This window comes from Suncus etruscus, chromosome 9 (assembly GCF_024139225.1).
Source record: "Suncus etruscus isolate mSunEtr1 chromosome 9, mSunEtr1.pri.cur, whole genome shotgun sequence".
Lineage (NCBI taxonomy): Eukaryota > Metazoa > Chordata > Mammalia > Eulipotyphla > Soricidae > Suncus > Suncus etruscus.
The window spans coordinates 54,427,228-54,571,406 of NC_064856.1; the positions used below are offsets into that span (position 1 = coordinate 54,427,228).

General features: G+C 37.3%; 4 protein-coding genes and 2 pseudogenes across 4 annotated transcripts; 5 read left to right on the forward strand and 1 right to left on the reverse strand.

Moving 5' to 3' along the window:
- Nucleotides 1-4,243: 4,243 nt before the first annotated feature.
- Nucleotides 4,244-10,769, forward strand: TRIM6 (tripartite motif containing 6). Its single transcript, XM_049780505.1, has 7 exons — nt 4,244-4,675; nt 5,744-5,839; nt 6,617-6,847; nt 7,553-7,575; nt 9,442-9,542; nt 9,981-10,007; nt 10,190-10,769. Exons 1-7 carry the CDS (start codon nt 4,253-4,255, stop codon nt 10,750-10,752), a joined length of 1,464 nt encoding a protein of 487 aa, XP_049636462.1. The 5' UTR covers nt 4,244-4,252; the 3' UTR covers nt 10,753-10,769.
- Nucleotides 10,770-33,723: 22,954 nt separating this feature from the next.
- Nucleotides 33,724-103,003, forward strand: LOC126018485 (tripartite motif-containing protein 5-like). The gene is made up of 12 exons (XM_049780619.1): nt 33,724-34,200; nt 34,734-34,829; nt 36,178-36,408; nt 49,859-49,881; nt 51,520-51,620; nt 52,157-52,368; nt 95,655-96,134; nt 96,660-96,755; nt 98,117-98,347; nt 101,003-101,025; nt 102,623-102,723; nt 102,969-103,003. Exons 1-12 carry the CDS (start codon nt 33,784-33,786, stop codon nt 103,001-103,003), a joined length of 2,046 nt encoding a protein of 681 aa, XP_049636576.1. The 5' UTR covers nt 33,724-33,783.
- A 5,952-nt stretch (nt 103,004-108,955) lies between these two features.
- LOC126018299 (cell division control protein 42 homolog) lies at nt 108,956-109,752 on the reverse strand. The gene has a single exon (XM_049780452.1). It carries the CDS (start codon nt 109,680-109,682, stop codon nt 109,107-109,109), a length of 576 nt encoding a protein of 191 aa, XP_049636409.1. The 5' UTR covers nt 109,683-109,752; the 3' UTR covers nt 108,956-109,106.
- A 1,093-nt stretch (nt 109,753-110,845) lies between these two features.
- LOC126018486 (olfactory receptor 52H1-like) lies at nt 110,846-113,392 on the forward strand (annotated as a pseudogene).
- Nucleotides 113,393-116,637: 3,245 nt separating this feature from the next.
- LOC126018487 (olfactory receptor 52H1-like) lies at nt 116,638-122,283 on the forward strand (annotated as a pseudogene).
- Nucleotides 122,284-129,239: 6,956 nt separating this feature from the next.
- On the forward strand, nt 129,240-130,181 carry LOC126018488 (olfactory receptor 52H1-like). Its single transcript, XM_049780620.1, has one exon. The coding sequence runs from the start codon at nt 129,240-129,242 to the stop codon at nt 130,179-130,181; it is 942 nt and encodes a 313-aa protein (XP_049636577.1).
- Nucleotides 130,182-144,179: the final 13,998 nt, after the last annotated feature.

A 144,179-nucleotide genomic window follows, 5' to 3' on the forward strand; every position in this document is an offset into this window, starting at 1 on the left:
ATTAAATTTATTAGTCAGTTTTGAAAGGATGAACATCTTGACAATTTTGACTTTTTTATAATTGAACAATATTACATTTAATTGTTTTATTTAATTTATCAGGGTTTTATAATTGTCCACATGGATATATTATATATATATGTAATTTATTCCTATTTCATTTGGAAGATGTAATAAAAATGATCTTGTATTTTAAATTCCAAATTACTTGACTCATGATTATTTAGTAAAGTGATTGACTCTTGTATATTAATTAGAATTCTACAGGTTTGCTTTGATTACTTATTATTTCTAGAAATTTGGCCAATTATGTTGGATATTTTTGCTAAATCTTTTCAACTGTATAGTTGTTTGGCTTTTTCCTTCCTAGGTTGTATGCCTTTTATGTCCTTTTTATTCTCATTGCCTGAGCTGGAACTTTTAGTACAGTTTTGAAAAGGAGTGCCGAGAGGAGACATCTTTTATATCTTAATTTAGTGAGAACATACTGAGGTTCTCATCATTATTATAGTGTTAGATGGAATAAAAACAACTAATCATATCGCATTTTATTAAGCAGACTTCTATTACTTTCTTGGTAAGATTTAATTATGGATGTCAGATATTGTCAGGTACTTTTATCAGCATACATTTATTTATTTGTTTATTATTTATTTTGGTTTTGGGGCTCTACCCATCCATGGTTGGGGTGCTCCTGGCTCTACATTTATAATTGCTCAGAAATAGCTCCTGGCAGGCACGGGGAACCATATGGGACACCGGGATTCGAACCAATCACCTTTGGTCCTGGATTGGCTGCTTGCAAGGCAAACGCCGCTGTGCTGTATCTCCGGGCCCAGATGATATTAATATTTTGTCTTCTCTTCTGTACTCTTATTTTTTGCCTTAGCCTGGCTTGAGGTATTTATGTCAGTAGTCTTGTCAAAGACTTTTTTTTTTTTTTGATTGTTTTTTTTTGGGGGGGGCCACACCCGGTGACGCTCAGGGGTTACTGCTGGCTATGCGCTCAGAAGTCGCTCCTGGCTTGGGGGACCATATGGGATGCCGGGGGATTGAACCGCGGTCTGTCCTAGGCTGGCAAGGCAGACACTTTACCTCTAGCGCCCTCGCGCCGGCCCCCAAGGACTTTTTTTTTTTAAATAATTTTTATTGAGACCAATGTGAATTACAAGTCTTTCCTCTTTCACAGTTACATTCAAGGTACACAATGACAGTGAATTAGGGCAATTTCCACCACCATTGTTGTTGACCTCCCTCCACCCCTGTTCCCAGCATGCTTCTCCTGTCTCCACCCTTAGCCCCCTGGACTGCTAGTGTAACAAGTTCCTTTTGTGTATAGCTTGTTGTAGTTTGGATCTTTTGATTTCATTGTCTTTGACTTTGGGTTGGGTATTTAGGGTATTTTTTATTTCCACTCAGTGTTCTTGAGATTACTTGCCCCTGGTACCATCCACTTTTTTTATTTTCCAATTTATGAGGCAGAACAAGCTGATTTATGCTCTATGGTTCTGTTGGAAACAAACAAACAAACAAACAAACAAAAAACAGCGGGGATGAGCCCCTGTGTAGAAGCTATGAATTCAAATTTAAAAGAAGAAAGAACGAAAAAGAAAAAACAAAACAAAACCAAATTAAAAAGAAATAGGAGAGGGTCTGGTGTGGCAATTTTTTTGTTGTTGTTTTGTTTTTATTTTTGCATAGGAACAGAAGTTGGGTAAATAGAAAGGAAATACACTCGGACTAAGAGATACAGGGTTTCTCCATTTTTGAAGCATACTGTCATGGGATCATCTACAGGTTACAGGTTTAGTGTCGAACCCGCAGGTATTTTTATGGTGCCAGGAAAAGTTCTGCTCAGTGGTGGCTGTTGTAGTCAGTCTTCTGTAATTAGTGATCTTGGTTTTTGCACAGATTCTGGATGGAGTGTCTTCTGATTTCATCTCACAGTTAGGTGCCGAGGTAGGGCAACCTGCCCTTAGATCAAGTTGTTGCTGTTTCCTCATCATCAGGGTGTTGTATGAACTTACCCTGGCACAAGTTGGTGTCAGAACCATATTAGGGACTCCCCTGAGGAGAATTTGATTCCTGATGCTGGTGCAGAGAACTGTGTCAGTTCTAAGGTTGGGAGCAGGGGTTCAGGGTTGGATCACATGTGGTCTAAGTTAAGTCCCCATGACAAGTGTTCAGGGTGTGAGGTGCCCCTGTATTATAAAATTTATGAATTCTTATCCCTAGTAGATAAGAGCTTGATTCTATACATAAAATATCCTCATTTTAGAATGCCTATGCAAAAAGGAACCATGCCATATTGTAAGTGCATTAGAGGGTAAAAATAGCAGGCTATATAGTCTCTGTGCCCTGGTTTGGGCCTGAGTTATTTTATCTCAGACAAGACTTTTCTTCTAGAATTTTGTATTAAGTGGAACCAGAACAAACCAAATAAGTAAGTAAGTAAGTAAGTAAGTAAGTAAGTAAGTAAGTAAGTAAGTAAGTAAGTAAGTGAAAATTTAAAAAAATGCAATGCCTTCTGGAGCTGAATCCAGTAGCATGCTCCAGCCTATGTTGGGTGGTGTGTGAGAGAAAGGCCCACCTAGAATGAGTCAGTAAGAGTGGTGGTTGCAACTTCTTGCCAGGGCTAGAGATGTGGGACTGATACTCTGTCCTTTCGCTTTGGGAGCTGTATGGTGGCTTTTTGGGGCAGGGGGTCAGTCTTGGTTCTTAATGAGTTAAGAACAGAGGATGAAGAGGGTTAAATAGGGAGGTATAGTGTATCAGGATTGAGGGTGCGAGAGGATAGATGAAGTTCTGAACTAGGAGAAAAGAGGGATAATTTATCAGAGAGGCTATATACAATGTAGGCATGGTTTGTTTACAGTATAGATTAGGCAGACAAAGTACAGTCCACTGCATACATACTCATGTCCACTTATATACAAACTTTAGAGATCTATTAATAGGTTGTAGTTGGAGCCTGACCCTTATGGGATGGGTCAGCATGCTTAAGAAATAATTGAATTAAGAAAAAAAATAAATTTGAAAAATGGCATAGAAGAGAAAAAAGAAAGAAGAGAAAGAAATAAAAGAGAAAAAATAATAAGTTGGGTCGGTATCTCAGAGGGGTGTTTGGGTCATGCCTGGTTGTACTCAGGGTCTACTCTTGTTGGGCTCAGGAATCATAGGGATTATGAGAATCAAACTTGCACTGACTTCGTACAGAGCCAAGTACCAGGCTATTCAGGTAATGAAATGCATTAAGAGAAAGTTAGATAAAGGAAGACATGCAAATTTCAGGGTAAAGAGTTCTTCCTCTAGAAATAGCAAGTACAAATATCCTAAAACAGCGGTGTGTTTTGGAAATTTTAACACTGAGGGTATATGGCTTTTGTGTTAGTTTGTTTTTTACATTTGGGCCACACTTAACAGTGGACAAGGCTTACTCCTGGCTCTGAGCTCAGGGATCACTCCTGGTGGACTTGGGGGGACCATCTGGGGTATCAGGTATTGAACCCTGGCCAGCTGCTTGCAAAGCAATCGTCTCACCTGCTGTTCTCCTGCTCTAGCCCTGAGGGTGGGTTTTTATTAATCTGGAAACCAAGCAGGTGGCAACTCATTCAGTTCAACTCATCTACACAAGGTCCTCTGTTCCTCCAATAAGAATTAATGGAAACTATTCATTGTTGCTCTATTAAGTGTGGAAATTCACAGCTGATGAAAGCTGGGTATTTAAAATGTCTGTTTTTTAGCAAAGTGAAATATAACTTTAGTCATATACAAGGAGGGAAAGAGAAAGACTAAAGAGGTCACTGACCTCTCTGGAAGGGAGAGATCTGAGACTATCCTGTTAAGTAAATAAATTAAATTACATATGTCAGGCCGGCGCGGTGGCACTAGAGGTAAGGTGTCTGCTTTGCCAGCGCTAGCCTAGGACGGACCACGGTTCCATCCCCCTGTGTCCCATATGGACCCCCAAACCAGGAGCGACTTCTGAGAGCATAGCCAGGAGTAACCCCTGAGCGTTACCAGGTGTGGCCCTAAAACAAAACAAAACAAAACAAAAAATTACATATGTCATATGGGGTGATTCCCAGAATGTTTATTGTTAAAAAGTGTTTCAAGTTGAAATTGGTAACCTTATATGTTACTCACTCTTTTTCCTACCCTGGCCCTATTTTTCATTTGTTTCTTCATTTATACAGAAGACTATTGACAGGAAGCACTTTAGAAGTCAGAATTTAGAAGGAGAATTACAACGATGACTTCAACAGTGTTGGTGGACATACAAGAAGAGGTGACCTGCCCCATCTGCCTGGAGCTCCTAACAGAACCACTGAGCATAGACTGTGGCCACAGCTTCTGCCAAGCCTGCATCATAGCGAACCACAAGGAATCAGTAATTGGCCAAGAAGGGATGAGCAGCTGCCCTGTGTGCCATATCAGCTACCAGCCCGAGAACCTCCGCCCTAACCGGCACCTGGCTAACATAGCAGAAAGACTCAGAGAGGTAGTGCTGGGCTCTGGAAAGCAACTGACAGCAAATCTCTGTGCTAATCATGGGGAGAAACTCCAGCTCTTTTGTAAAGAGGATGGGAAGGTCATTTGCTGGCTTTGTGAGAGGTCTCAAGAACACCGTGGTCACCAAACATTGCTAATGGAGGAGGTGGCCCAGGAGTACCAGGTAGGAACCCAGAGGAAGAAAATAGCAAAGTACACGCTCCTTAGCAGGAGATTCTAAGATTCTATACCTCTTATGTGACTTAATTTTTTGGTTTTTTGGGGGACTATAACCAGCAGTGCCCTGGACTGACTCCTGGCTCTGTGCTTAGGAAACACTCCTGACAGGGATGAGGGACCACATGGAACGCTGGGAATCAAACCCAGTTTAGCTTTGTGTAAAGGAGGTACTCACTGTACTATTATTACTTTGGCCCTTAATATCAATCTAGAAAATATGAGCCCACTCTTCCCACTGGGAACGTAGCTTAGCAACAGAACACTTTCTTGCATCCTGAGTTATATTATATATATATATAAAGTGTGCCTACAGCATGAGTGGTAGATATTAGTTTTGTCTTTCTTTTTTTCTTCTGTTTTGGGCTACCTGAACTTCCAGTTTGTCTGGAATTTTTATGTGGATGGGGGAAATGTTGGTAGTGAGAGTAAACCATTTATATTTATTTGTGTTTTGATTCCTTCTCTAGAAAAAAAGATGGGGCCATAACGACAGTACAGCACATAAGGTACTTGTGCCTTGCATGCAGCTGACCTAGATTCTATCCCTGCCTGGCATCTGGCATCCCATCATCCGGTTCTCTGAGTACAGGCAGGAGTGATCCCTGAGCACCACTGTGTAGCCCAAAAATGAAACCAGAAAGATTGATTGACTATACGAGCCTATTTTCATTTCCTTTTTAGGAGGAGGAGGGAGGGAGGGAGAAAAAAGAGAGAGAGAGAGAGAGAGAGAGAGAGAGAGAGAGAGAGAGAGAGAGAGAGAGAAAGAAAGAGAGAGATTATATCAGTCTGACTGATATAGTCAGAGTCTCTCTCTCTCTCTCTCTCTCTCTCTCTCTCTCTCACTATATCAACTTATGTCATTCTCTTTTTAGGAAATATACTTTGGCCTTCTACATTTTCCACCTAAGGATAGTACTGTAGGCCTCTAAGGACAGCATAATTTGAATCCCATCCATTCATTATTAGAGACAATTTATCACTTGACCCTTCTTACCTAGTATATTTCTTCCAGGAAAAGTTCCAGGAGTCTCTTAAGAAGCTGAAGCAAGAACAGGAGGAAGCAGAGAAATTAAATGCTGTTATTAGAGAAAAGAGAGAATCCTGGAAGGTAAAGGATTCTTCCTGAGGATGTTGTAGGGCAGGAACTATGGAAGTTTATGATAGTTCAGGGTAAAGACTTCCTGATCCTATCTATTCTCCATCTGAGTAAAACAACTTTCTTTTGTTTGGATTTTGGTGCTTTCGTTTTTTGGGGGGGGCACACCTGGTGACACTCAGGGGTTATTCCTGACTTTGCACTCAGAAATTGCTCCAGGCTTGGGGGACTGTATGGACGCCTGGAGATAGAACTTTGGTCCATCCTGGATAACTCATGCAATTTTTGTGCTTTTTAATCAAAGGTCTTGTGAGCAAGAGAGATAAACTGGAAGTGAGAAAATGAACTTAGCTATGGGAAGTTCAGGTTTTTGTAGACCATTTCATAACAGGAAGCATACCATGAATTGCTGGTTCTAGAACTTATTCTACAATTTCAAGTTCTGAAAATTAGAAAACAGATTAGTCAAAGGTCAGCCTTCTATGCCAGTTCTCAAAATTGGAAGATATAGAGGTTTGAGAGGTCCTGGAGGTTGCCTAGAATTTAGGCCTCAATCAATAGTCACAGTTTTATGGAGGAGATCTAGATAAGGCAACTTCAGAAGGGCTAATGTGAGCTGAGATGGTGAGAAAGAACTGGTTCTGCAGGATTCATTTCCCAATGATTCTGCCTTGTCTAGTGGGAGCTAGTCTGGAAAGTTGTGCTAAATCTAACTACTCCACTCCAAGACAGTACAACAAAAAAGAAAAAAGCAACTAAAGCCCAGCATTCTCTTTCTCTTCCTTGAAGAATCAGTTAGAACCTGAGAAACTCAGGATTCAGACAGAGTTTAATAAGTTGAGAAGCATTCTAGACAAAGAGGAGCAGCGACAACTGAAAAAGTTGGAGGATGAAGAGAGAAAGGGGCTAAGTATTATTGAAAAGGCTGAGCAAGATCTGGTCCAGCAGAGCCAGTCACTGGGTGAGCTGGTCTTCGATTTAGAGCGTCGGTGTCAGGGGTCCACGACAGAATTGCTGCAGGTAAGATTCAGAAGTTGATTCTAATCTGAAAGTCAGGGCATAAAAAAGATGAACTTTCCTTTCTTTTTGTAATATCCTGATTTAAGGGCAAAATATCTATGTGTCTTTATTTTTGTTAAATTGTGCAGAGGTCATAAATAAACCATGGGACAGTTAAAAACATGTTAAGAGAATGTCTCAATTTTAGATATAATTGGTGGTCCAAAAGTTTGTTTGATACTTTGGAGGAGATCTGCTTTATCTAGATCTGTTGTATCCAACAGTGGAAATTATCAAAGCATGTGTAGTATTGAAATCAAGAAGTTAAATAGAGGTAAGATAAGGAAGTTAAATAGAGATAGAATAAGGCTTAGAAGAGAGCAGCTGCATTTCATGCCTTTATCAAAATTTTCTCAAGAGGAACTATAATTTAAGTAATTGAGATTTGTGAAATACATTTAAAGATTTTATATATATGTATATAGACACACATAAACACTGAAAAAAGAAAAGATATTGAATTAATTAAATGCTTTCCAAGATCCCTACATGGCATTTCAAAAAGTCTACCCTGAGTTTTTAATAGCTACCTGTGATCTTCAGCTAGGACCATCTTTCTTGGTCCTATTATATTATGACATGATGGGAATGAATGTGACACAGATGAAGTTGTATTGGAAGGCAGGACCTATTATTCCTTGATTAACTTCGTTTTTTCCTCCCTAGGATGTGTGCGATGTTACGAAAAGGTAAGTGAAGGAGAACAAAGGTGATTTCCTTGGATTAACAAAAGATTTTACAGAGTATTTTTTTTGACTTTTTTTTTTGGGGGGGGGGCCCACACCCGGCGGTGCTCAGGGTTCACTTCTGGCTGTCTGCTCAGAAATAGCTGCTGGCAGGCATGGGGACCATATGGGACACCGGGATTCAAACCAACCACCTTTGGTCCTGGATCTGCTGCTTGCAAGGCAAACACCGCTGTGCTATCTCTCCGGGCCCCAGAGTAATTTTTTTTTAACCTTCTAGTCAATGGGAAGGGTGAGGGAAACCCCGACAAAGAAGATTTCGGACTATGGTGTCTTGCTTTATTTATTTAAAGAACTTTGGGGTCCTCCTGATGAAAGGCTATGGTTTCTGTGGTAGAATTTGGGTGATGGGAAATCACAAACTGCAGATTGTAATTCCCTTAAGAATAAAGGCTATTGGGGCCACCGGAGAGATAGCATGGAGGTGGAGTGTTCACCTTATATGCAGAAGGACAATGGTTCAATCCCTGGCATCCCATATGGTCCACCGAGCCTGCCAGGATCGATTTCTGAGTGTAGAGCCAGAAGTAACCCCTGCATCTCTAATTGGCTTTTTCTCCTCTTGACGTTTTTTACTCTGGAAAAATCTTCATTTAATTCTCTTTTTCTTTTTCACTTTATAGTTTTCAAATAAACTTATCTTACTTTAAAAAAGAAAAGGAAAGAAAAAGTCCAGAAAACAAAACCAAACGATCAGCTATCAGTGACTCTAGTACTCATAGTGAAATCCATGTCCTTTTATACCGCTTTCTATTCAGCAGAGTAAATTCTCCTGCCAATTTTAAGAAAAAATTTTCCCCATTTTAAGAAAAAAAATAATCTTGACTATTTGCCTTAAAAATCTTTTTCATGCTAGTTTTTTTGCAATAGTTTAATTTTTGCTCTTGATACTTTCACATTCCACCTTTTTGCCTCCAGAAATCAAAACCCTGAAGTTTTGAGAAAATTGGGTTTTTGGCTCTGAAACAAAATACACTCTCTGTTAACAATGTAGAATCTCATCCTCAAGATTACCATCAGTTATACATTTGGAACCCTGAAGCTTCTAAAACAAGTACATGAAATATGAAGCCTGTTGTTATTTTCAAAGTCTTTATTCTTAATTTAGAAGGGAGAACATCTCTAGTTTTGAGGCCTACCTCCCTTGGTTCTTAGGAAAACTGATGCCCAAACTCACAGACTATAAAAGAACCCTTGCCTGATAATCTCAGAGCCCCAGCACCAGACTCCTGATGATGTACTACCTGTCCAGAGATATCTCTAGACTCCTACCTTCTGGAGATGTTTGTAGATAATCACCTCTAAAATGGCAGACATGGGTCCAGAGTAATAGCACAGCAGGTAGGGTGTTTGCCTTGTATATGCCTACCCAGGTTCTATCCCCAGCATCCCATATGGTCCCCTGAGCCTGCCAGGAGTAATGATTTCTGAGTGCAGATTCAGGAATAACCCCTGAGCACTACCAGGTGTGGCCCGGAAACATAAAATAAAATTAAAAGAATAACAGACTTAAAAGTATTTTCTAAAGGTAACAAAGGACTTCTAGCCATCTTTGTTACTATTTTTTTACAGTCTATGATGAAAAGAAAGAAGACAAAATTACTGTATTTTAGGAAAGAGTACCAACATGTTTAAATGAGGTTTTAGGTTAGCTCATTAAAATTTACACAAGATTGTAAGGAGTTACAATTTGCCATTTGCAAAGTTATGTTAATTTTCTTTAAAAAACGAATGTTGGGGTGAGCCAGTGAGCCAGGGATGAGAGACTGGTGTTTGAGGTCACTAGTGTAAAAACATTTTTTTTTCTAGGAGTGAAGTCTGGTCTCTGAAGAAACCAGAAAGTCTCCCCACAAAGCTGAAGAGTAGGTTTCGAGCCCCAGATTTGAAAAAGATGTTGCGAGTGTTTAGAGGTGAGACAATTCATAGGACAGAGGTTAGATGTGGGATGATTGACTTGTTTATGTAAAAATTAGATAAGAAATTGGGCCCGGAGAGATAGCGCAGCGGCGTTTGCCTTGCAAGCAGCCGATCCAGGACCAAAGGTGTTTTGTTCGAATCCCGGTGTCCCATATGGTCCCCCTTGTTTGCCAGGAGCTATTTCTGAGCAGACGGCCAGGAGTAACCCCTGAGCATCGCCAGGTGTGGCCCAAAAAACAAACAAAAAAAATTAGATAATAAAGTGTAGTTGGTATTGGTTTGAGAATAAGGATATAATATACTAAAGAAGATACAGTTCATACTTAAGTGGGAATTGTGTGGTCAGCTTAATGGTGTGGTCAGTCTGGTAAAGAAATCAAATCTGAGGTGGGTTGTTTCTAAACAATAGGACTGACTTTTTATCATTGCAGAATTGACAGATGTCCAGAGCCACTGGGGTAAGTAGAAACCACAGCCTGTTTGAGTTAACCGATTGTCCTCCCACATATATTCCTTCCCACAAGCAAGGAAATACTTATCCCTCCAGGAATCCTCCCACTGTAGTTTGCATTCCTATCACCCACTTACTATATTTCTGTGTACCCATCCTTATCTGCTGATATTGTTTGTTTTACTACAGTGGATGTGACTATGAATCCACACACAGCTACTATAAATCTTGTGATGGCCAAAAACCGGAGACAAGTGAGGTATGTGGGTGGTGAACTATCTGGTTCTCCTCTGGAAGAATATTATGACTGTAGTATCTTGGGCTCTCAGCACTTCTCCTCAGGAAAACATTACTGGGAGGTAGATGTGACCAAGAAGACAGACTGGATCCTGGGGGTATGCAGTCATTCAACGGAACCTGCAGTCTCTTTCAATCAATTTGCACAAAGTCGGAATGCGTACTCTAGGTATCAACCTCAAAGTGGCTTCTGGGTAATTGGATTACATCATAAACATGAATACCGAGCCTATGAAGACTCCTCTACAGCCTTGCTTCTCTCCATGACTGTGCCCCCTCGTCGAGTTGGTGTGTTCTTGGACTATGAGGCTGGCACTGTCTCATTTTACAATGTCACAAACCATGGCTTTCCCATCTATACCTTCTCTAAATATTATTTTCCTACCACCCTTTGCCCATATTTTAATACATGTAACTGTGTGGTCCCAATGACCCTGCGTCGTCCAGGCCCTTAAACATTTCCTTTCTCTGTCTCCAGTTGAGACTCATTTGAACCTCAGTATCTCCGTTCTAACTTAATTTCTGTGTTCTTATTCCTTTTATTTGTCCTAGGATGTAGCAGTGCTGATGATGAACATCCTTGATTAGTTGCATATCTTAAGATGTGTAGAATAAAACAACTTTGTGTCGTTAAGGATGATAGTTGAAGGAAATCATCTTTGTTATGGCATGGATTCAAATTATAAATATTCTTTCTATAATTTATAATAAATTGTCTTGTCTGAAAAGTTTTACATTAGCAGATTGTCTCTGATTATTTAGATAATAATGAGTCATTTATTGCTGTTATTGCAATGTCTTGACTTGTTTCAGTTAAATCTATCATTCCTGAAATAAACCAGTTATATGTAATAGTCAACACTGTATTTGTTTTGCAAGTACATTGTTAAATTTTATTTTCATCTTGCTTATAAAAGAAATTGATCTGGCATTTTGCATTCATGTAGCAGTTTTCTCAGCTTTATAAAATGCTAACATTGCAAGGAAATTATTACATGATAATTTTAAGACTGAATGGTCTTGTGTCATTTATGGATGAAATTAGCGGAAATTCTAACTTCACGTTAAAATGTATGGAAATTTTCAAGTGTATGGAACATAATGGACAATTAAGCTAACCAAGGTATTCTCCTGTAACAGAAATTTTATGCCCCAATCCCAGAGGATTGGAGGGATGTGAGCCTGGAAGCAAATACCAATGCAGGAAATAATCCACACATGATTAAGGGGATAAAACAGATTCAGGAACTTCCATAGGCAAGCCTTCCATACCTAAGAAGCAGATAACTAAGTGGTGGAAAAACCAAAACCACAAGTGGATTTTCTCTGAGACTCGGTCTATATTGGGAAGTTCAAGACCACATCCTGGAGTGGAGAACAGGTAGGGTAAGAGACCAATCAAAAGGATGCTTCCATTCAATATTGCTTCTAGCTAATAAGCATTCTGAATAATGTGGAAACTGTTTAATCCTAACATTCTCCCAAATTCTTGAAGGACAAAAGGGAGCAAGAAGAAATGATGAATTGAATCAAGACTTTTCTCTCAAAATGGCATGAAAATTTAAAGAACAAAATAAGATTTTTTTCTATTTCAGGAAGAGAAAGCTTTTTATTTTCAGCTTTTTCTTTAAAAAAAAAACAAGTTTCTTTATTATATTTGGGCATTTGAACCACACCCAATGGCGCTTAGAGATCACTCCTGGTTCCACTCAGAAATCACTTCTGGCAGGCTAGGGCAGGGACCATATGGGATGCTGGGGATTGAACCCAGGTCAGTCCCGGGTCAGCCATATGCAAAGCAAACACCCTACCCACTGTGCTACTGCTCTAGCACCTCTACACCTTTTCTTTATGAATAGCTGGTAAATCAAGTGTGGTGATTTGGGAGGAGAGATGCTATATGTTTTTGAGACCAGTTATAAAAGGAATTACAAGGTACACGTAGAATTGATAAATGCTAAGAAGTTGCTGTAGCTGATTGTCTTAACCAAGTGCCACCAGTGACTTGAGAACTTCAGATGTGACTCATCTGAGTTTAGGTGTTATTTCATTAATAATAACATGCGTTAAGATTTTGAACATAGTAAAATTATTTTTATGCAGTTTTTTCATTCATTTTTTATATTTTTCCTAATCAGATGAGTTACTCATCATCTTTGGAGCATACTGTGAGCATAACTGATAGTATCTTTTTTGAATATCATTTTCCTTATGTTTAAACTTTTGTTCTTTGTTTCTATGTAAAATTTCTAAATTCCACAACTTCCATTGTGTTTAGAAATCCACAGATTTTCTATCCAGCTTCCCCTAGTTTCTATTCTCTGATATCTAAAGAAATAAATATGTACTGTACCACTTGCTTATTATGCAAAAAAAAAAAAAAGATTTTGAACATAGTTCAAACTTAGTTCAAAAAACTAAATTTGTAATAACTTAGATTGTATAATATATTTAATATATTTGATAAAATAGAATACATGGCTAATCCCATCTGTCGTTTTTCTTAGATATGTAGCTTCTAGAAAATGTTAAGTAATATAGATGTCTCTCACATACTTCTATTTGACAACTTTTTCTAAATTGAATTTTCTTGGAAGTAGGGGTGATAGAATACGCAAGGGTCCTGGAAGTCATTCTCGTGATACTTCATTAACTGGACCTGAAAGTTTAGTGGTTGAGTTTTAACGATTCAGTTCAATTCCATTTCAGTAAGTCAAAGAATAAATGGAATATTATTAAAATTTATATTATCTCCAGATACACCGGTCAGAGAAATTTGTCTATTATATGCCAACACAGCCTGTAATCTCGTCTCTATATAAGTCAATCTGTTATATGTATCAATCTCTACTTGACCCTAGTTCTTAGCTCAGGATTTAGACCCTATTTGTTGTATAAATTACATCCTGTAAATTCTCCATTTGTACACATTTAAGTGTATCATTTTCTAGGAGAATGGAGGCATATATTTCTGACTTTAAACTATACCACTAAGTTATGTAATAAAAACAGCATGATATTGAAATAAAAATTACATATCTATTAATAAATTAAGAAATCAGTATTAAATTGTCATATGTAAATATCATGATCAAAAACCAAGATTAGGGGCCAGAGCGGTGGTGCAAGCACTAAGGTGTCTGCCTTATGTGCACTAGTCTAGGATGAACCACGGTTTGATCCCCTGGTGTCCCATATGGTCCCCCAACTCTTTAGTTGTTAGTTGAAGTATTTGTACACAGACTGAGGTACTTTTAGAAACCACTTATGAGACTGAGGAACTTCCATGCACAAATATCAGAAGTGCTGGGATCAATTATAGTGCAGGTAGCAGCACTAGGGATTGAACACACGTCCTTTCACTTGCAAAACCAATGCTTTAGTCACTGAGTCATCTCCCAGCATCCTAGACTGGCTATTTATTTACTTATTTATTGTTTGAGGAAAGCCACATGTAGTGATGCTCAGTTTACTCCTGGCTCTGTACTCAGAACTCCCTCCTGACAATACTCAGGACCACATGTGGAGGGAATTGACGCTGGGTTGGCTGTACAAGAACCTTACCCACTGTACTGTCTATAGCCTTCACACTGGCATTTTACCACTATAAGTAAGTTTTGAGTCCTCATCAAGTGATTTCTCCTTAAAGCTAAAAATGGGAAGATTATCTATAGAAAGTACTTAAAGCAGAATTTTTCTTTTTTTCAGTGAACTAACTCTTGGTCTTATTAATCTTTTAGATTAACTTTTGGCATTTCAGTTCATTGGTTTCTGCCCTAACTTCTATTATTTCTTTCTTACTACCTGTCATTTCCTTTTGTTGAGATCTCTCATTTCTCAAGCTGTGGAGCCAGGTTATTTTTGTGGGCCCATTTTTGATGAATGCCTATAGATCTATAAACTTTGCTCTTTTAACACTGGTTTTGTTATAAATCACAAGTACTTGTAGCTTTTGTCATTCTCTGTCAAATGCAAGGCGAGCACTCTATCCACTGTACAATTCCTCTGGCACAAGATAGGGCAATTTTGATGTCGTGTCTTTCTAAATTGTTCATAGACGAGAATTTAAGTGTTCCAATTTTTCTAGCATAGCAGTAGGTCAGATATCATGGTAAAGAAATTGGTGTCTAAGAGTTTTATGGAGTTAAAGGTAGTAAAGATAATACTGATCAGGGTTTCAATATTTTTGGCGTCAATCACTCTATTTATATAATTTCTCCTTTATCTCTGCTTTGGTTTCTTTCCCTTTTTTTTGGTTTGTTTTTGGGCCACACCTGGTGACGCTCAGGGGTTACTTCTGGCTGTGCACTCAGATATTGCTCCTAGCTACGGGGAACATATGGGACTCTAGGGGATCGAACAGCAGTCCTTTCGAGGCTAGCATGTGCAAGGAAGATGCTTTACCGTTTGCGCCACTGCTTCGGCTCCAGTTTATTTTGTAAGTGCTTTTATCACATGGTGAGATTTGTTAAACTTGTTAAACAGACTTGTTTGTTAGAGAAGCTTCAATATCTACCTTGCTTACATGATCGAGTATGGAGATCACATCTTCACAAGATTTTCTTTAGATATTCCTGAACATAAAGTAAAGTAACTCATTTTGACCCTGATGCCTATCCTTCCTTCCACTCTTTAGAAGCACATAGGGAACAGTACAATATTCATGCCTAAAGTTGTCAATCAACCTGACATCAAATTTCTTTTAAAAAATAAAATAAAATTTGGGGGCCAGAGTGGTGGTGCAGCGATAGGGCATCTGCCTTGCAAATGGCTATCCTAGGATGGACCGCGGTTCAATCCCCCGGTATCCCATATGTCCCCCAAGCCCAGAGTGATATCTGAGTACATAGCCAGGAGTAACCCCTGAGCTTCACTGAGTGTGGCCCAAAAAACAACAACAACCAAAAAAAACATTTTCTGTCCAGGGGCCATAATTTCTCCTTTGCCAGTGTTTATATTTTTGCTCACAAATCTGAATTTTAAATGTTATTTGTAGGTCACATCACAGCTGTTAAGACTTAATCCATAAGCTTACATGCTCTCCAGAAAGATATATTACAATCAGCATCTGCAGTCTGACTGCTGTTCAGGCCCTTTTCAAGGATTTATTATGATGTAGTGACCTTTAAACATCTCATATCCTTGTGCTTAGTGGTGAACAAAGCCTTTCCTCTATATTATATCTGCAAATTTTACATTTTTTGCATGAGATATAAATAAGATTGTTAAGTATGTCCTTTTTAAATTAATAAACTTTTTTGGGAGATCAGATGGAATGTTAAGCCAACAGAGCTCTAGGTTTCCTCCATGTTCTCTTCTCAGAGATTACTCCTGATGGGACCATATGCGATCCCCAAATTTAAACTATGGTTGACTTGTGCAAGGCAAACACCTTAGTCTCTGTACTATTTGACCTTAAATTGTTTTTTAACTTTCCAAGGTCATAGAAAAGCAAAGGGTAAGGGTGGTGGTGGTGGTGGTGGTGGTGGTAGTAGTGGTAGAAGTAGTAGTAGTAGTAGTAGTAGTAGTAGTAGTAGTAGTACTAGTCGTCGTAGTCATAATAGTAGTACCTTCTGGCTTTAGTGTCTACTCCAAATTTCTTTTCAGTATCCTCAATGGAAAAGCCTCAACTTCATCAAGGACATGGAAAAAGAGGATGTGGTGATATTGGTGATCTATAGTCAGAAATTTTTATTATCTATTTTAGGAAATTCGGGAGTAGAAGCTGAAATCTCTTTCCAAGAGATTTATGTATATATGTATATTTTGTTTGTTTGGTTTTGGTTTTGGGCCATACCCAGTGACGCTCAGGGGTTATTCCTGTCTATGTGCTCAGAAATTGCTCCTGGCTTGAGGGAGCATATGGGACGCTGAGGGATCAAGCTGTAGTCCATCTTAGGTTAGCATGTGTAAGGCAAACATCTTAATGCTTGCACCACTGCTCCGGTCCCTGAAGTGTATATATTTTGTTCCAAATGTAATTGGAATGAAATCACACAGGCTTAAATGTGAAGGAAGTTCATGTTAGTATGTGTATGGGTTTCCTCTGGTGGTACTGACTAAATTGGGTTGCTGATACAGCTTCAGAATCAGGATAGAAAGGAAGAGTGTATGGTGAAAAGCCTGTATTGTGGAAGAAAGATTACATCTGATAAGAATAGGTCAATATCTGATTTCCTCTCACCAGGTCAGATCTTTAGGGTGCTTCCATGCCCTGTATCTCTATGTTATTTTTGTGTGTGTATTAATACACTCTGGATGTCTCTTTATTAAAATTCAAGTTGGAATTTAAAATATTCTTAACTTTTAAGAATGTCATGCATATTAAATATTTCAACATAAAGTAGCCATGTTTGTGTCCCACTTCTTAGGATTAGTAAAATTATATAAACTAACTCAATGTCCTGTGCTATATATTTGTGCTTTTTAGAGGAATGATAATTGAAATCTCATTTTTTTTCCTAACTGACTAGACTATTATCAAGGTCACTTCAATTCCAGACTTACTGTATTTCCCGGCAATAAGACGACTGGGCATATAAGACGACCCCCTAGTTTTGCAGTTAAAACATAGGTTTAGGCCTATATTCGCTGTATCAAACAGAATATTCCTGTACTGCAACTGTATGTACCACAGCGAGCCAATCACAACAAGCAAAGGTTCAAAGGTCATACTGTCATAGACTTCCTCTCTGACTCTGGCCAATCTGAGCAGGCTTTTTACAGTGTAGATTTGGGTTCAGAACATTGTCTAATTTGCATGCATAAAAAGTCTGCTTGGATTGGATGAGTTAGAGAGGATCCGAGCAGCCTTGCAGTGATTGGCGCAGAATCGAGTTGGAAAATTTGTTTTGTGGCAATATTCAGACAATTTGCGATTAGCTGCATATCGAAACATTTTTCGGGATATACTCGGTATATAAGACGACCCCCGATTTTCGGTTGACTTTTATTTTTTTTTCCAAAAGTCGTCTTATACACCGGAAAATACGGTACTTTGCAAAGATCCTATAGTGGGAATGATTCAGAAAATTACAATTGTGAGTGTTCAGAATCTGGTCAGTAGGGGGAGCCATGTTTAGAGACTGCTTGGCTTATATTTATGACTTTTTGATACATGAAGGTACTAACAGCTCAGGTCACTTCGTGAGATGCTGGATTTGGGGTAGAGGGTTGGGGGTAAGGGGTAGGATGTCTGGATACAATTTTTTGGGTAGAATCAGCAGCATACAGGGCAAGGCAAGCACCTTAATGCCTATGCTGTTTCTAACCCTGGGCAGCTATTCCTCCTATATACATTTTCATAAAGTCTGTTAATTACATCTATAGTAATTTTTAATTTTGTTGAAACCTTGTGATTTATGAAGTCCTTCATAATTGGTTTTCAGACATGATGAATCAGGGTCAAGTATCTTTACATCTTAAGATAGCATTTTTACACTTTTAAAATTGACAATCTTTTGGCTTAAAGAACTTTTCCTTAGGTACAACTCTTAAACATATCAATATTATGTGTGTGTGTGTGTATATATATATATATATATATACCTTTTGATGTTTTTTTTTCCTTTCTAAAATGTTTAAAAATCAAGATAATTCCTTCCATGGATCTCACCCAGGTTCAAAATCCCACACCAATTATAGTTCCCATTATGTGCTGCCAGGAGTGACCCTTGACCACAGAGCCAGAAGTAAGTCCTGTATACTGCCAGGTATGATCCCTAAATATATTAAACTAAATATAAATAAAAATTTAAAAAAGGCCAGAGACATAAATTAATGAGAAGTATATGCTTAGTATTCTTGAGAAAAGTTCAGGTTTGTTTTATCCCTGGCACCACATGGTCCTTGGAGCACAGTTACAGAATCAGAAGTTGCCACCCAATACAACGGGTATGGGACAAAGTGAGAATGAATAAACTTACTCAGGATAGTAAAAATGACACTTTTATTTAGCAAGTTAGCATCATAACTTATACAGACCACAGCAAAGAAATTGCATTTCATTAGAGAAGAAAAAAAGGGAGACACATTTCTTTATCTCAGATAAATGAAGACATTTCTATTAAATATTTAAAAGATCATATAAACCCAGAGAGAATTCCCCAGCATTCCATGGTTTATGACAGTATGGAGAAAGAATCAGAGTTGAGTCTCTTTATTCCAACATAACTACTCTCTGCAACACAAGAAATTTAACTGACAGCCTAGTCTTGAAATTAGAATTTCATTATCATAGTGATGCTGCATTTTATGGGCCTCCTGAAGTAACTTTAATTGAATTTAGTTTCTCCTCAGAAAGGACAGTAAGAACATTACAGCTGGCTCTGTGCTGCAGGCTTACTCCAAAGTGATCAATGTCTAAAAAGGCAAATTTAAAAAAAATAAAGAAGGGACAAATGGAACTATATTAAATTCAAAAGCTTCTGCATTTCATATGAAATGGTGATCAGCATACAGAGATTGTCCACAGATTAGGGGAAATTATTTACTCAGTACCCATTTAGTAAGCAGTCAATATCTAAAATATGTAAAACAGTGGTCAAAAAGAAAACTACAAAAATAATAACTAAGCCCATCAAAAAAGTGAAAGGAGAGATGAATAAAATGTTCAATATCTTAATCATCAGGGTGATGAAAGTCAAAACACTAATGAGACAAAATTTCACCCTATAGAGTATATTTTTTCAACCTTTTTTTTTTGGCAAAGGTACATTTCATGAAAAAAAATCAGAGGCACACCACCATTAGAAAATTTTAAAAAAATTAACTCTTCCTATATTAACTATTTATAAAGTAATTATCTTGAATAGAAATCAAACGCAAAGAAGTTATTTTATAATTACTTTATTATGAAATAAAGTATTTTATAATTGTTCATATTTCTATTCACTTACTCTGTGTGAAACCTGGGCCTGTTTGGCTGAACACAAAGTTAATATTCTGGCAGGAATCAAAGAAAGACACACAGGTAACTCTTTGTCAAAAGCTCTCAGTATCTCTGTCATTAGTTTTTAATAGCAATTAGGCTTGAAAAACTCATATCACACAGATATGTACTAGAAAATGGGAGCAATCTCAAAATAGCTTTGTTTGCCAGAACGGGGAACTCCTTGACAGTGTCCAACCCAAAACTGTCCAAAGCTAGATCAGCAAATCTTAGCTTGAAAACACGATTTTGTCTCAATTCAGTTAGTTCCTCCTGCTCCTATAAAGTCATGCCTCTGCACCAACTGATGCTGAGCTATAAAGGTCCCTAACCCAGCCAAGCCATTCAGTGGAGACTGAAGAGAAATAAAGTGACAACTTCTCCTCTAGAGTTTTTAAATGTTTAACTTGCCAGGTATGCCAGCCTTGCACATCACTCATCACTTGCAAGCAGTTGTGTAATCTGACCTCTCAGTTGTCAGAAATACTTTAAAGTTTCTCCAGAGTCCAGACACATAGGTGCTCTTCTGCACATTGGCGATCTACAATCTACTACCATATCTCCTCCTGTTAGTGTAACAGTGATATCGGAGCAATTTATAGTCCATAAAATGCACTTCGTCTCACAAATAGACCAATCACTTAAATGCTCACACACCAAAAGGAACAAAGAAGACCACTGCTGGTGTGGATGAGAAAAGAAAGGAACTCAATCTATTTCATGGCTGGTGGGATTATAGACTTGTTTGTAAAAATATGGACATTAGGCATCTGCACTCATATGTTCATTGTAGCACTATTTCTAATAGCCAAAATCTGAAAATGCCCAAATGCTGAGAAGAGATAAATGGGTAAATAAACTATGGTACATCTATGCAATAGTATATTTTGCAGTTGTCTTGAAAAATTCATGAAATTTGCTTATACATGGAGAGTATGGAGTGTATTATGCTGAGTGAAATGAGACAGGGAGAGGGATAGACATGAAATGGTCATATTCATTTGTGGAAAAGAAAAAAGATAGATGGGAATAATATTCAAATACAATAGAGATGAGACAAAGAACTGGGGTGTACAGTTAGGCCAGCAAAGTGACAATGAAAAAATGATCACTCTAGACAAGAATTGGATGCTAAAAGGAGGTAAAGTGATATGCATGTTAGCCTTCAGTAACAGTATTGCAAACTACAGTGCCTAAAAGGAAAAAAAAGACAGAGAAAGAGACACTCTCCCCCCTCAGCCCTCCCCCCCCTCTCTCACACACACACACATACAGAAAGAGAAAGAAGAAAAATGTCTGCCATAGAGGAGAGTAGAGGGAAACTGAGGACATTGGTGGCACTGGTGATGGTAAGGGTGTTTGAACATTGTATAACTGAAACTCTAATCATGAACAACTTTTAACTATTTCACAGTGATTTAACTAATTTTTTAAAAAAATTAAAAAAATTCAAGATAGAAAACCAGGTGAACTATTGATGAATTACAGCTCTATATATTCATTATGATACATTCTCATGAATAAAAAAAAATCACACCAGACACTGATAGTACAGCTTACAATTGCCATTACAACTTTTCATTAAGTGGTAGATATGGATTAGTGTGGGTGAACTGTAACTAGGAAATCACAATGTCCAAACCCTCCTCTGAAATACCTTGCATATTTCACCCCTCTATAAACTAGAAATCTCTGTTTAATGGCCCTAAAGTCTCTGATGTATGCCCAGAGCCTGGCTTATTGTATGCATAATATTAAATAGCCAAATGCTTTTATTTTGATTCTCAGGAGTATTCTATTATCTAATAAAGTTTTTCTATTGTTTATTACTCTGACTTGTGCTTTCTTGTGCAGGTCCCATAAACGTGCTCCTGGGATCCGCTAATGACTTATTCTAGACCATTATTTCCTGCTGTAAGAGCATAGCATGAGATATAACCTCAACAATTTCTTTTAAGAGTTGCTATCCAAAGGGTGTGCTATAAAATCTCAGTTTTTAAGATAAATAAGTTCTAAGATCTACCACTTTCTGTTATTGTTAATAATCTACTTAGCACATACCATATTTCTTCCATTTACATTGCTTTTCATAAATGAAAAATGTCCTGAAAGGTGGATAAGAGTTTTGAGTGTATTTAGAACTTTCTCTTTTATTACCTCTGAGTGGTAATTACTTTACATGGTATTTCTGACATTAAAGTTTGCTATTTTAGAAGAAGATGGGTATCCATAATGGGGAAATGGAGATTTGAGAGAAACTAAGAACAATCAGGCTTCCTTCTTCAGGTCATTTTATGGATAATGATCACGGAGAAGGATACAAAGTCATCACTATATTATGTCTATTGGTGTCAACATACTGGAAACATGAGGTTTGTTTGTTTTTTAAATACATTTGTTCTCAGTAATGTGGGTGCAAATGTCCATCCATTCTGTCCAAAGATGATGATGGACCAGTGGAGGGTGTGTAATTGCTTCTGATTCTTTTTTAAACAACTTGATTACATACATGCTTGTGTTTGGGTTTCAGTTATGTAAAGAACACCACCCATCACCAGTGCAACATTCCCATCACCAGTGTCCCAAATTTCCCCCCTCCCCACCCAACCCACACCTGTACTCTAGACAGACTTTCTATTTCCCTTGTACATTCTCATTATTAGGATAGTTCAAAACGTAGTTATTTCTCTAAGTAAACTCATCTCTGTTTGTGGTGAGCTTTATGAGGTGAGCTGTAACTTCCAGCTTTTTCTCTTTTGTGTCTGAAAGTTATTATTGCAAGAATGTCTTTCGTTTTTCTTAAAACCCATAGATGAGTGAGACCATTCTGCGTTTTTCTCTCTCCCTCTCTGACTTATTTCACTCAGCATAATAGATTCCATGTACATCCATGTATAGGAAAATTTCATGACTCATGTCTCCTGACAGCTGTATAATATTCCATTGTGTATATGTATCACGTTTCTTTAGCCATTCATCTGTTGAAGGGTATCTTGGCTGTTTCCAGAGTCTTGCTATGGTAAATAGTGCTGCAATGAATATAGGTGTAAGGAAGGGATTTTTGTATTGTATTTTTGTGTTCTAAGGTATATTCCTAGGAGTGGTATAGCTGGGTCGAATGGGAGCTCGATTTCTAGTTTTTTGGGGAAACTCCATATTGCTTTCCATAAAAGTTGACATAGACGGCATTCCCACCAGCAGTGGATAAGAGTTCCTTTCGCTCCACATCCCCGCCAACACTGCTTGTTCTCATTCTTTGTGATATATGCCAATCTCTGGGGTGTGAGGTGGTACCTCATCATTGTTTTGATTTGCATCTCTCTGAGGATTAGTGAAGTGGAGCATTTTTTCACATGTCTTTTGGCCATTTGTATTTCTTCTTTGTCAAAGTATCTGTCCATTTCTTCTCCCCATTTTTTGATGAAATTAGATTTTTTTTTGTAAATTTCTGTCAGTGCTTTGTATATTTTGGAGATTAGCCCCTTATCTGATGAGTATTGGGTGAATAGTTTCTCCCACTCAGTGGGGGGCTCTTGTATCCTGGGCGCTATTTCTTTTGAGGTGCAGAAGCTTTCAGTTTAATATATTCGAACCGATGACCTCCTGCATGAAAGGCAAACACCTTACCTCCATGCTATCTCTCCGGCCCCATTTGATTAATTCTTAATTTCCTCAATAGTGATGGGTGTGTTTAGATATGCTACATCCTCTTCATTCACCATGGAAGATTATGAGAGTCCAAAAATTTATTCATTTCTTCCAGGTTTTCATTTTTAGTGGCATAGAGTTTCTCAAAGTAGTTTCTGATTACCATTTGGATATCTACCATATCAGTAGTGCTCTCTCCTTTTTCATTCCTAATATGAGTTATCAAGTTTCTCTCTCTCTCTCTTTCTTTGTTAGTTTTGCCAGTGGTCTATCAATCTTGTTTAGTTTTTCAAAGAACCAACTTATGCTTTCGTTGATCTTTTGGATTGTTTTTCGGGTTTCCACTTCATTGATTTCTGCTCTCAGCTTTGTTATTTACTTCTGTCGCCCTATTTTTGGGTCCTTTTGTTGAGTACTTTCTAATTCTATGTGCTGCGTTATTAAGCTATTCAAGTATGCCCCTTCTTCTTTCCTGATGTGTGCTTGCAAAGCTATAAATTTTCCTCTCAGTACCGCTTTTGCTGTGTCTCATAGGTTCTGATAGTTTGTGTATCCATTGTCATTTGTTTCTAGAAAGGTTTTGATTTCCTCTCGCACCCACTGGTTATTCAGTATTAGGCTGTTTAACTTCCAGATGTTTTTCTTCTGTGTCCCTTTGTAGTTCATATATAATTTCAGGGCCTTGTGGCCAGCGAGGGTAGCCTGCAAAATTTCTATCCTTTTGATATTATGGAGATATGTTTTATGTGCCAGCATGTAGTCTATTCTGGAGAATGTCCCATGTACATTAGAGAAGAATGTGTATCCAGGCTTCTGGGGGTGGAGTGTCTGTATATATCTAGTAGGCCTCTTTCTTCCATTTCTCTTTTCAGGTTTAGTATATTCTTGTTGGGTTTCAGTCTGGTTGACCTGTCAAGTGTTGACAATGCTGTGTTGAGGTCTCCCACAATTATTGTGTTGTTATTGATATTATTTTTCAGATTTGTCATCAATTGTATTAAATATTTTGCTGGCCCCTCATTTGGTGCATATATGTTTAGGAGAGTGATTTCTTCCTGCTGTACGTATCCCTTGATTCATACAAAATGTCTATCTTTGTCCCTTACAACTTTCCTAAGTATGAAGTTTGCATCATCTGAAAATAGTATGGTCATTCCAGCTTTTTTATGGGTGTTGTTTGCTTGGATGATTTTCCTTCAGCCTTTTATTTTGAGTCTATGTTTATTCTGACTATTCAGGTGCATTTCTTGTAGGCAGCAGAAGGTTGGATTGAGTTTTTTGATCCATTTAGCCACTCTGTGTCTCTTAACTGGTGCATTTAGTCCATTGACATTGAGAGAAATAATTGTCCTGGGATTTAGTGCCATCTTTATATTGAAGTTTGGTGTGTCTGTTGGTCAGTCTTGTCTTAAAGTTGGCCGTTCAGTTTTTCTTTTAGGAATGATTTTGAGTCTGTAAAGTTTTTGAGCTGTTGTTTGTCTGTGAAACCATGTATTGTTTCTTCAAACCTGAAAGTGAGTTTTGCTGGGTGCAGTATTCTAGGCGAAGCATTTATTTCATTGAGTTTTGTCACTATGTCCCACCACTGCCTTCTGGCCTTGAGTGTTTGCAGTGACAGGTCTGCAGTAAATCTCAAGGATGTTCCCTTGAATGTAATTTTTCTTTTCTATCTTGATGCTTTCAGAATTCTGTCTCTATCTGTGGGATTCGTCATTGTGACTAGGATGTGTCTTGGGGTGTTTTTTCTGGGGTCTCTTTTAGTTGGTACTCTTCGGGCATGCAGGATTTGATCACATGTATTATTTAGGTCTGGTAGTTTCTCTTTAATGATGTTCTTGACTGTTGATTCTTCCTGGAGATTTTTTTCTTGGGTCTCTGGGACTCCAATGATTCTTAAGTTGTTTCTGTTGAGTTTATCATAGACTTCTATTTTCGATTTTTTTTTTGGGCCACACCCGTTTGACGCTCAGGGGTTACTCCTGGCTATGCGCTCAGAAGTCGCTCCTGGCTTGGGGGACCATATGGGACGCCGGGGGATTGAACCGCGGTCCGTCCTAGGCTAGCGCAGGTAAGGCAGACACCTTACCTCTAGCGCCACCTTCCCGGCCCCAGACTTCTATTTTCATCTGTTCCCATTCTTTGAGTAATTTTCCATTGTTTTATCATTTGCTTTAAGGCTTTTTCCCAATGTCTTCTGCTGTATGGAATCTCATCTTCCAGTGTACTTATTCTATCCTCAGCTGCTGTTAACCCATGGGAAATATCAACCATGTTTTTTTTTTGGTTTTTTTTTTTTTTTGGTTTTTGGGCCACACCCGGCGGTGCTCAGAGGTTACTCCTGGCTGTCTGCTCAGAAATAGCTCCTGGCAGGCACGGGGGACCATATGGGACACCGGGATTCGAACCAACCACCTTAGGTCCTGGATCGACTGCTTGCAAGGCTAGCTCCGCTGTGCTATCTCTCCGGGCCCTCAACCATGTTTTTTCTTCAATTCATCTACTGAGTTTTTCAGACCTGTTATTTGACCTGAAATTTCAGTTTGGAGTTTTCTGATTTCTATCTTCATATTCTCTTGATTCTTATTAGTGTTCTCTTCTATACTTTGTTTGAGTTCTTTGGAGATCTTCCATATTGCGACTCTAAACTCCTTATCTGAGAGACTGACTAGTTGGTTGGTCATGTTCAAGTGATCAGAGCTGTCATCGTCATTCTCTATGTCTGGTGCTGGCCTGCATTGTTTCCCCATTGTCACACTTGTATCGTGGGTTTTTTTACGTGTTGTGTTCTATTTATTGACTAAATGATGTGCATTGCTGGTAAGCGAAGCAGAGCGGCCATGCTCCTCTGGCTCCACCTTTTCTGGGTGTGTAAGCTCACTTCCAGGGAAGGCAGGCCATCAGCAGATGAGCCACACACAGGATGAAATCAGGCCAAAAATGGAGCGCAGCACAGAAGACAGGCAGAGAGGGGTGCTGGCATCTGAGTTCCAGCAGAGTTCAGCAGCTTCTCCTTTCTGGGCCTGTAAGCTCACCTTCAGGGAAGGCTCCAGGGAAGGTGAGCTGTCTGCAGATGAGCCACAGGATGAAATCAGGCTGAAAATAGAGCAAAGCACAGAAGTCAGGCAGATAGGTACTGGCATCTGAGTTCTACATACTATTTTTAAATATTTAAAGTTGCTGAAGAAGTCATTTAGACTATCATTTTCAGTTGGTCTTAGATTTGCTAAAGCAACAATCTGATGTCCAGCATCAATGCACTTCATCATATTGTAACAGCTGTCCTTCCCACCACTGATCAGAGCTGTGACCCTCATGCCTGCCGCAATCTGCTTCTGATTCTTAATCTCTATGTTGTTCAGCGTTTTCTGTCATACCTACAGCAACTCTTCTGTATCTTGTAGATCAGGGTCTCAAACTCAATTTACCTGGGGGCCGCAGGAGGCAAATTCGGGGTGAGGCAGGGTTGCATAAGGGATTTCACCAAAAAAAAAAAAAAAAAGGACAGCAGGCAGAAGGAGCAGAAATGACATTTGCGCTAGGCACAAAGTATTCGTGATTATTTGCTTACCAAATATTCGCAATAAAAATCGCATTAGTAAGAAAAAAAAATTGCAAAAAATCACATTAAACATTTGCATACCCTGAATGGAACTGCTCGGGGTATGCGAATATTTAATGCGATTTTTTCTTACTAATGCGATTTTTATTGTGATTATTTGGTAAGTGAATAATTGCGAAAACTGCAATATTTGAAGGCCAGCCGCGGGCCACAAAATGTTGTATGGAGGGCCGCAAAAGGCCCGCGGGCTGCGAGTTGAAGACCCCTGTCCTAGATCAATGTACCTATTAGATCCAATGTAAGAGTAAGAAGGGAAGTACTATTTATCTCAGGGAAGTTAATTTTGAGATTTGTATTAATTGGTTAACTAATATTAATTTGAGGTGGATACCCAAATATCTAGAGGAGGCTCAGAGGCTCCTCTTGACATATCTCATCTAAGTTGGAATATTCAATGCTAAAGGCCAAGAAAAAGGGACTGTTTCAAGTCCTTTGGTGTCAGGAATTACCTGGCCACTCCAGTGGTGCTCAAGGACCTCCAGGATTACACATGTGGTGTCAGGGATTTACCAGGGTCACCTGCAGTCAAGCATGATACTTTATAGCATCTTGCCTCTATTAATTTTATTTTTAACACTTTTATTTTCCCTGATATTCAAGTATGTAATATTGATCATTTATGTCTTGCCCAGGAACCTTACTTAGTGATGCTTAGGTAGCATGGTTGTTGATTGAACCCAGGACTTAATACATGCAAAGCATGTGCTTTAACTCTTGTGACACATCCTGGTTCCTGAATAATAAAGTTCTAGTTATTCACTACTTATTTATAAAATGTGAACCTTTGGCCTCAAGCCCTATGACCTTGCTTACCATGTGTATTAATTCTAGTTATTTTTCTAAATTTAATTTGAGTTCTATGTAATATCATAACTTCTACAAATAAAGACTTTGATTTCCATTTTTTTTTATTTTGGTCCACACCTATTAGTGCTCTGTGTTTACTCCAGACTCTGTGCTTAGGGCTCAGTCCTGGTGGGGCTTAGGGGGCCATATGGGGTGCTGGAGATCACCCAGGTTTTCTGCATGCAAGGCAAGCATCTTGTCCATTGCAATACTCTGGCACCAAGACTGTTATATTTCCTGTATTTTAACACTTATGCTTTCACTTAGTTCTAATGAATCTAATTCTGGGTGCTGAGTTGGTTCTTGATATGTTCCCAATTATAAAGAAAATTATACCTATTTTGACCATGAGCTATGATTGTTTTTTGTTTTCCTTTACAAAGTTGATAAGTTCTAATTATTTGTTTTTAATTTTTATTGTGGTTAAAGTGAATTACAATTATTTCACAGAAATATTTAAGGCACATAGTGATAATGAATGAGGGGCATTCCCACCAGTGTTGTCTTCCCTCCACCCCTGTTCCCAGCATGCATCCCATAGCTCCTTCCTTTATCCCCCATAATGTTAGTGTACTGTTCCCCGCTTGTACAGTTTGTTGTAAATTGGGTATTGATTCTGTTGTCATTGACTATGGGTTTGGTGTTTTAGCCTGATCATTTTTATTTCTACTAAATGTGCATTCGACTGTCTGGTGTTGGTACTATCCATTTTCCCCCTCTCAAATTGTGAGACTGAAAGAGATGATTCCAGTAATGTGGTTCTGTTGTAGTTATATGAAAAGATAAGGAAGAAGAAAAGAAAAACAAAAACAAAAGCAAAAGGAGAAAGAGAAAAAGAAAAGAAAAAGGGAACAAGGGGGGTCTGTCTAGATGTTATAAAATTTCCTTTAGAAAGAGAAAGGAAAAAAAAGAAAAGGGATAGTTCTAATTATTATCATGTATGGGTGAGGATTTTTTTTTTGTTTGTTTTTGGGCCACACCCAGCAGTGCAGGGGTTACTCCTGGCTGTCTGCTCAGAAATAGCTCCTGGCAGGCACTGGGGACCATATGGGAGCCAACCACCTTTGGTCCTAGATTGGCTGCTTGCAAGACAAACGCCACTGCGCTATCTCTCTGGGCCCATGGGTGAGAGTTTTTGAATATTGCTTTTATTTGTGTGAACTTTTCCCTTTTTTAATTGCCATTTAATTTAGCTACTTTTATAGGTGCTTAAAATTCTATTACTCTTCAGTACTTAGTTTTAATCCTTTTGAGTAATTTTATAATGCTTTTGGATTTTATTTAGTTTATTGATGCTTTGTTCAAAGTTTTTTTTGTTCAAAGTTTTTGTATTGAATAATTTTTACTTATCTATTATTAAATTAAATTCCTTTGATCTTTCTGATCTTGAGTTTATGTTAAGTCAGATTTGCTTTGCTTCTTTGAGTGACTACAGTTTTTAACTTTAATATATTTAATTATTTTTTGATAGTTTTAATTTTGAAGTTATTTATTTATTTGTTTGTTTGTTTGTTTGTTTATTTGGTTTGGGGCCATACCTGACATACTTTGATCAGACCTTAAACTCCTGTTTTTTCACTCAGGGATCAGGCAAGTTGGAGGACTTGCTCAGAAATCGCTCCTGGGGCCTTGCCTTGCAAGCGGCTGACCAAGGACCAACGGGTGGTTCGAATCCAGTCATCCCATATGGTTCCCCGTGCCTGCCAGGAGCGATTTCTGAGCACAGAGCCAGGAGTAACCCCTGAGCACAGCTGGGTGTGGCCCCAAACCCGGAAGGAAATAAAAACAAAGAAAAGAAAAAGAGAAATTGCTCCTGGCTTGGGGACCATATGGGATACTGTGGATCGAACCAGGTCTGTCCTAGATTTCCATGTGCATTGCCTACCTCTGTGCTATCGCTCCAGCCCCCAATTTTTCAATTTTATACATAAAATTACTCGTAACAGTTGTTTACCTGCTGCTAGCCCCATTGACTATACACCCACCTAAATAAATCTTGAGAATGAATTGCCATTTCTTTACATCGGGCCAACCAAGACAAAAAGAGGTGAACAGATACCACGGGTGGATTCTCAGAATCAGAAAGAGGGAGTGTGTGGTGAGAATGATGAGGAAAGGTATGGAAACCAGAAGGAATTAAAGGTGTGTGTGTGTGTGTGTGTGTGTGTGTGTGTGTGTGTGTGTGTGTGTGTGTGTGTGTGTGTGTTTTGTGAAATTACAGCACGAAGATCAATCTATTATCTTAAGAAGGAATTCTCTTGAGCCTCTTAGAACAGTCAAATTTGTAGTTGAATTGATTTGCCAGGAAGTAGTCACTGCCACGTCTGACCCAGACACAAGCTTCTCATTGGTTTATAGGTTTCCTTCTCATTCTAGTCCTCCTCCAAGAATTTTACTTTCACTTTCACTCCACTTCTCTGATTCTTTGCTCTGAGCAGGCCTTGTTAAGGTGAGCGAATCCTGAGCACTTCTCCAAGGAATCACAACTTCTCTCTCGAGTCAGAGGTATGTTCTATAGTTGGTAGAGTAGAGACTTTGGGAGACTTTTAACAAAACCAGAATTTTATTGGGTGATATAATTTGACCACTGTCTCCAGTGCTCAAGAAACTGTTCTCCTTGTTACAAACCTGGCTGCTTTCAGACTTTCTTTTGTTTGTACAGACTGAACTAGTTTAAGGGAGTGGGGAACAGCTAAGTCTGGAGAAAAAGTATCATTTCAAAAAATGGTAAATTTGTGGCCAGAGCAGATAGGGCTGACCTTGTAGGTTGCTGACCTGGGTTCTAAGTCTAGCACCACATATGGTCCCCACCCCTAGGAGTGATTGATCTTTGAGCCTAGAGCCAGCAGTAAGTCCTGAGCACAGCCTCACAACAATAACAACAACAACAACAACAACAACAACAACAACAAAACCCAAAAGAATAAAACAAAACAACCCCAATTAAAATGTTTGAATAAGTGAAAGATTTTATTTCACTAAACAACTGGCATTTATTTCTTTAGCCTATTTGTACCAGATATCCTGCTTTTTCAATAATTTTAAATTGCATCTTCCCAAAGACAGATTTCTAGATTTCTCAAATTTTCAGTGATAGAAGAAATCCCTTCCCTAAACAATATGGACAAAGTAGGTGAATTTTGGAAGATGGGTGTTTGTTTATGGGTCACACTCGGCTGTGCTCAGGAATTACTCCTGACTTTGTATTCAGGGGTCTTTCCTGGCAGGCTGAGGGACCATATAAGATGCTAGGAGATTGAACTGGATCACCCCTACCCCCATAATGCAAATGCTCTCCCTGCAGTGCTGTTGCTCTGGCCCCTAGGTGGATCTTTTAATTTTAGTAGTTTAATGACTAACTTGTAAAGGTTTATACTCCTGCATGACTATTAATTCTTACTAAGCTGGCCAGTGCATGCTTAAGGAGACTACAGACCCTAAGCTTTGCAGCCTCGGCTATTCAATTGGACTCAACACAAAAAAATTACTGTAGTTTTGTAGACACAAAAACCTTGTTCATTCTTCTTTGGCCTTGTCTATCATAAAAAAACAGATCAAAGAAAGATGAGAAGCAAGAGAAGCTAGTGGAAAACTTATCTCCTTCCTGTTGATTTTTAATTCAGTAATTTAGTTGTTAACCAATTATATAACCAATTATAAATTTCTGCTCCCCCAAAATCTGTGGTCTCCAGGGTCACAGGAAAAAGAGGGGCTATAGGAAAAGAACTGGAAAGAAAAGTTAAATGATTGCAGACTAATGAGTTCTAGAAGGAACACACTGCCACACTGTTTTCATTACAAATCCAAAGGTTAAGATTTTAGGCGGGGGTGGGTGGTGGGGTGTGGGAGTGGTGGTGGTGAGGTGAGGGGGTGGACAACAGAGTAGAGAAAGAGCAACTGAACTAGCTGCCAAAATTGTATGGATCTTTGGGGACTTTTCAAAGGCATAGAACACTTATATGGAGGACAGCGGTCAGATCTTTTTTTCTCAGATGCCTTCTCTCCTTTTTACCAAATCTTACGCATAATGACTGACTTTGGAAGTATACTAATTTGTCAAGCCTATTTTGACAAAGTTTTAGATTTATTTTTTTACATTAGCCTTTATTTAGGGAATATTATATAGAGAATTTATATTAAATATAATTTGTAGATTGACAAATTAGACATAGTAGTTTCATTTTCCCATCTATTTAGGAAAAGTAACACTCTTCAATATAACATCGAAAAGTTGTGACATTATAATTGGAACAAATAATATCAATTCATTCCCCAAAGAACAAAATAATTTCTCTATGTTCCTTGCATTTTACATAGTTACTGGTGGTAGGGGCACACCCAATTTTGCTCTGGGACTACTATTGGCTCTGTGCCCAGTGGCCACCACCCCAGTGGTGCACTAGAAACCATAGCAGTACCAAATTTCTACCTAGGGTCAAGGTGTTACAATGTTCACAGATTCTTGACATCAAGCAGTCAAAACTAAAAGCAGAAGATGATAAGTGAGATGGGCAAATTCAATAGAATTTGAGGAAAGGAAATGGAGAACTTGAGACTGGTATGGAATCTACCTAAGTCCCTAGAAAGGTGAAAAACCTCTCTTCTTTTATCTTTTTAAATTGTGGGGAGCGAGGAGTGGTGGGGGAAGTGAGTGGTAAAATAAAGTGATTGGAAAAGAGCAGGATGTCTGAAAGGATTGTTTTGGTAATCCTAGCTGCATATCCTCTTAAAGGTAAATTTTCTAGGTTCTTCTTTTTCTAATCTCACCCTGCTTATTGTTCTGCTGTCTCTATATTGCTATGTCAACTTGTTAGACAAGTCTTGCTCTTTGCACTTTCTCTTAGGTCTAGCTACTGTTTTATAGATTGACTTACATATCATAGATAACTTCCATTTGGATGGGTTTAATTAATGCAAATTGCAGCTCTGGAGTCAATATGTTTGTTAGGGTCCATAGTCGAAGGACAAGAACACATAATTGAAATAAAGCAAAGCAAAGCTTTATTTCTTCTATCAACAAAGTAGAAGGCAACCCTGCACACATCATAAGCCAGGTTATATAGGGATAAAAGCAGGAAATTTTGATTTCCTGCTAGTTAGTTGATTGGCTGTTGTCTAGAGAGTTTCTAGAGTGCTTCATCATGCCATTTTATGGCTAGATATCTAGGGTGGTATATATAGTGACTTGTAGGGATTTGGGGTCTGTGTCATTATTGTGGGTATAGAAACTTAGCCCTTACATGGAACTTAGCCTTGTTAGCCTTAAATGGAAAATTAACTGTAAGTTGACAAAATGGAGTCCCTTCTGCTCCAGGCCTCACAATGTTAATGTTTTTGTGTTCTTTATTTCTTTGTTTTTGCCTCTCTTTACCTTTTTTCTCTGGACATTTTCAGTTTGTTTTCTGATAAGCTACAATGTTAGATAATACATGAGTAGGGTGCAATAATCACCTAATTAATACTTATGGCAGCAAGCTGGTCTAGGTATTTAGTAGCTTATTCTACTTATTTTCTGAATTTATTTTCCTTATTATTGTAATGCCCTTGGGACACTGCTAACTTAGTGAAATGATCCTCCATTGAGGGATCTCTGGCCATTTGTACATTCTTTATTCATCTATTGTGGCAGCAACTCTTTGAATTTCAGTTTCTTTGAACCCCACTGTAAAAATAAATTCCATAACTTCAGTTAAAAGTGCCTTCTCTGCCCTTTTTCCTCCTATATAGGTTTTTGTCACAATTACTTGAAACTTATCAGATGATATTGCAGACACCACTCCCAGGTTTTGAATACTATGTTTGACTGGGACTGGAGCAATAGTACAACAGGAAATGTGCCTGCTTTGAACATGACCAAGCCAGGTTCAATTCTTGACTTTCTGAATTTGTCCAGCACAGAGTCTGGGTAAACTCTGAGCACAGCCAGGAGTTACCCTAGAAAAAGAGACTAGAATATAATAGTTGGTGCATTATTATAAACCCTGTTTCTAAATAGTACCATTATTTTTTTTTTGAAAACAATCTATCTAATGGTTACAGCCCATACATTTTTTAAAAAAGATTTGGCATAAAATCTAACACGGCAATTCGGTATGGTCATATATTGAGGCAGATGTTGTAAAATCTTTCCTAATATAATGTTTACTGCCAATCTTGGTGTTATTCAAAGCCTAATCTAGAATGGTATGGGCTTTGGGTAGCTACTGAATATAATCTTTGGACTATATTCAATGCTTATAATATTAGCTGGATTACATTTCCAGTTCATTTTTAACCTTTTTTGTCCCAGTTTTTTGTTTTTTTTTTAGTAGGTAAAGAATTACTTCCATTTATGCTTTTATTATTTTATCACTATGCCATTTATCTTTCCATTTTTTTCAGAAAACTGTGAAAAGGAGAGCCTCAGAAGCCAGGCTAAGAAATACAATCAGTAGAACAATAGTTATGGCTACAGAAATCCTGAAAAACATACAGGAAGAGGTAACCTGCCCCATTTGCCTGGAACTCCTATCAGATCCCTTGAGCCTGGACTGTGGCCACAGCTTTTGTCAAACTTGCATCACTGCAAATAGCCAGGAGGTCAGCTCAGCAGAAAAGAACAGCTGCCCAGTATGTAGAACCACTTACGAACCTGGAAACATGAGGCCTAACCGACATCTGGCCAATGTAGCATCAAAGCTCAGAGAAGTCAAGTTAAGTCCAGAAATAGAAGAGAAGAAAGATCTCTGTGCACACCATGGAGAAAAGTTACTGCTGTTCTGTAAGGAGGACTGGATGTTCATTTGCTGGCTTTGTGAGAGATCTCAAGAACACCGTGATCACCACACCTTCCTCATTGAGGAGGTAGCCAAAGAATGCCAGGTAAGAGACTAAATGGAAGGACAGAACAAAATACAGAACTGATGACCTTGTGAGGATAACCCAGAGGCTGATCGTCTCCTTTTTCCTAGGCTCAGTCTTGATGACTGGAGAACAAGTTTGTGCATTATAGTTACAAAGGGATTAGCCTAGAATTTAGACTCTGCCAGAAATTTGAAAATTGTGCTAGGTAGGGAACTTTGGGTGCCTAAGAAAAGCTCTCATTACTCTTTTGAATAGGAGTGACAAGTGGGGGACAGGTGGATTAATATCTAAATTCTTATCTTATTGCAGGAATTTATAATGTAAGAAACTAAAGTCATCTTTCTTGTGGAGAGATAATGACCTCTCTGATTTCTATGTAAATCTTAACATATTCAGTATGTTGAGTTTTCTGTCTAGTCATAAGTTTCAATTACTGTTCTCAGAGTTTCTATAAACTCTATTAGAAGATTAGCATTATATCTTCCCCTATTTATCTTCTATTCATCTGCTGAGGAATTCTTGTTTAATTATCTTTTGCTTTATTTCTACAGGAAAAACTACAGGCAAATCTGGAGAGTCTGAGGGAGAAACAGCAGAAAGCTGAGGTGTTTGAAACTGCCCTCAGAGAAGAGAAAACTTCCTGGAAGGTAGGAGAGGAAACTTTCTGAGGAAGTCAGACAGAAATTGAAGACAGATTTTTAGAAGCAAAAGCTTCCTTTAATTTTCCTTTACAATGAATAGGCCTTGGTATTCTTTTTTAGTTCTTTTCATAATAGAAGTAAGGACAAAAAAGTGAGCTTTATATATATACACATATATATACTTCATATATGTATTATATTAGAAGACCCTATAGAGGGACTCACTAGTGAAGAAACTACTGATGTGCCTGTCATATTTTCATCCTTCTTTTTTAAAAAACTTTTTTTGGCAAAACCCAGCAAAATTCAGATTACTCCTGGCTCTACACTCAGGAGTCACTTGTGGTATTTGAAGGCCCATCTGGGATGCTGGGGTTTAAACCCAAGTCAGCCACATTTTTTATTCAATATTTCTGGATATACCTCACGGTTTAGTTTTCTATTCAATTTTGGGAGAGGGTGATAGCAGGAGTAATTCTAGACAATTAACTATCCTGGACGGCTGAGTGAAACTTGAGGCATATCTAGGCACTCATTTTTGTTTTGACTCAGGATTGGATTCAATATTATAGACAAGAAGTCACGGTTTTTTACTAGAATGTAATGAAGTGATAGGTAAAGTCTGTATCTCCAAGAATGGTTTGTGTCATTTTGAATTTCTTTGTGAGAACTTACCAAATAGTATAATTATTTGCTACCTTCTATTTAAGACTCTTTCCTTCATCTGTTATTGCCTGGAGGTGTTATGCAGCCCATCTTCGAGCTCACTGATTCTCTCCTCAGTAGCTATTTGGCCAGGCCTTCCATTAAGATTTTCATTACAACTACCAAGTTTTTCAGTTCTGTCATTTCTGTTATAGATTTTTCATTACTATCCTCATATCCTCCAGGGTCTTTTTTGGTAACTTAGAAGTTACCATTCTCATATCCGCTGGAGTCCATTCCATAGTTTCTTTGAATTCCTTTAACATCCTCCACATTTTCTCTCTAATGCCCTTACCAGAGAGGCTTATAAGAGTTGAGTCTCCAAAACTACCAACTTCACCTACTAAATGTGATGGGGTTCTGTGTTGCTTTCCCACTGTGACTTTTGCTGTGTGTGTGTGTGCATGTGTGTGTGTGTGTGTGTGTAATATATTTTTCTAAATGTATTATAGTATGGCTCATTGACAAAAAGAAACACTTCTTCAGGACTACAGACCTAGGGTGAAAAAAGTTCTTCTGTATCACAAAGAGGACTTCATTGCTGGTCTGTCTGCCTCCATTTCATGGGACTACAGAAAAGTTAATTTTTTCCAGCTCCTAGTCTTTGCATTATATCCTGAGTACCCTTATTTATTTCTCATTTATTCAGAAACAAATAGAAATTGAGATACAATGTGTCCAGAAAGAGTTTAAACAACTGAGAGATATTATAGATGTGGAAGAACTAAAGGAACTGCAAAAGCTGAGGCAAGAAGATGAAAACATTTTTCATAACCTGGAAGAGTCTGAGAAAGAATTGGTTCAACAGAAACAGTTATTACAAGACCTCATCTTAGATATGGAGCACACACTTCAAGCATCAATGAAAGAGATGCTGCAGGTAAGACTTGGGAAGAAGCACTAGACTGAGATTTTATAAAAATGAAAATCTTGGGGCTAGAGCGGTGGCACAGGTGATAGGGCATTTGCCTTGCATGCACTAACCTTGGACAGACATCCCATTTCCCATATGGTCCTCCAGGCCAGGGGTGATTTCTGAGCGCATAGTCAGGAGTAACTCTTAAGCATCACCAGGTGTGGCCCAAAACTAAAAAGAAAGAAAGAAAGAAAGAAAGAAAGAAAGAAAGAAAGAAAGAAAGAAAGAAAGAAAGAAAGAAAGAAAGAAAGAAAGAAAGAAAGAAAGAAAGAAAGAAAGAAAGAAAGAAAGAAAGAAAGAAAGAAAAGAAAGAAAGAGAAAGAAAGAAAAGAAAGTAAAGAAGAAAGAAAGAAAGAAAGAAAGAAAGAAAGAAAGAAAGAAAGAAAGAAAGAAAGAGAAAGAAAGAAAGAAAGAAAGAAAGAACGAAAGAAAGGAGGGAGGGAGGGGAGGGGAGGGAGGGGAGGGGAGGGAGGGGAGGGAGGGAGGGAGGGGAGGGAAAGGAAGAGGAGGGAAGGAGGGAGGGAAGGAAGGAGGAAAGGAAGGAGAGAAAGAAAGAGAGAGAGAGAAAGAAAGAAAGAAAGAAAGAAAGAAAGAAAGAAGAAAGAAAGAAAGAAAGAAAGAAAGAAAGAAAGAAAGAAAAGAAAGAAAGAAAGAAAGAAGAAAGATAAAAGAAAGAAAGAAAGAAAGAAAGAAAGAAAGAAAGAAGAAAGAAAGAAAGAAAGAAAGAAAGAAAGAAAGAAAGAAAGAAAGAAAGAAAGAAAGAAAGAAAGAAAGAAAGAAAGAAAGAAAAGAGAGAGAGAAGAAAGAAGAAGAAAGAGAAATAAAGAAAGAAAGAAAGAAAGAAAGAAAGAAAGAAAGAAAGAAAGAAAGAAAGAAAGAAAGAAGAAAGAAAGAAAGAAAGAAAGAAAGAAAGAAAGAAAGAAAGAAAGAAAGAAAGAAAGAAAGAAGAAATAAAGAAGAAAGGAAGAAAGAAAGAAAGGAAGAAAGAAAAAAAGAAATCTCTTTTTTTTCCCTTCTATATTGTTGTGCTCTGCGATGGTTCTGAAATGACATGAAGATTCTTTGTCCCTATTATACAGTTTCCCTGAATCTACTGCAAAGGTTATTGAAACAGTTAAAAGCTTGAGTAAAAAGGGGAAAAAAAAACTCACTTATATTTAGTTATCAGGTATAGGACAAAAATTAGACCACAGATCCAGTTTGTTTTTGTATCTCTGTTATCTGTGAACTAGTGTAAAGTATCTATCAGATAGATTAGGTCCCAGTATTTGCCACATTTAAATGCTCTTTTTGAGTTATTTTTCTTTTTCTTTTTCTAATTTCTTAAAATAATTTACAATGACAGTTTTAATTTTTTTATTTAGCAGAATTTATCATGCAAGGAATTCATGTAATATAGGGATTATTTTAAACACTTAAATATGCTTTTTTCTACACTAACAACTATCATGACAATGGTAGTGAGTGAGAGAAGTAGTATGCCTGTCTCGAATACAGGCAGGCGGTTGGGGGAGGTGGGAGATAGGAGGCAATGGTGGTGGGAAGGTTGCACCTATGAAGGGGGATATTCTTGTTTTATAACTTAACTCCAACTACAAACATGTTTATAATCATGGTGTTTAAATAAAGATATTATAAACAAAGCAAAACAAAACACTGAGCTGGGAGTAGCCCTGAACCTGCTGGGTGTGACCCCCAAACAAAGCAAAACTACTGCACTTGGGGCCAAAAGATAAAATAAAATAATATTTTTTTGTTCTTGTGTCAGGTTAATATTTTTTTTGCTGTTTGTGAGTCCAATTTTGTCAGTATTCCCTTTGTAGGCATTTTTGCAGTTGCTTGAAATGAAGAAATAAAATTAGTCTAAAAATTCCTTATTATCTCTTTAATTTATACAGAACCCTTAGTAAATAGAACCAGAGAAATATTACAGTGAGGAAGGTATTTGCTTTGCACACATCTAACCTGAGTCTGATCTCGAGCACCATCCATATTTGGTGACAGGGCTGGAGGACTATATATGGTGTTGGAGATGAAACATGGGTCAACTGATTTGGAAGGCAATCTTTTTATCCCTCCAGTCTCTTAATATGGACAATTTTTTTACAATTTCTACTTTTATTATTATTATTATACTTTTTTAAAATTTCATTTTATTTTATTGAAAACATTGTGATTTACAAAGTCCTTTATAGTTGGGTTTCATATATTCAATAAATCAGGGCCAATTCCACCACCAGTGTCCACTGCCCTCCACCAATGATCCCTAAATTATCCAGTACCACACTCCTTACCCCACAGACTGCCAGTGTAACAGGCCCATTTTAAGTTTAGATAGTTAAATTTGGATCTCTTTATTCCATTGGTGTTGTCTTTGGCTTGAATATTTAGTTATGTCCCTTTTTTTAACACTACCAATGTACCTAAGACCGCTTGACTCCTGGCCCCACATCCTTTCATATTTGTGTTTTTTCCACTTCCTTCTCCTCGCTATACTATGGGCCAAGGGTGTTTAAGGCAACTCCCATTTAGAAAATTGCATTTTTCATGCAGTTATTCTAAGTACCACATATAAGTGCTATCATTTTGTATTTATCCTTTTTCTTCTAGCTTACTTATTTAACATAATATTTTATAGTTCCATCCATGTTGTAGCAAATTGCATGATTGCCTCATTTCTTACAGCTATGTTGTAATCCATTGTGGATATGTACCACATCTTCATGATACATTCGTCTGTTAAACATCTAGATTGATTCCAAGTCTTAGCTATATAATATTGAGAGCTGCAATGAATAGTGAGTGTGCATACATCCTTTTGGATGAATATTTTTCTCTCCTTCCTGGGTATAGATACTCAAAGTAGGAATGCTGGGTCGTATTGCAGTTTAATTTTGAGCTTATTGAGAACCCTCCAAATGTTTTCCATAGATGTTGGACCAGGCAGCATTTCCACCAGCAGTGGATAAGTGTTCCTTTCTCACTATATCAACTACACCAACAGATAATGTTACCATTATTTTTTATATGTGACATCCTTACTGGTGTAAGATATCTCATTATTGTATTAATTTGGATTTCCCTAATGATGTTCTGATAAGCATTTTTTCATATGTCTATTGACCATCTGTTGATCTTCCTCGGAGAAATGTGTGTTCATTTTCACTCCCCATTTTTGATGGGATTTTTAGGTTTTGTAGAGTTAACTTTTGTGAGTACTTTGTATATCTTAGATATCAAATCATTATCTGATGTGTTAAGTACAAAAATTTTCTCCTTTTCATTAGCTGTCTTCTAATTTTAGCCCATGTTTCTTTAGCCATATAGAAACTTTTTATTTTTTATGTAATTCTATTTATTCAGATTTAATTCTATAGTTCTTACATTGACATCATATTATTGAAGACTTCTTTGGAGTTTAAGTCTTAGAGTGTTCTATGTTTTTTCAATGAAATCTTTGGATTCAAGTCTAATATCAATGTCTTTGATCCACTTTGAATTGACTTTTGTGTAAGGTGGGATATATGGATATATCTTTAACTTCTTCCATATAGTTATACAACTGTTCCAACACCATTTGTTGAAGAGGCTATCTTTATTCTATTTCAAGTTCTTGGCTCCTTTATCAAAGATTCATTGATTATATAGTTGGGGGTTTGCCATCTATTAGATTTTCTATTCTGAATCATTGTTCTGAAAATCTGTGTTCCATTACTCTGCTGTTTTGGTCACTATGGATTTGTAGTAGAGCTTCAAGTTAGGTAATGAGATACCTCTCAGTTTCTTGCTTTTCAATATGGATTTTGCTATCCTAGGTCTTTTATGATTCTACACAAAATTTATACTTGATTGTTCTAACTACTTGAAGATTATTGTCTAAATTTGAATAGGGATTGCATTAAATCTATATAGTAGTTTTAACATTGATTACATAGATAATGTAGATTAACAGAGATAACATTGATATTTTCGATCCATGAGCATGGAATGTTTTTCCATTTCCTTAGGTCTTCTTTAATTTCTTAAGTGTTTTGAGTTTATGTCTTATAGGTCTTTAACCTCTCTTGTTAGGTTAATTCCAAGGTACTTGATAGTTTTGAACACTATTTTAAATGGGATAGATTCTTTGATCTCTTCTCTGAGTCATTATTTGTATAAAGGAATGCAGCCCTCTTTTGTGTATTGACTTTGTAGCCAATACTTTGATGTATTGGTTTATTGCTTCTACGAGTTTTTTTTTTTTTTTTTTTTGGTGGACTCTTTAGGATCTTCGATGTATATCATCATGTCATCTGCAAATATACTTTGACTTACTCTTTTCTGATTTGGATTTGTTGATTTCCTTCTCTTCTATGATTGCTATTGCTAGGACTTCTAGTACTATATTGAATAAAAGTGGAGACAATGAACAACTTTGCCTAGTGCCTGACCTTAGTGGAAATGTTTTCAGTTTTTCACTATTAAGAATAATGGGGGGTGGGCGGCAGAGTGATAGCACTGTGGTAAGGCATTTGCCTTGCACATGGCCAACACAGGATGGACCCTGGTTTGAATCCTGACATTCCATAATTGTCCCCCTAGCCTGCCAGGAGCGACTTCTGAGTGCAGAGCCAGGAGTAACTCCTGAACGCTGTCAGGTGGGGCCCCAAAATCTAAAAAAAAAACATAAAAGAATAATGTTGGCTATGTGCTTTTTATAGATAGCTGTTATTATTCTGAGGACATTTCCTTCCACACCTGTTTTACTGAGGGTTTTAATTATAAATGGATGTTAGATATTGTCAAGTGCTTTCTCTGCATAGATTGATATGATCATGTGATTTAAATCCTTCCTTTGACAGATGTGGTATATGATGTTCATTGTTTTGCTTATATTGAATCATTCTGGCATTCCTGGGATGAAACCCACTTGGCCATGATATATAATTTGTTGATGTATTGTTGGATTTGGTTTGCTAAGATTTTATTAAAGATTTTTTGCATCAATGTTTATTACTGAGATTGGTCTGTAGTTTTCTTTCTTGGTAGTATCTCTCAGTTTTGGAAATAAGCATACTGCTCACTTAATAGAAGGTATTAGGGAGGATTCTAATATCTTTAATATTTTGGAAGAGTCTAAGGCTCAGTGGTAGTAATTCTTCTCTGAATGTTTGAAAAAACTCACCTGTAAACTCATATGGGTCTAGGACTTTTATTCTGGGGTAATCCTTAATTACTGTTTCAATTTCCTTTCCTGCAAATTGACCTGTCTAGGCTTTCTATTTCATCCTCATTCAGTTTTGGGAAATTCTGTGTTTCCAGAAATCTGTGCATTTAGTCTAGGTCTCTAGCTTAACAGAGTACAGTTGTTAATATTAAGCTTTCATGAGTTCCTTGATTTCTGGGAGTTCTGTAGTAATTTTCATTTTTTATCAAATTTATTCGAGAATTTTCTCCTTATTCCTTGTTAGTTTTGCCAATGATATGTCTTTTTTATTCTTTCAAAGAAACCAGATCTTTCATTTTCAATTCTTTGTATTATTTTCCTTGTTTCTATAGTGTTGATTTCTGCTTTGATTTTTGTTATTTCTTTTCTTCTGTTTGTGTGGCTTGTGTTTGGATTCCTTTTTGTTGGTTTTCCAGATATATAAAGTGTACTTTAGGTTGTTTATTTGTCTTTTTCTTCTCTACTTATATAGGCCTGCATTGTTATGAGATTCCCCCTTATTACTGATATTACTGTATACAATAAATTTTGTTTTTTATATATATTTTATTTAAACACCTTGATTATATACATGATTGTGTTTGGGTTTCAGTCATGTAAAGAACACACCCCTCACCACTGCAACAGTCCCATCACCAATGTCCAAATCTCCATCCTCCATACCCAACCCCTGCCTGTATTCTAGACAGGCTTTCTATTTCCCTCATACATTCTCATTTTTAGGATAGTTCACAATGTAGTTATTTCTCTAACTAAAGTCATTCCTGTTTGTGGTGAGCTTCATGAGGTGAGCTGTTATGTCCAGCTTTCCTCTATTTTGTGTCTGAAAATTATTATTGCAAGAATGTCTTTCATTTTTCTTAAAACCCATAGATGAGTGGAGACCATTCTGCATCTTTCTCTTTCTCTCTGACTTATTTCACTCAGCATAATAGATTCCATGTACATCCATGTATAGGAAAATTTCATGACTTCATCTCTCCTGACAGCTGCATAATATTCCATTGTGTATATGTACCACAGTTTCTTTAAGCCATTCATCTGTTGAAGGGTATCTTGGTTGTTTCCAGAATCTTGCTATGGTAAATATGAATATAGGTGTAAGGAAGGGATTTTTGTATTGTCTTTTTGTGTTCCTAGGGTATATTCCTAGGAGTGGTATAGCTGAATCCTATGGGAGTTCGATTTCCATTTTTTGGAGGAATCTCCCTATTGCTTTCCATAAAGGTTGAACTAGACGGCATTCCCACCAGCAGTGGATAAGAGTTCCTTTCTCTCCACATCCCCGCCAACACTGCTTGTTCTCATTCTTTGTGATGTGTGCCAATCTCTGGGGTGTGAGGTGGTACCTCATAGTTGTTTTGATTTGCATCTCCCTGATGATTAGTGATGTGAAGCACTTTTTCATGCGTCTTTTGGCCATTTTTATTTCTCTTTGTCAAAGTGTCTGTCCATTTCTTCTCTGCATTTTTTGATGGGATTAGATGTTTTTTTTCTTGTAAAGTTCTGTCAGTGCCTTGTATATTTTGGAGATTAGCCCCTTGTCTGATGGGTATTAAGTGAATAGTTTCTTCCACTCAGTGGGTGGTTCTTGTATCCTGGGTGCTATTGCCTTTGAGGTGCAGAAGCTTCTCAGCTTAATATATTCCCATCTGTTAATCTCTGCTTTCACTTGCTTGGAGAGTGCAGTTTCCTCCTTGAAGATGCCTGTCGTCTAATGTCCTGGAGTGTTTTGCCTATGTGTTGTTCTATATATCTTATGGTTTCTGGTCTGATATCTAGGTCTTTAATCCATTTGGATTTTACTTTTGTACATGATGTTAACTGGGGGTCTAAGTACAATTTTTTTTGCAAGTGGCTAACCAATTGTGCCAACACCTCTTATTGAAGAGGCTTTCTTTGCTCCATTTAGGATTTCTTGCTCCTTTATCAAAAATTAGGTGATTGTATGTCTGGGGAACATTCTCAGAGTATTTAAACCTATTCCACTGATCTGAGTTCCTGTCTTTATTTCAATACCATGCTGCTTTTATAACTATCACTTTGTAGTAAAGTTTAAAGTTGGGGAAAGTAATTCTTCACATATTTTTCCCCCAATGATTGCTTTAGCTATTCTAGGGTATTTATTGTTCCAAATGAATTTCAAAAGTGCCTGATCCACTTCTTTAAAGAATGTCATGGGTTTCTTTAGAGGGATCACATTAAATCTGTACAATGTGCGGGAGTATTGCCATTTTGATTATGTTAATACTGCCAATCCATGAGCAGGGTATGTGTTTCCATTTCCACATGTCCTCTCTTATTTCTTGGAGCAGAGTTTTATAGTTTTCTTTGTATAGGTCCTTCACATTTTTAGTCAAGTTGATTCCAAGATATTTGAGTTTGTGTGGCACTATTGTGAATGGGGTTGTTTTCTTGATGTCCATTTCTTCCTTATTACTATTGGTGTATAGAAAGGCCATTGATTTTTGTGTGTTAATTTTGTAGTCTGCCACCTTGCTATATGAGTCTATTGTTTCTAGAAGCTTTTTGGTAGAGTCTTTAGGGTTTTCTAAGTAGAGTATCATGTCATCTACAAAGAGTGAGAGCTTGACTTCTTCCTTTCCTATCTGGATTTCCTTGATATCTTTTTCTTGCCTAATCGCTATAGCAAGTACTTCTAGTGCTATGTTGAATAGGAGTGGTGAGAGAGGACAGCCTTGTCTTGTGCCAGAATTTAGAGGGAAGGCTTTTAGTTTTTCTCCATTGAGGACAATATTTGCCACTGGCTTGTGGTAGATGGCCTTAACTATATTGAGAAAGTTTTCTTCCATTCCCATCTTGCTGAGAGTTTTGATCAAGAATGGGTGTTGGACCTTATCAAATGCTTTCTCTGTGTCTATTGATATGATCGTGTGATTTCTATTTTTCTTGTTGTTGATGTTGTGTATTATGGTGGTAGATTTACGGATGTTAAACCATCTTTGCGTTCCCGGGATGAAACCTATTTGATCATATTTTACATCTTCATCTACAAACCTCAGGTTTTTGGTGGGCTTGGAAATTTGCCTGGGTTTCTCTGCATATCTCCAATTGAAATTGTAGCTGTCCTCTGAGTTTCCCCATTTTTCTTTGCATTTAGTGGGTTAGATTGATGGGGTTTCAGAATCACAATTATTTTATTTATTTATTTTGGCTTGGGGGCCATACCCAGTGATGCTCTGGGGTTACTCCTGGCTGTGCACTCAAGAATCTCTCCTGGCTTCTGGGACCATATAAGACACTGGGGGATCAAACGGCGACCTGTCCTAGGTCAGACGCATGCAAAGCAAATGCCTTACTGCTACACCATTGCTCCTGCCCCCAGATTCACTATTATTTAATAAAGTGATCTGAGAAAGGACGGCAGATGAACTGTGTATCAGCATGAGTTGTGGGCTGAGGCAACAACTTTGAGAAAGAATTTGGCAGTGGCACTAGCATCCTGTCAGGCCCAGTTTATATCAGGGACCAAAAAGTCCCACTCTCAGATGATGCACCTAAAATGGAATGGCAGAGGAGCTGGATGTTAAGGTGTTAAGGGGTATTAGGGGATAGATCAGGGAAGATCTTGGGGGGAAGAATTTGTTGGTGGCACTGACAGCATGGAGGGGCCCAGTTGATATCAGAGACTACAATGTCCTCTTATATAAAAAACCTGAAAAAGGACAGCTACAGCTGGGGTGCCAGGATAGGCCAATGGCTGAGGGAACACCTTGGGTAAAAACTCTGGTCATGGCCTTTTTATTTTTATAATGACTTTATTTAGGGACCGGAGTGATAGTACAGTAGTAGGGCTTTTGCCTTGCACACGGCTAATCCAGGATGGACCTGGTTTCTATCCCTGTCTCATATGGTTCCCCGAGCCAGGAGCAATTTCTGAGTACATAGCCAGAAGTAACGTTGAGTTTCACAGGGTGTGGCCCAAAAACAAAACAAAACAAAAATTATCTTCATATAATGAATTTATTTAACCATTGTGCTTAAAAAAATTGTTTGTGATTGAATTTATATCATAGAATGTACACCACTTTTTCTGCTACCAATGTGGCCGGTATTCCTCCCATTCACCTATCCTGCTTGTTTCTGGGGCAGAATTTTTTTAATATAATTTTTATTTTGATCGTAGTGGTTTACATATTATTGACAATAATATTATAGGTTCACATTTACATAAAATAAGGGGGGTTCCCATCACTGATTTGTCCTCCTTACACCTCTGTGTTCATCCTATCACCCATATCCTCCACCCTCACCCCGGGGCTGTGAGAATATGTGGTCCCCTCTGTACCTAGCTTACTACTTAGTAGTCTTGGTCTTGGTGCCTCCCTTATTTCCTCCTCTAACTGGGAGGAAGGACTACATAGTTCAAGTTATGTGGTTTTATTTGAAGAAGAGAAAAGTAATAAACTGTGGTAATAGTCTAATATGCCAAAAATGGGGGTAATCCTTTTAGAGGCTCTCATCGTCAGTTTGAGAGATGAAGGAGAAAAAGAAGGTGAAATACCCCAATAGTACAAAAAGAAGTGTCAAATATCCAGTGAGCACTCCAGTGATAACGATAGGCATCACAAAAAAAAAAAAAAAAGCCATAGTCTTGAGTTAAGAAACATGGCAGAGCACCTAAAGAAAGAAAAGAAAAAAAAACCAATATAAATATAAATGGGGACAACAACTTTAATAACCACACCAAAACAAAGAAATCAACAAAAAGTGGATAGGTAAATAAAAATAAAAGAACAACTCAAGGAAAAAATCAAAAGATTCCTTAAGACAAATGATAACGATGAGACAACTTGTCAAAATTTGTGGGACACAGCAAAAGCAGTAATTAGGGGGAAACTCATAGCAATACAGGCCTATGTCAAGAAACAGGAAAATGAAAAAACCAACAGTTTAAACGATCACCTCAAGGAATTGGAACAGCAGCAGAGAAATCCAACCACAACCAGAAGGCAAGAAATAATAAAAACCAGAGCAGAAATAAACAACATAGAAACTAAGAAAACTATACAAAAAATCTATGAGACCAGGAGTTGGTTTTTCAAAAAAATAAACAAGATAGACAATCCACTGGCAAAACTCACAAAAAAAAAAAAGGGAAAACACCCAAATTAGTAGGATCACAAATGAAAGGGGAGAGATTACAACAGAACCCCAAGAAATACAACATACCATGAGATCATATTATAAACAGCTGTACTCAGCTAGGCTAGAGAACCCAGTAGAAATCGACAGATTCTTGGAAAAATACCATCTTCCGAGACTGGAAAAGGAAGACCTAGAAAGCCTAAACAGATGAATCACCTCAGAGGAAATTGAAGACGTAATTAAGAAACTCCCTAAGAACAAAAGTCCAGGCCCAGATGGATTTACAGGTGAATTCTACCAAACATTTCGAGAAGACCTACTACCACTTTTCCATAGGCTCTTCCGAACCTAGAAAAAACAGGAATCCTCCCCAATTCCTTTTATGAGGCTAATATCACACTCATTCCCAAAGATGGCAAAGACACCACCAAGAAAGAAAACTACAGACCATTCTCACTAATGAACATCAATGCAAAGATACTCAACAAAATCTTAGCAAACCGAATCCAGCACTTCATCAATAAGATCATACATCATGACCAAGTGGGTTTTATACCAGGAATGCAAAGTTGGTTCAACATACGCAAATCAATCAACATTATACATCACATCAACAATAAGAAAGACAAAAACCACATGATCATATCAATCGATGCAGAGAAAGCATTTGACAAAATCCAACACCCTTTCATGTTAAAGACACTCAGCAAAATAGGATTAGAAGGAACCTTTCTCTAGATAGTTACAGCTATCTATGAAAAGCACAGCCAACATTATACTTAATGGTGGGAAGCTAGAAGCATTCCCACTAAGGTCAGGAACTAGACAAGGCTGTCCACTCTCTCCACTCTTATTCAATATAATCTTAGAAGTCCTAGCAATAGCAATCCGACAGGAGAAGGTAATCAAAGGAATTGAAATTGGAAAAGAGAAACTCAAACTATCTCTATTTGCAGACGGTATGATGATATACATTGAAAACCCTAAAGAGTCCACAGTAAAACTCCTAGAAACAATTAACCAATACAGCAAAGTGACTGGATACAAAGTCAATACACAAAAGACAGTAGCGTTTCTATACACAAACAACGAAGTCGAGGTGAGAGAGATTAAAAATACAATTCCATTTAAAATAGTATCAAAAAAATATCAGGTACCTAGGAATCAGCCTTACAAGGGAAGTGAAAGACCTATACCAGGGAAACTTCAAAACACTTCAGAAAGAAATTGAAGAGGATCTAAAGAAATGGAAGAAAATTCCATGCTCATGGATAGATAGACTTAACATAGTCAAAATGACTATCCTACCCAAACTACTATATAGATTTAATGCAATCCAATCCAAATTCAGACATCATTCTTTAAAGAATTAGAACAATCAATCACAAAATTCATCTGGAACCACAAAAGACCCAGGATAGCCAAACAAATACTGAAAAACAAGAAGCTGGGTGGCATCTCCTTACCTAACTTGAAACTATACTATAAAGCCATAGTGATCAAAACAGCATGGTACTGGAACAGAGACAGGACCTCTGACCTGTGGGTCAGAACAGAATTCCCAGACATAAACCCCAAGATATACAGCCAACTAATATTTGATAAAAGAGGCAAGAACTTAAAATTGAACAAAGAAAGCCTATTCAACAAATGGTGCTGGTACAACTGGAAAACGACATGTACGAAAGTGAAAATTGACCCAATACCTCACTCCTTATAAAAAAGTCAACTCAAAATGGATCAAAGACCATGAAATCAGACCCAAATCTATAAAGTTTATCGAGAATAAAATAGGCAGAACACTCGAAGACCTATATATCAAAAAGGTCTTCGAAGGTGGAGCACCAATGGCAAGAGCTTTAGCGTCAAACATAAACAAATGGGGCAGGATTTTTTCTCTCTTCTTTCTTTCTCTTTCTCTTTCCCTTTTTACTTTTTTTTCTTTTGGGGCCACACCCAGTGATGGTCAGGGGTTACTCCTGACTATGCGCACAGACATCACTCCTGGCTTGGGGAACCATATGGGGCACCAGGGGATCTTACCATGGTCCATCCTAGGTTAGTGCATGTAAGACAAATGCCCTACCACTTGTGCCATAGCTCTAGTCCCTTCTTTTTTACTTTTTGACACTGTGATTTTCACTTGTTAATGAAGGGGTACTGTGAATGTCACTTTATCCCTTTCAGCACCTAGTTCTTATCCAGAATGATCAGCTTCAATTATCATTGTAATAGTGAACTCTTCTCTATGCTAACTGCACTCACTGCTCTTGTGGCTAGCTTCCTACTATTGACTGTTTCTCTTGGCCCTAGTCTTTCTTGTTTCTGGATATTATTGCCACACTATCTTTTATTGCTCTTATTTCTCACAAATGAGTGAGATGATTTTGTCTATCCCTTTCCCTCTGAATCATTTCACATAGCATAATAATCTCCAAGTACATTCATGTACAAGCAAATTTCATGACTGTAGTTTTTTTCTAATGGCTTCAGTTTTTCATTGTCTGAATATACCACAGTTTCTTTAGCCAATATTTTTTCCTCAGGCACCTGAGTTGTTTCCAAATTCTGGCTATAGTAAATAGTCCTGTGAAAAACATAGAAATGCAGAGGGCTTTTCTACATGGTATTTTTGGGTTCCTAGATTATATTCCTAGGAGTCGATCATATGGAAGCCCAATTTTTAGTTTTTTGAGAAAAATTCATTTAATATAGACTCGTACCCTAACAAAAGTTAATGCCATGCAGCCTCAGATTTTTATTATAATTTTTAATAATTCTTTGGGGACATACTCGGTGACACTCAGGGGTTACTCCTGGGTATGTACTCAGAAATCACCCCTGACCATATGAGATGCTGTGGATCGAACTGAGGTTCATCCTAGGTCAGTCACGTGCAAGGCAAACAAATGCCCTACCACTGTGCTATTGCTCCGCCCCCCATTTTTTTTAAAAATAAGTTTTTTAGAATTTATGTCCTTTATGAACAAAAAATAAAGTTACTGCATCTATTCTTCCTTATAAAGCAATAGTGAGAATATCCTTGTAAGTGGGGTAAGCTTATTATTTTTAGACTCATCTTTTCTCTTTTCTCCCTAGAATGTGAATGGCATCATAAAAAGGTATGTATGGGAGACTTGAAATCGTCCTTTGGTGATGAATTAGAATAAAATATAATTTGTGTCGTTTTATACCAAATCCTGACTTGGATGTTTGTAACTATTATAAGTGGTATAGATTGTATAGAAAGGAATTTGGATGGTAGGTTATTACAGAGTTTGAGTGCATGTCTCTTTTAGAGAGATATGACCTCAAAGCATCTCTGATGGTTCAATTAGTATTTACTTTGTCATATCTATCTAATTTCAAGGATACCTTACTTAGAATAGGAACATATTTGGATTTTATGCTAGATATCCAGAATCAGAGACAACTCCCTTATATTTAATTTAATTTATTTCATTGGGAGCCACACTGAGTATTGCTATGGGACTTTTGACTCTGTTTTCAGACTTGCTTTTGATAGTCCTCAGTACCAAATAGAGCACTCACTATGGATTGAACTTGGGTGGCAGCAAGAAGGCAAGCACTCTATATCTGATACTTTCTTTCACACTTTTTGTGTGTGGTTGGGTAGAGAGATGGTTGTGTTCATGAGGCAGAGTTCATGCTTAATCCTGACTCTGTGCTCAAGGATCACTCCTGGTGGATTTTGGATAATATGGAATGCTGGAATTGATCTCAGGTTGCCTCCATACAAGGCAAATGCCTTTCTTGCTGTACTAATGCTCTGTTTCTCCCAACTCCCACTATCTTCTTGATCCACCCTTTTATATTTTAATTTCTTCCCTGTAAATGGAAGAGAGTATGTTTTCCTGTAAGGTTCTCTTTACCAGTATATGTTATTTCTGCTATTAAGATGTTATCCATTACAATCACAAACTTGATGTAAATGCAAAGGAAAGGCGCACTACACAATTTCACTTATATGGTATAATCAGTATTTTTTCAGGCCACAAAGCAGTAAGAGTTTATAATAATATTATGCGTTAGGTATGTATAGTTATTTTCAGAGAAGCTAAATTCTAAGTTGCTATTCTGAGTATCTTCCTACTAGGGAGCCATTTTTGAAGATTTTGATTCTTCCCAATCTGTATCCCTCCTATACTTCCTATTTTTTTTTACTGTCTGGGCCGCACCCTGCAGCACTTAGGTGTTACTCCTGGCTTTGTGTTCAAACTTACTTTTGGCTGGCTCAGGGGACCATATGGGATGCTAGCTACAGAACCTGATTCAGCTCTGTTCAAGGCAAATATCCTAAACAGTGTGCTATCACTCAGCCCCAACTTCTTGTGTTGCAAACCAGAAGCCAAGTTTCATAACCTCAATTTCTGTCATCACTTTTGAATGCCACATCACATAGAGATATTTTTATAAATTTTTTGTCTTGATTTATTAGGTACATTATTTCATATAAATTCTAGAAAATAGAAAAAAATAAATACATTAATTTTTTTCTGAAAGGGAGTAAGTACTGAACACTGCTTTTGAAATGTCTTCACATTCATACATAGGAGAACTAGAAAAATTATATATGTGATCTCATTTCTTCCACTTCAAGGTCAGGAGTTTGTTTTATCTCAGATTCTTCCAGAGAAAATTTCAAGTATATCACTGGAATGAAAAGCAAAAGTCGGTGGTTATAATGGGATTATATGGCACAGGTCTGGCATTGTTTTTTTTTTTTTTTTCACCCTTAGGAGTGAGACCTTGACTTTGATAGAGCCGAAATCTTTCCCCCTGGAAAAACGCAAGGTTTTCCAAGCACCTAATCTGGGAAGCATACTGCAAGAACTTAATGGTAAGGAGAAGCAGAGTGGGTGACTGAGGTTTGTAATGATGTGAACTAAATGGTATGAGGATTCAATTTTTATTGAGAACAGATGACGCAAGAGAAAGATGGAGGCCATAACTGAGATATGGCCAGGTGTTAGTCAATTTTCAGTCAATTTACTATATCACTACTCACAAACTATGAAAAGAGAATAAAGTTCAGTATTGAATCCTTTTCTTAATTTAAATCATTTTCTTAATTTAAATATTATTTATGTTTCCAATTTAGAACTGAAAGATGTGCAGCGCTACTGGGGTAAGGAAAGATTACATTATCACCAAATTTATCCTCACAATACTTTATAATTTTTTATTTTCTGGTAGATCTCATGTTTTCAGACTCATATTTACCATTTACATATGCATATATATTGTTTTTTCATTGTTATTTTCCTCAAGAACAAAGTAAAATTTCTCCTAGTTCCACTTCAGTAATTTTCAAGAATCTTCTTAGAGTCTTTAATATGAGCATCTCCATCACCCAATCTTATAATTTTTCTACAGTTCAAATGGACCTGAAAGATCCTGGAAATAACCCAGCTATTGCCATTTCTTCAAATGGAAGAGAAGTGAAACTTGTGTCCTATCAGAATACTTCCCATCAGAAAATTTCATGTAATAGTTGCAATAATTATGTCCTGGGCTCTCAAGCTTTCAAATCAGGGAAGTATTACTGGGAGGTGGATGTGTCAAAAAAACAGGAATGGGTGGTGGGGGTACATCAAATCACTCCACAAATAACACCCTTTCAATTCCAGAAACAGTTTGATTCAAGTTCATCTTTAAGATACTTTCAACCCCAGATAAATATTACAGGTAATCTAGATTTGGGTTTCAACGTTCGTTCAAGTTTTTATTCCCAATCACAATTCTCTGAGCCTTATGTGGCACAACATGTTTGCTCTACATATGCGCCTAACTGTGGCTACTGGGTTATAGGGCTACAGAATCATTCTATGTATAATGTTTTTGTGGATTCTTACACCTCTAATCCTGGGGTCTTGACTCTTTCCATGACTGTTCCTCCCCGTCGTATTGGGGTTTTTGTTGACTATGAGGCACGCACAGTCTCATTTTACAATGTCACACACCATGGGTTTCTCATCTATCAGTTCTCTTCATGTTGCTTTACTCATGAAATAGTTCCATATTTTAATCTTAAGAACTGTCTTGGCCAAATGACGTTGTGTTCACCAAACTCTTGAACTACCATAAACTCTCACATTTTCCATATAACATTGAAGGCTTTGGATGTTTCTAATTCACTGAACTTACCTATGCATGTGTAATCCTTTCTGTTCTGTCTTTTCATATCTTTTGATTTGCACATATGTCACTGATTAATAATTTTTCTTCCATGTGTTATAGATATACTGTGTTGCTTTAAGAAAAATCTTACCTAGCTTACCATTTTCACTGCTCAAAATGGTGAGGCCTTATTAAAAAAAAGACTACTTTTTTTTGAGATTTGAGGGCATATATCTTTTTTTTTTTATTTTAATTTTGATCATAATGGCTTACATATCTTTCACAGTAGTATTTTAGGTACATATTAACATTGAATCAGGGGAATACCCATCACCAAATTTGTCCTCCTCTCATCCCAGTTCTCTTTTTGCAACCCATATACCCCACCCCAACCCATCCCCTGTGGTGCTAAAGTAGATGGTCCCCTCTTTTTCTAGCTTACTATTAGTGATCATATATCTGTTTGGTCCTGGTACCCTCTCTTTTATCCCCCTCTATTTAAGAGGCGGAGCTAGATAAATTGAGTTATGTAGCTTTGTTTGAAGGAAAGAAAAGCAATAGATTGGGGTACAAAATAAGAACAAATAAAAAAAGGAAATCAAATACACTGAAAATGGACGAAGTTCTTCTAGAGGCTTTTAGCTTAGTTTGAGAGAGGATGTGAAAAAGGTAATTGAAACACCACAACAATACAGAAAGAAATATCACATTAAATATACAGTGAGCACTACAGCACTAATCAAGCACCACACAATATTCTCGGTTCTGAAATCAAATCATGCTGAGTGCAAAAAGAAAGAGAAAGATAAGATAAAATAAAGTAAAATAAAATAATATAGGTGACATCAACTTCAATCTCTACACCAAAAAAATACGTCAAAAAATTGATCAATCAATAAATATGTGGAAAATGATTGTTTTATGCTTTTATTTTCCTTTTCTTTTTCTCCCTATTTGCAAATCAATCAACATCATACATCACATCAACAACAAGAAAGACAAAAACCACATGATCATATCAGTCGATGCAGAGAAGGCATTTGACAAAATCCAACATCCTTTCATGTTGAAGACACTCAGCAAAATAGGGTTAGAAGAACCTTCCTCAAGATAGTTATAGCAATCTATGAAAAGCCCACAGCCAACATTATCCTTAATGGTGAAAAACTAAAAGCATTTTCACTAAGGTCAGGAACCAGGCAAGGCTGTCCACTCTCTCCATTCTTATTCAATATAATCTTAGAAGTCCTAGCAATAGCAATCTGAAAAGAGAAGGGAATCAAAGGAATCCAAATTGGGAAAGAGGAACTCAAACTATCTCTTTTTGCAGACAATATGATGATATACATCAGAAACCCTATAGAGTCCACAGTAAAACTCCTAGAAACAATTAACCATTACAGGAAAGTGGCTGGCTACAAAGTCAATACACAAAAGACAGTAGCATTTCTCTCTACAAATAACGAAGTAGAGGAGAGAGAGAGACTAAGAATACAATTCCATTTAAAATAGTATCAAAAATATTAAGTACCAAAGAATTAACCTTACAAGGGAAGTGAAGGACATATACCAGGGGAATTTAAAAACACTTCATAAAGAAATTGAAGAGGATCTAAGGAAATGGAAGAACATCCCATGTTCATGGGTAGGAAGAATCAACATAATCAAAATGACTGTCCTACCCAAACTTCTGCATAGATTCAATAAAATCCCCATCCAAATCCAGGCATCATTCTTTCAAGACTTAGAACAATCAATCATAAAAGTAATCTGGAACCACAAAAGACCCAGGATAGCCAAACAGATACTGAAAAACAAGAAGCTGGGTGGCATCTCTTTACATAACCTGAAGTTATACTATAAAGCCATAGTGATCAAAACAGCATGGTACTGGAACAAAAACAGAGCCTCAGACCAGTGGGTTAAACAGAATTTCCAGACATAAATTCGCAGATATACCGTCAACTAATATTTGACAATAGAGCCAAGAACTCAAAATGGAACAAAGAAAGTCTCTTTAACAAATGGTGTGGTACAACTGGAAAACAGTCTGCAAGAAACTGAAAATTGATTCATACCTCACTCCTCATACAAAAGTCAACTCAAAATGAATTAAAGACCTTGAAATTGGATCAGAATCTATAAAGTTTATTGAGAAAAAATAGGCAGAACACTCGAAGACCTATATATTAAAAAAGTCTTCGAGGATGGAACACCAATGGCAAGGATTTTAGCATCAAACATAAACAAATGAGATTACATCAAACTAAGAAGCTTCTGCATGGCGAAGAAAACCCAACTTAAAACAAGAAGACAACTAAATGAATGGGAAAAAATTTTTGCACTCAACACATCAGATATAGGGCTGATAACAAGACTATACAAAGCATTTAGAAAGCTGAATCCCCCAAAACCAAATAAAGCCATAGAAAAATGGGGAGATGAAATGAATAGACACTTCTCCAAGGAAGACCAAAAGATGGCCAACAAACACATGAAAACATACTCACCTTCACTTATCATTAGGGAAAATCAAATCAAGACAACAATGAGGTACCACCTTACACCAGTGAGAATGGCTCACATCAAAAATAATGGGAACAATCTGTGTTGGTGGGGATGCAGTATGAAACGCACTCTCATACACTGCTAGTGGGAATGCCCCCTACTCCAACACCTATAGAGAACAGTCTGGAGAGTGCTCAAGGAACTCAGAATTGAGCTGCCATTTGACTCAGCAATTGCTCTCCTAAGTATCTACCCCCAAGTTGGAAGGACATTCATCTCAAAGTATGTGTGCACCCCACTATCGCAGCACTCAGTATAATAGCCAAGTCTTGGAACCAACCTTGATGTCCAACAACAAATAAGTGGATCATTAAGATGTGGTATCTATACACAATGGAATACTACATGGCAGTCAGAGATTATACAATCACAGACTTTGCAGCAACGTGGATAACCTAGAACATATTATGTTAAACGAAGCAAGCCAGAAGATGAAAGATAAACACAGAATGATAGCACTATTGAAGTACCTAGAATATACACCAGGTATACAACCAATAACCCACGATTAAATTACAGGGTGTAACAGGATAGAAAGCTCAAACACTGTAATAATCACCATATACTGGGGAGTAGAGCCCAAAACAAAGGGAAGAGAAACAACACAAAGCCCGGCTACACTTTAAATCATAAAGAAACCAGCAACAGCAGAAACAGCAGTGTAGAGAGAACAGGTATGTAATTATCATTTTACTAAAATGGCCCATAATAATTTACTAGGGATCTTATACAAGATTACAGGTAAAGAATATGATGGGAAATTACTGAGTCCAAAGGAAACACTTCATAACATATATTTGAATGCCTTAACCTTACCACATTTAAAATAACCTCTCAGTTTTTCTGTCTAAAGGGGTTCCTGGATAGAAAGGGTGAACATCCTATGATGGTACCTCGGTGCTCAGTCACAAGAGGCACCACACTCTGCTTGAATCATGAAAATGGCCAGATAAAACTCTTTAACATACCCTTTATTTCTAGAGTATTCCTTCTTTTAGGACCTGAAGCACATGACCAGCCTGATCACCAAAGCAACAACCATGACCTACAGATTTTTACCACAGGGCCTAAGCATCGAACACGTTCAACCAAATTAATATGCACTTGCTCTTATACCCTACTTCTCATTACTTCATATTTTGTTGTTGTTGTTGTTTGATTGTTGGTTTGTTTTGTTTTGTCTTATTTTTCCTATTCTCTCTTCTTGTCTCCCTCTTCTTCCACCTTCTCCTCCTCACTATCATCAATTCAATCTATGTCAAATAAAAATCACATGGTTACCTCCTCTATAGGAAAGGAAAGCTGACATATAGGGTGCTGTGGACAATACTGCAGAGAGGAAACACCTATAAAATAGACCTCACTAACACAATAGTCAGTACTCAAGACACGTCACCTATACATATCCAAAAGTTGATCTATTAGTTTCCTTTCCTTTCAAGTACTATACTTACCTATCTTTCTGTACTCAACGAACCTCTTGCCCTCCTCACCTCTCTACATTAATATACACCTAAGCTAATTTCTACATGTTTATATGTGGGCAGGAGCACACAGAGATAGGAATCCTCCTTAAGGATGAAACCTAAACCACAAACAACACATACCTATACCCTATAAAACCCCTCCCATATACTATTCCCTCTCCCTCCAGAAATCCGACTATCCCTTCATCCCTCAATTCCACCCCCGATATCCCCACCACATTATAACTCTTCACCCTCAGTTCTTTATCCATTAGGCATCAAGACCGACCTTCTACCCCCCAAAAAAGACCACTTTTAACACATTTGTTTACTATTTCGGTATGGGAGTTAAGTCATTCACTAATGAGTGAGAGCCCCTAATGGTATGTTAGAAACCCAGGAAGGTCCTCATTTATTAGTGTGGAAAACCATATGATAAATATTATGTACTAGAGCAAAGTATTATATGTCTATTGTGTCTGAACTCAAATATTTTGTCTTCATATACTAATGGTGTAATATTGAATAACATATTGTTTATTTGCCTAAAATAATCCTGTTAGAAAAACTGCCAAACTTGTTTGTATTTATGACAAAATAAATGTTTTTTTGTGAAGCATTTGCATTTTAAATGAATAATAAAAAGTTCCTATATTTACTGGAATATATCACCTTATTAGTGTCTCACAAAACTACTTATTGCCTTCAGAGGTTCTGGTTTTACTTTTAATCAAAGTTTCATTTTTAGAATCATGATGCTATTAAGCCTACTTTAATTTTCTCTGGATAAATATTCACGTGTGCATGATTTGTTTCTATGTTTCTATGTATTAAAGAATTACACTCTAATTCAACTAAATTGTGAGAAATTCTGTTTTCTCTATGAAAAAATAAAATTTATTTTCTGTACTCTTGTTAAAATTAAGGAACTGTTTTTAATATGTTACTATATTATTTTAACAACAATCCAGTTTTGATTCAGCTTTTACTTTCTCATTGTGAACAAAATAAATACATATTAGGTTGGGGCTGGAGAAATGATGCAGTGGGTAGAGTGCTTGAGGCCAACCTATTTAATTCTTTAATGCAGAGTCCGGAATAATCCCTGAGCCCAGCAGAATGTGGCCCAGAACAAAATGCATGTTAGTTTTTATTCAACAAATGAACTTTTGTTTTTTCAGGTACACATGAGGGCCTGAGAGATAATATAAGAGGTAAAACACTTGACTTGCTGATGTGGCAAGTCACCACTTTGAGACCTGGCATTAAATATGGCCTACAGAACACCTCCAGTAGTTATTATTGAGTACTTATATGGAAAAAGCCCCTGAGTACTGTTGGCTGTGGATCAACTTTCACCATCCCCACCCAATGAAAACAACAGAAAAGAGAATGATTTATATTATTGTATAATTTTTAATTTTTAATTATTTTTATCAACTGTTTATAACTATTGCTCTTTTCACATATCTTTAAAATTTCATTTTTTTAAACTTAATTTTAATTTGGGCTTTGTTAAGTTTTTTGGGGGGTAACCCCAGTGACATTACTCCTGACTATATGCTCAGAAATCACTCCTGGCTTGGGGACCATTTGGGACACTGAGGATTGAACTGAGGTGTGTCCTGGGTCAGCTGCATGCAAGGCAAACACGCTACCGCTGTGCTGTCATTCCAGCCCTGAGCTTTGTCCATATTTTAAAGTTTTTGTTTCAGTCATTCATTAAAAATTAAGATTGTGAAGAGCATAGCCATGAGACAGAAATTACTGGCAACAGCAGCAATGGATGGGTCTAGAGATAGCTAGAGGTTTTTGGACTCAAAGAAGCTATTTTGAACTGAATGCACACATATAAGAGCACGGATGCTTTACTCTGTAGTTTTACATACTTTCTATTTAAGGAGTCCACAACAACTTATAAAAAGTACCACCGTCTGCAAATGTCACAAAGTGAAAGCAACACAGAACTGCATCACACTTAGTGAATGAAGATGGTTGTTCTGAAGACCCAATGGGCTTGACATGACAAGATTCTGAGGAGAAAATTTTGTGTGTATATATACTTGTATATATACTTAGATTTATATCTAATTTCCCATAGCGCTTTGTAAAGTTGACCTAAATTTTCATTTAGATCCTCGCCATCCTGTATTCCATTTCCCTATTCTACAAGGTTATTATCCATTGAAAACATCTGTGTTCTTTAATTATTAACAAAGTATTCTCCAGGGATACTTATCTTTGCACATCTTGAGATGCCCAGTCCTTCAATTCTAGATAAGATATCTAGTTATAAAGAAATAAATATCTGAATTTATATGCACAATATAAAATATATCCATAGTGTAGGACTTCCAATCCTTATAGTAGTTCCCAGATCAGATGAAATATTCTGCTAATATGTATATTAAACATAGGTTTCCTCTCACTTCTTTTTCTTTTTATTTCTTCAAAAACTATTATCTTTATTTAAGCACCTTGATTACAAACATGATTGAAGTTGGGTTTCAGTCATAAAAAGATACCCACCTTCACCATTACAACATTCCCATCAACAATGTCCCCAATCTCCCTCTTCCCCCCCTCACCCATATATATATTTGAGATAAGAATTTTACTTTTCTCACTCATTAACATTGTCACCATCGATGTCAATTTAGTTATTTCTCTAACTGCACTCACCACTCTTTGTATTGAGCTTTATAACATGAGTTTGTCCTTCCAGCCCTCATTGCTATTGCAATGAGCAGGGTATATGTATCTCCATTTTTGTGTGTCCTCTTTTATTTCTTGAAACAAGATTTAGTATTTTTCTTTGTATAGGTCCTTAACCTCTTTAGTTGAGTTGACTCCAAGATATTTGAGTTTGTGTGACACTAATGTGAATGGGATTATTTTTTAATTAAAAATATCATTATTGGTGTACAAGAAGGCCATTGATTTTACTTATTAATTTTGTCGCTTGCCACTTTGCCATATGAATCTATTGTTTCTAGAAGCTATTTTGTAGAGTATTTAGAGTTTTCTAAATATAGTATCATGTCATCTGCAAACAGTCAGCGATTTATTTCTTCCTTTTCTATCTCTCAACAAAACAAACAAACAAAAAAACTCACCTTATTTATGGGGCCGGTGAGGTGGCACTAGAGGTATGGTGTCTGCCTTACAAGTGCTAGCCAAGGATGGACCGAAGTTTGATCCCCCGGTGTCCCATAAGGTCCCCCCAAGCCAGGGGTAATTTCTGAGCACTTAGCTAGGAGTAATCCCTGAGCATCAAATGGGTGTGGCCCAAAAAACCAAAAAAATAAAATACTCTATTTGGATGCCCTTTATATCTTAATCTTACCTAATCTGACAAAAAATTCCAGCAGTATGTTGAATAGGAGCAATGAGAGGAGGCAGCCTTGTTTTGTACCTGATTTTAGAGGAAAGGCTTTTAATTTATCTCCATTGAGAATAATATTTGTCATTGGTTTGTGGTAGATGACCTTGACTATATTGAGAATAGTTCATTTCACTTCATGTTAATGGAGAGTTTTATCAAAATGTGTGTTGGACCGTATCGAATGCTTTTTCTGTACCTATTGATATGATTATATGGTTTTTATTTTTCTTCTTGTTGATATGGTGTATTATATTTATTTATTTACAGATGTTAAACCATCCTTGCATTCTTGGAATAAAACCTACTTGGTTGTGGTCTATGAGCTTCTTGATGAGTTGTTGGATCCTATTTGCTAAAATTTTATTGATGAACCTTGCATCTGTGTTCATCAGGGATATTGGTCTGTAGTCTCTTTTTTGTGGCATCTCTGTCTGGTTTTGGTATCAAGGTGATGTTAGCTTTGTAAAAACTATTTGGGAGTGTTCCTGATTCTTCAATTTCTTGAAAGTTCCTGATAAGGAAGGATCTTACTTCTTAGTAAACCACCAGAAAGATTTCTTGGACTCAAAGTGGTGGATAATTTTCAAGTGTGTATCTGTTCTCACCAAAATCAATTAGAGGATTTCTTTTCCCTAATCTCCTGTGGACCTGCAGATAACAGCCATGTTAGTTTGTATTTCTTAGTCAGATGTATATTCACTTTAAAATATTTGATAGGTCCAGACATAACTTGACAATGTGATAATTTCTTACACAATATATAATTATAAATTTAAAAGATATTAAGCATAATATTTACAAAGTTACTTGTTGGGGCTAGAGAGAAAGCACAGTGATCGGGAGTTTGCCTTGCAAGAGGCCAACCCAGGAGATGGTGATTTAGTTCCCAGCATCCCATGTGATTCCCCAAGCCTGCCACGGACAATTTCTGAGCACAGAGCCAGAATTCACCCCTAAGTGCTGCCAGGTGTGATTCCCACCCCCAAAAAAACCCCAGATAAAAAAATTAATGTTGGGGCTGGGAAGATAGCACAGAGGTAGGGCATTTTCCTTGCATGCAGCTTATTCAGGACTGATAGTGGTTGGAATTCTGGCAGCCCAAATGGTCCCTGGAACCTGCCAGGAACGTTTTCTGAGCATAGACCAGGAGTAACCCCTGAGCGCAACTGGGTGTGACCTAAGAGAAAACCAAAAAGTAAAAAATTACTTGTTGCACTTGTGTTGTCGTCAACAGCTTGTCACAATTTTGCAACAATCTAAAATGAATTTCATACATGTACTAGTTACAGCATTGTATTATAAATAAGTCACTATAAAAGCATATTTCTGCTAATACTGGAGATGCATGCTTGATTTACCAATAATGCTCTCTTAACATGCTCACCTGCCAACACTTGACTATTAAGACCTGTCAGTGTACGTTACTACTGATGATTTAAATTTTTAATTTGTGTATTTAGTTGAAAAATTAAGTGACCACTGTTATTTTAGACCTCTGTTACACAACAGATGAAAGTTTATAAATGGTTTTCTCTATAATTCCTTCTCTTGGAGATAGTTAAAAGGCTGGAGCAAGAATTGCATACCAGAGACCCAGTTCAGTATTTATTACTGCATGCTCCCTAGACTACTGCCAGAAGCAACCCAAAGTACGGAACTCAGAGTGCCCTAAGGATAAAAGTTTGGTTCAAAATCCAAAGTAAAATCATTTTTATTTTAATTTTTGGCTTTTGGGTCACTGGAAGCAGTGTTTAGATATTATTTTATATTATTTGTTCAGCTAGCAATAAAGCAATAATAGAAGATAAGAGAAAAGAAAGCATTCATATAAATTTGCCAGAGAATACATGTTAAAGACACAGTCTCCTATATAAACTAATATATAAAATTTGCCAGAGAATACATGTTAAAGACACGGTCCCCTATATAAACTAAGTTCTACCTTCATCACTGAGTTTCTAGAGATTTATTTATTTTTGGTTTGGGGGATACATTTGGCAATGCAAAGGAGTTATTCCTGGTGCTCTGCTCATAAATAATTCCTGGTGGTATTCAGGGAACCAAATAAGGTATCCAGGTTGTTTGCTAGGCAAATATCCTACCCACTGTATTTTCTCCCTAGATCCAAGAGTTATAACCATGTTCTTTTCCTGGTGTTGAAATAGAGACACATTTGCAAATAAAATTTCATCATAAATATAAATTCTTACAAAATTAAATTCTAATAAAAGAGTAACTTTCCTTAGTTTTCAGACTTTATTTTAACAGGTTAGAAGTTAAGGAGGTCCAGAGGAAGTAGCTAGCCAAGTATTCTGATAGCTGTTTCCTCCTTATCAAACAAACCTCAGTTTGTTTAAGCTGTAACTGCTTACCCAGTAAATGGGCTCATTGCAGAAGAATGTGGTGTTTATACTAGATGTAACCCAAACTCGGGTGTTCATTGATACATTGTTCCACTTGTACACAACTGCCCTGGCATCTACTATTCACGAGCATGATTTATCCAGTGCTATATCCTGGAACTGACAGGCCAAAGATTAGAGCTAAACCCAGATGAAAGCCGAGGCAGTGTGTATTTCTAAAACAAATATTTAGTATCTGACAAGCTCTGGTTAATATTAATTCATGATAGAAAGCAGTCAATTTCAGCTGAGTTTATGCAAAAATCTATTTGGGTTTTGTAAATCGTTTTATTCAGGATTATAGTGCAGAGAATCAGACCAAAAGGAGGCTTCTCTAAAATAAAAATTCTGTAAATCTATATGGAGTGTCAAAAATAAATAAATAAATAAATAAATAAATAAACAAACAAACCCAGCCTGTCTGGAGCTACCAATGGGCAGCTTGTATTCAAAAGATAGGTTTGAAATAGTTACTACATCTGAAGTTCTGAGTGGCTTTTGTTGTTATTGTAGTTGTTTGTTTTTGTTTTTGTTTTTTCAGATATAGCAAGACTTAGTTTAGGTTCCCACCAGAACTAGAGTTACATGCATGTGGTAATTACCAATAATCTAGTTGAAAAAAAGAATGAGTTTGGATATCCTTACCTGAGGCAGGAATTATTCTATTCATTCTAAGAGCAAAGAAATGCAAAATGAGATTAGTAATACATTTTAAGATGCTTTGGGTAGGTGGACTGTTGATCATGGAGGTCAGTTCTTATAGACCGGTGAGCTTAACAGGGGATAGATTGTAGATGGTTTGGGGCTGATACCAGAGGAAGTTTCTTTAAAAAGAATCATATGATCCAGAGTTTGAGAAAATAGCTCAAAGGGCAAGTGTGGATGCTTTGCATGCAGGAGGTTTATTTGATCTTAAAAACATTACAAGAAGAGATATTAGAGAAATTCCCTTACTGCTCTTAAGAACAACTGAGTGTGATTCAAAACTAAAGAAATAATTGTTTCTGATATTTTAAACTCCTTTTCTTTGCTTTTGTAATATGAAATTTAGGCACCCTAATTTATAAATTTCACCTAAACAATGTTTGAACTCCACACCACTACCAGTGTCAGAATTTCTCCACCAACAGCCTTTCTAATCCTCTATCCCATCTATTCATAAACTTAAAAAAATTACTGTAAATTGTCTTAAAAGTTTAAAATAGTGTTAATGTCTATGGTTTTGATACTTGAAGTAAACTAATCACTCACTCATCAAAATTTCCCAATGCAGGGGCCAGAGAGATAGCATGGAGATAAGGCATTTGCCTTTCATGCAGAAGGTCATTGATTTGAACCCCGGCATCCCTTATGGTATCCCAAGCCTTCCAGGAGCAATTTCTGAGCCAGGAGCCAGGAGTAATCCCTGAGCTGCTGGGTGTGACCCAAAAACAAAAAAAAATTTTTTTTTCCAAATGCAAATAGTATACTGATGTCAAAGATATTTATTTTGGATGAATTTAATATGATTTCCAAAGAGACATATTTTGAATTAAGATAAAACCTTTACTTTTTTTGTTTTGGAGGGGGCACACCCGGTGATACTCAGAGGTTACTCCTGGCTATGAGCTCAGAAATTACTCTTGGCTTTGGGGACCATATGGGACACTGGGATCGAACTGAGGTCTGTGCTGGGACAACCTCATGCAAGTCAAACACCCTACTGCTATGCTATGACTCCAGCCCCAAGATAACACTTATATTGTGGACTGGGGAAGTAGCAAGTATGGCTCTTGACTTCTTTCAAACAAGATCTCCAGGAGTGACTTCTGAGTGCAGAGTCAGGAGTAAATAGCTTCTGAACCTTGCCAATACCAGAAAAGAAAAAAAAAGAAAGAAAAACCTGGAGCCAGGGTGATCCCTAATACAGAGTTGGGAAAAATCAGGGAGCACCACTGGGCATGGCTACCCACAAAAACAACACCCACCTATCCCTTTACCCGCCAAAAAATAAAGAGTTTAATTCAAGTTAAACATTAATTTCATGGGGTCCTTGCTTATTTCCTAGATTGATTTGGGAGTCTCGGACTTGAGATTCATAGATTTCCTTGGCTCAAAGTCTTTCTCAACTGATTGAGCTTTTACTCCTGGCACCACATATGGTACCACAAGCACCACCAGGAGTGATTCTTGAGCACAAAGCTAGAGCCAGTCAGCTGGAGAGAGTACAGTAGGTAGGATGCTTTTATGTTTTGGCAACTTTGTGAAATAAGGATATTGAATAGAAGGTCAATTCTGAGTTCTATTGCTCTACCCAAAATGTTTCTTAAGTTGTTCTGAAAGCCAACACATATATTTTAATTTATAAAAATGTAAAGGTAGAGCATAAAAACCGGCTAAGCTTTGCAAAAGCCGGCTCCCTGTGTGTGACACCAGGTGGGGAAAATCCGCGAAAGTACACCGGCCCAGTGGGGCTCAACTGTGAAAGACTGTGAGTGTGACCTGTCTATGTCTGTCTACTGTCCTCTTGCGTGAAACTCTTGCGAGTGGGGCAAAAAGAGCCTCCAGAAACCTCGCTCGCCCAGACGCCATTTTCAGGGAGGGACTTCAGAGCATAAAAACCGGCTAAGCTTTGCAAAAGCCGGCTCCCTGTGTGTGACACCAGGCGGGGAAAATCCGCAAAAGTACACCGGCCCAGTGGGGCTCAACTGTGAAAGACTGTGAGTGTGACCTGTCTATGTCTGTCTACTGTCCTCTTGCGTGAAACTCTTGGGAGTGGGGCAAAAAGAGGCTCAGAGAAGCACGGCCACTCCGCTTCGCTACGCGGCCGTGCACTCTTTCTAAGGAAAGAACTCCATTGCAACAAGAAGGAAAAATCACACTAAGAACGGCGCTATATCACAGAAGCAAACATTTCTCTCTGGACTGTCTTCTCTGTTGCATGCTCGGGCCTAAGATTTGACCCAGTGTGAGGCTTCATCCACGGAGGACTCCCCTCCCTTAGAGGCAAGTCAGCCCATCCAGAAAGGGAGGAGCCAGAGGAGTGTGCTGCCTGCATCATATAGACAATAAATACCACCACAACACGTAGAAAAATCCACAATACAAGTGTGACAATGGGGAAACAACGCAGGCCAGCATCAGACATAGGGAATGAAGATGACAATTCTGAGGACCAGATAATGACTGAACAACTAATCAACCTCTCAGATAAGGACTTTAGACTAGCAATATGGAAGGTGCTCAACAGACTCCAAGAAACCATGGATCGAGTTGAACAGAACACTAATAAGAAACAAGAAAATATGAAGGCAGAAATGACAAAACTCCAAACTGAAATAACATGTCAACTAACAGGACTGAAAAAGTCAGTAAACGAAGTGAATGACAAAATGGATAAGCTCTGGGACAGGGTATCAGAAGCTGAGAATAGACTTGGTGCTGTGGAAGATGAGATACATAACAATTCCATACAGCAGGAGAGATTGGACAAAAAACTTAAAGCAAATGAGCAGACAATGGAAAAATTAGTCAAAGAATGGGAACAGACGAAAATAGAAGTCTATGATAAGATCAACAGAAACAACTTAAGAATCATTGGAGTCACAGAGACCCAGGAAGAAAATTTCCAGGAAGAATCAATGGTCAAGAACATCATTAAAGAGAAACTTCCAGAGCTAAAAAATATATGTGATCAAATCCTGCATGCCCGAAGAGTACCAACCAAAAGAGACCCCAGAAAAACCACCCCAAGACACATCCTAGTCACAATGACAAATGCCATAGATAGAGACAGAATTCTGAAAACAGCAAGATCAAAAGGGGAAATCATGTTCAAGCAAGCTTCCCTGAGATTTACAGCAGACCTGTCACCAGAAACACTCAATGCCAGAAAGCAGTGGTGGGATATTGTGACAAGACTGAATGAAATGAATGCTTCACCCAGAATACTATACCCAGCAAAACTCACTTTCCGGTTTGATGGAAGAATACATGGTTTCACAGACAAAAAACAGCTCAGAAACTTCACAGACACAAAACCAGTCTTAAGAGAAAAACTGAAAGACCTAATCTAAGACAAGACTACCCAAAAGACACACCAAATTTTGAAATAAAGATGGCGTTAAATCCCAGGACAATTCTTTCTCTCAACGTCAATGGACTAAATGCACCAGATAAGAGACACAGAGTGGCTAAATGGATCAAAAAACTCAATCCAACATTCTGCTGCCTACAAGAAACGCACCTGAATAGTCAGAACAAACATAGACTCAAAATAAAAGGCTGGAGAAAAATTATCCAAGCAAACAACACCCATAAAAAAGCTGGAGTGGCCATACTAATATCAGATAATGCAAACTTTATACTCAGGAAGGTTGTAAGGGACAAAGACGGACATTTTATATTAATCAAGGGGTACGTAGAGCAGGAAGAATTCACTCTCCTAAACATATATGCACCGAATGAGGGGCCAGCAAAATATTTAATACAACTGTTGACAAATCTGAAAAATAATATCAACAACAACACAATAATTGTGGGGGACCTTAACACGGCTTTGTCAACACTGGACAGGTCAACCAGACTGAAACCCAACAAGAATATACTAGACCTGAGGAGAGAAATGGAAGAAAGAGGCCTAGTGGATATATATAGGACACTCCATCCCCAGAAACCTGGATACACATTCTTCTCCAATGTACATGGGACATTCTCCAGGATAGACTACATGCTGGCACATAAAACATACCTCCATAAGATCAAGAGGATAGAAATTTTGCAGACTACCTTCGCTGACCACAAGGCTCTGAAATTATTTGTGAACTCCAAAGGGACTCAGAAGAAACACTTTAACACCTGGAAGTTAAACAGCCTCATGCTCAATAACCAGTGGGTCCGAGATGAAATCAAGGAGGAAATAAAAAGGTTCCTGGAAACAAATGACAATAAAGACACAAACTCTCAGAACTTATGGGACACAGCAAAAGCAGTACTGAGAGGAAAATTTATAGCTTTGCAAGCACACATCAGGAAGGAAGAAGGAGCTTACCTGAGTAGCTTAATGACACAGCTAATAGAACTAGAAAATGCTCAACAAAAGGACCCAAGAATAGGAAGACAGAAGGAAATAACAAAGCTGAGAGCAGAAATCAACGAAGTGGAAACTCAAAAAACAATCCGAAAGATCAACGAAAGCAGAAGTTGGTTCTTTGAAAAAATAAACAAGATTGATAGACCACTGGCAAACCTAACAAAGAAAGAGAGAGAGAGAAACTTGATAACTCGTATCAGGAATGAAAAAGGAGAGATCCCTACTGATATGACAGAGATTCAAAGGGTAATCAGAAACTACTTTGAAAAACTCTACGCCACTAAAAATGAGAACCTGGAAGAAATGGATAAATTCTTGGACTCTTATAATCTTCCACGGTTGAAGGAAGAGGATGTAGCATATCTAAACACCCCCATCACCATTGATGAAATTAAAACAGTAATCAAATGTCTGCCGAAAAACAAAAGCCCAGGTCCAGATGGATTCAATAATGAATTCTATCAAACTTTCCAAGAGGAACTACTGCCAATCTTGGCAAGACTCTTTCATGAAATTGAACAAACAGAAACACTTCCAAATAGCTTTTATGAAGCCAACATCACCTTGATACCTAAACCAGACAGAGACGCTACCAAAAAAGAAAATTACAGACCAATATCACTGATGAATGCAGATGCAAAGATCCTCAACAAAATCCTGGCAAATAGGATTCAATGCCTCGTTAAGAAGATCATCCACTACGATCAAGTAGGTTTCATCCCAGGAATGCAAGGCTGGTTTAACATCCGTAAATCTATCAACATAATACACAACATCAATAACAAGAAAAATAAAAACCACATGATCATATCAATAGATGCAGAGAAAGCATTTGATAAGGTCCAACACCCATTCTTGATCAAAACTCTCAGCAAGATGGGAATGGAGGGAACCTTTCTCAATATAGTGAAGGCCATCTACCACAAGCCAGTGGCAAATATTATCCTCAATGGAGAAAAACTGAAAGCCTTCCCTCTAAATTCTGGCACAAGACAAGGCTGTCCTCTCTCACCACTCCTATTCAACATAGCACTGGAAGTACTTGCTATAGCGATTAGGCAAGAAAAGGATATCAAGGGAATCCAGATAGGAAAGGAAGAAGTCAAGCTCTCACTGTTTGCAGATGACATGATACTCTACTTAGAAAACCCTAAAGACTCTATCAAAAAGCTTCTAGAAACAATAGACTCATATAGCAAGGTGGCAGGCTACAAAATTAACACACAAAAATCAATGGCCTTTCTATATACCAATAGTAATAAGGATGAAATGGACATTAAGAAAACAACCCCATTCACAATAGCGCCACACAAACTCAAATATCTTGGAATCAACTTGATTAAATATGTGAAGGACCTATACAAAGAAAACTATAAAACTCTGCTCCAAGAAATAAGAGAGGACACACGGAAATGGAAACGCATACCCTGCTCATGGATTGGCAGGATTAACATCATCAAAATGGCAATACTCCCCAAGGCATTATACAGATTTAATGCCATCCCTCTAAAGATACCCATGACATTCTTCAAAGAAGTGGATCAGACACTTTTGAAATTCATTTGGAACAATAAACACCCTCGAATAGCTAAAGCAATCATTGGGAAAAAGAATATGGGAGGAATTACTTTTCCCAACTTTAAACTGTACTACAAAGCAACAGTTATCAAAACAGCATGGTATTGGAATAAGGATAGGTCCTCAGATCAATGGAATAGGCTTGAATACTCAGAAAATGTTCCCCAGAGATACAACCATCTAATTTTTGATAAAGGAGCAGGAAATCCTAAATGGAGCAGGGAAAGCCTCTTCAACAAGTGGTGTTGGCACAATTGGATAGCCACTTGCAAAAAATTAAACTTAGACCCCCAGCTAACATCATGTACAAAGGTAAAATCCAAATGGATTAAAGACCTCGATATCAGCCCCAAAACCATAAGATATATAGAACAGCACATAGGCAAAACACTCCAGGACATTACAGGCATCTTCAAGGAGGAAACTGCACTCTCCAAGCAAGTGAAAGCAGAGATTAACAGATGGGAATATATTAAGCTGAGAAGCTTCTGCACCTCAAAGGAAATAGTGCCCAGGATACAAGAGCCACCCACTGAGTGGGAGAAACTATTCACCCAATACCCATCAGATAAGGGGCTAATCTCCAAAATATACAAGGCACTGACAGAACTTTACAAGAAAAAAACATCTAACCCCATCAAAAAATGGGGAGAAGAAATGAACAGACACTTTGACAAAGAAGAAATACGCATGGCCAAAAGACACATGAAAAAATGTTCCACATCACTAATCATCAGGGAGATGCAAATCAAAACAACGATGAGATACCACCTCACACCCCAGAGAATGGCACACATCACAAAGAATGAGAATAAACAGTGTTGGCGGGGATGTGGAGAGAAAGGAACTCTTATCCACTGCTGGTGGGAATGCTGTCTAGTTCAACCTTTATGGAAAGCGATATGGAGATTCCTACAAAAACTGGAAATCGAGCTCCCATACGATCCAGCTATACCACTCCTAGGAATATACCCTAGGAACACAAAAATACAATACAAAAACCCCTTCCTTACACCTATATTCATTGCAGCTCTATTTACCATAGCAAGACTCTGGAAACAACCAAGATGCCCTTCAACAGACGAATGGCTAAAGAAACTGTGGTACATATACACAATGGAATATTATGCAGCTGTCAGGAGAGATGAAGTCATGAAATTTTCCTATACATGGATGTACATGGAATCTATTATGCTGAGTGAAATAAGTCAGAGAGAGAGAGAAAAACGCAGAATGGTCTCACTCATCTATGGGTTTTAAGAGAAATGAAAGACACCCTTGTAATAATAATTTTCAGACACAAAAGAGAAAAGAGCTGGAAGTTCCAGCTCACCTCAGGAAGCTCACCACAAAGAGTGATGAGTTTAGTTAGAGAAATAACTACATTTTGAACTGTCCTAATATTGAGAATGTATGAGGGAAATGTAGAGCCTGTTTAGGGTACAGGCGGGGGTTGGGTGGGGAGGAGGGAGATTTGGGACTTGGGTGATGGGAATGTTGCACTGGTGATGGGTGGTGTTCCTTTTATGACTGAAACCCAAACACAATCATGTATGTAATCAAGGTGTTTAAATAAAAAAAATTATGCATTAAAAAAATGTAAAGGTAATAGTGGCTATTATAGACATAGGAGTAAGTGTACCAGAGTAGAGAAAGCTATATGGGTAAACTCAGTTATAATTTCTGAATTTTGAGGGCAATCATGCAGATAAACAATCATACTTAGTTGATGAAGGGTCAATGCTTTTGATTTTTTGAATATTTTATTATTGTAAAGTAACATGTTACAGTAGTGTAGCATGTATGATTTTGATATATAACCACCAACTTCACAACCTCTTAGTACCTATGACTCCACCAATTTTTGATTTAATTTTACAATATTCTTTTCTGACCCTTGTCTTAATCATAAATATTCATGTCTTAGAAAGGGAGCTGAAGGGGAATATTTACATGGACAAAGTCAATATTGAGAGAAATAAAGACAAGTTATGTATTACCATACATCTTAATAAAATATTGGGCGGTGCAGAGCAATATCATAGCAGTAGGGCATTTATTTGCCTTTCACGCAGCAGGGATGGACCTGGTTAGATCCCCAGCATCCTATATGATCCCCTAACCAGGAGCAATTTCTGAGTGCATAACCAAGAGTAATCCCTGAGCATCAACCCCCCCAAAATAATAATTAAGGACTTCTCTGTTTCATGCTGGAGAAGTTAAAGCATACAATACTACTATAATTCATTGTAATATTTCTAATTGTTAAATAGTTGTGAAATTAATCATATATCTTTAAATAAAGTATGATAGTATGTTTCCTCAGAAGAAAATATTACCTAATATGCTGTGTCGAATTAAAAAGAGATACTAGTGAATTTAAGTTAATATATACTTACTTTCAACAGGGAATTTTCAACAAAGAATGAAAATGTAAAGTCATAAACTTTATATTTTCTTTTTAACTCTGAAAAAAGTTAGGGAAGGTGTTCCTAATTTCCCATGTAGAATTACATTTATCCTTCTAGACTCTTTCATTGTTACATGCATGTCTTTGTATTTACATGTCATATAATTTTATAGTATTTAAATACTAAATTTAAATATTTAAATAAGCCAGTTTTTATGATTTATTTTGTATTCTAGATTTGAACTATAGAAATCTACCATGAACTGTTTTGAGACTATTAGAATTCACATTTGATGGAAATTAATTGTATGATTAGAATATGAGTGATTGGGTTATCAGTAGAATTTTAATAATATAGGTAACTGGTGGAAATTTGTGGATTTTTTTTTTTATCAGAACTGATCATGACTAGAGAAATTAAAGAAGCAGACATGAAATCCATTTTCTTAAGTTTTATAGTTAATTTAGTAAACAATAAATACAATAAAATAAGTAAAATAAAATTTAGATTTTCTAGTAAGTGCTCTGACCACTTAATATGGCATACCACTAGTGTACCTTGCAATATCATCTAATTTTTATATTGTTCAAGATTGCTTTCTTTCTTTTACACATATTTAACTTACCTCATGTGTATTATATGAAGGCAAGTGGATTAAGATGATAGAATAAAATGCTCAAAGTAGTTCAACATGAGTCAGAGTATTTCCAATAGCTGGAAGTTAAACTAGATGAAATATATCTGTTGGATTACTTGGCATTTGAACAGGAGAGATTATGTGGTTTTTTTTCACCTTATTATTTTCTTCCAGGATCTGGTGTTCTTTATTTTTATTTTTATTTTTATTTATTTATTTATTTATTTATTTATTTATTTATTTATTTATTTATTTATTTTGGTTTTTTGGCCAGACCTGGTGATGCTCAGGGGTTACTCCTGGCTATGCGCTCAGAAATTGCTCTTGGCTTGGGGGACATATGGGATACCGGGAAATCAACCGCAGTCTGTCCTAGGCTAGCGCTCGCAAGGCAGATGCCTCACCACTTGCACCACTGCTCTGGCCTCTGGATCCAGTGTTTTTTAATATAATGGTTGTTCAGGACCAGAAAAGGATAACATTCAAAGTCTTAAAGTGTAGTTAAGAACATACATGCTAGGGCCAGAGTCATAGTACAGTGGTAGGGCATTTGCCTTTCAAACAGCTGATTCAGGACGGACCTCGGTTTGATCCCTGGGATCCCATATGGACCCCCAAACCAGGAGTAATTTTTTTTGGCCACACCCAGTGATGCTCAGGGGTTACTTCTGACTTTACATTCAGAAATTGCTCCTAGCTGGGGGAACATATGGGATGCCAGGGGCCCCATAAAACAGATAAATTAAAGATGCTGACAGAATTAGTGGAAGAACAGTTAAAATTAGGACATATTGAGCCTTCGTTTTCTCAATGGAATTCGCCTATATTTACTATTAAAAAAGAAATCTGGAAAATGGAGATTGTTAATGGATCTGAGAGTTGTGAATTTATCTGTGGTACCTATGGGAAAATTACAGACAGGTTTACCATCACCTGTAGTAATCCCTAAGGAATGGCCATTAATTATAATTGATTTGAAAGACTGCTTCTACCATATTCCTATTCACCCAGATGATAAACAGCATTTTGCGTTCTCAGTTCCTTCTATCAATAATACCCATCCTTGCAGACCATTTTCAACGGAATGTTCTCCCTCAGGGCATGTTAAACTCACCAACTATGTGTCAATTTTTTTGTTGAGAAGATTTTGAGCCCTGCTTATAAAAGATTTCCCCAGGCCATAATTTATCATTACACCAATGATATTTTAATTACAATGAATAATGAAACAGATTTACAGAAATTATACACTTATGTGATTATTTGCAAACAGCAGGACTGAAAATAGCTTTAGAAAAAATACAGACCATGCCACCATATCAATACTTGGGTTTTATTTTGGACAGGACATCAATATGTCCACAAAAATTTTCCATCAAAAAAGAAAACCTTAAAACACTTAATGACTTTCAGAAACTTTTAGGTGACATAAATTGGCTCACCTGGCACTAGGAATCTCGAATGCAGAGCTGTTTAATCTGTTTAAAACTTTGGAAGGTAATCCTGCGTTAGATAGTCCCAGAAATTTAACACAAGCTGCCAAAAATGAATTGGACATTTTCTTGAACAGACTACAAAAATCATTTCTCTTAAGATTCATCCCAGGAGAGAAGGTATTTTTATTAATTTTCCCTACAAAAGAAACATCCCTGGCAGCTTTAATGCAACAGGCTGGTCCTTTGGATTGGGTGTATTTACATAACAAACAGCCTTGGTCTGTGATACCTTACCTGCAATTAATCTCAGAATTGATTATCAAAGCAAGACTCAGATCAATATCTTTGTTAGGTTTTGATCCAGATTTAATAATACTGCCAATAACAAAAAAGAAATTGAGTTAATATTGCCTCTTAATGAATCTCTACAAAGGGCCCTCTCAGATTTTACAGAAGAGATTTCTTCTCATTATCCAAAAGGAAAGACCTGGGACTTTTTGAAAAAGACTCAGTTTGTTATTTCTTTGTTTGTAAGGAATTTTCCTATTCCCAATGCAAAAGTTTTTTTATGTAGATGGATCTAGCGGAGGAAGGGGAGGAATAACCAGAGAAAATATGAATATAATGACAGATACCAAGTATAGGTCTGCACAGAAAGTTGAATTAGCAATGTATATTTACCTATTAGAAAATGTATCTGAAGCCATGAATGTTGTTTCTGATTCTTTATATGTTGTAAATTTATGCCCGGTGATAGCCACTGCCTCCCTCAATTCTCATAGTCCAATTATACAGAACTTACTGAAAAATTACAACAACTTATTCAAAAACGAACTGAACCCATCTTTTTCACACATATTAGAGCCCACTCAGGTTTTCCAGGGCCAATGGCTCAAGGAAATAAAACTGCTGATTTGTTGACAATGCCTATATTTAAATCACCTGTAGAGGAACATTCAGCTTTACACACAAATGCTCACCGTTTACATGTTAATTACCAAATTCCATGGATGCAAGCTAGAGAAATTATAGAAAGATGCAACATGTGTGTCCCGTTAGCACAGAAGACTCATATAGCAGGAGCAAACCCAAGAGGCTTACAGTCTAACGAATTGTGGCAAATGGATGTAACTCAAACAGACTTATTTCCAAAAAAAACCTTATCTTCATATGGTGGTGGATACCTATTCTTGATTTATTTGGGCAACCCCTATGTCTTCCCAAAACTCTAAGGCGGTTTGCAGTTTTCTTTTACAATGTTTTTCTGTTATGGGTATTCCTTATTCCATTAAAACTGATAATGGACCCGTCTATATAAGCAAAACTTTTGAATATTTTTGTAAAGAATGGCAGATAAAACATCTTAAAGGAATTCCTCACAATTGTCAAGGACAGGCCATTGTGGAAAGAGCCCACAGAACTCTAAAAACTCAATTGCAAAAGAATAGAAAAAGAGATTTAATGCCAACTGAGCTGTTAACTTTGACTCTTATCACAGTATATTACCTAAATTTACCCCAAGGGGAGAGCTACACAGCAGGGGAAAGACTTTTTTTTGTTGTTGTTTTGTTTTTCGGACCACGCCCTCGCTGGCCCCAGGGGAAAGACATTTTAAGGAAGTTATTCAGAGACAAGAAACAACAAATATTCCAATTTGGATAAAAGAGGATAAAAAATGGATTGCTGGTTATCTCCTCTTGAGAGGGAAGGGTTATGCTTATGTTTCTACAAATGACAACCCTCCCAAGAAATTTTGGGTCCTTTTACGCCTCGTTAGAAATCAGATTAGCACAAATGATCAAAATCAGGTTGCTGGGACTATAAACTCCCCCCCCCCCATTCAAATACAAAATGCTCAAAACACTTACAATTGTAATACTGCTGAGTTGACTGGGAAAAAAATAAAGGATTAACTTTCAAATCCCATATACAAATATGCAAATACATACTATACAAAATCATGGGAATAACACTCACTCATAATTACCAAAATATCTATTGGGAAGGAATTAAAATAAAGCCAAAGAAAAAATTCAGCTGAATCAACAAAAAATGCTTTAAAAATACAATAGCAGGCAAACTGTATAAAAACTGTATAAAACAGGATATATGCTGCTGTGGATTTTACTGATGTAATAAGGATTTTCTTTTTCTTTTTTTTTTTTTTTTGGTTTTTGGGCCACACCCGTTTGACGCTCAGGGGTTACTCCTGGCTATGCGCTCAGAAATCGCTCCTGGCTTGGAGGGACCATATGGGACATCGGGGGATCGGACCGCGGTCCATCCTACGCTAGCGCTCGCAAGGCAGACACCTTACCTCTAGCGCCACCTTCCCGGCCCCAGGATTTTCTTGATCTTCTTGTCATCAAAATTGATTCAATATTGTTCTGTGGTAATTTTACAATATGAAGTACAGTGTCCATAGTAAACTTGACCAAAATGATTTGTTACTGATGATAAATTGTATTTTTTAATCTTGTTATTATCTTCCTGAGTAAATTCTGCTAAGTTGAGGTCTTCTAAAGGAAAGTCTACATAAGTGTATAGTTTTCTAATTTGTTTTCCATCAAAAGCAAAATGTTTCAAATGAATTATCAATACAGAAGGTATTTTCCATAAATATGTTTTCTTTGAAAAATCCCTTTTAGTGTTGCAATTATTACAGTGAATTCTATTGTTATCTCTGAAATCATCTTCTTTAAAAAATTCAATGAGACATTCCTGTAAAGTACACTTATCTGCAGACTTGACAGCCAGGGACAACTCAACAAATGTTTCATAAACCTCAGACTTTTGGTAACATGTAAGACACTGTTGTATAGATTTAAACTGTCCTTGAAAGAGATCGTAAATAATAGATTCACGACCCCTAAATTGTTCATATTTTTCATTGTCTATAAAGTGTATATATTGCATGTCTATCTGTCTTGTATGTTTTGTATATGGCTCTCTTTTCCTGACATTTTATCCCCTAATTTATTATTCCTCATTATTCCCTCTTTCTTCATAGTCCTTAACATTTTATTTATAGAAATCCCATCACATGTGCGGATCGCCTCCTTCACCCACAATTGCAAGCCTCCTGATCTCGGACTGAAGAATACATCATTAACTGTTCCAGTGCTGTATCCTGTATCAAGTTACAACTTGTCTTCCCTGATTCACTAAATGCATCTGGTTGGACTTTTGGGAGTTCTATACTCCCTATCTTTTTAGAGTAATTTTGGACTTGGTAAAAATTTTTAGCTTATGTATTTGTATTTTTTATGATTGGAATCCTTTAAAGTATAATTGATTCTATATTTTTTGATTACTGTAATTAATGGTTTTATATTTTAGTTTTTAATCTTATAAAATTGATATATTTAATTAAAGTTTTGCTTTTGTAACTATGGGTTTGGGGTTAGATATTGTTACATTATTATTATTATAGTTATTGTTATTATATTGTACATTATTATTGTTTGCTTACTGAAAAGGGGGAATTGTAGTGTATGCTAATTGCAGTATATGCTATAGGAAGGTTTTTTGCCTGTCGTTCCAGCTGGATCTTCCAGGTTGGGGTGATAAAGGAGGAAATAAACAGCTTGTTGGGGAGGTGTATGGGGCTTTTTTGGCAGAGCTGAGGGCTGGTTAGGTTTGCTTTTTGGAGCTGGCTTCAGACTGACAAAAGACTCTCTTTGCCTAACCTTTGTTCCCCTAATCTTTTGTCTGTGTTGATTTTTACTCCGGATATTATTACCAAGGTCTCCCCCAAAAGGGGGGACGGAAGAATGGGATTTAATTTATCTTTCTGGGAACTATTTGTGGACTCAGAAACAATCAACAAGGAGTTCAAAATCCACCAACATTTTTTATTAAAATTTAAGTTGGAATTTAAAATATTCTTAATTTTTAAGAATATCATGCATATTAAATATTTCAACATAAAGCAGCCATGTTTGTGTCCCACTTCTTAGGATTAATAAAATTAATTAAACTAACTCAATGTCCTGTGCAATACATTTGTGCTTTTTAGAGGAATGATAATTGGAGTCTCATTTTTTTTCTAACTTACTAGACTATCTTCAAGGTCACTTCAATTCCAGACTTACTTTGCAAAGATCCTATAGTGGGAATGATTCAGAAAATTACAATTGTGAGTGTTCAGAATTTGGTCAGTAGGGGGAGCCATGTTTAGAGACTGCTTGGCTTGTATTTATGACTTTTTGATACATGAAGCTATTAACAGCTCAGGTCACTTCGTGAGATGCTGGATTTGGGGTAGAGGGTTGGGGTTAAGGGGTGGGGTGTTTGGATACAATTTTTTTGGGTAGAATCTGCAGCATACAGGGCAAGGCAAGCACCTTAATGCCTATGCTGTTTCTAACCCTGGGCAGCTATTCCTTCTATATACATTTTCATAAAGTCTATTAAATACATCTATAGTAATTTTTAATTTTGTTGAAACCTTGTGATTTATGAAGTCCTTCATAGTTAGTTTTCAGACCTGATGAATCAGGGTCAATTATCTTTACATCTTAAGATAGCATTTTTACACTTTTAAAATGGACAATCAAAAGATTGGCTTAAAGATCTTTTCCTTATGTACAACTCTTAAACATATCAATATCAATATCAATATCAATATATATATACACACACACAGCATTTGATGGTTTTTTTTTCTTTCTAAAACGTTTAAAAATCAAGATAATTCCTTGCATGGATCTCACCCAGGTTCAAAATTCCACACCACTTATAGTTCCCATTATGTGCTGCCAGGAGTGACCCTTGACCACAGAGCCAGAAGTCCTGAATACTGCCAGGTATGATCACTAAATAAATTAAACTGAATTAAGATAAAATAAAAATTTAAAAATGGCCAGAGACATACCTCAATGAGGAGAATAATATGCTTAGTATTCTTGAGAAAAGTCCAGGTTTGTTTGATCCCTGGCACCACATGGTCCTTGGAGCACAGTTACAGAATCAGAAGTTGCCACCCAATACAATGGGTGTGGACAAAGTGAGAATGATTAAACTTAGGATAGTAAAAATGACACTTTTATTTAGAAAGTTAGGATCATAACTTATACAGGCCACTGCAAAGAAATTGCATTCCTTTAGAGAGAAGAAGAAAAAAAGGGAGAGATATTTCTTTATCTCAGATAAATGAAGACATTTCTATTAAATATTTAAAAGATCATATAAACCCAGAGAGAATTCCCCAGCATTCCATGGTTTATGACAGTATGGAGATAGAATCAGAGTTGAGTCTCTTTATTCCAACATAACTGCTCTCTGCAACACAAGAAATTCAACTGATAGCCTAGTCTTGAAATTAGAATTTCATTACCATAGTGATGCTGCATTTTATGGACCTCCTGAAGTAACTTTAATTGAATTTAGTTTCTCCTCAGAAAGGACAGTAAGAAAGTTACAGCTGGCTCTGTGCTGCAGGCTTACTCCAAAGTGTTCAATGTCTAAAAAGGCAAATTTAAAAAAATAAAGAAGGGACCTGATAAACAAATGGAACTATATTAAATTTAAAAGCTTCTGCATTTCATAGGAAATGGTGATTAGCATACAGAGATTGTCCATAGATTAGAAGAAATTATTTACTCACTACCCATTTAGTAAACAGTCAATTTCTAAAATATGTAAAACACTGGTCAGAAAATATACAAAAATAAAAATAAATAAGCCCATCAAAAAGTGGAAAGGAGAGATGAAGAAAATATTCAACATCTTAGTCATCAGGGTGATGGAAGTCAAAACTCTAATGAGTCAAAATTTTACCCTATAGAGTATTGTTTTCAACCTTTTTTTTTGCAAAGGCACTTTTCATGAAAAAAAAATTAGAGGCACACCACCATTAGAATATGTTAAAAAAATTCAACTCTTCCTATATTAACTATTTATAAAGTAATTATCTTGAATAGGAAACATAAAGAAGTTATTTTATAATTACTTTATTATGAAATAAAGTATTTTATAATTGTTCATATTTATGTTTACTTACTCAGTGCGAAACCTAGGCCTGTTTGGCTGAACACAAAGCTGATATTCTGGCAGGAATCAAAGAAAGACAAACAGGTAGCTCTTCGTCAAAAGCTCTCTGGGTCTCGATCTTTAGTTTGTATAGCAATCGGGCTTGAAAAGCTCATCTCACATAGATATGTAGTTGACAATGGGAGCCATGTCAAAATAGCTTTGTTTGTCAGAATGGGGAACTCCTTGGCAAATCTTAGCTTGAAACCATAATTTTGTCTCAGTTCAGTTAGTTCCTCTTGCTCCTGTAAAGTCATGCCCTCTGCACCAACTGATGCTGAGCTATAAGGGTCCCTAACCCAGCCAAGCATTCAGTGGAGACTGAAGAGAAATAAAGTGACAACTTCTCTTCTAGAGTTTTTAAATGTTTAACTTGCCAGGTATGACAGCCTTGCACACCACTCATCACTTGTAAGCAGCTTTGCATAATCTGATCTTTCATTTGTCAGAAACACTTTTAAGTTCCTTCAGAGTCCAGATCCATAGGCGCTCTTCTGCGCATAGGAGATGTACAATCTACTGCGATGTCTCCTCCTGTCAATGTAACAGTGACACCGGAGCAATTTATAGTCCGTAAAATGAGCTTCATCTCACATTCACAATCACATTTAAATGATTGGTCTATTGTGAGGTGAAGCCGCAAGTTACGGATGAAATTGGAAATTTTCTCACGGCACACCTAACAATATCTCATGGCACACTAGTGTGCCGCGGCACAGTGGTTGAAAAACACTGCTATAGAGACTGGAACACACCAAAAGGAACAAAGATGACCACTGCTGGTATGGATGACGAAAGAAAGGCACTCTAAATCTATTTCATGGCTGGTGGGATTATAAACTTGTTTGTAAAAATATAAACATTAGGCATCTGCACTCATATATTCATTGTAGCACTATTTATAATAGCCAAAATCTGAACACGCCCAAGGGCTGAGAAGAGATAAGTGGGTAAATAAACTATGGTACATCTATGCAATAGTATATTTTGCAGCTGTTTTGAAAGTCATGAAATTTGCTTATACATGAAGAGTATAGTGTATTATGCTGAGTGAAATGAGACAGGGAGAGGGATAGACATGGAATGGTCTTTTGTGGAAAAGAAAAAGGATAGTATGGGAACAATATTCAAAGACAATAGAGATGAGACAAAGAGTTGGGGTGTATAGTTAGGGCAGCAAAGAGACAATGATAGAAATGATCACTCTGGACAAGAATTGGGTGCTAAAAGGTGGTAAAGTGATATGCATGTTAGCCTTCAGTAACAGTATTGCAAACCACAGTGCCAAAAAGGAAAAAAAGACAGAGACACTCTCCCTCGCCCCCCTCCCCCACAAAGTGAAAGAGAGAAGAAAAATGTCTTCCATAGAGGAGGTTAGAGGGAAACTGAGGACATTGGTGGCACTGGTGATGATAAGGGTGTTTGAACATTGTATAACTGAAACTCAATCATGAACAACTTATAACTATTTCTCAGTGATTCAACTAAAATTTTTTTAAAAAATTAAAAAAAATTCAACATGGAAAACCAGGTGAACTATGGATGAATTACAGCTTCATATATTCATTATGATTCATTCTCATGATTAAAAATATCACACCAGCACTGCTAATACAGTTTACAATTGCCCTTACAACTTCATTAAGTGGTAGATATGGATTAGTCTGGGTGAACTGTAACTCTGGGAAATCATAATGACCAAACCCTCCTCTGAAATGCCTTGCATATTTCACCCCTCTATAAACTAGAAATCTCTGTTTAATGGTCCTAAAGTCTCTGATGTATACCCAGAGCCTGGCTTTTTGTATGAATAATATTAAATAGACAAAATGCTTTTATTTTGATTCTCAGGAGTTTTCTATTATCTAATAAAGTTTTTCTATTATTTATTACTCTGACTTGTGTTTTCTTGCGCAGGTCTCATAAATGTGGTCCTGGGATCTGCTAATGACTTACCTTGACCATTATTTCCTGCTGTAAGAGCATAGCATGAGTTCTAATCTCAATAATTTCTTTTAAGAGCTGCTATCCAAAGGGTGTGGTGTAAAATCTCATTTTTTAAGATAAATAAGTTCTAAGATCTACCACCTTCTGTTATTGTTAATAATTTACTTTGCACATATCATATTTCTTCATTGTGAACAAGAAATGTTTTATCTTCATTGTGATAAAAAAATAAAATTCTTAGTGCTCCTCCAAGGTATTTAGTCACCTAACATATTAACATCAGGTTTATCCTTATAGCTTATTTTAATTACCATTCATAACTAAATTTAAGAAAAATGTTTCAAAATGCTTTTGAAGTTAAATAGATTTCAAAAATCTTTAAAACAACAGATAGGAGCTGTGCATGTCAGAAACCTGGTTTGATTTTCAATATCTCATAAGTTCCTGAGCACTATTTTTCATTCTTTTGTTTTGTTTTTAGGAGGAGGAAGTCACACTTGGCAGTTGCTCAGGAGTTACTCCATGCTCTGCACTCAGTAAGTATGCCTGGCAGTACTTGGGGGACTATATGGGCTACTGCACATTCAACCTGGGTTAGTCATGTGCAAATCAAGCATACTATTCCTTGGTCTCTTCTTCTTCTTCTTCTTCTTCTTCTTCTTCTTCTTCTTCTTCTTCTTCTTCTTCTTCTTCTTCTTCTTCTTCTTCTTCTTCTTCTTCTTCTTCTTCTTCTTCTTCTTCTTCTTCTTCTTCTTCTTCTTCTTCTTCTTCCTCTTCTTCTTCCTCTTCTTCTTCTTCTTCTTCTTCTTCTTCTTCTTCTTCTTCTTCTTCTTCTTCTTCTTCTTCTTCTTCTTCTTCTTCTTCTTCTTCCTCCTCCTCCTCCTCCTCCTCCTCCTCCTTTTGGGACCCTGAGTATTTTGGAGTAATCCTGCAGCACAGAGCCAGCTATAGCCCCAAACTGCTAAATACAGTCCCAAAACACATACACATACAAAGTGAAAAAGAAAAAAAAAAAAACATGTGGTATACCACAGAGACTTCCTCTTTTTTCTATCCACAAATAGATGACTTTCTTTGCAAGAGAATAAAAACTTTAGCTCCCAATTACATTGCTTTTCAGAAAAGAAAAATACCCTGAAAGGTGGATAAGAGTTTTGCGTGTATTTAGAACTTTCTCTTTAATTACCTTTGAACCTCTGAGTGGTAGTTACCTTATATGATATTTCTGGGATTAAAGTTTGCTAGACTATTTTGGAGGAAAGATGGGTATCCATAATGGGGACATGGAGATTTGAGAGAATCTCTTAACAATCAGGCTTCCCTCTTCAGGTCATTCCATGGATAATGATCTGGCAGAGGGAAATAAGGTCATCACTATATTATGTCTATTGGTGTCTACATACTGGAAACATGAAGTTTGTTTGTTTTTTGGAAATAGATTTGCTCTCAGTGACATGAGTGCCAATGTCCATCCATTCTGTCCAAAGATGATGATGGGCCACTGGAGGGTGTGTAACTGCTTCTGATTCCTAATCTCTATGTTGTTTAGCATTTTCTCTCATACCTACAGCAACTCTTCTGTATCTCCTAGGTCAATGTACCCATTAGATCCAATATAAGAGTAAGAAGGGAAGTACTATTTATCTCAGGGAAGTTAATTATGAGATTTGTAGTAAATGGGTAATATTAATTTGAGGTGGATACCCAAATTTGTCAGAGGCTCCTCTTGACAAATCTCAGCTAAGTTGGAATATTCGATGTAAAGGCCAAGAAAGGGGAACTGTTTCAAGTCTTTTGGTGTCAGGGATTACCTGGCCACTCCAGTGGTGCTCAAGAACCTCCAAGATTACACATGTAGAGTCAGGGATTGACCAGGGTCACCTGCAGGCAAGCATGATACTTTATAGTCTCTAGTTTCTATTAATTTTATTTTTAACACTTTTTTCCCCTGATTTTCAACTATGTAATATTGATCATTGTGTGGGGCTCAGAAACCCCACTTAGTGATGCTTAGTCAGCATGATTGATGATTGAACCCTGGACTTCATACATGCAAAGCATGTGCTCTAACACTTGTGACACATCCTTGGTTCAGTACTTATGTATAAAATGTGTAAATGTATAAAATTTGTATAAAATATATAAAATGTGAATAACTTTTGGCCTCAAGCCCTATGACCTTGCTTACCATGCATGTTAATTCTATTTATTTTTTCTAGATTAAATTTGAATCCAATGTAATCTGTCATAACTTCTAGAAATAAAGACTTTTATTTCAATCTTTTTTTGTTTTTGGTCCACACCTCTTAATGCTCAGGATATACTCAAGACTCTGTTATTAGGGCTTAATCTTGGTGGAGATCACCCAGGTTTTCTGCATGAAAGGCAAGCATCTTGTCCACTGCATTACTCTGGCCCCAAGACTGTTATATTTCCTGTATTTTAACACTTATGTTTTCACTTAGTTCTAAAGAATCCAGTTCTGGGTGCTGACTTAGTTCTTGATATGTTCCCAATTGTAAAGAAAATTATACCTATTTTGACCATGAACTATGATTGCTTTTTTGTTTTCCTTTACAAAGTTGATAGTTCTAATTATATTTTTTTAATTTTTATTGTGGTCAAAGTGAATTACAATTATTTCACAGAAATATTTAAGGCACATAGTGATGATGAATGAGGGACATTCCTACCATTAGTGTTGTCTTCCCTCCACCCCTGTTCCCAGCAGGCATCTCATATCTCCCTCCTTTATCTCCCATAATGCTAGTGTAACTGTTCCCCACTTGTACAGCTTGTTGTAAATTGAGTATCTATTCTGTTGTCATTGACTATTGGATTAGTGTTCCAGTCTGATCATTTTTTATTTCCACTAAATGTTTATTAGACTGTCTGGTGTTGGTACATCTATTTTTCCCTTCAAATTGTGAGGCTTAATGAGATGATTCCAGTAATGTGGTTCTATTGTAGTTATATGAGTTGTAGTTATATGTAGTTATAAGGGAGAAGAAAAGAAAAAGAAAAAGAAAAGCAAAAGAAGAAAGAGAAAAAGAAAAGAAAAAAAGATAACTAGGGGAGTCTGTCTAGGTGTCATAAATTTCCCTTTAGAAGGAGAAAGGGGGGGGGGCGGAGTGATAGCATGGAGGTAAGGCATTTGCCTTCCATGCAGAAGGACAGTGGTTCGAATCCCAGCATCCCATATGTTCTCCCGAGCCTGCCAGGAGCAATTTCTGAGCATAGAGCCAGGAGTAACCCCTGAGTGCTGCCAGGTATGACCCAAAAACAAAACACCAAAATAACAAAAAAAAAAAAAAAAAAAAGAAAGGAGAAAGGGGAGAAAAGAGAAAAGTGGTAGTTCTAATTATTATTATCATGTATGGGCAATGGTTTTTGAAATTTTCTTTTCTTCATTTTATGAACTGTTTTCCTTTTAATTGCCATTTAATTTAGCTACTTTTATAGGTGCTTAAAAAGTTATTATTCTTCAGTTCTTAGTTTTAATCCTTTTGAGTAATTTTATAATGCATCTGGATTTTATTTAGTTTATTTATGCTTTGTTCAAAGTCTTTGTATTAGATATTTTTTACTTATCTTTTGATAAGTAATTCCTTTGATTATTCTTTCTGATCTTCAGTTTCTGTTAAGTCAGATTTGATTGCTTTTTTGAGTAACTGCCGTTTTTAACTTTAATATATTTACTTATCTTTGAGAGTTTTAATTGTTGAAGTTATTTATTTATTGGTCTGGGGCCATACCTGACAGTTATCATAGCTTACTCCTGGTTTTAACCTCAGGAATCAGGCAAGTTGGAGGACCATATGTGCTCAGAAATCGCTCCTGGGGCCTTGCCTTGCAAGTGGCTGACCCAGGACCAATGGATGGTTCGAATCCCGGCATCCCATATGTTCCCTGTGCCTGCAGGAGCAATTTCTGAGCAGAAATCCAGGAGTAACCCCTGAGCACTGCCGGGTGTGGCCCCAAAACCGGAAGAAAATAAAAACAAAAAGAAAAGAAAAAGAGAAATCGTTCCTGGCTTGGGAGACCATATGGGATCCTGGGGATCGAACCAGGTCTGTCCTAGATCTCCATGTGCATTGCCTACCTCTGTGCTATCGCTCTGACCCCCAATTTTTCAATTTTATACATAAAATTATTCGTAACAGTTGTTTTCTTGCTGCTAGCCCCATTGACTGCCCACCTAAAGTAATCTTGAGAATGAATTGCCATTTTTTACGTAGGACTAACCAAGATAAAAAGCGGTGAACAGATACTACGGGTGGATTCTCAGAATCAGAAAGAGGGAGTGTGTGGTGAGAATGAGGAGGAAAGGTATGGAAACCAGAGGGAATTAAGGATGTGTGTGTGTGTGTGTGTGTGTGTGTGTGTGTGTGTGTGTGTGTGTGTGTGTGTGTGTGTGTGTGTGTTGTGAAATTACAGCACTAAGATCAATCTATTATCTTAAGAATTCTCTTGAGCCACTTAGAACAGTCAAATTTGTAGTTGAAATAATTTGTCAGGAAGTAGTCACTGCCACGTCTGACCCAGACACAAGCTTCTCATTGGTTCATACATTTCCTTCTCTTTCCAGTCCTCCCCCCAAGAATTTTACTTTACTTTCACTTCACTTCTCTGATTCTTTGCTCTTAGCAGAGGTGTTATAGTTCCTTCTAATCCTGGCCACATCTCCAAGGAATCACAACTTCTTCCTCGGGTCACAGGTATGTTCGGTAGTTTGCAGAGTGGAGAGTTTGGGAGACTTTTAACAAAACCAGAATTTTATTGGGTGATATAATTAGATCACTGGAGAACTCAGGAAACTATTCTCATTGTTACAAACCTGGCTGCTTTCAGGCTTTCTTTTGTTTGTACAGACTGAACTAGTTTAAGGGAGTGGGGAACAGCTGAGTCTGGAGGAAAAGTATCATTTCAAAAAATGGTAAATTTGGGGCCAAAGCAGATAGGGCTGGCCTTGTAGATTGCTGACCTGAGTTCAAAGTTTAGCACTACATATGGTCCCCACTCCTCCATCCAGCACTACTAAGAGTGATTGATCTCTGTACCTAGAACCAGTAGTAAGTCCTGAGCACAGCCTGACAAAAACATCAACAACAAAACCCAAAAGAATAAAACAAAACAACCCCAATTAAAATATGTTTGAATAAGTGAAAGATTTTATTTCACAAAAGAACTCGCATTTATTTCTTTAGCCTATTTGTACCAGATATCCTGCCTTTTCAATAATTTTAAATTGCATCTTCCCAAGGACAGATGTCTAGATTTTTCAAATTTTCAGTGATAGAAAAAATTCCTTTTCTAAACAATATGGACAAAGTAGGTGGATTTTGGGGGTTGGGGGTTTGTTTTGGGGCCACACTCAGCTGTGCTCAGGGATTACTCCTGAATTTATATTCAGGGGTCTTTCCTGGCAGGCCCGGGGACCATATAAGATGCCAGGAGATTGAACTGGGTCACCCCTACCCCCACAATGCAAATGCCCTACCTGCAGTGCTGTTGCTCTGGCCCCTAGGTGGATCTTTTAATTTTAGTAGTTTAATGACTAACTTGTAAAGGTTTATACTCCTGCATGACTTAAATTAATTCTTACTAAGCTGACCAGTACATGCTTAGGAGATTAGAGATCAGCAAGCTTTGCAGCCTCTAGGCTATTCTGTTGGACCCAACACTAAAAATTAGTTTTATAGTTTTGTAGACACAAAAATCCTTTCCATTCCTCTTTTGCCTTTTCTGTCATAGAGAAACAGCTCAAAGAAAGATCAGAAGTGAGAGGAGCTAGTGGAAAACTTCTCTCCTTCCTGTTGATTTTTAATTCAGTAATTCAGTTGTTTACCAATAATAAATTTCTGCTCCTCCAAAATCTGTGATCTCCAGGGTCACAGGAAAAGGGGAAGAGGCTAGAGAAAAAGTAATGGAAAGAAAAGTTTAATGATTAAAGACTAATGAATTCTAAAAGGAACTATAACACTTCTGCAACACACTGCCACACTGTGTCTTCATTACAAATCCAAACAAAGATTAAGATTTAAGTGGGAGGACAGAGTAGAGAAAGAGCAACTGAGCTAGCTGCCAAGATTGTATGGATCTTTAGGGACTTTTCAAAGGTATAGAGCACTTTGGTCATATAGAGGATAGCAGTCAGATCTCATTTTCTCAGATGCTTTCTCTCCTTTTGACCAAATCTTACTCATAATGACTGACTTTGGAAGTATTACTTCTGATTATTTCTTATCTCCCAGTATGAATCAATATAAGGCAATCCTAATTTGTCAAGCCTATTTTGACAAAGTTTTAGATTTCTTTTTTTACATTAGCCTTAATGTAGGGGATTTTCGATAAATAATTTATATTAATTATAATTCATAGATTGACAAATAAGACAGGGTAGTTTCAAATTTCCCATCTATTTAGGAAAAGTAACACTCTTCAATATAATAACATCGAAAAGTTGTGACATTATAATTGGAACAAATCATATCAATTTAATTTAAAAAGAAAACAAAATAATTTCTCTATGTTCCTTGCACTTTTATATACTTACTGGCTTTTGGTGGTAGGGGCACACCCAGTTGTGCTCTGGGACTACTATTGGCTCTGTGCCTAGGGGCCACCACCCCTAGTATTGTGCTGGAAACCATAAGCAGTGCCAAAATTCTATCTAGGGTCAAGGTGTTACATTGTTCACAGATTCTTGACCTCAGGCAGTCAAAACTAAAAGCAGAAGATGATAGGTGAGAAGGAAAAATTTAATAGAATTTGAGGAAAGGAAATGGAGGACTTGAGGGTGGGTTATGGAATCTACCTCAGTCCCTGGAAAGGTGAAAAACCTCTCTTCTTTTATCTTTTTTAATTGTGGGGAGAGAGGAGCGGTGGGGAAAGTGAGTGGTAAAATAAAGTGATTGGAAAATAGCAGGATATTTGAAAGGATTATTTTGGTATATCCTACCTGCATATCCTCTTAAAGGTCAATTTTTTTAGGTTCTATTTTTCTAATTTCACCCTCCTTATTTTTCACCTGTCTCTATTGCAATGTCAACTTGTTAGACAAGTGTCTTGCTCTGTGTACTTTCTCTCAGGTCTAGTTACTGGTTTATAGATTGTCTTACATATCATAGATAACTCACATTTGGATGTGGCTTAATTAATACAAATTGAAGCTCAGAAGTGAATGTGTTTGTTAGGGTTCGGAGACGAAGGACAAGACCACATGATTGAAATAAAGCAAAGCAAAGCTTTATTTCTTCTATCAGCAAGCTGGAAACAAAGCATGAGGCAACCCTGACAGGTCACAAGCCAGATTATATAGGGCTAGAAGCAGGACATTTTGACCATTAGTTGATTGGCTGTTGTCAAGGGAGTTTCTAGGGTGTTTCATCATGTCCTTTTCTGGCTAGATATCTAGGGTGGTATATATAGTGACTTGTAGGGACTTGGGGGTCCATGTCATTAGTGTGGGTATAGAAACTTAGCTCTTTCATGGAACTTAGCCTTGTTAGCCTTAAATGGAAACTTAACTGTAGGTTGACAAAATGAAGTCCCTTCTGCTCCAGGTTTCACAATGTTAATGTTTTTGTGTTCTTTGTTTGTTTTTGATTCTCTTTATCTTTTTTCTCTGGACATTTTCAGTTTGTTTTCTGATAAACTACAATATTAGAGGATACAAGAATAGGGTGCAATAATCACCTAATGAATACTTATGACAGTCTTATTTAGTGCCTTATTCTGCTTGTTTTCCGAATTTATTTTCCTGATTACTGTAATGCCCTTGGGACACTGCTAACTTAGTGAAATGATGTTCCATGTGAGGGGTCTCTGGTCATTTGTACATTCTTTTTTATCTATTGTGGCAGCAACTCTATGAATTTCAGTGTCTTGTAATCCCATTGTGAAAATAAATTCCATAACTCCAGTTAAAAATGCCTGTTCTGTGTTTTTTCCTCCTATATAGGTTTTTGTAATAATTACTTGGATCTTAAAATCAGATGATATTGCAAATAGATGACATTGCAAACGCCACACCCAGGCTTCGCATACCATATTTGACTGGGGCCAGAGCAGTAGTACAGCAGGAAATGTGCCTGCTTTGAACATGACCACGCCAGGTTCAATCCCTGACTCTCTGAGTCTGTTCAGGAGTTATTCCCTAGCACAGAGTCTGGGGTAAACACTGAGCACAGCCAGGATTTACCCTAGAAAAAGAAACTAGAATATAATAGTTGCTGTATAATTTTAACACCCTGTTTCTAAATAGTACCATTATTTCTTTTTTAAAAAGATTTATCTAATAGTTGCAGCCCATATATTTTTGTAAAAATATTTGGCATAAAATCTAACATGGTAATGTGGTGAAATTCAGTATGGTCATATATTGAGGCAGATGTAAAACAGGGGTCCTCAAACTTTTTAAACAGGGGGCCAGTTCACTATCCCTCAGACCATTGGAGGGTCTGACTATAGTAAAAACAAAACTTATGAACAAATTTTTATGCACACTGCATATATCTTATTTTGCTATGAAGAAACAAAACAGATACAAATACAATATGTGGCCTGTGGGCCATAGTTTGAGGACCACTGTTGTAAAATTTCTCCTAATATAATTTTTACCTTCAATCTTGGTATTCTTCATAGCCTAATCTAGAATGGTATGGGCTTTGGGGAGCTACTGCATATAATGTTTGGACTATATTCAATGTTTATAATATTAGCTGGATTACACTTCCAGCTCATTTTTAACCTCATTTTTTTTAGGGGGGGGTCACACCCGGCAGCACTCAGGGGTTACTCCTCATGCTCAGAAATCGCTTTTGGCAGGCATGGGGGACCATATGGGATGCCAGAATTCAAACCAATGACCTTCTACATGCAAGGCAAACGCCTTACCTTCATGCTATCTCTCTCGGCCCCTAACCTCATTCTTTTCTTTTCTCAAGTATCATTGCATTATAACATTTATATAGTTTCAGATAGTAATAACTAAAAATGACTATGTGTATCCTCTGCTTTTTTATAAGATTGTCCTCTAAGCCTTTTTTTGGTCAGTTCTGTTATCACAATATAGTTTCCATGTATATAGAAGGTATATATGTTATTATTAAACTATTTTTTCTTTTGTCTATATTCCCAGGTTGATTACATTAGCTGCCAACTCTCTATTTAGGAAAAGAGGAAATCTCTCTTTTCTTATCATCTGTTTTACAAATTGTCATATTATTCTGGACAACTGGTCTTACATCCCAACTTCTCTTCACTTTTCCACACAAATTTGTCTAATCTTTTACCATTGAAGTACAGAATTATCTCACTCTTTGATGGGAAAACACTGATAATTTTTCCTTGCTCTAAAATGCAATCCTAAATGTTGCATGAAAACCAGAGTAGGGCTATTACACTATTTTACCTTGAATCTAGGAAAGTTAAAAGAAGGTTCACTTAGTACCTGAAAAGAGATCTGGAGATCTCTGGGGGCAGGACTTGATTATAACAAATATAACTATTATATTACACCTTATTTTACCTATAACAAATATTATCCCTGGGTTCCTTTACATGTTTTTTTTACAACTTAGATTTACCCCAAAACAGAGATTGTCTTACTTATAAACCTGGGTGGGACAGGCTCAGGATAGCATGACCAATCTGTTCTTACATTGTCTTTATTGTTCTCAATAAAAACAGCAGTTTTGGCAGGCAGCTAGAGGGAGATATGTGCTAGAAGACTGCCAGACTAGATGTGTTCCATTTTCAGCTTGGTTTGGATTATTTCATGCACAACCTTGATTCAGACTTGTTCACCTGGGATTGGAGATCTGGTGCATGGTGTGTGAGGTGATTTTACAACAAGCAAACTGGACTTATAAGCATGCTCTACAGCTTTATTTGCTCTAAACTTTTGCTTTGATTAGATAAGGGTTAAGTATTTTGAATAAACATGGAATAAATATGGATAAATAAAATGTCTGAATTCTGCTCTCTTTAACATACACTTTATCTCTAGGTTTACCTTCTTTTAGGGTTTCAAGCACGTGACCAGTCAGACCACCAAAGCAGTAACAGCGACGTACAGACTCAAACTAGATGCTCTATTCACTGAACACATTCAAGCAAACTAGCATTCCCTTGCTATTCTCTCCTCTCTTCTCACCACTTTCTTTTTTACTTTTTTCTTTTCTATTCTGTTCTTTACTTTCTATCCTTTCTCTTCTCCCTTTCTTTCTAATGTATTTTTCTCTTTTCTCCCTCCCTACCCCTTCCATACACCTTACCCTTTCCCCCCTCAGGAAATCCAACTATCCCTCCACCCCTCAATCCCATCCAGACCTCCCTCTATATTAAAACACTGCACCCTCAGTCCTTAATCTATTAGGCAACAAGATCGACCTCCTACCCCAACGAACCAGTACCCAGCACCCAAGAGAAGGGACACCCAGTCAAACCCACACCTCGTCCCGGGCAAGAAATGACAGCCAACTCCCCTGCGGACTCATGCTGCGAGGCCCTCCCTACCAACTCCCCCTAACGTGGACTGTTTCTTGAAACCGGACCTAGGTCCAAAAGTATCCCCAATGCGAGAACTCTTCCAAGACTTGCCGCAAACTTTTACCAACCTGAAGAAGGTCAGGGGGTGTGATAGGAAGATGCCTGGGAACCCACATATCACAAGAAAAACCCAAAAGACAATGGGAAAAACTGTACTTCCAACATAGGCATAGGACCTGTTATACACCATTTCGTTACCTGCTCTCCCCTAAATGTAAGGTAGTCTTTTGCACCACTTTGGTCCTTTAAAAACTTCGCTAACTCATTTTATTTCTTTTTTTTCTTCTTTTCTTAAATTTATTTCTTTATTTTTTTAAATGTTGGTCCTACATATACATTTGCGAGCACATACATTTTTCTTTCTTTCTTTTTTTTTTTTTATCATTTTTGGGTATGTGACCTGTGTCTGTTATCCTCTCTGTCCACCCCCAACTACACCGACAATATAATGTAGCACCACTTCCCCCTGCAAAGACACACTAAATAAAGGGGAAATCTTACATATAAAAAAAGAGCTCTTATCTACTAGAGATAGGAACTCATAGTTGTTTACAATACAGGGATATCTCCTACCTTGAAAATATGTCATGTGGAATCAACTTAGACCTCAGGTGATTAGATACCATTCATCCAGCCTTGAACCCTGGATCCCAGACATAGAATTGGCACAGCTCTTCACAACAGCTGCAGGAAACAAACTCCATCTGGGACAGCCTTAATATTGCGGGGTCAACAACAAGGGCCAGCTCTAACATGATATCCTGACATTGAGGAAAATGTGAACAACTTGACCTGAGAGCAGAATAGCATACCTTACCAGCTAACGACAAGACAAAACCAGAAGACTCGGCACCCTTTGGTAGGTCCAAAAGCCAAGATCGTGACTTACAGATGACTGGCTACTAGAACCACGACCAGACAGTATACATCTTGGGCCCAATAAAAAAGCCCTAGTTTAGGGTTTGAACTATGACTTGCACAATAATCATGATCCCTAGTCCCAAAGGTCTGACAGAGACAACTGCAACAGAATGGGGCTTCTGGAAGCACAAAGAAAGACGCTATCCTAGATGCCATCCTAGGTTCAGTGCAAAGACCAAGATCACCAACCACAGAAGATGGATTAAAATGACACTGAGGTAACAGAACCTCTAGAACCACAAAGACTGACTTCATCATAAGTCCCACCTCAGGATCTGTGCAGATACTGAGACCTCTAAACACAGAGTTCTGATTGTATCACCCTGGACAGAGCAGTAGTCTTCCACATACCAAAAAAAGCACAATCGGGAGAATAAATGATCCTGAGCAAAGTCTAGAGCTGATCCCATGACAGTATACTCCAAGGACGGAGAAACCCCATATTTCTTAGGCCAAGTGAATTCCTTTTTGAATGACCCCAATATTTACTGTGCCAGAGCAGGAGGGGAAAAAACAAAAATACAAAAAGCACAAAACCTTGGTTATTTTATATATATATATATATTTTTTACCTTCATTTATTATTGTTATTATTATTTTTATTTACCTATCTATTTTGGTCGATTTCTCTGTTTGGGTGTGATTATTGAAATCGTTGTCCCCAATTATACTTATTTTTTTCTCTTCTTTTATCTTTTTTCGTTATGTGCTATGCCATGTTTCTTATTTCAAGACCATGGCGTGTTTTTGGTTTGTTTGTTTGTTTTTGTTTGTCTTTTTTGTTTTTCGTCTATTTTTTGTGGTGCTTATCGATATAGCTGGAGTCCTCACTGGATAATTGACACTTTTTTTTGGTACTGGTGGAGTGTTTCACCTTCTTTTTCTCCTTCATCTCCCAAATCGATGATGAGAGCCTCTAGAAGGATTCCACCCATTTTTGGAGTATTAGACTCTTACCCCAGTTTATATATCTTCTCTTTTTCCAGCAAAACCATGCAACTTGAACTAGCTAGTCCTGCCTACAGTTAGAGGGGGAGATAAGGGAGGCATCAAGACCAAACAGGTGCAAACTACTAAGTAGTGGGTTGGATACAGAGGGGACCACATATTCTAGCCGCCCTGGGGGTGAGGGAAGAGGAAATGGGAGGTAGGACAAAAATGGAGGTGTAGGGAGGACAATTTGGTGATGGGAATCCCCCTGATTTTATGTAAATATGTACCTAAAATGTTATTGTCAACAATATGTAAGACACTATGATCAAAATAAAAATCATATTAAAAAAAAAAGAAGATGTAGGGGTATTGGTGGAGTGGTGTTGCAAGGGGTAAGGCATCTGCCTTGCTCACACTTGCCTAGGATGGACCGCAGTTCCATCTCCTGGTGCCCTATATGGTCCCCCAAACCAGGGGCAATTACTGAGCTTATAGCCAGAAGTAACCCATAAGCGTCACTGGGTGTGGCCCAAAAACAAAAACAAAGCAAAACAAAACAAAAACATGTAAAAGAGTAAAAGAGAGTTTGCTGAAATATAAAAATGAGTCATTTGATATCCACAACGTTGAAGATATATATAAGCTTAGATTTAAGTGATTGGGTTCTTTTAACATTGATGATGTATTTTGGGCATGGGGAGGGAAAATGTGGAGTAGATATGGTTCAAACATTATCTAGGTTTGTCCTTCTGTTCAGTAAGAGCAAAAAACATTAAATATTTAAACATATAGGAATGGGATTTATTGTGATACAGGAATTGAAGATTACGCAAAATTTTTATGAAAAGTGCTTTTTGGAGCTGAAGAGATAGCACAGTGGTAGGGCATTTGCCTTGCATGTGGCTGCTCCAGGACGGGTCTGGTTTCGATTCCCAGCATCCCATATGGTTCCCCAACCCAGAAGTTATTTTGAGCTCAAAACCAGAAGTAACCCCTGAGCACTGCTGGGTGTGGCCAAAAACACAAAAAAAAAAAAAGAAAAGAAAAGAAAAAGTGCTGCTTTTCTCAGGTCATCACACTCCTATGTTTGTTTCAATCCTTTCTATTTTTATTGCTTAGTACTTTGATTTTTGTTTTTCATTGTTGTTGTTATTGATTTTTGTTTTGGGGCACAGAAGATAGTGCTCAGGGGTAACTCCTGACTCTGTGCACAGGAATTGCTCCTGGAGGTCTCTGGGGACCCTTTAGGATGCCAGGAATAAAACTCTGGTTAGTCTTGTGCAATGTAAATGCCCTCCCCACTGTGCTATTATTCCAGTCCCGGTTTTTTGTTTTTTTGGTAGGTAAAGAATTACTTCCTATTATGCTTTTTTTTTTTATCACTATGCCATTCATCTTTCCAATTTTTTCAGAAAACTGTGAAAAGGAGAGCCTCAGAAGCCAGGCTAAGAAATACAATCAGTAGAACAATAGTTATGGCTACAGAAATCCTGAAAAACATACAGGACGAAGTAACCTGCCCCATTTGCCTGGAACTCCTATTAGAACCCTTGAGCATGGACTGTGGTCACAGCTTCTGTCAAACTTGCATCACTGCAAATAGCCAGCATTTCAGCCAAGCAGAAAAGAGCAGATGCCCAGTGTGTAGAACCACTTATGAGGCTGGAAACATGAGGCCTAACCGGCATTTGGCCAATATAGCGTCAAGGCTCAGAGAAGTCAAGTTAAGCTCAGAAATGGGAGAGAAGAATGATCTCTGTGCCCACCATGGAGAAAAGTTGCTGCTATTCTGTAAGAAGGACTGGAAGTTTATCTGCTGGCTTTGTGAGAGATCTCAGGAACATCGTGGTCACCACACCTACCTCATTGAGGAGGTAGCCAAGGAATGCCAGGTAAGAGACTAGATGGAAGGACAGAACAAAATATACAACCGATGACCTTGTCAGGATAACCCAGAGGCTGTTCCTAGACTCAGTCTTGATGACTAGAGAACATAACATGTATGTGCGTTATAGTTACAAAGGGATTAGCCTAAAGTTTAGACTCTGCCAGAAGTTTGAAAATTGTGCTAGGTAGGAAACTTTGGGTGCCTAAGAAAAGCTCTCATTACTCTTTTGAATAGGAGTGACAAGTGAGGGACAGATAGATTAATATGCAAATTCTTATCTTATTGCAGGAATTTATCATCTAAGAAAGTAAAGTCATCTTTCTTGTGAAGAGATAATGACCTCTCTGATTTCTATTTAAATATTAACATATTCACTATGTTGAGTTTTCTGTCTAGTCGTAAGTTTCAATTACTGTTCTTAGAGTTTCTATAAACTCTATTAGAAGATTGCATTATTTCTTCCCCCCTTTATCTTCTATTCATCTGCTGAGGAATCCTTGTTTAATTATCTTTTGCTTTATTTCTACAGGAATATCTACAGGCAAATCTGGAGAGTATGAGGGAGAAACAGCAGAAAGCTGAGGTGTTTGAAACTGCCCTCAGAGAAGAGAAAACTTCCTGGAAGGTAGGAGAGGAAACTTTCTGAGGAAGTTAGACAGAAATTGAAGACAGATTTTTAGAAGCAAAGAGCTCCCTTTTATTTTCCTTTACTATAAATAGGCCTTGGTATTCTTTCTTAGTTCTTTCCATGATAGAAGTAAGGGCAAAAAGGTGAACTTATATATACTATATATAATAAGTATAACATATATATGTATTATATTAGAAGTCCCTATAGAAGGACTCACTAGTGAAGAAACTACTGATGTGCCTCTCATATTTCCATCCTTCTTTTCTAAAAAACTTTTTTTGGCAAAACCCAGGAAAATTCAGAGAATACTCCTGATTACACTCAGGAGTCACTTGTGGGTGGTTTTTGAAGGCCCATCTGGGATGCTGGGGTTTAAACCCAGGTCAGCCACATTTTTTATTCAAAATTTCTGGATAAACCTCATGGTTTAGTTTTCTATTCAATTTTGGGAGAGGGTGATAGCAGGAGTAATTCTAGTCAGTTAACTATCCTGGACAGCTGAGTGAAACTTGAGGCATATCTAGGCATTCATTTTTGTTTTGGCTCAGGATTGGACTCAATATTGTAGACAAGAAGTCACTATTTTTTACTAGAATGTAGTAAAGTGATAGAAAAGTCTGTGTCTCTAAGAATTGTTTATGTTGTTTGAATTTCTTTGTGAGATCTTATCAAATAGTATAATTATTTGCTACCTTCTATTTAAGACTCTTTTCCTTCATCTGTTATAGCCTGGAGGTGTTATGCAGCCCATCTTCGAGCTCACTGATTCTCTCCTCAGTAGCTATTACACTGCTGGCCAGGCCTTTCATTAAGATTTTCATTTCAACTACCAAGTTTTTCAGTTCTGTCATTTTTGTTGTAGATTTTTCATTACTATCCTCATATCCTCTAGGGTCTTTTTTGGTAACTTAGAAGTTACCATTCTCATATCTGCTAGAGTCCATTCCATAGTTTCTTTGATTTCCTTGAACATCCTCCACATTTTTCTTTCTAATGTCCTTACCAGAGAGGCTGATAATGGTTGAGTCTCCAAAACTGTGAACTGCATCCACTAAGTGTGATGGAGTTCTGTGCTGCTTTCCCACTATGACTTTTGCCATGTTTTTTTGTTTTGTTTTGTTTTTGTTTGTTTTTGTTTTTAAGGTATTATAGTATGGCTAATTGACAGGAAGAAACACTCTTCTTCAGAACCACTGACCTAGGGTGAAAATAATTTTTCTGTATCACAAAGAGGACTTCATTGCTGGTCTGTCTGCCTCCATTTCATGGGACTACGGAATAGTTTAGTTAATTTTTCCAGCTCCTAGTCTCTGCATTATATCCTGAGTAACCTTATTTCTTTCTCATTCATTCAGAAACAAATAGAAACTGAGATTCAAAGTGTCCAGAAAGAGTTTAAACAAATGAGAGATATTATAGATGTGGAAGAATTAAAGGAATTGCGAAAGCTGAGGAAAGAAAATGAAAACATTTTCCATAACCTGGAAGAGTCTGAGAAAAAACTGGTTCAACAGAAACAGTTATTACAAGACCTCATCATAGATATGGAGCGCACACTTCAAGCATCAATGAAAGAGATGTTGCAGGTAACACTTGGGAAGAAGCACTACAGTAGTCTCTGAGACTTGATAAAAATGAAAATCTTTTTTCTTTCTCTTCTTGAAACAGAAGCTTGAGTAAAAAGGGAAAATAAAACTCACTTATATTTAGTTATCAAGTGTAGGGCAAAAATTAGACTGCAAGGGCTGGAACTGTGGTGCAAGCAGTAAAGTATTTGCCTTGCAGGCATCTGACCTAGGACAGACCGCTGTTTGATTTCTTGGCTTTTCATATGGTCCTCCAAGCCAGGAACGATTTCTGAGCATATAGCTAGGAGTAATCCCTGAGAGTCACCAGTGTGGCCCAAAATAAAAAAAAAAATAGACAGCAGATTCAGTTTGTTTTTGGATTCCTGTTATCTGTGAACTAGTGTAAAGTATCTATCAGATAGATCAGGTCCCAGTATTTGCCACATTCAAATGCTCTTTTTATTTTGAGTATTTTTCCTTTTTCTAATTTCTGAAAATAATTTACAATGGCAGTTTTAATTTTTCTTTATTCAGAAGAATTTATTAGGCAAGGAATTCATCTAATATAAGAATTATTTTAAACATTTAAAGTATGTTTTTTTCTACACTAACAACTATCATAACAATGGCAGTGAGTGCCTGTCTTGGATACAACAGGGGGCTGGGGAGGAGGGAGATAGACAGCATTGATGGTGGGCAAATTGTACTGGTGAAGAGGGTGTTCTTTTTTTTCTTTTATAACTGAAACCCAGCTACAAACATGTTTATAATCATGGTGCTTAAATAAAGATATTATTTAAAAAAAAAAAAAAAACACTGTCCTGGGAGTAGCCCTTGAGTCTTCTGGGTGTGACACCCAAACAAAGCAAAACTGCTGCTCTTGGGGCCAATAAATAAAATAAAATAAATATTTTGGGGCCAGAGAGATAGCATGGTGGTAGGATATTTGCCTTGCATGCAGAAGGATGATGATCTGAATCCTGGCATCCCATATGGTCCCCTGAGCCTGCCAGGAGCACTTTCCGAGAGTAGAGCCAGAAGTAACCCCTGAGCACTGCTGGGTGTGACCCAAAGACCATAAAAAAATGTTTTTTTTTTTGTTCTTATGTCAGGTTAATATTTTTTTGGTGTTTGTGAATCCAATTTTTTTTTCGCTCAAGGGAACTTTATTCATGATACTACATTTCCCTCCTCAAACATCAACCCATGATTTGTCTTCATAATAAAAGATGAAGTTTAAAATTGGATCACTTGTCCCTTTCTCTTTTTATCCCCCCCCCCCCCCAAGTTCAAAATGCTTGCATCTCTTAATGACTAGCATTCTCTTAGCTCTGCAGTTGGGCTTGACACACTCAAGCAAGCCTCAACACAATCTTCTTTGTAGTTTTTGCCTTTTTCTGAAAAATTGCCTTAGTCTACCCTCCATAGGCACTCTGTTTCCAATCATAATGCCACTTCCCTGGGCATACTGAGAATCTTTGCCTTTCTTGTACTGTGAGACTTTGTGGGGTTGATGCTTCACACATTTCTTACATTTCTTACGATCACCATGCTTGCGGGAGCAGAATCTGTGAGGAAAGGAAAGCTTGTGAGTCCAATTTTGTCAGTATTTACTTTGTAGGAATTTTTTTCAGTTGTTTGAAATGAAGAAGTAAAATTAGTCTAAAATTCCTATTACCTCTTTAATTTATACAGAACCCTTAATAAATAAAGCTAGAGAAATATTACATTATTTTAAATGGGATAGATTCTTTGATCTCTTTCTTCTCTGAGTCATTATTTGTATAAAGGAATGCAGCCATATTTTGTGTATTGACTTTGTAGCCCTATCCTTTGCTCTATTGGTTTATTGCTTCTAGGAGCTGTTTTTGTGGACTCTTTAGGGTCTTCAATGTATATCATCATGTCATCTGCAAATAGAGATAGTTTGACTTCCTCTTTTCCCATTTGGATTCCTTGATTTCCTTCTCCTCTCTGATTACTATCGCTAGGACTTCTAGTACTATATTGAATAAGAGTGGAGACAATGGACATCCTTGCCTAGTGCTTGACCTTAGTGGAAATGTTTTCAGTTTTTCACCTTTAAGAATAATGTGGCCAGAGTGATAGCACAGCGGTAAAGTATTTGCACACAACCAACACAGGATGGACCCAGGTTCTAATCCCACCATCCTATAATGGTCCCCCTAGCCTGCCAGGAGTGACTTCTGAGCATAGAGCCAGAAGTAACTCCTGAGTGCTGTCAGGTGTGACCCACCAAAAAACAACATTAATGTTAGCTATGTGCTTTTTATAGATAGCTATTATTATTTTGAGGAAGTTTCCTTCCACGCCTGTTTTTACGGTGAATTTTAATTATAAATGGGTGTTAGATCTTGTCAAGTGCTTTCTCTGCATCAATTGATATGATCATGTGATTTTAATCCTTCCTTTATCTGATGTGGCATATGATGTTGATTGCTTTGCTTATATTGAACCATTCTGGCATTCTTGGAATGAAATCCACTTGGTCATGGTGTATAATTTTTTGATGTGTTTTTGGATTTGGTTTGCTAAGATTTTATTAAAGATTTTTTGCATCAATGTTCATTAGTGAATTTGGTCTATAGTTTTATTTCTTGTAATGGGGTGAGCTTATTGTTTTTAGACTCATCTTTTCTCTTTTCTCCCTAGAATGTGAAAGACATCATAAAAAGGTATGTATGGGAGATTTGAAATTATCCTTTGGTGATGAATTAGAATAAAATATAATTCTGTGTTGTTTTATACCAAATCTTGGCTTGGATATTTGTAACTATTAAAAGTGACCTAGACTGTACAGTAAAGAATTTTGATGGTAGATTATTACAGAGTGCCTGTCCCTTTTTAGAAAGACATGACCTCAAAGTATCTCTGATGGTCCTATTAATTTTTACTTTGTCATCTCTATCTAATTTCAAGGATACTTTACTTAGGGTGGAAAGATATTTGGGTTATATGCTAGATATACAGAATTAGAGACAACTCCCTTATATTTTATTTAATTTATTTCATTGGGAGCCACACTGAGTGGTGTCATAGGACTTCTGGCTCTGTTTTCAGACTGGCCCTTGATAGTCCTCAGTACCAAATAGAGCACTCACTGTGGATTGAACTTGGGTGGCAGCAAGAAGGCAAGCACTTTATATCTGATACTTTCTTTTACACTTTTTGTGTATGGTTGGGTAGAGAGATGGTTGTGTTCATGAGGCAGAGTTCATGCTTAATCCTGGCTCTGTGCTCAAAGATCACTCTTGGTGGATTTTGGATAATATGGAATGCTGGAATTGATCTCAGGTTGCCTCCATACAAGGCAAATGCCTTTCTTGCTATACTATTGCTCTGTTCCTCCCAACTCCCACTATCTTCTTGACCCACCCTTTTATATTTTAATTTCTTCCCTGGGAACAGAAGAGAGTATGTTTTCCTGTAAGGTTCTGTTTACCAATATATATTATTTCTGCTATTGAGATATTATCCATTACAGTCACAAACTTTACACAAATGCAAAGGAAAGGCACATTACACAATTTCATGTATGTGGTAGAATCAGTGTTTTTCCAGGCCACAAAGCAACAAAAGTTTATAATAATATTATACTTTAGGTATTTCTAGTTATTTTCAGAACAGGTAAATTTGAAGTTGCTATTCTGAGAATCTTCCTACTAGGGAGCCATTTTTGAAGATTTTGATTCTTCCCAATCTGTATCCCTCCTATACTTTATTTTATTTTTTTGGTGTTTGGGCCACATCCTGCAGCACTTAGGTGTTACTCCTGGCTCTGTGCTCAAAACTTACCTTTGGCTGGCTCAGGGGACCATATGGGATTCTAGCAATTGAATCTGGTTCAGTTCTGTGCTAGGGAAATACCCTACACAGTGTGCTATCACTCAGCCCCAACTTCTTGTGTTGCAAACCAGAAGCCAAGTTTTATAACCTCACTTTCTGTCATCATTTTTGAATGCCACATCACATAGAGATATTTTCATAAATTTTTTGTCTTGATTTATTAGGTACATTATTTCATATGAATTCTAGGAAACAGAAGAATATATTAATGATTTTTTTCTGAAAGGGAGAAAATACTGAACACTGAATTTGAAATGTCTTCACATTCATACATAGGACAATTAGGAAGATTATATGTGATCTCATTTCTTTCACTTCAAGGTCTGGAGCTTATTTTCTCTCAGATTCCTCCAGAGAAAAGTTTATGTATATATCTGGAATGAAAAGCATATGGCACAGGTTTGTCTTTTTTTTTTTCACCCTTAGGAGTGAGACCTTGACTTTGACAGAGCCAAAATCTTTCCCCCTGGGAAAACGCAAGGTTTTCCAAGCACCTGATCTGGGAAGGATACTACAAGAACTTAATGGTAAGGAGAAGCAGAATGGGTGACCGGGATTTATAATGATGTGTACTAAGTGGTATGAGGATTCAATTTTTTGTTTAGAACAGAGGAGGCAAGAGAAAGATGGAGGCCATTTACTGAGATATGGCCAGGTGTTAGTCAATTTTCAGTCAATTTACAATATCACTATACTCCCAAACTATGAAGAGAAAATAAATTTCAGTACTAATTCCTTTTCTTAATTTAAATATTATTTGTTTCCAATTTAGAACTGAAAAATATGCAGCGCTACTGGGGTAGGTAAGATTACATTATCACCAAATTTTTCCTCACAATATTTTATAATTTTTTATTTTCTGGTAGATCTCATGTTTTCAGACTCATATTTACCATTTACATATGCATATATATTGTTTTTTCATTGTTATTTTCCTCAAGAACAAAGTAAAATTTCTCCTAGTTCCACTTCAGTAATTTTCAAGAATCTTCTTAGAGTCTTTAATATGAGCATCTCCATCACCCAATCTTATAATTTTTCTACAGTTCAAATGGACCTGAAAGATCCTGGAAATAACCCAGCTATTTCCATTTCTTCAAACAGAAGAGAAGTGAAACTTGTGTCCTATCATGATTCTTCATGTATTCTGCAATAATTATGTATTCATGCAATAATTATGTCCTGGGCTCTCAACAAGCTATCAGATCAGGGAAGTATTACTGGGAGATGGATGTGTCAAAAAAACAGGAATGGGTGGTGGGGGTACGTCAAATCACTCAACAAAGAATATCCTCTCAATCTAATAAACAGGTACATCAAATCACTCAACAACAAATATATTCTCAATCTAATATACAGGTACATCAAATCACTCCACAAGTAACATCCTTTCCATCTTTATTTGGTTCAAGTCCATCTTCACAATTATTTCAATGTCATGGAATTGTTTCGCTTTTTAGTTCTGGTGGAATTTCATATTCCCAATCACAATCCTCTAAGCCTTATGTGGCACAACATGTTTGTTCTACATATGAACCTAAATCTGGCTACTGGGTTATAGGGCTACAGAATCATTCTAGGTATAACGTTTTTGTGGATTCTTACCCCTCTAATCCTGGGGTCTTGACTCTTTCCATGACTGTTCCTCCCTGTCGTATTGGGGTTTTTATTGACTATGAGGCACTCACAGTCTCATTTTACAATGTCACACACCATGGGTTTCTCATCTATCAGTTCTCTTCATGTTGCTTTACTCATGAAATAGTTCCATATTTTAATCTTAAGAACTGTTTTGGCCCAATGACGTTGTGCTCACCAAACTCTTGAACTACCATAAACCCTCAACATTTTCCATATAAAACTGCAGGCTGTGGAAGTTTTGAATTCATTAAATTTACCTGTACATTGTGTAATCCTTTCTGTTCTGTTTCTTCATATTTTTTGAATTGAACATCTGTCATTGATAAATAATTTTTCTTCCATGTGTCATAGTTGTACTGTGTTGCATTAAGAAGAATCTTACTTAGCTTACCATTTTCACTGCTTACAATGGTAAATGAGGCCTCATTAAAAAAAGACCACTTTTAACAAATTTTTTTACTATTTTTGTATGGGAGTTAAGTCATTCACTAATGAGTGAGAGCACCAAGTGGTATGTTAGTAACCCAGGAAGGTCCTCATTTATTAGTGTTGAAAACCATATAATAAATAATATGTACTAGAGGAAAGTAGTATATGTCTATTGTGTCTGAACTCAACTATTTTGTCTTCATATACTAATGGTGTAATATTGAATAACATATTGTTTATTTGCCTAAAATAATCCTATTAGAATACTGTGCCAAATTTTCTTGCATTTATGACAAATAAATGTTTGTGTGAAGCATTTGCATTTTAAATTAATAATAAAAAGTTCCTATATTTACTGGAATATATCACCTTATCAGTGTCTCACAAAACTATGTTTTGCCTTCAGTGGTTCTGGTTTTACTTTTAATCAAAGGTTCATTTTTAGATCCCAATAGAATCAAGATGCTATTAAAACTACTTTAATTTTTCCTAGATAAATATGTATGTGTGCATGTGTATTAAAGTATTATACTCTAATTCAACTAAATTGTAAGAAATTCTGTTTTCTCTATGAAAAAATGAAATTTATTTTCTGTACTCTTGTTAAAAGTAAGGAACTATTTTTAATATGTTACCTATATTATTTTAACAATAATCCAGTTTTGATTCAGCTTTACTTTCTCACTATGAACAAAATAAATGCTTATTATGTTGGGGCTAGAGAAATGGTGCAGTAGGTAGAGTGCTTGAGTCCAACCTGAGTTTGATTTCCATCATCCCAGGTGATACCTCAAAGACGACCTATTTAATTTTTTAGTGCAGTGTCCGGAATAAGGCACAGGATATGGCCCAGAACAAAATGCATATTAATTTTTATTCAACAATGGAACTTTTGTTTTTTCAGATTCACATGAGGGCCTGAGAGATAATATTAGATATAAAACACTTGAGTTGCTGATGTGGCAAGTCACCACTTTGAGACCTGCCATTAAATATTACCTACAGAAAAACTCCAGTAGTCATTGTTGAGTACATAGATGGAAATAGCCCCTGAGTACTATTGGTTGTGGATCAACTCTCATCATCCCCATCCAATGAAAAACCACAGAAAAGAGAATAATTATTTTTATTTTTCCCTTCCTGGAGCAGGATTTTCAGCCGGCACGGGCTGGCTTTTGGCAGACCTCCTTTTGTGCCAGGGGCCTCTTGGTCCGGCCTAGGGTGGGGGGCCCAGACCTGGGTCACCCGACCCCCCTCTCCCTCTTTCCTCCGGATCTCCAGGTGGGTTCCTGGGAGGACCTGATGGGGCACCGTGGGTTTTCCCCACTTCCAGGCAGGCTCCAGAGATTGGCTTAGGGGGTGGAGTTTGATCTGGGGGTGGCAGATAGTTGCTCAGCTATACTCAGGCTGTCACTGGCAATTTCATACCAGTCTACATGTTGCAAACATATACTCCTCCCAACCATCAGTACCCCAGATTTACCCTTTTTAACTTCAGTAACACACAGTTCTAATCTCAGACCAAAGACATACAGTGGATCTAACAATCACAGAACTATTTAGAAGGACATGAATTGAACACATATTGAACACATATATCTTTTGAATATTTTATGTGTATTTTCTTTAACAGCTGTAACTCTCTATATATTCTTCTACCACGATGTTTCTATCCACTTTTCATCTTGTCTTTTCTTTGTAAGCTGTTCAGTAAGGATTGTTGGTGGAACTGTCCCTCAGTTTAATGCCTATGATTGAACTATGTCATGAAAATTGCTGGTCTTGTTCCTATTGCTTCCAGATGCACCGATTATGCTATATGGCATTGATCCTTGTTTGCATAGACACATTAAAATGGGAAAACACTATACATACAGATAAGTTCTTATCTAATAAATTTCTGTATAATGTACCTTATACCCTGAACATTGATATAATGACCTGGCACAGGCCTCAGAAGAATGGGCATCCTCCATTCACGCCGGAACCAGGCAAGCTATCTACGAAACATCCAAGGTCTTTTATAGCAACAGCTGGAAGCAGTCCTCTACCAGGAAAGACACTACCAAGGGTCTGACATCGACCTCCTAAAAAGAGACTTCCGTTTACACTGAGAAGACTTGACAACAACAATGATCTGCTCTACAGGACATGGTTCTCTCTATTGCCCCTTAAGTGTGAGGTGAAATGAGAGGATGCTCTGCACCATCCTGACTGCAATATGGGATATGCAGACTCCAGGATCTTTAATACAGAAGCATGATACCAACAACAGAGACTATGTGAGGAATGGAGGTGTATTGCCACTACAGACGATGACTTGGATTGGACAAACTAGTTTGCCTGGAGCCTAGAGTCAGTCCTGTGCCAGGAAACTTCAGGGGTAGGGTCTCCTTGTATTTAGGCCATAATTTTTCTTTCCATGTCCCTTATATTTTGGAGGGCCTATGCAAACAAATGCCACTCTAACACCATTTTTTACTACGTTCCCTTGACTCCAATCCTTAAGAAAAACAACCCACTAAAACTTTTGAGGTTAACTTAAACTAGTAAGCATGTGCATGGAACTAGATAAATGTACTTTGTCCTCAATGTTTAAGGAGTCACATAAGTCTAATGTCTTTAGATTATATTGTGTGCTGCTAAGAAATAGTATGTACTACAACTGGGGATTTGAGGGACAAAGTAATTGTATTGTACATGGGTTCAGTTTTGCTTTTCTTAATGTTCTTTGGCTGAAAGTTCAAGGCTGGGATATCATCGATGGGACTACCGAGAATTCTGTTTATGGGTGATTGTGCTTCCACTGTAACTTTACCCTGTCTTCTTTCTTTGCATCTTTGTTGTCATAATTAAAATAATAAAAATAAATAAAAATAAGAAACTTAGTGTCACGTTTTCATGCTTGTTACAACCCACAGAGTAAGCCATAGAGCTCATGTTTTTAAACTGATTTTGTAAAATTTTAGATAAGATATAATGTTGACTAAATAGAAATTTGTTTTTTAGGTATAAGATATATGTGAGATGTTGCACAATTTTTTTACTTTTGTTTAATATTTTAAAATATAAGTTACTTTATTTAAAGTACTTTATTCAAAGACAAAAAATTATTTTTATTTTTAATTATTTTATTAACTGTTTATAACTATTGCTCTTTTCACACATCTTTAAATTTTTATTTTCTTTAAACAATTTCTTTAAACAATTTTAATTTGAGATTTTTTTTTTTTGAGGGACCACACTCGGTGACACTCAGGGGTTACTCTTGGCTATGTGCTCAGAGATCACTGCTGGCTTGGGGGAACCATAAGGGACACCAGGATGGAACCGAGGTTGATCCTGGGCCAGCCACGTGCAAGACAAATGCTCTTCCCCTGTGCTATTGCTCTGGCCCTGAGCTTTGTCCAGATTTTAAAGGTTTCTGTATCAGTTGTGCATTAAAAAATTAAAATTGTAAAGAGCATAACCATGAGACAAATTACTGGGGGCCGGGCGGTGGCGCTAAAGGTAAGGTGCCTGCCTTGCCTGCGCTAGCCTTGGACGGACCGTGGTTCGATCCCCCGGTGTCCCATATGGTCCCCCAAGCCAGGAGCAACTTCTGAGCGCATAGCCAGGAGTAACCCCTGAGCGTTATTGGGTGTGGCCCAAAAACCAAAAAAAAAAAAAAAAAAAGAGAGAGAGACAAATTACTGGCAACCAGCAGCAATGGATGCGTCTGGAGATAGCAGGATGTTTATGGACTTAAACAAGCTATTTTGAACTGAGATGAGTGCACCCAGATAAGAACATGGTTGCTTCACTCTGTAGTTTCACATACCTTCTAGTTAAAGAGTCCCACAACAACGTATAAAAAGTACCACCACATTGCAAATGTCACAAAGAGAAAGCAATGCAGAACTGCATCACACTTAGTGAATGAAGATGTTTGTCCTGAAGACCCAATGGGCTTGATATGACAAGATTCTTTTTCTTTTCTTTTTTTTTTTTTTGACAAGGGAAAAATGCTTTTTAATTATGTATTCAATCCATTTGGTGTATTTCAAAAGGTGCAATACTTTCCATTTATTAGCGAAGTTAGAAATTAACTTCAAGGAGGAAAAGAACGAAAACAAATGGCTAACAAATTTCCTTGAAAGTCATAGTCAACAGATAGTGCATCCTAGAAAAGAGGAGAGGCAAAACAGGTTCCACTTTCATGAGTTTCATCAAATACTGAACCTACTCAGGGGTGGAGAAAAAAGGCAACTTTCAAAAAGGAGTATGTTTATTAAACGAGTCATCTGCTATACTCCTTCCTAAGAGCACCAGGTGGGGAACATATTCTCTAAGCTAGACTTAGGAAGTAGAATGTGGAATCAATTCATCCTCTTCCCCTTAAGGGCTATCCAATGGTTACTGATTTTAAAAATAAAAATAAAAAGGACTAAATAAAAAGACCCCACATATACTCCCCCACCCCCCAAAAAAGAACAAAAACAAAAATAAAAATGACAATACTAGATGCCCAGATAACTCTCCAGAGCAGCTTCGACAATTCGAATTAGTCTGTTACAGAGTCATCACAAGCATGCCTTGCTTTTAAACAAAAATTTTTTGAAACAACAACAAAAAAAACCTAGCACTGATCACTTTTCTGACAAATACACAATTACGCAAAATTAAGTAGTATTTGGAGACCTATAGGCTGGCCTGTCTTGCTTGAGTGTATGTGGGTAGGTGCAGGGCATTTGTCATTATTGCAAAAACGAATTTTAATTTTTAATCTTTAGTTTGATTTAAACATTTCTTTTAGCATGATGCCAACACCAGCTTTGCAGAAAGGACTCTGAAGAGATGTTCATAGCAGCACACACCTGCGGCTCTTCTTCGGTTCTGGGGGCTCCAGGGCAGCCAATATTGCTTCGTCAAATACATTCTTTAGGCCTTTCTGTGTGAGTGCAGAACGCTCCACATACTTAACAGCTTTCAGGTCACGGGCCAGCTTTTCAGCAGTCTCTGGAGTAATAGGCTTCTTTTTGTTCTTGGCAAGTTTCTCAATAGTAGAGGGATCATCTCTAAGATCAATTTGGGTTCCAACAAGCAAGAAAGGAGTCTTTGGACAGTGATGAGTTATCTCTGGCACCCACTTTTCTTTCACATTTTCAAATGAGGACAGAGAGACCACTGAAAAACAGACTAGAAATACATCTGTTTGTGGGTAACTCAGTGGCCGTAATCTATCATAATCCTCTTGTCCTGCGGTATCAAAAAGTCCAAGAGTATATGGCTCTCCACCAATCATAACAGTGACTGCATAGTTGTCAAAAACCGTTTGTACATACTCAGATGGAAATTTGTTTGTTGTGTAGGAGATCAGGAGACATGTTTTACCAACAGCACCATCGCCCACAACAACACACTTAATTGTCTGCATTGCTGAAACAGTTTTATATCCACTGCTTTATTTTCAATGATGAGCTCAGCTTCTCGGCCGGGGCGTTGGCAGCACTCGATTCTTTTTCTTTTCAATGTCTCCAAAACATAATTTATTTTCTATCACAAGATTTTGTTCAACAATTTTAAAAATTTTTCACATATTAGTGGAATAGGTGCAATTCAGTCTATTATTATTATTATAGAAGGAAAATAATCCTAAGTGGTATCCAAAATAAAACCCACAAAACTTCTCTATGTAAACTGTAGACCATTTTATTGATATCTAAGAAAATTATCAGAGATATTAACTTACTTTTAAAATTAGCTTGCTGGACCTTTTTTTAGAGCCTTTAAAATACCTTATAATGTATTGATATATACCACATAAATTCTATACCACAATATATAGGGACTAATTTCAATAATTTAAATGTGGCTAGCAGATACAATAATTTTTTCAGAAATGGTTGTTTAGAACCAGAAAAGGAAAGCATTCAAAGTCTTAAAGTGTAGTTAAGAAAATACATTCTAGGGCCAGAGCCATAGTGCAGTGGTAGGGCGTTTGCCTTTCATGTGGCTGACCCAGGACGGACCTCTGTTTGATCCTCGGCGTCCCATATGGACCCCCAAGTCAAGAGTGATTTTTTTCTTTTTCTTTTTTTCTTTTTTTTGATTTTTGGGTCACACCCGGCAGCTCTCAGGGGTTATCCTGGCTCTATGCTCAGAATTGCTCCTGGCAGGCTCAGGGGAGCATATAGGATGCCGGGATTCAAACCACCGACCTTCTGCATGCGAGGCAAAAGCATTACCTCCATGCTATCTCTCCAGCCCCACCAGGAGTGATTTCTGAGCACAAAGCCAGAAGTAATCCCTGAGCATCACCAGGTGCAGCAAAAAACAAAAACAAAACAAAAACAAAAAGATAAAAGAAAAGAAAATACATGCTAGAAATCGTGTCAACTGTGCCTACATCTCTAATTAGATATAGAATCATAGTTCTATGCAAAAGCTTCAATTTTGAGGTGTGGCAGCAAGAAATCTAAAAATGTTGATACCATTGTCACAATCTGGTAATATATCTTATATTCATTTTAAATAATGGAAATTTTAAAATTAACCTTCAGGGGGCCAGTATGATAGCACGGTGATAAGGCCTTGCACATGGCCAACACAGGACTGATGGACCCTGGTTAGAATCCGGGCGGTCCCCCAAGCCTGCCAGGAGCGACTTCTGAGTGCAGAGCCAAAAGTGCCACCAGATGTGACCCCCCAAAAAATAATTAATCTTTAAAATTATTCTCAAGGATGCTGGATCAGGCATAGCTGGTACAGTACGTAGGAGCATGCCTTGCACAAGGTAAACCTGAATTTGATCCCTATCTCCATGTATGATATGAAGAACCCTGCCAAGAGTGATACCCAGGACTAAGTCTGAGTACTTATGGGTATGGTCCCCTGTAAGGAATCTGTGCTGTTAAATCCTTTGTTGGGTGTTTGTGAATCTACAAACAGTCCAAACAGTCCCCAGAAGAAATTACTTCCCATCCCCTTGTCCCCTTTTGGGGGAGATCTTGGTAATATTTATCGGCAGCAAATAATACTCCACACAGACAAGAAGGTTAGGATGTAAAAGGTTGGGGGGAGGGAGAGAGAGAGAGAGAGAGAGAGAGAGAGAGAGAGAGAGAGAGAGAGAGAGAGAGAGAGAGAGAGAGAGAGAGAGAGAGAAGAGGGAGAGGGAGAGGGAGAGGGAGAGGAAGGGAGAGAGAGGAGAGGGAGAGAAGAGAGAGGAGAGGGAGAGGAGAGGAGAGAGAAGAGAAGAGAGGAGAGGGAGATAGAGAAGAGAGGGAGAGAGAGGAGGGAGAGAGGAGAGAGAGGAGAGAGAGGGAGAAAGAGGAGAGAGAGAGGAGAGAGGGAGAGAGGAGAGAGGGAGAGAGGAGAGAGAGAGGAGAGGGAGAGAGAGAGGAGAGAGAGGAGAGGGAGAGAGAGAGGAGACTGCTCCCAGCTCTCGCAGAGACCCCCCTTTTCCCTGTCCATCAAGCTATTTATTGCCAACTCCACAGCGCCCCAACCTGGAAGGTCTAGGTGGGGCAATAGTCACAGAACAATCCTAAGGAAATATTTTTATATACAATTCCAAAATAATCTTATGGAAATATTTTCATATACTACAGTCCCCAAACAAAAACAAATCTCTAAAATGAGACCAAATAAAGCAAAACACAGCGAAAAATAAATAAGTAAAATTGATTTATAGTTCATGGAGTTGGATATATTGTTGTTGATTCAACACAATTTACTATTCCTTTATCCACTATTCCCCTCCTCTATCAATTAACACAGTTACCAATTCTATTTTCTATTATCTGTGAGCTCAATTTTTAAGCTGTTACATTAATTCATATTTCTATTGCTTCCTAAATTATATTTGTAACCACATGCTCTTGTTTATTTAATTTTAAAATTATTACTTCTTTTGGGGCCACACCTGGAAATGCTAAGGCTATTCCTGGCTCTGCACTCTGAAATTTTTTCTGGTGGTGTTCAGCACCATATTAGATGTTGGAATCAAACCTGGGGTGGCTGTGTGGAAGGCATGCACCCGACATGTTGTACTGTTGATTTCACCCTAATGTTCCTTGTTTCTAGAACAAATATTATAGTATCTGAGAATAAATTAAGAGTTAAAATACACTACTTATTTTTATTTCAAAGCTATCAGTATCTTTTGGTTGGATTCTAAGGATCAACTTTTCTACATGCCTTACCCAGATGTTTTTTCATGACTAAGGTTTTGCTATAGATTCTGCCATTCTGGTAGAAATAGTATCGAATCGCTATGTTGCTATTTTCTTCCCTTTAAGACATGCTACTATCCTCATACAACAAATGGTTATTAAGATGTGATAGCTATTATAATCAGGTATTTCTGTGTCATTCTCTGTTAGGTTACACTTTATTTTACCAAAAAAAAAATCTTTCCTGCTTTCTTTGTATCTGTTTGTTTATAACTTGGTTTCACTCAAAACAAAAGTTGTTTTATAAGTAAACCTGGGCAGGACAGACTCAGAATAGCCTAAGTTATCTACCCTTACTATGTTCTTACTGCTCCACTTCGGGGTGGTACTCTGTACTCAATAAAAACAGTTTTGTCAGACAACTTGTAGGAGATACGTGGTAGAAGACTGCCTCGTGTTTCACCCTCGGCCCAGTTCGGATTATTTTGCGTGCAACCCTGATTCAGACTCATTCACCTGGAGTTGGAGATATGGGAAGATACAATCTTCCCATGTGTGTTTCTGTTAAAGATACTGCCTTTCTGCAGAACTCTCATCATTTCTAATACATACTATGATTCCTATGCAGACTCACCATCAACATCTGGTACAGCTTTGCTGTGTCTGTGATGGGTGTTTTCTCAGACTTAATTTTCACTGGAATTTTCTATATGCTCATTCTTTGGAAATCTTTAAGCTTCCATCCCAAGATGCCTGTCAGAAAGCTCTCAATACTTCTGGTTCCCATGTTTGTGTCTTTTTTTATATTTTATATACCTGTCATATTATCTTTCATTTCCCACCATTTTGGTGATAATATTTCTCTTTCCTACATAGTCTCTACATAGTCAGCCCTCCTGCACTCAATCTAATCATCTATAGTGTCAAGGTCAAGTATATACAAGAAAAAAAACACCCTACAGTTCTTCCTTAAAGGGGCACAGTGAGTCTATTCTGACCCAGTGACTTTAGTCACAAATTTGGGAAAGGTAACTACTAATATTGTATTATACTTTAAGAATAAGATTTTTATAATTGTGGCCAATATATTTCAAAATCTATAATGTAGAACTCAATGGTGCCAAATAAGGAGGTATATGTCAGAAAAAATACAAAAAAGTAATAGAAGAAGGTATGTTTGCATCAGAACAACCCTTTTATTTCATTTTGTTAATTATTTCTTACTTAAGAGAATCAATAACTTAATGTTCCTATCTGTAAATTAAATAACCTTTCATCATTGGCTTGGGTATTTGTATTTTGTGTGGCATTACGGGTGTTTTGGGGTCACAATCAGTGATATTCTGGACTATTCCTAGTCCTGTGCTTGGAGGGGGGATGTCACTCCTAGTGGTACTCAGGAGACCAACTGGTGCTGAATTTCAAACCATCACCAGTTTTATGCAAAGCAATCATATTAGCCAATCTAAAATTCAGCTTTATTTGTATTTGTCTACTTGTATTTTTAACATAATTGTTACTATGCTGTACTTTAAGAAAAAAACATGTGACAAGCTTCTGTATTCAGACTAGTTGAGTTGCTAACTTATAGCCAGAAGGAAATTAATCAATTCTAAGGAAGCACATCAGTGGATAGGAATATCTTTACAAGTGTGAGGCCCTAGGTGAATCCCCAGGAAAAATACTACTCTTAGAAAAAGATTAAAACATTTAGTAATGGTCTAATATTTGGAATAGATTTAAAGAACTATCCTCCAGATAAAAGTTGGTAAAGTTAACTTTAAATAAAGCTATTAAAATAATTATACAGTAGACTTACGTATGTAGTGAAGTTGTTCTCAAGTGCTGGTGAGTATTAAAATTACTGGGAAATTTGATAAAAATGTAGCATCTTGAGTTCTATCTTAATCATTCTTGAGGTGATTAAAGTAATCTTAGATCCTCCATGATTCCAAATATTTTATCTCTTGAATAATCAAAGTTTTAGTTTGTGTAATAATTTCCTGTACTGAATGTACTATACCTCTCTAAAATACTGTCTATCTATCTTAATAATTGCTATATTGTGCTAATCTTCTTTTTAAGTTTTGAATATCATTATTATTTAAATTTTTTCTTTCAATTTTTAAAAAATTGTAACTTCTTTTTTAATTATTTTTAAAATTTTTATTTTATTGAAACAATTGTGATCTACAGGGTCCTTCATAATTGAATCTCAGATATAAAATGAGTTGAGGCCTTTCCCACCACCAATGTCAATCTCTTTACACCAATGGACCTAGGCTGCATCATATCCCATCACCCTTTGCTCCATGGCTTGCCAATGTAACAGGCCCTTTTGAGTTTAGATTGTCAAAGTTTGAGATATTCAAAGATTCTTTGATTCTATTTTTGTTGACTTTGAAAAAGGTGGGAGCCACAATTAAAAAGATGAGAAATAAAAATAGAATAAATAATAATAAAAATGTGTGTGCATGGTCCCCCCCCACACACACACTGGCACAGAAAAATATGGGGAAAATAAAAAAAATACCTTTTTTTCTAAAAAAACAGGGAGAACTTATCCTGGAAGCATTCTGGCATAAGACCAACTGCAGGCTATGGGCATACTAAGTTGTCTAACACCAAAGTCTTTCTCTGTGGTCCCAGTAAAAGCTCTTCACAATTATGGTTGTTGTGGTCAGGTTTCTATAGTTAGAGATTCTGGTTTTTGTACAAATCTAATATCGAAGTCAGGGTGACATGGAGCATCTTCTGGTTTTATCTCACCATTAGGTGACAATGCAGAGAACCCTGCCCTGAAAGCAGGTTGTTGCTGTTATCAAGTCATCAGGGTATTATATGAACCCACTCTGGAGTAATTAGATGCCAGGGAAGCATTAGAGCCTTCCCTAGTAGAAATCTGATTCATGGTGCTGGTGTAGAAAACTGTGCTGTTTCCATAGATAGGATCCAAGGTTCAGGGGTGAATGGCCAATGTCTGATCTGAAGTCTAAGCCAAGTCACTATGACAAGTGTTCAGGGTGTAAAGCCCCACTGCTATAAGTCACTATGACAAGTGTTCAGGGTGTAAAGCCCCACTGCTATATAAAATTTATGTGTTCCTATTAGATAATAACTTGTTTGCACATGTAAAATTTACCCATTTTAATGTGCCTATGCAAAAAGGTACAATGCCACATGGTACTACTGATGCATATGGAGGTAAAAATAGCAAAGTAAACAATCCTGATAATCTGGTTCTAACATGAACTCAGGACACTAGAGAGACTTATCTATTAGAATTTCCTACTAAATAGGTTCCCCCCCCAAAAAATGGGGGAAACTGCCACTACATAAGAATATAGACAATGAGTTATACCTATAAAAATACTCTGTTAGGGAAATAACTACACTAACAATTAACAAGATAATGTTAAAGAATGGGAGCAGAATGCCTGTCACGAATACAGGCAGGGTTGGGGGAGGATGGTGGTGGGAATGTTGCATTGGTGATGGGGGGTGTTCTGTTTATAACTGAAACCCAACTACAAATATGCTTGTAATCATGGTGCTTAAATAAAGATTAAAATACAAGAAAATACATCTAAAGAAATATTCAAAGGAAGTATGCATGTTCCCTTTAAAGCTTTTGAAATGGTACGGGGGAGGGGGTAAAATCCATTGCACAGCTTCAGCCTGCAATATGGTCTGTGGAGTCTGAAAAATGGCAGTCACATATCAGGAAATGTTTTTCCGGGTCCCAGCGTCAATGCTGATTCTTTGTCTCCTGGGGTCAGCCAGGCCTGTGTCTGGGCAGGAACTGGGAAACTCTCTTAGTAATCTTCTTCACAAAGGAGGACCAAAGTAGATTACAAATATTTCACAGTAGTTTTTTAGGTACATAGTGACATTGAATCAGGGGCATTCCCACCACCAATGTTGTCCTCCCTTCACCCCTGTTCCCAGCATGCATCCCATATCCCCTCTTTTGCCCCACCCCACCCCCGGGCTGCTAGTATAAGTGGTTCCCTCTGTGTCTAGCTTGTTGTACCATACCATCCAATTCTATAGAAACCTTTCTTAGGGAATAGAAAGTGCTTCTTATATATGAACATTAAATATGATGGTTACAATCATGAGCACTGTTCTAGTAGGCTTATTATCATTCAGAATCAATTTTAATAGTTGATTTGTCCTCAAGGGTCAAAAATCACTGGATCCCAAACTGAAGAGACCATGTTTAACTTGAGTTGCTACAATCCTGCTTCCTTTACCCTTGTTAAAATTCCTGGCCTGGAGAAGTTCCACATGTGGATTGGGATCCCTTTTGTGTCATCTATATCATGGCTACTGTGGGCAATTGCACTCTCCTCTACCTCATTGCAGTCGAGCACAGCCTCCACGAGCCCATGTTCTTCTTCCTCTCTATGCTGGCTGCCACAGACGTCATCCTATCCAGTGCTACAGTCCCTAAATTGTTCAGTAATCTCTGGTTTGCCTCCCAAGAAATAACTTTCTCTGGTTGTCTCACCCAAGTATTCTTTCTCCACTTCAGCTTTGTAGTGGACTCAGGCATCCTATCGCTCATCTGTTTCCCCTTGATATACCACCATCCTGACTCCACAGGTGATCACCAAGATTGTGGTGAGCATCATTGTGAGGAGCTTTTTTTGTCATCCGGCCAGATGTTTTTCTGCTGAAATAATTACCCTTCTGTGGAACACACATCATCCCACATACATACTGTGAACATATAGGGGTTGCTCGTCTTTCCACTGCTGACTTCTCTATTAATATCTGGTATGGATTTGCTGTGCCTGTTATGACTGTTATCTCAGATGTGATCCTTATTGCTGTTTCATACACATTCATTCTCCGGGCTGTCTTTCACCTCTCATCCCAGGGTGCCCGCCAAAAGGCTTTGAGTACCTGTGGCTCTCATGTTTGTGTTATCCTCATGTTTTACACACCAGCAGCTTTTTCAGTCCTTGCTCATCGTTTTGGGCACAGTGTTACTCGAAGAATACTTATCCTATTTGCCAACCTCTATGTGACTATTCCTCCTGCTCTAAATCCTTTTGTTTATGGAATGAAAACTAAACAAATTCAGGAAAAGTTTATTGACTTATGCACATTGATGAAGAAAACTTGACTAAGAAGTGACAGTAAAAGAGAAATTTAATGAAAGTTGATTTTATTATTTAGTTAATGAAATAGAACAAGACCAATGAAAATGCTTATAAGTAAGTTGTCTTTGCTTCTCTTTTCTATCAAAGCTTAAGAATAAGGCTTCAGGGGGCCGGAGAGATAGCATGGAGGTAAGGCGTTTGCCTTTCATGCAGGAGGTCATCGGTTCAAATCCCGGCACCCCATATGGTCCCCATGCCTGCCAGGAGCAATTTCTGAGCCTGGAGCCAGGAATAACCCCTGAGCACTGCCGGGTGTGACCCAAAAACCACAAAAAAAAAAAAAAAAAGAATAAGGCTTCAGGTTACCCTTTCCCCAAAATTTACCTTGAATTTATAGTTAACATAATGTGCCTCAGGGGACAAGAAGAAGGATACTATCATGATGTCAAAGGAAAGTGGTCAAAGGGATTTCAAAAGTAAGGTGAAGTATTATGCATGAAACTTTAGCAATAACAGTACTCTCAACCACTTTCAAGCCAAAAAGAAAAAAAATACCATTAAAAATCCAAAATAATAAACCAGAACAACAACAACAACAACAACGACAACAAAACTACCTGCCATATATGCAGACTGGTGGGTGGGAGGCAAACTTAGGACATTAGTTAAAGGGAGAAGACATTAGTAAAAAGAATTGGCATTAGAAAACTATATATCTGTAACTCAGTCATATAAAACTTTGTAATTCATGGTGAAAGAACCAAAATCAAGAAAAACAAATGATAGAAATATCTAGGAGCATTTGTTCTCTGAGATCTGTTAGTAACTTAAATTTTTAAAGTTAATTAATGAGTGTAAAGAAAGGAATATGCCAGGATAATGATCCCAGATTGACAACAACCAAATCTTCGAGACTTAGTAGAAGTTTAGAGGACTATTTTATTTTATTTTTGTTTTATTTCCTTTTGTTTGGGGGCCATATTCATTAAGGTTTAGGGTTATTTCTGGTTCTGCACTCAAGAATTACTTCTGGCATGCTTGGGAACATATTGGATGCCAGGGACTGTACCTAGGTTGATCACGTGCAATGTAAGCACCATCCACTGTACTATTGAACTGGCTCCTAGAGGACTCTCTTTTAAAGATATTGCATATCTTTTTCTAAATCTCTTGAGCAAATAAAGTAGTAATATATAGAAATGGGAAGTTAGTGAATATATATAAGTCTGGGGGATTAAATTTATAAAAACTATAGTCATGTGTTTTAAGTAAGCAAAAGTAATACATGGTAATATTTTTGTTGGAAAAAAGAAGGAATTTGTCTTAAAGTAAAACTTTTTTTGAAACAGAATAAAGGAAATTATGGATGTAGTGAATGTAAAGAGAAATGTAGAAGGTCTGAGAATAGTTTTTATGGAAAATTATTTGTAGGTAAGTTGAATAGTATTAAAGAATTGTTAAATTAAATTTTGATGTATTTAGTGTACTTGAATAAAATAAAATATTAACTTTCCTTTACTAAAATAACATTTCAAGACTGGTGAAAATTTTCAGACTGTAAAAATTTAGTTGGTCTATCTAGTAAGTGAAGTCATATGTAATTAAAATAACCACATATGATTTAAGTATTATCATCAGGTCTTAAGTAGCCTAGCCTTGGTTTTAAGATGACTGTTTTACTTATAATTCTAAAATCCCTGCTGAAATTTAATAAAAATTTTTGTAATTGTTTTAGACATTTAATATGTGAGACTAAACATCCAAAATTTTAAGAAATATATGGAAGACATTTATAGGAGATCTCATAAAGAATTCCATAAAAATTACTTTCCTTATAAGAAGAGAAATACCTATGGTTAGATCTATTATGTCAAATCTTTATGGAAATATTGGCACATAAGAAATGTTTAATCTTTTAACATATATAGTAACATATGTGTTCTGAACACTTGAGGACTTATATGACTGACAATTAGGTATTTTAGTATATTTGCATGTCAAAAAATTGAACAAACCTACTGCCAATTAAATAAATAATATACTTACTTGTGAACATTCTGAGGTTTTTGTCATCTACAGAATTGTTTCAATGCATTATGATAAGAAAATACTATAAAAAAGATTGATATATTCTCCAGAGTATGGATTTGAGATAGAATATAAGGTAAGACAGTATGGTAAATTTAGACCCCTTAAAAAAGTTCAGGAAATTGTTATTTTTCTATATGGAACTGAATGAGAATGAATATAAACTTGACTAAAATCTGTTAAATTACCTTTTTGGTAAAACAAAAACAGTAGCTTTTCTCTCTTCTTAACTCTCAAACATTTTTAAAAATGCTTAATGGAAACCAATGTTTTTACATAAATTCAGGAAAGTATATTTTCTCACTCTAGTATAATTGACAACTGGCTATGTTAGTGAGGCAATTTTTTTTGAAATGCCAAAGATAATACTACTTTATAAGTTATTATTAAGCACAGCACAGGTTTTTTTTCAGGTTTTTAGAGTATTTATTATTTTTGAAGTTAACATGTGCATAATAGAAAATGAGAAATAACAAGAAGCAAAGAACATAGTCACAATTACAGTTACGTCTGACATGTCCTTCTAGGTCCTGTTTTCCTATACTACTAAGCATTCGTTGTCTTAAAAATCATAGGATATGTATCCTGCTTCTTTATACAGCATGAGTGTTTATTATTTCAAAGTCCCAAAGCCATATGAGTATTTGGTAAACAAGAATACACAGCACTAATTCAGTTTGGAAGGAAAAAATATAATCTAGTCTTTCTTGGCAATGAAAATTTCTTAGAAGACAAAAACAGTAACAAGGCCTCTAGATAAATATTGGCATAGTTGCAATTAAAATACTGCATTCCCTTAAATCCAAGTAAAAATGAGAAAAGCAATTGAGAAAAGTATAAGCTTCTAAAAATAATTCATTATCCAATCAATCTAATAAAATGTTAGCAAGGAAGCGAAGTGCTAACCAAAGTACCAACACCATAGTCCTATGTGCAGCTACATACATACATATACACACAGAGACACTCACACATACACACACGCACCAATGGCCAACATCAAATGCCACCAATGGGCAACATCAACTGCCACCAATAATAGCCCTTTCTTCTTCTCATCCTTCTACCACTCTGCTGCCAACGCAAGAATAAGGCCTGATGTTTTATTATTCAGAGATGGTTTAATAGTCTATGTCCAAGATGCTCTCTTCCTATCAGTTATAAGAGATAAATATAAATTGGGTTAATTCACTAGTTCTACTTTTTATCATACACTGTCACCTCAGGACATCTAAAGCTTAGATGTTGCAAAGTAATCAATGAACCTTGTCCTCAATAAATACAGGTCCTATAAAAAAGCACACATATAGACCTACAGTTAGAATCAAGAACTGTCTCCTAGCTGAACTAGCAGAGCCCTTCCCTCACCCTTCCTCTTTCTCCACCATTTCAGTGACCAATTACTTAACCATATCTTGTTCCAAGAGTAGATTAACAGACTCTCCCAGAAGATAGTCCTTCCTAAACACTAAAAGGAATTATATATAAATAAAGTTTACTAATATTACTTCTTAAAATATATGGTATTAGCAATTATCCTCTAATATAGTCATATTAACTAAAATGCATATATAAAACAAAAGACAATCTGAATCTGCCTAAAGCCGCGTAGATATAGAACCCTTCTCTGCACTTCCTTCCCTGCAAACCCTTCCCCAACAGTCAGGATTCCTCCAAGAAATCCTTTAATGGTTCCAGATCCAGATAAAAACCTTTCTACAGATTTTAAAGTTGTTTTTTTTTTTTTAATTTTTGGGTCACTCCTGGCTCTACTCTCAGGACCTACTCCTAGCAGGCTCAGGGAACCATTTGGGATGCCAGGTATTGAACCCGGATCAGCTGTCTGGAAGGCAAATGCCCTACCAGCTGTACTATCACTCTGGCCCCCCTTTCTCTACTTTTAAGTTATATATTTTCAAACATCTATAAGACTAGATGTTTCCAACAAAGATTTGTCCACTGTATTCTGAATATCTTCTACATAGGGACTATCTAGGTTTTTTAATTAAAAAAGTTAGGGGATGGGGCCACACCCAGCAGTGCTCAGGGACTGATCACTTGTGGCAGACTTGAGGGGCCATAGGACATGCCATGGATCAAAGCTGGGTTGGCTGCATGCAAGGCAAGCACTCTATCTTCTGTGCTATTTTTACATTGGCTCCTCTAACCTAGAATCTTGTCTCTTCTTAACCCCATCAACCCAGTGGACAGTTTGCAAAACAGATTTAATACCAAGTGGATATTAACAATTTCACTTTCTCAAGTATTTTTCATATTATTTACTTTGATTTTTAAAAGTATACAATGTACTTGTTAACTCTTTTACACTTGTAATCTCTTAAACATCTATAAAGACTAAATGTTATAATTTAGGGCATCTGTTCTTTATATACAGTATATATAAACAGCTAAATAAAGCAAAATACAGACAAGTGACAATAGCTAATCTTGCTTAACTAAAAACATATTACTCTAAAGTCCTTTGTGCTTTTTCCCCTCCCTCTCTGAACAAGCAGAGATTAAACTGTTCAGAAGCATTTTTAATATTCTGATCATTCCATTTCCAAGACTATCTCTAATGTATTTTAACAAAAAAGTATCTACAAAATGTATTAATTTTACTACCTCTACTTTTAACATACGTTGTGCACTTCTAAACATCTAGAAAGACTAGATGTTTCAAAGAAGGACTTAGTTTGTCAACTATATACATATGAGTGTTGAATAAACCACACACATGTACCAATGGTCTTATCACAAAGTGTCTTTGTGATCTAAAACTTTTCATTTTCACCAATTCTTCCTCTCCATCACAAACCCCTGGTAAGGGTAAGTGTAACTTCATTTCCAAAAGTTTTTTTTTTATCTGAAGACAGCTCTGGATAAATTTTAACACAAAGTGTAAAAATGTGTTAGTTTACTAACTCTACTTTTGTCATACATTGGCAACCTCTTTAATATCTGAAGATGAAGTATTAAAAAAAATAGGACCCATTTGCCCATTTTATATACAATATATGCAGAAACAGTATAGATGAATTGCAAATAAAGTATAGGGCAGAAAGTAAGCTAAAAATTTCTACTACACCCCAGAAAACAACTTCCTGAATTTCTTCCCCGCTACCTCCCTCAGTCCAATGAATAAGGAGTATTCTGTTTGAATTCCATTTCTAAGGATATTTTCCACCAACTTCAAGTTATATACAAGCATTATACTAGTTTTAACTACACTCAGCACTTAACTTATTCACAATGTACATACTATTAAATTCAAACTGCTCCTATAACAATAGTAATATTTGAGGTTTCTTCTAAATATGACCATTTTGGCTTGAACTTTTCCCTTATTTATTTTTAATTTTTCCTTTATTTTCCCTTCACCACCAACCCAACCAAGTGGACAAGTATAGGAATGTATGGCATTTAGAGGTGAACTAATTCAAATATGAAATTCATTTACAGAAAGCTGTAACAGTCAACAATTTCAAGGTGCTTTTTCTTTTTTTGGTCATACAAGGGCAACTTCTTTAAAAATCCAGAGCTGAGATCCCCAAATTTATTTCATAGTTTTTATACTATGAAAAAGTTCCCAAACATTTTAGGGAGTAAAAAAAAGTCAGTACCCTGCTGGAAATCTACTTCTTTAAATAAGCAAAGGACCACCCCACCCCCACCCGCAACCTCTATAGTTGCACCTAAGGCTACTACTGCCTTCCCAATCCTTCCCAGCACTCCCTAGGAGGCAGTGATCACCCACTTCAAGAATCACTTTGAGCTAGAGACTGGATGTTTACAAAAATCATATTCATTATATACACTATACACAGCAAAACAAAATGAGTGGACATACAAAAATGATTTTCTAAAAATGTCTTTGTATCAAGGAATACACTAGCACATCTCCTTTTGCAATTCTTTCCCTTCCGCCTCTTCAAACAACTTAGCAGGCTAGCACACTGTGCTCAGAAGTGATGTAATAGTCCCCCTCCCAAGACATTATTTCCCACCAATTTTAGTAAAAATGATATTTACAAAGAGATATTTTACTACCTTTACATTTAACATATGTCGGGCACTTCTGAACCTCTAGATGGACTAGATGTTTCAAATAACGATTTAAAACTTTCTAGTATATACAAGCAGTCTTGAATTAACTGCACACATGTAACAGAATCTGTGTCTTGGAAATCATGAACATTCAGCCAAATACCAACCTTCCCCCATTTCTCTCTCCTCCAACCCAACAGGTCATATGGTCACATTTTAGAAGATAATCTTTCCAAGAAATTTTAGCACAAAATGTACACATCTATTTTTGTTGTTGTTAAACCTCTTAACATCTACACAGATGTGGTAAACTTTACAAACCAGAGTCCCTTTCTTTCTACCTACTATATCATATACGTCGGCAATCTCTTAATACCTAGATCTGGATGAAGCACGAGTCTACTGTGAAAAAAGGTTGGGGGGTTAAGTTGAGAGGAGCTTTATGTACACAGGCCTTTGCGTGGTGGCCAAAGAAATCTTCCCAAATGATGTTGGACACTTAGATCGAGAAACCATTTTTTTTTTCCTTCTCCGGTGAGCATTTTACTTGTAGGGCAAAGATCAGGCGTATCCATAGGTGTCAATTGGGTGATGCTCACCTTGAGGACCCCTAGGGCCTTGGTCGGTAGGTCGTTTGGTCAGTCGGAAAGAGAGGCGATACAATGAAATCTCATCAGGGTGGAACGGGCGGTTGGCCCAGGTCCTGGTTCTATGCGGGTTCATGGGTCAAAGAGGAGGACAAGGGAACCTCCACCAGTATCAGTTGCAGATATTATTAAAACATTTATTCTTTTTAGGGGCCGGAGAGATAGCATGGAGGTAAGGTGTTTGCCTTGGGTGCAGAAAGTCGGTGGTTCGAATCCCAGCATCCGATAGGGTCCCTCGAGCTTGCCAGGAGTGATTTCTGAGTGTAGAGCCAGCAGTAACCCCTGAGCGCTGCTGGGTGTGACCCAAAAACCAAAAAAAAGAAAAACAAAACCACCCAACCAACCAAACAACGCAAATTTATCATTTTTAAAAAGGTCTAAGTGGTTTCAATGTAAAGTTTAAAACCATGTACTTAGGAGACAGAGTGATAACATGGTGATAGACCATTTCCCCTGCACACTGCCAATCCAGGATGGACCAGGTATCCCATATGGCTCCCTGATCCTTCCAGGAGAGATTTCTGAGCACAGAGCAGGAGTAACTTCTGAGTGCACCAGGGTGTGGCCCCAAGACAAAATAAGACAAAATAAAATCCATGTATTTATAGTGCAATCAATATATTTCTTTACACTCAAATAAAAATTTAAAATATAATGGGCAATTCAGAATTTATAAAATAGTATATATCATATCTGGAATTAAAATATTTATTCTATTACTTCCAATTGGTCTGTCGTATGTAAAATTTAGAGAAATTAATTCTTAAGTTTCTTTCTTTCTTTCTTTCTTTCTTTCTTTCTTTCTTTCTTTCTTTCTTTCTTTCTTTCTTTCTTTCTTTCTTTCTTTCTTTCTTTCTTTCTTCTTTCTTTTTCTTTCTTTCTTTCTTTCTTTTTTTTTCTGGTTTTTGGGTCACACCCAGCAGCGCTCAGGGGTTATTCCTGGCTCTATGCTCAGAAATCACTCCTGGCAGGCTCGAGGGAACATATGGGATGCTAGGATTCAAACCATTGTTCTTCAGCATGAAAGGCAAACACCCTTCCTCCATGCTATCTCTCCAGCACCCCTTAAATTTCTTAATACTTACTATCAAAATGTTGTCTAGTAGCCTGAACTATTTTTCATGAATGTTATTGGTTTTAAATATTGTCAGACTAAATACATATTTATAGTTCTTATTCGTTTAGTTTTCTTTGCTGACATTGACAGTGCTCAAAGTTTACTTTTAACTCATTTCTCAAAGATTGAAGAGAAAAACTCACATGGGTCTGGAAGCAACCTGAAAACAGGAAATAATTCACACCAAGATAGGGAGATAAAACAGGTTGAGGAATTTCCACCACAAGCTCAAAACAAAACTGGCTGGCAGGCAAATTGTGGAACAAGCCTTGGAACCTCTGACTTGTGGTCTTTATTGAGAAGATTAGGACCACCCCATGGGTGGAGAATAGTACGGGTAGGGTACTAATTTAGATTTTTTTCTGCCCTGGTGAGACAAATATATGCGAAGAATAAGCCCACTTAATTAGGGAGAAGGCCAAGATCAGTTACTCAATAAAAATCATTCCTCATGGAACTCATGGACAATGTGGGGAACTGGAGATCTAACACAATGTTGGGAACTGAAGATGCATACAAGATCATTTATTAGGTCATTTTTAATTTAGAAACATATTAATAAGAAGCACCCAGTTTTATTGTACAGTTTCTTTCCCTAGTGCACATTCTTAAACTTTCTGCACCTTCCTTTAAATTCACTCTGCAAATTTTACTTCAGTCCTATTTGCAACCAACTGGTTACTCTTTCTCAGATTTCCCTTCCTTTTGCCCCAGTATTAAATCCATACATTATCTTTCTTGCATAATCACACACCCACCTACATAAACCATAAAGCCAGCTAGGGGAATTATTGTTTCAAAATTGCTGTTTGATGATTTATTGAATGATGTATGTAATGTTTCAGAAACCCTATAATGATTCCAGGTAACTGGTATTCGGGGTCCTGCAGACCAGCCTAGATTATTGGACCCCTGGGGCCCAGGTAATAATAAAATGCCAATGGTATTGGCATCACCAATTGGCTGTCTGTCTCTCTGGGTTTTGGGGCGATGGGCAAACCTTTGAATTCTCTGACTCTAACAGAAGCAGAAACACTGCCAAAGTTTCTACAAAGCTAACATCACCCTGATACCAAAAGCAGAGATGAGAGAAAGAGAATTATAGGCCGATATCCTTGATGAATATAGATGCAAAGATCCTCAAAAAAATACTATTAGCAAATAGAATTCAACAACTCATCAAGAAGGTTATACATCATTCCAGAGATGTAAGGATGGGTTAACATCTGTAAGTAATATTTCAAATCAACAAAAGAAAAAAAGTCATATGATCATGTCAAAATATGCAGAGAAAGCATTGGACAAGGTCCAGCACCCATTTATGATAAAAACTCTCAACAAGATGGAAATTGAAGTAATTTTTCTCAATATAATAAAAGCGATTTAAAACAAGCTAATGAAAAACATTTTACTAAATGGGGAAAAACTTCTAAGAAGCCTGTCCTCTAAAATCTAGCACAAGACAAGGTTATCCATTCTCGCTAATTCTATTCAATATAGTACTGGAAGTATTAGCCACACAAATTAGGCAAGAAAAAGATATGTGTGGTGTATGTATATGTGTTTGAGTTTGTAAGTGGAGGAACTTAGCTTATATAACTGTCATGGCATTGCACAAAGTAAAGTCAGGCTAAGAAATTTTAGAACTTCCCCAAACTTTCTTTTTTTGTTTATATCTTTATTTAAACACCTTGATTACAAATATGGTTGTAGTTGGGTTACAGTCATGTAAAGAACACACCCTTTTACCAGTGCAACATTCCCATCCCCAATGTCCCAAATCTCCCTCCTCCCCACTACACTCCTGCCTGTACTCTAGATAGGGTTTCTACTTCCCTCGTTAATTCACATTGTTATGATAGTTCTCAGTGTAGTTATTTCTCTAACTTCACTCTTTGTGGTGAGCTTCATGTTGTGAGCTGGACCTTTGAGCCCTCCTCTCTTTGTCTCTGAGAATTATTGCAAAAATTCTTTTATTTTTCTTAAAACCCATAGATCAGTGAGACTATTCTGCATCTTTCTCCCTCTAAGTTATTTCACTCAGCATAATAGATTCCATGTACAGTCATGTGTAGGAAAATGAAATTTCCCTAAACTTTCAAGTTTTTTTTGCATAATAGTGGTATAATTTATGCAAGCAGACTAATTAAATAATACAGCTATTTAAACAAATTTACAATACAGTATAATGAGATTCCTAGGTGTCAGAGAACTATCTCATTTCACAGTATCTGCATTTCTCTGTACTGACTCTCCTAGAGAATCTTGTGTTTGCAACTCACTAAAAACACCATATTGCTTTCAGTCTCAAGAGACAGGTGCTTGAATGATTGATTTTGTTTCTTGCTTAGAAATGGGAGTGAAAGGGATTAAGAGTATGAAAATTATCTCTCTAGAGAATACATGGAAATGCATATATCATTTAATTTCACCTCCATTAGCATTGCTCTTCCATTTCCTTTTATAAAGAAACTCTCCACTAATGGTGTAAAGCAAGAAACAGAAGACAGTTTGGTAAGCTGAAAACTATAGTTGATTGGGGAAGAGGAAGCTCTTCTATTAGCTTTGTGATTTTATTAGAGAAGAAAAATAACCTCTCTTTAATCAAGATTGCACATCACACCTGTGACCTAAATAGTGACTCTGGGGTAAGCACAGTCTTTATCTACTGATACCAATGATGATGTAATTAGGAATCCAGAAGCTATTAATTTAATGTACAGCAACTAAAGTAACCAGCAATAAATTAGAGAATTCAGAAAGTTTTCTTTCTGGGAAAAGATTATGTTAACAACAAGTCATTGTTTTTGTTCTTTATTTTGTGGGGATTTGAGGGACAACGTATCATGTAAAAGTGTTTTGTAATTTGCTCCTGATGATGTATGAAGGATCAGATCCCAAGGCTTGCAATTGCCATGCATATACTCAGTCCCTCTCTAGTCAGAGCAAGCAGGCTTTGATTGTAGTCAAACTTTGGTTTGGATATTTCCTTTCTCTTAGGAGTTCTAAGAATCTAGTAATTTGTTTCTTCCCACTTTTAAATTTGCTGTATTTGCTGTAATTCTGAGGAACTGTCCTTGTCAGTATTTTCAAGTTTGTTATAGTGTAACCTAAATTAGACAGACATTTTGGGGATATTTCCAGTTGCTCATTTTATTTACTAAATTTAGTTTCTGTCTGTTTCTTATGTCTCTTAGTCTTTCTCAATGTCATATGTATATATTGATATATATATCTTATATATTAATTGCTGCCTTTCCCCTCTTTCAACTAGTTCTTTTAAAGTAACATACTTTAAAAAGTTTTTAAACAAAAAATGTTTTAAACATATAAATAGTTGACTTACAAAATAATCACTTTTCTGGTTTATTATAAATATATAAAATAAAAATAAGATGAGTTATAGAGATAGCACATAGAAGACAAATTTAGCATGTGTGGAAGCCTTGATTGATGTGTGGAAGGCTTGAATTGTTAAGCTCTAAGTGAGACAAACCTCAGCACACAGTTATGAATATTATCGGTGTGGTTCAAAATGAACTCACACACATGCACATATACGTATAATATGCACAATAAAATACAAATATGATTTTAAATGATTTTAAACCATCTGAGGCAAAGGGAATTAACTCTTAATTCTTTGGGTATATGAGTTTGTTCAGAACAGGAAGTTCTTAGATGTATAAGCCTTAAGTATTGTTGAAATCACCATTCATCAGAGTTGAAGTGTTATCATTCACCAACCATTCTGACAGTTTATTTGTCCTCAGGGCTCAAAAAATCACTGGATCCCAAACTGAAGAGACCATGTATAACTTGAGTTGCTACAACCCTCCTTCCTTTACTCTTGTTGGAATTCCTGGCCTGGAGAAGTTCCATATATGGATTGGGATTCCTTTTTGTGTCATCTATGCTGTAGCTATTGTGGGCAATTGTATTCTTCTCTACCTCATTGCAGTTGAGCACAGCCTTCATGAGCCCATGTTCTTCTTTCTCTCTATGCTGGCTGCCACAGACCTTATTCTGTCCACTGCCACAGTTCCCAAACTGCTCAGTAATCTCTGGTTTGCATTCCATGAAATAACCTTCTCTGGTTGTCTTACCCAGATGTTCTTTCTCCACTTCAGCTTTGTAGTGGACTCAGCAATCCTGTTGGCCATGGCATTTGATCGCTATGTGGCCATCTGCTTCCCCTTAAGATATACCACCATCCTGACTCCACAAGTGATTATCAAAATTGTGGTGAGCATCATTGTGAGGAGTTTCTCTGTTATCCTGCCAGATGTTTTTCTGCTGAAACGATTACCCTTCTGTGGAACACGCATCATTCCACACACATACTGTGAACATATAGGGGTTGCTCGGCTTTCCACTGCTGACATCTCCATTAATATCTGGTATGGATTTGCTGTGCCCCTTATGACTGTTATCTCAGATGTGATCCTTATTGCTGTTTCCTACACATTCATTCTCCGGGCTGTCTTTCACCTATCATCCCAGGGTGCCCGCCAAAAAGCTCTGAGTACATGTGGCTCCCATGTTTGTGTTATCCTCATGTTTTATACACCTGCCTTCTTCTCTATTCTTGCTCATCGTTTTGGGCACAGTGTTCCTCGAAATATACTCATACTATTTGCTAACCTATATGTAGCTATTCCTCCTGCATTAAATCCTATTGTTTATGGAGTGAAAACCAAACAAATTCAGGAAAAGTTTGTTCTCCTTTTCACTTTGAAGAAGTTAACATAATATGGAGGGGCACTAAAGGAGAAATTCAAGTCAAAGGTGAAATTTTATTTGTTTTTATTTTATCAATACATTACAATACTGAGTGTGCCCACTAATAATTAGCTTAGTTCTGATTATGTGAAATCTTACAGAACATGAAATCAAGATAAAGCTGTAAATCTGGTTAACTTAATATTAATGTACACCTGTATAAACCATAAGACATTATTAAAATGAAAAAATCTAGAATTTTTTAAAATCAGGGATATCTTAGTTTGGACTTCTACAACATGCATGCTTGCTAATAATGGGTGTAGAAGTGCTTTATATGGAAGCCTGCTCAAAGAAATTTAAAGTTGAATACTATAGTAGAAACCAGAAAATATGCCTAGTTGTGTAGTTGGAAATGTATAAAGTGTCCCACTTATATTTTACTAAATGATGAGTACTTAAACTGTCATTAAATTATGGACTTGGGACTGAAGCAATAGCACAGCAGTAGTTCATTTGCCTTGCATGAGTCTAATCCTAGACGGACCCGGGTTAGATTCCCTGCATTTCATATGGTCCCCTAAGCCTTCAGGAGTGATTTCTGAGTGCAGAGACAGGAGTAACCCCTGAGTGCCACCAGGTGTGATCCAACACCCCCCTCAAATTCTGAACTTTTTTTTTAACATAGTCAAAAGCATTAGGGTAACTGCTCCTATTTGAATTTTGTGATCACTTTGTAACCCACTAGTATATCTCAACCTTCTTAAAAATGAGATTTCCTATTACTTTCCCCTAAATCTTCTTGTAATCATGTAGATATGATAACTGCTTTGAGAGCATGAATCCACTGTCTTCCATTTACAGGTTTGTTGTCAATAATGCTCTTTCTCAACCCATCACAATGTCACTAATCTATTTGATATCTCATCAGGAGATTGTTAAATATATCCTTCACAATATTCATATTCATACTAACAAAAGTAACACTTGTATCTCCCTCATTGAAAAATGAGGTTTCTAAGCATAGAAATTACCTAACATGAACTCACACTGGTGTTTCTTAGCTTAGATAATAGGGAAATCTCTTATTGTGCATTTTAAGAAATAACATTCAGGTTGCCATGTCTGCACCTGGCCCAGTTCATAGACAGTCTGTTTTCAAAAGATATAGCTGGCTATCTCAGGAATAGAGGTGAAAATATTGGTATTTTACATTTTGATTTTGTGTTTTAGAGCAACAGCTGGTAGTGCTAAGAGTTTACTCCTGGCTCTGCACTCCTAATGAGATTCAGGGACCATAATGTGATGCTGAGGATCAAACCTGGATTTATGCAGGCAAGGCAAATGCACTACTCACTGTACTATATCTCCAGTTCTGATCATTTTTCTTGTAACTGCATTCTACAAGAATATTTTAAATACAGTTGAGAGCCATACATTACAAGACTTAACAATTTATAAAAGTAATATATTTAATTTATTTAACAGATAAATATACATATTTTATTATATTATAAAAAATCAATAGCAGATTTAGATTTAGTCTCAGGTTTGCCTGATTCTAAATTTTTTACTTTATTTTATATAATTTGTGTGGGTGACCTTGATTCTAAATTATTTATGCAGTGATTTCCTATTTAACTGCTACAACCTCCACATAAAATTAATTTCTCCAACACTATGCTGGAATATCACTACTCGTTTCTATGCAATTGCCTTTCCATTTTGTCTTTCTTTAAAGAAAGTAACAATATCACAAACATTAATTTCAAAGCCCAAAACATGTAGCTTTTCTTTTATGTATTCTCTGTAATATTATAATAAAATCAATTTAATATTTGATTTGACTGTTTGGATTTTAGGTACATATTCCTTAAGTAGGTACATTATATATTATATGTATATAAATACCATCAATGTATCACATTTTAACCTTGATCTTGAACAATGAACTTATTGAGTTTCTTCTCTTATATGTTTCTCTGAGTGGATCTAAATCATATTTATAGTTAAAATGGTTTCTACCCTGCACCTTGCAATCAATTTGTTCTCTAAAAGCAAGAGTGGCAATTTTACTATTCAAATATTACTGATCAGGTTGCATTTTTAAATATTCTACATGTTTTAAGTCTTTAAGTTTCTTGAATACAGGAATTGATATCCTGAAACACTTCCTTATGTTACATCTTAGTATGTGTTTTCTTTTCTTTTTTTTTTTTTTTTTTTTTTTTTTTTGGTTTTTGGGCAACACCCGTTTGATGATCAAGGATTACTCCTGGCTATGAGCTCAGAAGTAGCTCCTGGCTTGGGGGGACCATATGGGATGCTGGGGGATCCAACCACGATCCATCCTACCCATCCTATGCTAGCGCTTGCAAGGCAAACACCTTACCTCTAGCTCCACCTTCCCGGCCCCAAAGTATGTGTTTTCAATAAATAATTTATGCATATTCAAAATTAATTAGAAATCCTTGTTGAATGCCTTTTCAATGATTCTTTTTCACCATCTCTATCCAGTTTATAGTCTATAGTAAGTTTCTTCACTCATTAACAAGCTTATAAATTTAGTCATCCCAAATCTAAATTAAATTTATTTCTTTATTTATTAATGGATTTTGAACCCCATCTATTGCTCAGAGGAAGACTCTAGACTTTCTTTTCTAGCTCTGCATTAGAGGATAATTCCTGGAAGGCTCCATGGACCATACTGGTGCCAGAATATTAATATTAATCTCTGCAGCTCCTAGAGTCTACAACTTTAATAATATTGTAGAAATTTAAATAACATTAGAATTGTGTTTGAGGGAACATATATAAAAGACCTACCAAGTCTCATACCAATGTTAATAAGGATAGTATATCTAATAAAGATACTTGCCTGGCTGTATCAAATACTTAGAATTTCCATTGAGTATGTTTCTTATGCTTTCTCTTTATTTCTGATTTAACATGTATATCTAGGCTTCAATTAAAAATATTTTTTCTGCTTGTAAGGCCCGTTCCCCCGCGGCTCCCAGGCCGAGCCCCTTCCCCTGCGAACCCAGGCGGCGCGGAATCGGCCAGGTAAGGCCCGGTCCCCCGCGGCTGCCAGGCCGAGCCCCTTCCCTGCAAAACCGGGAGGCGCGGAAACGGCCTTGTAAGGCCCGTTCCCCCGCGGCTGCCAGGCCGAGCCCCTTCCCCTGCGAACCCGGGCGGCGCGGAATCAGCCAGGTAAGGCCCGTTCCCCCGCGGCTGCCAGGCCGAGCCCCTTCCCCTGCGAACCCGGGAGGCGCGGGATCGGCCAGGTAAGGCCCGGTCCCCCGCGGCTGCCAGGCCGAGCCCCTTCCCTGCGAGCCCGGGAGGCGCGGAAACGGCCTTGTAAGGCCCATTCCCCCAGGGCTGCCAGGCCGAATCCCTTCCCTGCGACCCCGGGAGGCACGGAAACGGCCTTGTAAGGCCTGTTCCCCCGCTGCTGCCAGGCCGAGCCCCTTCCCCAGGAACCACAAGCGCTGAGGAGAGTGGCTTGAGGGAAGCCCTTCCTCTGGGTGGGCACCTGGAAGGGCAACTTGAACAACCCGAATAGACAAGGGAGATAGGGCCAGTCGTCTGGCCCCTCAGGTGACCTAGAACAGTCCATCCCCTAGGGCCCTGGAGTGGACCAGGGACTCCCCAAGGACGAGAGCTCTGGGTTGGGCGGAAGGAACTCCTTCAACAGAGGCTTGGAGGGGACGGAGCTCCATTGACTCTCGGAGAGAGGAGGGGGGACAGAGAACTAGGCTCAACAGCGCCAGCAAACATTGTGGCCAGGAGCGGAACTGCACCGCTGACAGAACTAAGGAGCAGAAAAGAGACAGGACCCACAGGGAAGGCTGACCCCTAGGCAGCAAAGGGGAGGAGAAAGAGCTAGGTTCAACAAGCTCACCCAACAGGCCCCTCTAGAACCACCTTCAGGAAGGGGAACAAGCAGGCCAAAAAAAGAAGCCACAACACTCCAAAACACACCATTAAATACAAAGAACCATGCGCAAATCAAGGAAATCCCTAATAATTGGAGACACCATGACAAATCCTAGCAAGTTCCCAAGTCCACCAAATCGCACAGATCCAGGGGAAGAAGACTTAAAAACGGTAATGAGGAAGGAAATGCAGGAATTACTAACAGCAATGAAAGAAACCCTAGCTACCGAATATAAGAAAACCATGGAAGAACGAATCAGCCAAATTAAAGAAGAAATATCAAAGAACATGAGAGAGACCATACAAAAAGAAGTGAAGGACTTAAGAGACAAAGTAACAAGCCTTACGAGCAGAAACACAGAGTTGGAGAAGCACATCGAAGAACTCGAAGGAAAACTACAATCAAAAAAAGATCAAGAAACCAACAAAGAAATAAAAGGCAAAGCACTGGAAGGAAAAATCCAATATCTAATGAATAAAGACAAAAGGAACAATCTAAGAATTGTGGGTATACCAGAAGGGGAGGAAATAGGGAAGGGGGAAGAACAGGTAGTCAGGGAGATAATAACAGAGAACTTCCCCACACTCTGGAAAGACACTTCAGGACAAATCCAGGAAATCAAGAGGGTTCCTAATAAAATAGACCCTAATAAGCCAACACCAAGACACATAATAATCCAAATGGCAAAAAACAAAGAGAAAGAGGAACTCCTGAAAGCAATAAGGGAGAAAAAAAACCTCAAGTACAAAGGAAAGGACATAAGAATCAAACCGGATCTCCCATTTGAAATAATTCAAGCAAGAAGACAGTGTAATGACATATTTACACGACTGAATGAAAGAAATTTCCAACCCAGGGTACAATACCCAGCAAAACTATCATTCATATGGGAGGGCAGAATAAAAACATTCTCAAACATGAACGAACTTGAACTATTTGTGCAAACCAAGCCGATCCTAAACGACTTACTCAGAGATGAATTACATAATCCAAACCCCCGATTGTAACAACAACCACTCCACACAATACAACGGCACAACAGTCCTCTCTATCAATAATTTCCCTAAATGTGAATGGACTGAACTCTCCAATTAAAAGACACATAGTAGAGAACTGGGTTAGGAAAAATAAACCGGACTTCTGCTGTCTGCAAGAAACACACCTACAGTTACAGGATAAGCACAGGCTTAGAATAAAAGGATGGAAAGTAATTATTCAGGCCAATGGAAAACAAAAAAGAGCAGGGACAGCCATTCTTATATCAGACCAAATTGTATTCAACCTCAAGAAAGTGATCAGAGACAAAGAGGGTCACTACTTACTGATCAGGGGAACATTAGATCAAGAAACACTAACCCTGGTCAATATCTATGCACCTAATGTAGAGTCAGCAAAATATGTGAGGCAACTACTGGCAAACCTGGAGAAACACATGAAGGGAAATGTGATAATAGTAGGGGACCTCAATACTCCACTATCACCATTGGACAGAACCACCAAACAGAAAAATAGCAAAGAAATAAGAGCTCTAAATGAAAAATTAGAAGATTTAGGGCTAATAGATTTATATAGAGCCCTCCATCCCCAGAAAGCAGAATACACATTCTTCTCAAACCCACATGGAACCTTCTCCAGAATAGATCATGTCTTAGGATACAAAGCCAACCTATATAAGACCACAAAGGTAAGGATCATAAGAAGTACCCTTTCAGATCACTATGCAACAGAGGTTAAAATTGATGTCAAGAAGAAGCAATGGAGAAAAACTAATACCTGGAGATTAAACAACATGCTGCTCAACAACAGCTGGATCAAAGAACAACTCAAGGAAGAAATAAAAAGATTCCTTGAGACAAACGACAATGAAGAGACAACATGTCAAAACTTATGGGACACAGCAAAAGCAGTAATTAGGGGGAAACTCATAGCAATACAGGCCTATGTCAAGAAACAGGAAAACAACAAAACCAACAGTTTAAAAGATCACCTCAAAGAACTGGAACAACAGCAACAGAGGAATCCAACCACAACCAGAAGGCAAGAAATAATAAAAACCAGAGCAGAAATAAACAACATCGAAACCAAGAAAACAATACAAAAAATCAACGAGACCAGGAGTTGGTTTTTCGAAAAAATAAACAAGATAGACAAACCATTGGCAAAACTCACCAAAAAAAAGAGGGAAAACACCCAAATCAGTAGGATCACAAATGAAAGGGGAGAGATTACAACAGAACCCCAAGAAATACAACACATCATGAGATCATATTATGAACAACTATACTCAACTAGGTTAGAGAACCCAGTAGAAATAGACAGATTCTTGGACAAACACCCTATTCCAAGACTGGAAAAGGAGGATCTAGAAAGACTAAACAGACCAATCACCTCAGAGGAAATTGAAGATGTAATTAAAAAACTCCCTAAGAACAAAAGCCCAGGCCCAGATGGATTTACAGGTGAATTCTATCAAACATTTCAAGAAGACTTACTACCACTTTTCCATAGGCTTTTCCAAACCATAGAAAAAACAGGAATCCTCCCCAACTCCTTTTATGAGGCTAATATCACACTCATTCCCAAAGAAGGCAAAGACACCACCAAAAAAGAAAACTACAGACCAATCTCACTAATGAACATAGATGCAAAGATACTTAACAAAATCTTAGCAAACCGAATCCAACACTTCATCAAAAAGATCATACATCATGACCAAGTGGGATTCATACCAGGAATGCAAGGTTGGTTCAACATACGCAAATCAATGAACATTATACACCACATCAACAACATGAAAGACAAAAACCACATGATCATATCAATCGATGCAGAGAAGGCGTTTGACAAAATCCAGCATCCTTTCATGTTAAAGACACTCAGCAAAATAGGGTTAGAAGGAACTTTCCTCAAGATAGTTACAGCTATATATGAAAAGCCTACAGCCAACATTATACTTAATGGCGAGAAACTAGAAGCATTCCCACTAAGTTCAGGAACTAGACAAGGCTGTCCACTCTCTCCACTCTTATTCAATATAACCTTAGAAGTCCTAGCAATAGCAATCCGACAAGAGAAGGGAATCAAAGGAATTCAAATAGGGAAAGAGGAACACAAGCTATCTCTATTTGCCGACGATATGATGATATACATCGAAAACCATAAAGAGTCCACAGTAAAACTCCTAGAAACAATCAACCAATACAGCAAAGTGGCTGGATACAAAGTCAATACACAAAAGACAGTTGCGTTTCTATATACAAACAATGAAGCTGAGGAGAGAGAGATTAAAAATACAATCCCATTTAAGATAGTATCAAAAAATATCAAGTATCTAGGAATCAACCTTACAAGAGAAGTGAAAGACCTATACCAGGGAAACTTCAAAACGCTTCAGAAAGAAATTGAAGACGATCTAAAGAAATGGAAGAACATCCCATGCTCATGGATAGGTAGAATTAACATAGTCAAAATGACTATCCTACCCAAACTTCTATATAGATTTAATGCAATCCCTATCCAAATCCAGACACAATTCTTTAAAGAAATAGAACAATCAATCACAAAATTCATCTGGAACCACAAAAGAGCCAGGATAGCCAAACACATACTCAAAAACAAGAAGCTGGGTGGAATCTCCTTACCTAACTTGAAACTATACTATAAAGCCATAGTAATCAAAACAGCATGGTACTGGAACAGAGACAGGACCTCAGACCAGTGGGTTCGAACAGATTTCCCAGACATAAACCCCCAGATATACAGCCAACTAATATTTGATAAAAGAGGCAAGAATCTGAAATGGAACAAAGAAAGCCTATTCAACAAATGGTGTTGGCACAACTGGAAAACCACATGTACGAAAGTGAAAATCAACCCATACCTCACTCCTTATACAAAAGTCAACTCAAAATGGATCAAAGACCTTGAAATCAGACCCGAATCTATAAAATTTATTGAGAATAAAATAGGGAGAACACTTGAAGACCTATATATCAAAAAGGTCTTCGAGAATGGAACACCAATGGCAAGAACCTTAGCAGCAAACATAAACAAATGGGACTACATCAAACTAAAAAGCTTCTGCATGGCGAAAGAAACCTTACTTTATGCAAGAAGACAGTTAACAGAATGGGAAAAAATCTTTTCACTAGACATATCAGATAAAGGGCTGATATCTAGAACTTACAAAGCACTCAGAAAACTGAGCCCCTCAAAACCAAACAAAGCCATTAAAAAGTGGGGAGAAGAAATGAATAGACACTTCTCTGAGGAAGACAGAAGGATGGCTAACAAACACATGAAAGCATGCTCACCTTCACTCATCATCAGAGAGATCCAAATCAAGACAACAATGAGATACCACCTTACACCAGTAAGGATGGCTCACATCAAAAATACTGAGAACAATCTTTGTTGGCGGGGATGTGGTATGAAGGGAACCCTCATCCACTGCTGGTGGGAATGCCCCCTAGTCCAACATCTATGGAGAACAGTCTGGAGAGTGCTCAAAGAACTCAGAATTGAGCTCCCTTTTGACCCAGCAATTGCACTTCTAGGTATATACCCCCAAGGTGGAAGAACATTCATCCCAAAATACGTGTGCACCCCACTATTTATCGCAGCACTCAGTATAATAGCCAAATCTTGGAACCAACCACGATGTCCAACAACAGATGAATGGATCATTAAGATGTGGTATCTATACACAATGGAATATTACATGGCAGTCAGAAACGATACAATCACAGATTTTGCAGCAACGTGGATGGACCTAGATCATGTTATGTTAAACGAAGTAAGTCAGAAGACAAAAGATAAACACAGAATGGTAGCACTATTCTGAAGCACACAGAACATACATCTTAATCACAACTAATACTTAACAATCAAATAACAGGGTCTAACAGGATAGAAACTCCAAACACTGTAATAGTCAACATATACCTGGGAACAGTGCCCAAAACACATGAAAAACTAACAACACAAACTTTCGACTACACATTATACCACGAAGAAAACAGCAACACCAGAACAGCAGCATAGAGAGAACAGGTACGTAATCAACCTTCTACAACAAGGACTCATAATAGTCCTGTAGAGATCGTATACAGGAACACAGGTAAAGAATACCAAGGCAAACCACTGACTCCAATGGAAACATCCCATAACACTACGTATTAATGCCTCTATCTTACTATATGTAAAATAACCTCTCAGCTTCTCTGTCCACAGGCGTTCTTGGATACAAAGGGCGGACAAGCTAAGATGGCAGCTCGGGATACCACACGAGATACCATACCTAGTTTGCACTACGAGATGACCCCGAGAAAACTCTTTATTTTTTTTATTTATTTATTTTTTTTTGAGAAATATCTTTAACATACACTTTATCTCTAGGTTTACCTTCTTTTAGGGTTTCAAGCACGTGACCAGTCAAACCACCAAAGCAGTAACAGCAACGAACAGACTCAAACTACATACTCTATTCACTGAACACATTCAAGCAAACTAGCATTCCCTTGTTATTCTCTCCTCTCTTCTCACCACTTGCTTTTTGATTTTTTTCTCTTCTATTCTTTTCTTTACTTTCTATCTTTTCTTTTCTCCCTTTCTTTCTAATGTATTTTTCTCTTTTCTCCCTCCCTACCCCTTCCATACACCTTACCCTTTCCCCCCTCTGGAAACCCAACTATCCCTCCACCCCTCAATCCCATCCAGACCTCCCTCTATATTAAAACACTTCACCCTCAGTTCCTAATCTATTAGGCAACAAGATCGACCTCCTACCCCAACGAACCAGTACCCAGCACCCAAGAGAAGGGACACCAAGTCAAACCCACACCTCGTCCCGGACAAGAAAAGACAGCCAACTCCCCTGCGGACTCATGCTGCGAGGCCCTCCCTACCTCTTCCCCCTAATGTGGACTGTTACTTGAAACCGGACCTAGGTCCAAAAGTATCCCCAATGCAAGAACTCTTCCAAGACCTCCCTGCCGCAAATTTTTACCAACCTGAAGAAGGTCAGGGGGTGGGATAGGAAGATGCCTGAGAACCCACACATTACAACAAAAACCCAAAAGACAATGGGAAAAACTGTACTTCCAACATAGGCATAGGACCTGTAATACACCACCTCGTTACCTGCTCTCCCCCAAATGTAAGGTAGTCTTTTGCACCACTTTGGCCCTTTAAAACCTTCGCGAACTCATTTTTCTTTTCTTAAATTTATTTATTTTTTTTTAAATGTTGGTCCTACATATACATTTGCGAGCACATACATTTTTATTTATTTCTTCTTTCTTTTTTTTTTTTTTTAATTTTAATTTTTATTTTTATTTTTATCATTTTTGGGTATGTGACCTGTGTCTGTTATACCCTCTCTCCACCCCCAGCTACACCGACAATATAATGTAGCACCACTTCCCCCTGCAAAGACACACTAAATAAAGGGGAAATCTTACATATATATATATATAAAAAACAAAAAGAGCTCTTATCTACTAGAGATAGGAACTCATAGTTGTTTACAATACAGGGATATCTCCTACCTTGAAAATATGTCATGTGGAATCAGCTTAGACCTCAGGTGATTAGATACCATTCATCCAGCCTTGAAATCTTGATCCCAGACAAAGGATTGGCACAGCTCTTCACAACAGCTACAGGAAACAAACTCCATCTGAGCCAGCCTTAATACTGCGGGGTCAACAACAAGGGCCAGCTCTAACATGATATCCTGACAATGAGGAAAATGCGAACAACTTGTCCTGAGAGCAGATTAGCATACCTTACCAGATAACGACAAGACAAAACCAGAAGACGCGGCACCATTTGGTAGGCCCAAAAGCCAAGATCGTGACTTACAGATGACTGGCTACTAGAACCACGACCAGACAGTATACACCTTGGGCCCAATATAAAAGCCCTAGTTCAGGGTTTGCACTATGACTTGCACAATAATCATGATCCCTAGTCCCAAAGGTCTGACAGAGACAACTGCAACAGAATGGGGCTTCTGGAAGCACAAAGAAAGATGCTATCCTAGGAGCCATCCTAGGTTCAGTGCAAAGACCAAGATCACCAACCACAGAAGATGGATTAAAACGACACTGAGGCAACAGAACCTCTAGAACTACAAAGACTGACTTCATCATAAGTCCCACCTCAGGATCTGTGCAGATACGGAGACCTCTACACACAGAGCTCTGATTGTATCACCCTGGACAGAGCAGAAGTCTTCCACACACACAAAAAAAAAAAAAAAAACACCACCGGGAGAATAAATGATCCTGAGCAAAGTCTAGAGCTGATCCCATGACAGTATACTCCAAGGACGGAGAAACCCCATATTTCTTAGGCCAAGTGAATTCCTTTTAGAATGACCCCAATATTTACTGTGCCAGGGCAGGAGGGAAAAAAAACAAAAATACAAAAACCACAAAACCTTGGTTATTTCATATATACATATATTTTTCCCTTCATTTATTATTGTTATTATTATTTTTATATACCTATCTATTTTGGTCGATTTCTCTGTTTGGGTGTGACTACTGAAATCGTGGTCCCCAATTATACTTATTTTTTTTTCTCTCTTCTTTTCTCTTCTTTCGTTATGTGCTATGCCATGTTTCTTATTTCAAGACCATGGCGTGTTTTTGGTTTGTTTGTTTGGTTTTTGGTTGTTTGTTTTGCTTTGTTTTTCATCTGTTTTTTTTGTTTGTTTGTTTGTTTTTGTTTTTTTTTTGGTGCTTACCGATATAGATGGAGTCCCCACTGGATAATTGACTCTTTTTTTTTTTGGTACTGGTGGAGTGTTTCAACTTCTTTTTCTCCTTCATCTCCCAAATCGATGATGAGAGCCTCTAGAAGGATTCCATCCATTTTTGGAGTATTAGACTCTTACCCCAGTTTATTTATCTTCTCTTTTTCAGGCAAAATCATGCAACTTGAATTAGCTAGTCCTGCCTACAATTAGAGGGGGAGATAAGGGAGGCATTAAGACCAAACATGGGCAAGACTACTAAGTAGTGGGTTGGATACAGAGGGGACCACATATTCTAGCCGCCCTGGGGGTGAGGGAAGAGGAAATGGGAGGTAGGACAAAAACGGAGGTGTAGGGAGGACAAATTGGTGATGGGAATCCCCCCTGATTTTATGTAAATATGTACCTAAAATGTTATTGTCAACAATATGTAAGACACTATGATCAAAATAAAAATTATATATATTAAAAAAAAAAAAAAAAAGAAAAAAAATATTTTTTCTAACCATGAAACCAGGATGAAGTTGGTAATGAACATGCCTTACAAACAATAGAACTAGGTTCACCCTAAGCATCACATATGAGTGAGAACTATCAGGAGGGATCCATCAATGTAAAGCCAGAAATAAACCCTGAGCACTGCTGAGTGTGGTCCCCAAACCAAATGAGAATGTTTCTGTAGGAATTACTTTTCTTATACTACATGGAGAATGAGTAGCTATCACATATGTACTTATAGTAAAATGTACTAATAATTTTAGAACTTATAAAATATGTAATAAGGAGGGGTTGGAGAGATAGTTCAGTGGGTAGGTACCATATAGTACCATGCATTCAGCTGACCTGGATCTGATCTCTGGAATTCCATATGGTCCCTGGTACTCTCACCAGGAGTAATTGTTAAATGCAGAGAAAATCTAGTAATAACCACTAATCACTGCCATATGTGATCTCAAAACAAATAAACAAAATTTTTTTAAAGATTAAAGTGAATGTATACACACTTTTCCATGTATTTCTACTGCTATTGAGAACTAGATTTGTTTAGTCACATTTACTATTGTGTCTAATTCACTTGTGAAGCTTGTAACTCATAAAAGACATGCTAAAATATTTACTTAATTATGTGAAGTAAATATCAACATTAGTTAATTAATTGATGAAGCAATTTAGCTTTTTGCTTTGTTTTGGGAAATACCCAGAAGTGCTCAGGACTCACTCCTGGCTCTGAGCTCAGAGATTACTTCAGGAGATACTTGAGGGATGATGCTGGATGTCAAAGATTAAATCCCAGTCCACAATATATAAATGCTTCTTCCTTTCCATTAGCTTTCGTCCCAAGTTTAAAAAAGTAAAAGAAATATTCCCACCACCAGCTCTCTTGATCCTCTACTTGCCTACCTAAAGTTTCATGTGAGGTTATTTTTTTGATTTATCTCTGAACCCTTCTGGAACTGAAATAGATCTTCCTCTCAACTAGGTATGCAAGCTATATGTCCAGTCTTGCCATATTAATGAACCCAACATCATATGTACTAAAAAACATCAAAGTATTTATAATTATGTTTTTTCTAATCACTGAATGAAGATGAACAGGAAGAAAATGAGCAGCTTACTCCCTCAGAGTGTCTCAAAGAAGTTAGCTATAAAAATAACCCCAACACAGCAGGAACCTTGAAAATCAATGGAAAAGTTATGTAAAGGTCACCGACTTCCTGTGCAGCTACCAAGATCTATAGATACAGAGGTCTGATTTTATCACCCATGATGAAGCAGAAGTCTTCCATACACCACAAAAGCACCGAGGGGAGAGTAAATGAACAGACAAGGAGTCTACAGTCAATCAGATGACACCATACTTCAAGGGTGGAGAAACCCTGTATCTCCTAGGCCAAGGTAATTCCCTCTCTAATGTCCCCAATATTTACTATGCCTATGCAGAAAAAAAGTGGGGGCACAAAATAATCTTTTTTATCTATTTATCTATTTATTATTTTTTTATCCTTTTTTGACTTCTTTGTTTTGGTGTAGGTATTGAAGTTGATGTCCCCAATCTTATTTTATGTTATTTTATCTTTCTTTTTCTTTTTGAGCTCTGGCATGGTTTTATTTCAGGACCAAGACTATTATGTGGTGCTTGCGTTTAGTGCTGTAGTGCTCACGGGATATTTTATTTGATATTTCTTTTTGTATTGTTGTAGTATTTCAATTCCTTTTTTCCTGTCCTCTCTCAAACTGAGGTTGAGAGCCTCTAGAAGGACTACACCCATTTTCAGCCTATTTAATTTGTACCCCACTTTATTGCTTTTCTTTTCTTCAAACAAAACCA

What these genes read in the sequence shown, in the direction of transcription:
- TRIM6 (XM_049780505.1), top strand. Translation starts at nt 4,253, where the DNA reads ATGACTTCAACAGTGTTGGTGGACATACAAGAAGAGGTGACCTGCCCC. An exon ending in CCACGACAGAATTGCTGCAG is followed by an intron (nt 6,848 to 7,552) that starts GTAAGATTCAGA and finishes TTTCCTCCCTAG; the next exon opens with GATGTGTGCGATGTTACGAA. An exon ending in GTGTGCGATGTTACGAAAAG is followed by an intron (nt 7,576 to 9,441) that starts GTAAGTGAAGGA and finishes TTTTTTTTCTAG; the next exon opens with GAGTGAAGTCTGGTCTCTGA.
- LOC126018485 (XM_049780619.1), top strand. Translation starts at nt 33,784, where the DNA reads ATGGCTACAGAAATCCTGAAAAACATACAGGAAGAGGTAACCTGCCCC. An exon ending in CATACTGCAAGAACTTAATG is followed by an intron (nt 51,621 to 52,156) that starts GTAAGGAGAAGC and finishes ATTTTTCTACAG; the next exon opens with TTCAAATGGACCTGAAAGAT. An exon ending in AACAGGAATGGGTGGTGGGG is followed by an intron (nt 52,369 to 95,654) that starts GTACATCAAATC and finishes CAATTTTTTCAG; the next exon opens with AAAACTGTGAAAAGGAGAGC.
- LOC126018299 (XM_049780452.1), bottom strand. Translation starts at nt 109,682, where the DNA reads ATGCAGACAATTAAGTGTGTTGTTGTGGGCGATGGTGCTGTTGGTAAA.
- LOC126018488 (XM_049780620.1), top strand. Translation starts at nt 129,240, where the DNA reads ATGTATAACTTGAGTTGCTACAACCCTCCTTCCTTTACTCTTGTTGGA.